General features: G+C 39.2%; 12 protein-coding genes across 22 annotated transcripts in view; 5 read left to right on the top strand and 7 right to left on the bottom strand.

The window, feature by feature from the left end:
* Positions 1-25829, bottom strand: part of sytl5 (synaptotagmin-like 5) — a 47278-nt gene extending 21449 nt beyond the window's left edge. For 3 of the 5 annotated variants that reach the window (XM_044217009.1, XM_044217014.1, XM_044217013.1), the window contains exons 1-3: positions 25679-25829; positions 1075-1433; positions 775-990 (exon numbers count right to left, since the gene is read on the bottom strand). In XM_044217009.1, coding sequence (XP_044072944.1) covers positions 775-990; positions 1075-1193 — 335 coding nt within the window. In that variant the 5' untranslated portion in view covers positions 1194-1433; positions 25679-25829. Of the gene's footprint in view, positions 1-774; positions 991-1074; positions 1434-25344; positions 25483-25678 lie in introns of all 5 variants that reach the window. The other 2 variants (XM_044217012.1, XM_044217010.1) reach the window with 2 other exon arrangements.
* Positions 25830-26988: 1159 nt separating this feature from the next.
* On the top strand, positions 26989-32109 carry LOC122885627 (dynein light chain Tctex-type 3-like). The gene is made up of 5 exons (XM_044216977.1): positions 26989-27137; positions 28819-28860; positions 28974-29097; positions 29212-29289; positions 30847-32109. The coding sequence occupies exons 1-5, from the start codon at positions 27111-27113 to the stop codon at positions 30921-30923; spliced, it is 348 nt and encodes a 115-aa protein (XP_044072912.1). The 5' UTR covers positions 26989-27110; the 3' UTR covers positions 30924-32109.
* Positions 32110-32267: 158 nt separating this feature from the next.
* Positions 32268-42814, bottom strand: xk (X-linked Kx blood group (McLeod syndrome)). The gene is made up of 3 exons (XM_044216974.1): positions 41399-42814; positions 36663-36925; positions 32268-34418 (listed from the first exon to the last, which is right to left on the bottom strand). The coding sequence occupies exons 1-3, from the start codon at positions 41641-41643 to the stop codon at positions 33484-33486; spliced, it is 1443 nt and encodes a 480-aa protein (XP_044072909.1). The 5' UTR covers positions 41644-42814; the 3' UTR covers positions 32268-33483.
* Positions 42815-42961: 147 nt separating this feature from the next.
* On the bottom strand, positions 42962-51088 carry LOC122885626 (lanC-like protein 3). Of its 2 annotated transcripts, none has more exons than XM_044216975.1 (5): positions 50231-51078; positions 48672-48795; positions 46231-46428; positions 45932-46139; positions 42962-44784 (listed from the first exon to the last, which is right to left on the bottom strand). In XM_044216975.1, the coding sequence occupies exons 1-5, from the start codon at positions 50762-50764 to the stop codon at positions 44625-44627; spliced, it is 1224 nt and encodes a 407-aa protein (XP_044072910.1). In that variant the 5' UTR covers positions 50765-51078; the 3' UTR covers positions 42962-44624. The 2 variants fall into 2 exon arrangements, with proteins under 2 accessions (XP_044072910.1, XP_044072911.1); XM_044216976.1 differs by having other exon boundaries at positions 44765-44900; positions 50231-51088.
* Positions 51089-58977: 7889 nt separating this feature from the next.
* LOC122886069 (gastrin-releasing peptide receptor-like) lies at positions 58978-66290 on the top strand. Its single transcript, XM_044217939.1, has 3 exons — positions 58978-59645; positions 63299-63650; positions 64692-66290. Exons 1-3 carry the CDS (start codon positions 59230-59232, stop codon positions 65004-65006), a joined length of 1083 nt encoding a protein of 360 aa, XP_044073874.1. The 5' UTR covers positions 58978-59229; the 3' UTR covers positions 65007-66290.
* Positions 66291-67259: 969 nt separating this feature from the next.
* On the bottom strand, positions 67260-72431 carry asb11 (ankyrin repeat and SOCS box containing 11). Its single transcript, XM_044217253.1, has 7 exons — positions 72258-72431; positions 71760-71839; positions 71551-71658; positions 70434-70584; positions 70217-70351; positions 68867-69055; positions 67260-68755 (listed from the first exon to the last, which is right to left on the bottom strand). Exons 1-7 carry the CDS (start codon positions 72352-72354, stop codon positions 68631-68633), a joined length of 885 nt encoding a protein of 294 aa, XP_044073188.1. The 5' UTR covers positions 72355-72431; the 3' UTR covers positions 67260-68630.
* Positions 72432-73323: 892 nt separating this feature from the next.
* On the bottom strand, positions 73324-80662 carry piga (phosphatidylinositol glycan anchor biosynthesis, class A). Of its 4 annotated transcripts, XM_044217251.1 has the most exons (8): positions 80498-80661; positions 79235-79381; positions 78899-79060; positions 78522-78792; positions 77939-78071; positions 77406-77538; positions 75059-75265; positions 73324-74044 (listed from the first exon to the last, which is right to left on the bottom strand). In XM_044217251.1, the coding sequence occupies exons 2-8, from the start codon at positions 79343-79345 to the stop codon at positions 73760-73762; spliced, it is 1302 nt and encodes a 433-aa protein (XP_044073186.1). In that variant the 5' UTR covers positions 79346-79381; positions 80498-80661; the 3' UTR covers positions 73324-73759. The 4 variants fall into 4 exon arrangements, with proteins under 4 accessions (XP_044073186.1, XP_044073185.1, XP_044073184.1 ...); XM_044217250.1 differs by having other exon boundaries at positions 77939-78020; positions 78899-79381; positions 80498-80662; XM_044217249.1 differs by having other exon boundaries at positions 78899-79381.
* A 686-nt stretch (positions 80663-81348) lies between these two features.
* Positions 81349-88585, bottom strand: si:dkey-192g7.3 (butyrophilin subfamily 3 member A2). The gene is made up of 5 exons (XM_044216588.1): positions 88149-88585; positions 84002-84310; positions 83580-83885; positions 83259-83370; positions 81349-83090 (listed from the first exon to the last, which is right to left on the bottom strand). The coding sequence occupies exons 1-5, from the start codon at positions 88189-88191 to the stop codon at positions 83045-83047; spliced, it is 816 nt and encodes a 271-aa protein (XP_044072523.1). The 5' UTR covers positions 88192-88585; the 3' UTR covers positions 81349-83044.
* A 76-nt stretch (positions 88586-88661) lies between these two features.
* On the top strand, positions 88662-103071 carry LOC122885470 (amyloid-beta A4 protein). Of its 2 annotated transcripts, XM_044216582.1 has the most exons (18): positions 88678-88891; positions 91839-92006; positions 92120-92249; positions 92349-92461; positions 92945-93135; positions 93231-93460; positions 93619-93786; positions 95675-95808; positions 95955-96029; positions 96960-97118; positions 97218-97346; positions 97524-97623; positions 98843-98910; positions 99502-99640; positions 99882-99935; positions 100434-100525; positions 100632-100778; positions 100914-103071. In XM_044216582.1, exons 1-18 carry the CDS (start codon positions 88832-88834, stop codon positions 101013-101015), a joined length of 2259 nt encoding a protein of 752 aa, XP_044072517.1. In that variant the 5' UTR covers positions 88678-88831; the 3' UTR covers positions 101016-103071. The 2 variants fall into 2 exon arrangements, with proteins under 2 accessions (XP_044072518.1, XP_044072517.1); XM_044216583.1 differs by lacking the exon at positions 93619-93786 and having other exon boundaries at positions 88662-88891.
* Positions 103072-103175: 104 nt separating this feature from the next.
* gabpa (GA binding protein transcription factor subunit alpha) lies at positions 103176-110679 on the bottom strand. Of its 2 annotated transcripts, none has more exons than XM_044216586.1 (10): positions 109470-110679; positions 107219-107316; positions 106980-107124; positions 106786-106870; positions 106442-106666; positions 106140-106334; positions 105924-105980; positions 105416-105541; positions 104537-104729; positions 103176-103942 (listed from the first exon to the last, which is right to left on the bottom strand). In XM_044216586.1, exons 2-10 carry the CDS (start codon positions 107293-107295, stop codon positions 103720-103722), a joined length of 1326 nt encoding a protein of 441 aa, XP_044072521.1. In that variant the 5' UTR covers positions 107296-107316; positions 109470-110679; the 3' UTR covers positions 103176-103719. The 2 variants fall into 2 exon arrangements, with proteins under 2 accessions (XP_044072521.1, XP_044072522.1); XM_044216587.1 differs by lacking the exon at positions 109470-110679 and adding an exon at positions 109050-109424.
* A 1329-nt stretch (positions 110680-112008) lies between these two features.
* u2af1 (U2 small nuclear RNA auxiliary factor 1) lies at positions 112009-121316 on the top strand. Its single transcript, XM_044216589.1, has 8 exons — positions 112009-112162; positions 114182-114269; positions 115424-115490; positions 117281-117330; positions 118725-118823; positions 118952-119085; positions 120799-120891; positions 120993-121316. The coding sequence occupies exons 1-8, from the start codon at positions 112119-112121 to the stop codon at positions 121114-121116; spliced, it is 699 nt and encodes a 232-aa protein (XP_044072524.1). The 5' UTR covers positions 112009-112118; the 3' UTR covers positions 121117-121316.
* Positions 121317-122825: 1509 nt separating this feature from the next.
* Positions 122826-139928, top strand: cbsb (cystathionine beta-synthase b). Its single transcript, XM_044216584.1, is given in 17 exon segments — positions 122826-123042; positions 123626-123705; positions 128646-128981; positions 129637-129743; positions 131471-131605; positions 131775-131854; positions 131946-132150; positions 132862-132953; positions 133248-133370; positions 133520-133604; positions 133742-133847; positions 134379-134456; positions 134545-134679; positions 136519-136627; positions 136739-136823; positions 138999-139089; positions 139091-139928. Coding segments are annotated over 15 exon segments (1818 nt in total). The 5' UTR covers positions 122826-123042; positions 123626-123705; positions 128646-128652; the 3' UTR covers positions 139149-139928.
* Positions 139929-142390: the final 2462 nt, after the last annotated feature.

The raw sequence follows: 142390 nt of genomic DNA, 5'->3' as shown, positions 1-142390 counted from the left end.
TTGGTACTTAATTTATCTGACCTGTATTATAGTGTATTATGTTTTTTGCTTAGTACTTCTATTCCTGTGTGCACTGACGTGACAGTGAGCTGCTGCAACAAAAGAGTTTCCCCTCGGGGATCAATAAAGTATTTCTGATTCTGATTCTGGTTATACATCTCAGTCTTACAGTCTACAGTCTACAGTCTTACATCTTTTAATGGGGAAGGGGAAGCTATCTGTCTCACACTTGAATGCCTCATTTCAAAAGGCAAATGTGGCAATAGTGCCAACTAAGTTCAAGAGACATCTCAATACAAAAACAACCCTCATTAGCCAGCAAAGATACTGAATACATCAAGCGACTAAGAGAGGTGATGCATGATGTCTTGTGTGTTTTTAGTCCTTGAAAACCTAAAGTGTGGGGAAATTTTACTTGTTATGTTTAACAAAACATAAGAAATACATTTAGCCTAAGTAATTAGCATACATATGAATGGAGTGCTTGGAGGGATACCATGAAAAATGAAACATTATAAAGGGGGTGCAATAGTTTAAAAAAGTTTGGGAACCACTAACTACTACTGTGCTTTTCCTGCTGTGACAAGCTAGGTTTTTAGTGCTTTAGATTTTTGGGTTTGGGTGAATTATTCTTTTATGCCTTGTAGAAGATCACAGCACTGAAACACCTGAGGCCCTCACAGACAAATGGAGTCAGATGTGGCGTCATTGACCATCTAATCTAAACCATCTGGAGTCCATTCCCGTTTTGGTTCCTGCAGGCATCACACTTACGAGATCTTGGTACAAACGTTGCACCTCCACTGGCGTGTACTGGGAGTTTTAACACGGCAGTCGCTGCAGACGCGCTGCTGACACTCCAAGCAGAGATCTCCGCGTTCGAAGATCAGGCCCAAAGTCTTCAGGCAGCGAGCGCACTGTCGCTCCCCCAGCTCCTGCGGCCGGCGGGAACCTTTTCGCTTGATCTCCAGCAGCTCATTCTTCAGCTTCCTGTAGGACAGAAGAAGGAGAACATCAAGGGATATTCAGAAAACTCAGAGCGAGATGAACAAGCGGTGACACTGAAGTCCTTACCGTATCCTCTTCTCCTCTCGTTTCCTCAATTTCTCATCCTTCTGCAGCACCTTCAGAATCATATCTCTTTCATGTTCCAGCAGAAAAGAGAGGTTCAGATCCTCCCCGTCCTGCTCCATTGGTCCTTTAATCTACACTCGGCCAGTGAAATCAGCCAAGCAAAGATGTTGCATGGAAGAAGTCAGAAAGACTACATTATGCTGTAAAGTGCTCCTCTTTCTGTAATGTTCTGCTAACACACAGGTTGTTGTTCTTTTAGTGCTGGCATAGTCTGAACATCCCAGTGTCCCTCCAATGTTTCCTCCACTAATCTTCTGTTTCTTGGGGAAGCTGACAAGAGGTAACCACTCTCAGGAAACCTAGATGAGGTCAAACAGATACAAGAGAAAGTCAGTGAAATGTGGCTGACATTAATAACCAATAAAACCAATAAAATACCAATAAATTGGTTGGTAGTTAAAGTCTTCATTAATGTGCCAGTGTAAAAAGCATTAATTAAAATGAGACAATGATTTTCAGGATTACAAGGGGAAGTACAAGTAATTGGTAGACATTTGACAGCTCCACAGCAGCTTAATGACCTCCTAATTAGGCTCCAAGCCTGACATTTAGAGCACAACACCCACATTTCTCAGCACACCTGCATGCCAATGCACACAACTACACAACATTCATTTGGCAGATGCTTTTGTACAAAGAGACTGACTTTTTAGCCATGCAAGTGGCCACCACTTTGGTCCAGACTAAAATTGCCATTAAATGTGGTGCAGATATTCATGGTGCCCAGAAGATAAAGCCGATAGACTTTGGTGATCACCTGACATTTTCTCCAGCACAACCATGAAGTTGACATTTGTGGTTTTTAGTGAAATATCAAACAACTATTGGATGGATTGCCATGAAATTTAGGACAGACACCCATGTCCCCACAGGATCAATTGCAATAATTTTGGTGATCCCTCAACTTTTCATCTAGTGCCATCAGGTAAAAATTTTAATTTCTCTTATAACTCAATACTTGCAAAACTAATGACTTTCCCATCAGCCTCAGCTTTAGTGCTATGGTCAGCGTGCTAACATGCTAAACTAAGAATATGAACATAGTAAACATTTCCTGCTAAACATCAGCATGTTAGCATTGTCATTGTGAGCATGTTAGCACGCTGACATTAGCATTTAGCTCAAAGCACCACTGTGCCTAAGTACAGCCTCACAAAGCAGCTAGCATGGCTGTAGACTCTTCTTTTCCATAGAGTGCATACACACTCATCGTGACCAGTTTGGAGTACAGTATCTTACTAAAACACACAATGACATACGGACAGGAGGAGCCAGGGATCGAACCGCCAACCTTACGATTAATGGCTATACCACATGAGGTATGGCCACTTTGATTGTGATAAAAGGTCCACAGGGAACAGTGTCAAGCAGTGGAAATGTCACTCCTAGCTGTGCTGTGGAAATGCTAAGTGGATTTGATTTCTTCTGATGCTACTGTTAGTGTGATTTGAATGCTGTACATGAACACACACACACACAGACATTATTCTTAATCTAGCTGCAGTGCCTGAACAGTAAACTGCTGTGAATAACCTGATTTGCACAAAAATAGCTTTCCACATTGTCAGTTAAACCAATCATGAAGATCAGAAACAATATATATATATATATATATATATATATATATGTATTTATATTTATATGTAAATATATACACATATGTATATATATATATATATATATATATATATATATATATATATATATATATATATATATATATTTGGGGTTACATGAGGCACTGAGGAGAGGGACAAAATTCTGCCAGTGCTTGTGTACATGAAGTTGGGAAATAAAAATTGAATGGAGTAGAGGGATCTGCATAAGCCCACACCAGCCCCCTTCAGTCCTTATTCATTACCGTCTCTTTCATCCTCGTCCTTTCTTCTCTCGCCTCTTCCCTTCATTTTACATGAATTAGCACTAATGAACCGGCAGACATCATCTAAGCTTCATTTGCAATCAAAGGCACATCGTGACATCAGTGATTATAGCATTTTAAGCTGAACTGCAGCTGCATTGTAGCCAAAGAAGTGATTTTCCTTCACTTTAAGACGTGAGGTGGGGATTTAACAGAGGAAATAATTACGATTTACAGATACCTTTGCATTTAAAAGATTAAAACAGCTCAACTATTCACTTACTGAGACTTCTGGCTGTTTTTAGGCACAGAGGTACTTTGAGCTAAATGCTAACATCAGCATGCTAAAATGCTCACACTGCTAGCAAGCTAATGTTTATGTTTATTATGTTCACCATCTTATTTTAGCATGTTAACATTTGCTAATTAGCACCAAACACAAAGTACAGCTGAGGATTGGAATGACATTAGTTTTGCAGGTATTTGGCCACATTGGCCACTAAATGAAAAGTCAAGGGATCACCAAAGTCATTACAATTCATTATCTGGGGAACATGGATGTCTGTACCACATTTTATGGCAATCCATCCAATAGTTGTCAACATTTCACTCAAAACCACGAATGTCAACCTCATGGTGGAGCTAGAGAAAAAGTCAGGGGATCACCAAAGTAAGTAGGATTCAACCTCAGGGGACCATAAATATATATGTAACATTTTGTGCCAATCCATCCAGTACATGTTGAGATATTTCACAGACTTTCACAAGTGTAAGCTTTGACTTGCTGGTAGTGCTAGATGAAATGTCAGAGGATCACCAAAGGCAGTAGGGGACATCCTCTGGGGACCACAAATGTCTGTACCAAATTTCATGGCAAACCAGCCAATGGCACAAACAACCTAAAGAAAATGACGTAAAGTTGAATCAACACCTCTTCAAAACAATTTCAACAAAAACTGAACATTGTAACCTTGAAGGTATAATTTAATGCAGGACTGTTAGAAAGTGTTAGTTTTAGCTAGGTGTACCTAATAAACTGGTAACTGAGTGTACATAAAGCAGGAAGTCAAAAATGCTGTCAACACTGACAATTCTGGCAGCCAAGCAACTGTGCCACATGATACTCTTGACGTACGGAGCACACATGACAAATATTTGGTCAACAACAGCAATAAAGAGAAACTAATATTCATCTGAGCCTCTATCATATTATAGTCGTGCTGTGAGAACAAAACACTATCTCAGAGTTTGAATTGTGTGCTGCAGTAGGCGTGGTGTCCTGACGCAGTCCTCCCTGAGTACACACAGCACACATTCCCGCTGCCGCTCTCTCTGTCCTGAGTAAACACGAGTGAGGAGACAGTTAAACTTTGGCTCTTGAGCAAAGGAAATGCACTCACTTCTCAGCTCTGCACTAATAACGTAGCTCAGAGGAAAGCACGGTGACTCACTGCTTTCTCAACACAGTGTGGGGAAGGTTTTCATCTTTTCCACCATTCACAATTCATGTGGTTTAAACATATAATGGATTTGTCACTGAGTCTTTGTTCTACCAGGGACATCTGGCCACAATGCCACATTGTGGTCTACTTGGTGTTTTGTAACTCTGTGGCATATTACCACCAGTAAGTCTGGTGTTTTCTGCAGGCGGTCAGGCTTACAGACAGCACAATCAATCTGCCAATTAAAGACCACAGGTGTGCTGGGAGCAGCTGGGCTCCAGTTGGCAGAAAAGCAAAGTAGACGTGGATGAGAAATGAACATGGAATAAAGATAATATAAAGTCATTGCTGAACATTCAGCCTGAAGACAAATGAACAGAAATATGACTTTGAAGTCATAAACCAAGGTCACACGATGCCTTAAGAACAGCTTCAGTCCTTCAGTGCTTTCATCTCGGTCCTGGACTGAGTGTAGTTCAATACTGGACTGTTCTTCCAGAAGGAAACTCTTCAAATGGAAATAGTTTCACAGGGAAACAGTCTAAGATGACTAATTTTATTTGATTACATTCTGACATTGTAAAAGGGTCCGGGTTTGTTTGTTATACAGCAGGTTATGTTTGGCTTTGGATGAAGCACTCTGCAAACAGCAGCCCTGTCAGAAGCAGCAGCTCAGTGAGGCTATAAAAGATAAGTCTGGTAATATTTTTTATTTTCCTTATAGTCAACAAATCCCCTCTAAAGTTCAAAACAACAAGTATTGTCTGTGTAACCAAAGCCTGATATATCTTATTCCTCTGTGTTATAGAGAGCCATTGTTGTCCAGAAATGATTACAAACACACCAATAAGCCACTGTGTTGCACTGGGTGACGTTCCTTCATTACAATGAACATGGGCACTGCAGTTTATTTTAATTCAATCCCACATACACTGTCCTGCTGCTGTAAATACTCACTAGAGCAGAAAATCGTCCCCCACAATTGCACAATTTACTCTTGTTCGAGCTGCGTTTGCTAAAAACTGCTGTACCCAGCTGCTTAAGGAAGTAACAGAGCCTTTAAAAAAAAAAAAGAAACTACATTTGCATACCTTTTAAAAGATTTATGTATTCAGTAGCAACCAATGGGCTGGTTGGAGCTTAGAACCACAGACAATGTAAGAAAGTCAGAAAGTATTGAGAGACGGACTAACACATTGTTTGCTTCGGTCTTTTCATGGGATTTGTTTATAATAAGGAAACTATCAAATAACCCCAGCTTTTAAAATGCAGCTTTGTTCAAACTGTCACAGTGGTGTTAATTACCTCTGTGATCTTTTTAACGCCTTTGTATTGTTATAATGCTTTACTTTAGCATCTCAACATGACATTAGAAAGTTTTCCCCTCCAGCCGCATTGTTTTGCTCATCAGTGCTCCTGTGATTTAAACAACAAACATCTGTCCTCTTCAGGTGTTTATTGTCTTTACTGCATTGCAATTGTAATAAAATATAATACAATGTAAGTAGAAGCGGTGATGGCCTTAAAGCTGGAATATGCTGCTAACTGGAAATCTGCACAGTATGACTGGTTTAACTGGAAGTCTTTGCAAATGTGATTTGGTTACTTGAACATTAGGTTGCACATAATACAATATTTGTCGGAGTATACACCCACATTCAAGCTAATTTACAAAGTTAAGTAACAAATGAGAGAAGCATGCCCATCCCCTGTATCTCTGTCTCTCTCTGTTTCATTTGTCATTCCCAAATGTAATTCTAAACAAGAGCAAAATCTTCTCCATACTTAGGAGATGATGGGGGAAAAAAAGCATCCATCATAAACTAGATTCAGCACTACACAGTAAATTAAGATTAACAAGGGCTGGGAAATATTGTTGAAATCATTATCATTATCGATACTGGCCAATATCGATGTATTTATACCACAATATATAACATCAAACTGATGTTTAAAATACAATCTCACCAAAAGGTCTGTTTAGTATATAATGTTGAGCTTTTTTATCACATTACATGATCTTCACCAGCAGATGGAGTTTGCCCAGTTGTCACAAAATTGTCGATGTTCAAATTTCCATGTTTTCTGGACGAGAAGTGCTCAGAAAAAATGGAAATGTGAACATCGACAACTTCATAACATCCGGGCAAACAATTAACGATTTACTCACACTAATTAATTACAATAAACAATCAAGAGATTGACAAAACAATCGCACCTCACAGTCCATTTAGTAGCTGTTCTGGAGCTTTTCGATCATTTCACAAGATCTTTTCAAATTTCTATTTTTTTCAGTTCATGACAACTGGGCAAACTCATGGATCATGTGATATGATCAAAAGCTCCAGAACAGCTAGTAAATGGACCTAGTGGTGAAATAGTTTTCTCAACTTCAATCAAACTGATGGTCAAAGCAATGAACTGCGTTCGACTGTTATTCAGTAAATTAGACCAAATGCTTTATAAACAAGATCTTAAAAACGAAACTAAGTAACTTTTCTGTAGCCGCAACTGGCAATAACAGAAAAATGGTCGCGCTAAAAACATGGTGTAACAGTAGCACAAACAGAGAAGAGTCATAAAGTCAGTGAACTGACTCTGTAATGTCAGTTAGTCAGCAATAAAGTAAAAGTAAAGTAAAATAAATTCGCTAACATTAGCCACCATAAGCTACTGGTCATACCAGACCAAGTATAGCTGTAGCAACAAAACTCCTGAGTGTATTTAATTGAGCTAAGTGCTTATGAATTTAAGTTTTCATTTGTGAAAGGAAGATTGTTTTATTTCTTCTTTTATATGTTACATAATTAGCTAATTAACTTCACCATGTGATTTTGCTGCAATTCGAAAAAATTACTTCAAAACAGTCACATCATCGATTTTACTAAAAATAGGCTTACTGTGAAATTTGATTTTGTCAGTATTGTCTGCATGTCCAAAGACATGTAGCTTAGGTTCATTGGCGACTCTATATTGGCCATAGGTGTGAACATGAGCATGAATTGTCTAACTCTATATGTAAGCCCCAATATCGAACGTCTGCAGAAGCTTTGAATGTATCACACACCTTACACTCTGTGTAAATGTGGTTACAAAACCTTTCTGTGAGAGAGTTAAAGTGGAATGAATGAGGTCGAGAAAACGTTATATGGTGTGTGTGGTGTATTTCTGCAGAAATGTGGGTCACCCCCATCCTCTACAAATTGAAAATTCATCAGCTTCGACTTCAGCTTTAGCCTCGTTATTTCAGCGAGGAGCAGCGCAGATCTTTGACTCCAAAGATCTTTTTTGCCTTAAAGACAGTAAATAAATCGTACAGTAGCTTCTTCACCTTGTATCAGCAGATTCTTCATCTCCTGGGAGGCTGATGTTTTTCCAAATAATTTCCCCAGATGCTAGGTTTTCTAGCATGTACATGACCGCACAATGTTGACAGAGGTGGCTATAGTGTGAAGAGCAGCTTGTCCAGATCATTAATTCCATGTAACAGACAGCTGCACGAGTCTGTTAACCCTTATTCTGTCTAGATGGTTTTCTTTAGGTTGAAACTCGGTGGGACCTACAGTCTTAAATGCACTGTGGCTCAGCTCTCTTCATTTGTTTTAATGTATAACCCCTAACTTGTAATAATTCACAGGATGCTGTACATTCTCCTCCTGAATCATTAACGTGACACAGACGGCAGTAGACAGTGATGATGAGTGGCAGAGAGCGTCTCTGGTGACCATTAAACAGCAGGTCACTTCAACTCTGCCAGAGACCTCCTTTTGCTGGCTGCAGCCAGCCAACACAGGCTTTTATATGGTCCACACACACACACACACACACACACACACACACACACACACACAAACACAATGGCAGACATGCAGTAAATGTAGAAAACATTAATTATTCATCAACAAAAGTCAATACTGACACACTTCACAGCTGCTTACACCGGTGCCATAGCACACACCAGAGAATATTACATATACTGATATACTATATAAACAGTATGGGAAATACTGTCTCTTCGACTATTCTAAAGCACAGGATTCACTTATATACTGGTATCCAAGTCTTAAGACCTCCTCCTTTTATCCTTAGTCAGGGATATTCTGTAGGTCTAAATATATGTCCTTTCTTGTATCCTTTTAAGTCATATCGAGGGGCCTCTCGGGTAACATAGATCCATACATCCTTCAATATTCTATGTTTTTGTTATTGTCAACAAATCCCATGAAAAGACCAAAACCAACAATGAATTGATCCTACGAGTCTGTGTAGCCAAAGCCGGATGTTAATTATTTCTCTTATTGCTCCATTGTTGTCCAAAAACTATTAAAAACATATTAAATCCCACATACACTGTCCAAGTGTGTATTAATCCGCAGGTAAAAATAGTCCCAAACAAAAGCAATTTGAGTAATGCTTGCTTAAACTAAAGTGCCCAGCTGTTTTAGAAAATTACTGAGCCTTTTACAGAAATTAATATATTCATATTTTGTTTTGAACTGTTTTTAGAAATTTACGTGCCACAGACAAGGAAGGGAAGTCGGTAAGTATCAAGAGACGGACTAACGCGTTGTTGGTTTTCATCTTTTCATAGAATTTATTGACAATAACAAAAATATAGAAAATCCCCAGACTTATCCTTTAAACCCAAATTTTATGCATATAGTGCTACATTGTCAATGCATTTAAGTTGTCTGATGACATGAACACTTGCAACTCGTAAACATGGGAATCTTTCCCGTCGCTACCATCAATCACACATCACGTGAATGCGGCATTAGATTGTGACCAGGACTCTGATGTTTAGACATAAACCCCTCCCTGTAGGTCTGTCCGATGTAAATAGAAACAAGGATGTTTATTTTGGGTTAAGCCTGCATTATTTGATTTGTTATGTTGAGTTGATATAGCGAACATGTTAGCAAACAGTTGTCTAATTACACATCCAGCGGACATTCAGCAACATTATTGCTATATCATTATTTAATTTATATATCATTTCATCATTATTTTGGAGTCGTGTTTCTGTTAACCTGATGAATGTAAGTCCAATATTCACTCTTCTTTTAGCTTTGTTTTGGTCTCCAACTCCTGAGGGAAATATCTGGGTCTTTAGCTGCTAAATGCTCCGCTATGTTCACCAGCTAGTCGCTAACTTTGTCTGACCTGCTGTTTGGTGCTGAGCAGGTAGTGTGCAGAGAGTTTATTAGAAAGTCTTTGCTGAAAACAGCTGCCTGCTGCTGGAATGTTGTTGATGAAAGTTGTGGACTGTAAAACCAGAACAAAGAGCTGATAGATGCTAAAACGCTCCGTAGAGCTGAGGGGAACTTCACAGTCGGGTAAAAATGATCTGTGTGTTCGTCATTACAAGTCATTTAATCATTTGTTAATATATAAATATTGATTAGTGTAGATTTAATATTTCATTGATTAGTTTGAGTGTTATGTATTGCATTTATATTACATTCTTAGTAAGTACCAAAAAGCTTCAAAGATATACCAGAAGACTATGGATGCATTTAGAGAATGCGAATAGCCACCATAAGAGAGTGAGAATAATGATGACCTGATTTACCTTATTGATTTTAATACTTTGTTTACTGCTACTGTTCTGATTCATATTATTTTCTTTGTAATATTTTCGTTTCCGTATTGGAACGGCTTTAGGATCTCTGCGTTTACATGTGCAACCCAAAAAAGATGCTCTATGAACCGACACCACCATTACTGTACTTTATTTCAATATCTAAACATGAATTCTTTGGGAAAAAAGCAAACACTACTTGTCTATTGCGTGAAAGGAGAAATCACACAAGATAGCAAAACAAATTGGACTTTAAAGCTAGACAGAGTGTTAAATGGCCTAACTCCTTTATTCAATGAGTAATTCCAGTGAGAAATATCATGACAACGACAGATGTAGCGATGATCAAAGCACAGCAGCGCTCAGAACACATAAAATTCAATTACTTTTATAAGTAAGAGGATGAGATGGAGCACAGAGCTTCTGAGATAGATTTCTGCCCATAAAACCCAGAGTTGGGCCAATCAAATTTAGTAGTGAGTCTACAACAGTATGTCAACAGACTGAGAGCGCTCAGTAAGCAAGCACACAGCATCTTCTTCATGCTTTGTGTCTTTTACAACAGAGTGCTGTGCAGATTCTGACAAAGATCCATATGGATGTTGTTGTATCTCAAAATGGTTTCCGGCTCACCCAGCTTATCTCAACTTAAAGGAAATGAAGCAAATAAGATTTATCCCGCTATCTCAGCTGTGTATCTCCCTGCATGTAATCCACTTCCTGAGATTGGATGTGGACCTGTGTTCACAGCGAAGGTGAAATCAATAGGCAGCCATCGCCTTCACAGAGAGCTCCAGATGAGATCTGGCATGCTGGAGGAGACCAGAGAGGCTTCTGGGAAGAGTTGGATGGGTTTGGAAGAGAAGGAGATGACACATTCAATGATACATGACGTGTTTGTCTGAGTGGAAAGTATCCCTGCCTGTGTGTACTGTTCATATAAGTGTTTACCTCTCTGTCTGTCTCTCTTGTTCTTTCTCTTGCTTTGTATCTGTCTGACTGACACACACACACACACACACACACACACACACACACACACACAGAGACAACACCTCAGGGCAGATAACATATCCGAACCACTGCAGTGCACTAATGACCCTCTCTCTCAGCCTGGAGACCTGTCAGACACACTGTCCATGTCACTGCCAATCAAGCGAGGACCTGTCTGCAAACATTCTCGTCACTCCTCTTCATCCTCTGCATTTCAGTAACTCTGCTGAAACACAGCCCATCAAGGTTTGTCAATCAGAATCCAATTTAAAACCTTAATTACTTGGTTGGCTCAAAGGTAATGAAGCGGCATTAGACACCGATATGAATAACTCACCTCCGTCAAGCCTGACACTTTGCATAAAGGTGACTAGCATTCTGTCCTCGCCAGATTTGGCCTTTCTATCTCTGATTATGAGTCCACAGGGAGGGTGGAGATGTCAAATTGCAGCTGAAAGAAAGATCCACCAGAACAGCAGCCAATCCTTTGATCTAAACTCTAAACGGGCTGTCTACAAATGTTCATGCTTGGACTGAGGATGAGTGTTAGCACAGGAGAGAAGGCCGACTTTGTAAAGGTCGGGGTATTCTTGAGACAAACTAGTTCATGTGTCTGAAAGTTAAACGTGTTTATAGCGCTCAAAGCCGGGTTGAAAAGCCGACTGCCATAGAGAGGGGCGAGACATGATAATCGCTCAAATGGGGATTACATCACACACTCTGACAGTCTCTCCTGAAAGACATTCATGGTGTTGCACTCGTTTGTAGACACAAAAAAGTGACAGAAGTAGTTGCATGGAGAAAAAAAAATGAGAGCTTGAGTTCAAATCCTGCTTATTTTCTCACCTCCACACACCTGGACAATCACTGCGTGAAGTAGGCGTGAATGTTAGATTGTCGGTTTCAGAAAGTTCCAAAAATTGTCAGATGCAAGGTGTCAGTATGCTTCAACTTTAGTGCTTGTCAGATGGTCGAATAGCGTCTGAAACCCCCTCCCCCACACCTTTTCGTAGTCATGAACAGCATCCAACAATCTTTGTAACTTTTCGAAAGTGTTTATGTATTATGATGCATTGTTATAGATTAAACTAAACAGCAGTATACAAAATTATTAAAATTAGCTCCACCTCGACCACCTATAGTATATACAATAGTATAACACTCCAAGGGGGCATTTTTATGAATTTAGTAGTTTTACTTTTGATACTTAGAACATTTTGCTAATAACATTTGCATACTTTTACTTAAGAAACATCTTTAAGTCTTTTTTAGCATACAAGCCTCTGTGTTTGACCACCACCATTGTTTAAAGCAGTTCCTTCGCAACCATGACTAATATTTAAAATGCTGCCCTTACAGCCATGAAGCATGTGTGTCACAGCCACCGTAACATTACAACTCTCAGTGGAGCCGTCATCAGTAATGACCTATCAAGCCTGCAGCCCTCTACAGTTGCCTGCAGAGCTCAATGGACCGGAAAATAGGAAAAACAAACCAAGAGAGGTAGTGCCCCCCCTCAGCTGTCCTCTACTCCCAGCACTCCTCCTTCCACTTTCTGCTCGCCCATTTTCACCTTCACTGAACTCTCCTGCATCATTCTTATCTGACCGCTGCTTATTGTCCTCGCATTTATATGTTGTTTGTGTCATTTCACCCGCTAATTAAGAGGAAAGGGCAGTGTGGGCTCAGGAAAAGGCTGCCACTCCTCCAAACAGACCAGCAGAGAAAGGACACAGCCAGATACGGAAAAAGCATGATTGCTTTGGTTGGTTGTGTTGTGTTGTTGGGTGTGACTGCTGGAATAAAAGACTACCAGGAATCAGAAGAGCAGATCTGGAGTTTAAGGGGGAAAGGAGCTAGACAGTTAAGTCAGGTGCTCAGTGATGACTTCAATGCGGGTTAAGTCTTCTGACCTTGAAATCTTTGTTTTTCATCCATGTGGAAGTCACAGCACATCTTAAAACAAACCTTGACGTGTGAGAAATACAAAAAAAGAAAGCTCAAGACTTATTTCTGCTCCTCATACAGCAGATTAAACACAGAGCCCTCACATTGTTTCATAAAGCTAATATTTTCTGGTATACATTCAAAATCCTAATGACTGCTTTGAGGAAAACTGCTTTATTATTTAATGGTGTGTTATAAAATGTACTCATGTTAAAAATAACCTATTACGTTAAAATTGCATCACCAAAGATAAAGATGCCTCAGACCATTTCCTGACCTGTTAAGTCTGAAGCCAGTGGAGGATGATAAACAGTCTTTGACTCAAAACATAATTTCCAGATTTTGCAGCCACAAGCACCCCTCAAACAAACGTCAAACAAAAAAAAAAGTCCATGGCGACTGATTTGAGGTTAAAATTGGGATTAATCTGTACAGTTACTGCCTGGCATAAGAACCTTCAGGCATGCTAGCTGCTCTGATTTAGTCACAGGGATGTTTTGAGCTGAATGCTAACATCAGCATGCTAACACGCACACAATGACAATGCTAACATGCTAATGTTTAGCATGTATAATGTTTACCACGGTGACCAACTTAGTTTAGCATGTTAGCATGCTAACATTTGCTAATTAGCACTAAACACAACATACAGCTGAGGATGATGGGAAAGTCATTAGTTTTGCAGGTATTTGGTCATAAACCAAAGTACTGAACAAACTGAAATTTTGACCTGATGATGGCGCTAGATGAAAAGTCAGGGGATCGCCACAGTTATCACAATTCACCGTGTGGGCAAGGTCGGATTACAAACAACAGCCCCGGGGTCCCAGGTTACTTGTACAGCAAGTACTTTGTGATAACTGGATTAAGTGCAAATTAGTTTGGCACTAAAACAAAATGTGAAATGATCAGACATCCTTCCTGCATTTGTACCTAGAACCCAGTACTAGTACCTAGTCTGAGAACCCAGAAATTTAAGCTACTCTGTGTTGCTTAAGCCCTGCCCTCAGGGAGGAATCTTCCTGAGTGTCTGCTGTTTACCCTCCCTAGTTTCACCTGAAACTGACCTTCTTTTGTTTCCATGATGGCCCAGTAATCAGGCCTACTGTTTTCTGGCTGCACCTCCCTCATCACTGTTAAGTACCTGATTAGCATATGATTGGCGTGACCAAGGTGTTAAAACACTGTAGTAAACGTTGGGCAGATTGAATCTCAGACCACCATTTCTGTTCAAAGAGAGGTTTTCTTTTTTCACAAAAATGGCTTCTTTGACTTCTCTTTCAAACCAATCTTCACCACACTGTCTTCAAATGTGTGGTTTGTAGCTTTTAAATGCAAATGCACGGCGCTCTGCAATCCCGAGTTAGCCTGTCGTCTGTGCTGGTAAAGTGTTTTGTGAAGTGGCTGTTTAGTCTCACCTATGTACCGTTCTTTGCAAAGCTACAAACCACACATTTGAAGACAGTGAGGTGAAGATTCTAAGAGAAGAGTTGGTTTGAAAGAGGAGTCAAAGAAGCCATTTTTGTGAAAAAAGAAAACCTCTCTTTAAACCTCTCTTTAAACCTCTCTATAAGAAAACCTCTCTTCAAGCCAATCATATGCTAATCAGGTACTTAACAGTGATGAGGGAGGTGCAGCCAGAAAACAGTAGGCCTGATTACTGATTACTGGGCCATCATAGAAACAAAGAAGGTCAGTTTCAGGTGAAACTAGGCAGGGTAAACAGCAGACACTCAGGAGGATTCCTCCCTGAGGGCAGGGCTTAAGCAACACAGAGTAGCTTACATTTCTGAGTTCTCGAACCATTTTCACAATTGAGAATGACTTCCGGATGGGAGCCGAAACGTCTTGAATTTGAAAACATTGTCCAGATGACTACGACTGAAAGCTTTTCTACAAGTTGGTAAAATGTTTATAATACATATTCTCAAATCAATTTGCTCTCAATCAAACTATAAACAAACTAAGTTTGTTTTGTGCCGGGGCCCCCCAATGTATTACTCAGGCCCTGCCTGCGGAGAACGTGGAAGTCTGTTCTAAATTTCATGGCAATCAATCCAATAGTTATTGAGATATTTCATCTGGACCAACGCGGAGGACCAGTCACCCACACTGCCATCCCTAGATGCTACTAACCTGACTAAGGAGCATCCACAGTGCAGAGGATTCAGCCTCTCTACTGTAAAGCGTGTCATGTTTAAATAAAGTCAATGACAGGCAGACTAACTGCACCCTTGATAACATCACAACCTCTTCGTATGTAGGATCAACCCGATAACATCAGCAAAGGACAATCATGTCGTAAAGACAGTTATCTTCGTAAAATAACGCAGACCTCTGACACAAATCAAAATAAGTACCCAGTTTTTTCTCTTTGTTGCCATTGTGCAGCAAAAATCCACATAATTCAAATCCATTTCTGAATGCTTATCTACTGTAACACTCCACCTCTTCTCTGCCCCCACCTACACTTTCCCCAGTGCATCCTCAGTAAATCAGCTTGTTTGTTTCTTAATGTGATTAATTACAAACAAGACAAGAGCTTCTGTGTGACAGGTGACAGAGACGCCAAAGACAAGCAGCGACCCTTGCTCCCTCAATCTTCAGTATAATCAGCTCTCCCCATGTTTGCAGTGTGAAACAGGACAATTTATTCTGCCAAAACTGAAAACAACATGAAATGGTCCAGATTTCAAGCCACAGTCTGCCGTCTACTCCACAGATCTGGCACTGTTTAGGCTTATGATAGAAACTGTGAGACGGTTCAAGTGCAATCAGTCTGGTTGTTGGATAAACACACACATTTTCAGTGCAGAGTATCTGAAATCTCAAGCTGTAGGGAATCAAATTAATAACTTTTACTGTTGGAAGACATTTCCCTTGAAGGAAAAAAAGATGTAGGGAATCAAATCTTTAAGGAACTCTGTCAGAGACGATCAACAGATAAAACTAAGATTAAAATGTGTCTTTTAAGACGTGCACCTTTCAGAAAAACATTACACAGCAAACCCCTTTTTGTTTTTCAGCCAGATGTGTTGAAGATTTCCGCGTTGTTACTATGAGCACTTAGAGAACAAGAGATGAGAGGTTTTTTAGATCAAGGCTGGATCTCATTAACCCATTTTCAGTCGTGGCCTCTGCTGCTGCTGCTTCACAGAGAGAGAAAGAGACACTCAGGTTATAAACAGCTCCCTCTCCTTTCACCAACATGGCTGAATATTTCATAGCACTCATTCCTATTAAACCGCTGCTTGCCTGCCACATTTTACTGCACTTTGTCTTTTTGATGCACTACTGGCTAATGGAGAAATGGAAATCCTCTGAGAGTGCTTGAGTATGTGTTCAGAGCAGTGTTACCATTAATCACAGTGTAACAACTGAACAGCATGTGTAATTTAAAGGTGAGTGGATGCTAATGGATTAGGACTTTTAAGATTAACCTTGTGTTGTTTCTGTTTTATTACACTGTATCCTGGAACATTTGCATAGCTGGAACATCGAGGAGACAGATGCACAATGAAATTCAGCGTTTTGCAGACAGATAGGTGTCTGCGCTGGCTGAGCCTCCAGGACAGATTGATGAATAAAGATCTCGCAGCAAAGACAAACTGCTGTTTTAGACAGGTGGACTTTGAGTCCTCCAGGTTTCGAGGACTCTGTAATGTAACATCTCTTCTCTGTTTATACCATAATGTCAACAAGGACATTTTAACCCTGGTTTACAGGACACTAATTGAGCTCACCTTCAATATTTCATCCTGGTACAACGCCATCACCACCAAACTCTCCCGCATAACTAATCAGGTCAGCAAAATAAATGGTTCACCACAAATTCCCTTTCTGAACTGTACACCCGGTCAGTAATCAGGAAAGCCACTCTGATCAAGCAGGATCCCTCTCACCCCCTCCACCAATCCTTCCAGTTACTGCCATCAAGTCGACGCTACAAAGTCCCTTTTATTCCCTCTGCGATCATCACCCTGAACAGATTAAAATAGGCACTGTACTCTGACCTGTTTAACACTGTTCTTGTCGTTTGTTGTAGTTTCAACAGTTTTAGTCCTATTCTACGTGTGTGTGTTAAAATAATGTTTTAAATGTGCATTTTTTGCTACATTTACTCAAGTACTGTACTTAAGTACAAATTTGAGGTACTTGTACTTTAGTTGAGTATTTTCTTTACATGCCACTTTCTACTTTTACTCCACGACAATTCAGAGGGAAATATACTTTTTACTTCACTACATTTATCTGACAGCTTTAGTTACTAGTTACATTACAAATTAAGATTTTCACATTAAAAAAAACATATGAAGAGCTTATAAAATATGATGCTTTGCATGAGTAATAAAAATCTAATGAAATAATATATAATAGTATAACACACACAGGGGCCATTTTTCTGCATTGAGTACTTTTAACACTTTAAGTACATTTTCCCGATTATACTTACATACTTTACGTAAGTAAGATTTTAAATGCAGGATATTTACTTGTAATGGACTATTTTTAAAGTGCAGTATTAATACCTTTTACCTAAGTAAAGGATCTGAATACTTCCTCCACCACTGCTCCTTGTTTGCTGTTTTAAAAAAAATGCATCTACAGTTTACAGTTTAAGTCAGAGAAGCATGTAGACGGATGCACTTGTCAGCATTTTACCACACTGATCAATAGCCAGGCTTTTGATCTCTCTTTTCACATACCAGGGGAGTTTATTTGCTGAGGATCATGGTGATGAGTGAATTTCAGCTGGTCATGACATTCATTCAAATACAGCACTTGTGAAACTAAAACCCGAAACAACAAGACACATTCAGTTCTACATGCGGGCCCTCAGCATCCCACACATTTGAGGAAAATCCTGGCTATGAGCCAAAACAACTGCATTTGTAAAATAAACGGCATGCAGCAACCAATATTTGGAGCACACAACCTTTTGACAGAAAGGGCATCCTGATCTGCGTTTCAGCACAGCCAGAGACAATTACTGATCTCACATAGGGAAAAATGTCTGTTTAAAGTTGAAAGATGCTCCAGAAACTTGGACTCTGCAATTAGCTGGTTTCTTAGTACCACTCTTTAATAAGGCACCGTTTATAAAAAGGTTTATACGCTGTAACTAAGGGCTTTATTTTGGTTAATGGATAATTTAATAATGCTTTATTTGTTTCAAGCTGTTTATAAGAACTAATTCAAGGTTGGCAGATTGTGAAAAATCTCTGGCTGGTATTAAAGCTTCATCCAAAGTGCTTTGAGGTAAATGCTAATATAAGCATGCTAATTTGCTCATAATGACAATGCTAACGTGCTGATGTTTAGCAGGTATATTGTTTACCATGTTTACCATCTTAGTTAGCATGCTAACATTTCCTAATTAGTATAAAACACAAAGTACTTTGGAAGCTGATGGGTACTTTGATGATGGTGCTAGATTAAAAGCTAAGGGATCACCAAAGTTATAATAATTCATCCGCAGGAGAATATGAATGTCATCCATCCAATAGCTGTCGAAACATTTCACTCAAAACAACAAATCGGAACCTCATGATGGCGCTAGAGGAGAAGTCAAGGGATCACCAAGTAAGTAGGATACATCATCTGGCCACCATGAATGTCTGCACAAACTTTCATAGCAATCCATCAAATAGTTGTTGATGTTTTAGTCTGGACCGACTGATATTGCCATCCCTAAAGTGGACAAGGTGGCTAAAATTGTTGGTAAGCCATTGATAAATAATGATATTTCCCACTTTCTAAAAAGCAATTCTGTCTGCAGTTATAAATGGTAGTAAGCCATTAAGTAAGGGTAACTTTGTAATAAACCAACAACAAATGGATAATAGTAAGCCATCCAGGATTATAAATGTAAATATGCCATTAATAAAGGGTTCATACACTGATCTATCAGGTCTGCACTTGTAAATGTTAATAAGCTGTTATAAATGTATTTTGATCCAGATGTTCTGCGTCTTTTCCCAGTAGGTGCGACGTACAACAGTCCAGACAAAGCAGGTGTGATACTAGAGGAGAAAAAACACCAGCCAAAGGGATTTTTCACAACCTGGCAACCCAAAAGCTCTTCTTATTAACGGCTTATAACGGATCTATAAAGCATTAGTAAATTATTTATTAACCATTAATTACAGGTTTTTAGAAAGTAGTACCGTTGAGCGTACTCTCCAATAAACAAAGCAATTTGAGGAAAAACCTTCATCAGCAGGACTAAATGTGATGAGAACAAAGTCATAACTTTTGTGTACCAACATTCAACACGACACATTTTTAAGTGACAGTCCAGATGGCTCTTACAATCTGGTACACGATGTAACTCCACTACCAGAGGAAATGAAACAGCCAATCACAGGTGCTCAAATGAATGAAATGCCCTTGTGGTCTGGATTATGGAAGAAATCAAGAAGACTGCTGAAAATAATGAGAACAGACACACAGGACTACAAAGATAAAAGGAAAATACATAACTTCTGTGTCTTAGTAGGAAAAACTGTGTGTCATTTCAGTATGGACTTTGCCCTTTACAAATATGGGTGAGGTTGACTTTTACTGAAACTAATGATTAATGCTCAAGATTATGTGATTAAAATGTGCACTACATTTCAATCCTCCACATGTGGGTCTCCACCTGTAATGACATCATAAAGTATGTGACCTTCAACCTTGTATTGATAAGAGCGCTCGGTTTGACCTGATGGAGAACAAAACATAATGCAATGCTTCAATAGATGATAAACATGGAGTTCAGGCGTATTTTTTAGGAAATCCACTCACATATTTGTTCATTATACAGTATATGAGTCAAGAGATGGTTAGCTTAGCTTAGCATAAAGCCTGGAAGCAGGGGGAAACAGCTAGCTTTAGTCTCTAGTCTCTACATATGACTGTATCTTAACAAAATTCTCATATCAAGATATTTAATAGTTCTCATGTGTAAATGAATAAGTTACATCTGATCAAAATAAATATAAAAAATATTTTTTCACTGTCATTTTTTATTTATACATATTATAATACTGCATCATTAAATAATTATGTCTGTGTCTTTTGCAAATCTTATTTTAAACAGAACAAAATTCTTTACTCAAGGTCTACTTACTACCTCTTTCCAGAGCTGTCAACCATGACATGCAGTTGAAAGCTTTGGAAAAAGCTACAGTAGTGGTATTTTGTCAAACTACTATTCTCAATGTCGAGAATTAACCTTCAAGCTGAAAATTTTTTTTAATTTAAATATTTTATCAAAAACAATATCTTCCTTTAAATGTTTTAAATACATTTAGATTACAATAATCAATTTGATAATAACCAAATCAGTGTTATCACTGAAACCTGAATCATTACACAGTCCATGTTTGGTGTTTTTAATGTTTATTATTGCATAACAGTGATGCTGTGACTCTAATTTCAATTGATTCTTTACACCAAGTGCTGTCATTACAGCTGGCCTTAATCTGTTCAAATATATTTATTGATTAAACAGTTTGATGTGCACGACTTGCTAACAATGAATCTAATTAATGTCCATGTTTGATGTACGCTCTGCCGTGTTGACTTTTCCACACAGCACACCACCCTGGTCAGGATGCTGGATAATGATAAATAATAAAATAATGATGTAATTATAAATAAAAGGGTTCATTTTGAGCATCCACACCGTTGCAGGTTGAAGTGTCCCATTGTCCGGTCACGGCCCACCGTCCCCCTCAGAGCGCCCACAGAGGCTTGTGTCACACACAGTAGAGGTTTAGAGAGGGCAGCACAGAGGCATCACCCCCTGATCAGCAATCTATTACTCAACTGAGTCATTCCTCTCAGCACTGCCTCCAAATTACATTTCTGCTTTTGTGATGTTCTTTTCTCCCCTCCCACATCTGCAGTGTTGGTGTGTTGGACAGGCTTCCTCTGATTGCCTCGCTGCGGCCGTGATTCAACAGGGACACGATGCATCTCTGAGTCCGCATGGAGCTACAGGCTGCATACCAAACGGGAACGCACTAGAGAGCCATTGATAAGACAGGCATCAGTGAGTGGGAGGGAGGGAAACCCCGCACAACACGGCAATACAGATACCAGACGTTATTCAATGCAGCAGCTAAGACGAGCTTTATTACAGCAGCTCAGGTCATCAACAGAGTTAATCTGGATATAATCATGCAGATAATCTCAGAAATTATAGTAGGTTTAAATCAGCTAATACTCAATTGTGGCTTACGTTTTAAAAGCAGACTATATGTGTGACTATATGTAGGGATTAAATGGATTTCTGTTTTGCTATGTGTATGTCTGTTAATACTACTATTTATACTGAAATCAATTTAATAAATGAATCTACTATTCAGTACATTAAAATATTTTATTGGTAGCTTAAACACACCAAATCGCATTAACTTTCACCAGAGTCAAAATCTGAAATGGCAGTTGAGTTACAGCTACTCTGCTAAGCTAGCTACCGTTAGCAGAAGTTTAGCGGTTTGTTTTTTCTCCTTCATGACCGGATTTAGCCACTGCTTCATTTAGTTATGTGGAATAACGAACTCAATACCAAGATGTTGGTGTATTAAAACTGATTATTTTCAGTTACAGATAACAGCTAGCGTAAAATCAATATGCAAATTTAGTTTTATCTAACGCTAGCTATGGCTACGTCACCAGCTAGCTTCCACTTGATATAGCATTCTTGTTTTAGCTGTCTAGTTTGCTGTTTCTCTGTAACAACGCGCAGTTACTTCTCCTGGCTTTTAGCTCAGTTTTGCAGTTTACATGCTGTTGTCATGGAAATTATACATTTATATGGTATAATATATTTTTTTGTATGTTAAAACAGATGCCAAAAACTCAGATTCCAGTCTTAACTCAGTTTTGACCAAAGTGGTTACCAGTGGTGGAATATACCTAAGTACATTTACTCAAATACTGTACTTGAGTACAATTTTGAGGTACTTGAACTTTACTAGATTTTCTGCTACTTTATAGTTCTACTTCACTACAATTCAGAGGCAAATGTACTTTCTACTGCACTGCATTTATCTGATAACTTTAGTTACTAGTTACTTTGCAGATTCAGATTAATAATACAAAATATAACCAACAAATAACTGATGATGTATTATTATAGATTAAGATAAGATAAGACTTTATTGATCTCCTGGGGGAAATTGACAAGCTACCCAGCAGTAGGCTATATATAGTAAGTAGCCCCACCTTTACAACATTTAAGTGATTTACACATTAATGCATCAATAATTATATTCCAGTATTATAATATACATAATTCTGAAATGGGCCAGTTTGCATAATGACTACTTATACTTTTGGCACTAGGATTTTGAATGCAGGACTTTTAATGTAACAGAGTATTTCTACACTGTGGTATTGATACTATTACTTAAGTAAAATATTTGAGTACTTTTTCCACCATTGGCAGTTACAGGCTACAACAGAAAAGCCTGCCATAACAATAGAGACGTGTGAACGCATGTGCCTGCATGCACGCTCACACACACACGTTTGTTTCAGTATAGTACAGTACAGTCATTAACATAATGCTTTCCCTAGTCCTTTACCCTAACCTCAACCATCACAACTAAATGCCTAACCTTAACCTTAACCCAAGTGTAACCTGTACCCTAAAACCAAGTCTTAACCCTCAAAAAGCAGTCTCTACCTGTGGGGACCTCAATTTCTGTGACACAAGTCCCCACAGGTTAGTGTGCATTCAGGTTAAAGTCCCCACCGGGATATAAGAACATGAAACACACACACACACTTCTATTCTGTCTTGCCAGATCTTGCAGACGCAGACCTCTAATGCTGTGTGACTGCACTCCCCAGGGCTTCTTTCTGCTCCGCTGGATGAGCTCTGCTGCCTCCGTGGAGAGAAATCAGGGAATCCCTACATTCCCTGGCTTCTCTCCTCCTTTTATTCACCCATTTATTTCCCCTCCAGCCTCGTGTGTGTGTGTGTGTGAGCTGTATGAAAGCTCGGTTATCATTGGGGAGGCATTCTCCCTGTGACAATGATAAAACAGCCTCAGCAGATACTGCAGCTACTGCTTATAAGAGCCAAATGAACCAATTTAGGAAAGCATCACTATGATAAATTATAGTATGGCAGAAAGGCTTGGTGTTCGTGGAAAACCCCCCCCAGCAATGTTAAATTTGTCAGGTCTTTTTGGGTGTCGTTGACACTAGAAAGAAAGCTCATTCAAGAGACTGCTTACTTTAATATTACATCCACTTACAGAGCTTCATAATGAAGCTACTGATAATATATAAACTCATGGGTGTTATTTTCACTCATTAGTACGACTGCTTTGTTTTAATTTACAGCTGTCTCCGGTCTTAAACACACATACCTAATGTTTATATAAATGGCTGACAGAAAACACTTGCTCAATATTGTCTATGGCCACTTTGTCAGTGTAAGTAGCCGGTTTGGCCAGCAGCCACTCTGTCTGACAGGTTTATTAGACACTTTGGTAACTTGAATTGGTCTTTTGTATTTTCAGACCACATTGGCTGCTTAAACTGGCCAATAAAAATGTAACACTTGATGCCAAATAATTATAGTAAATTAGACTAAAGCCTGGTGTTTAATTAGTCCACGTGTTTTAACCTAAGGGGTAAATCTGAGCTTCAAAACATCAGAATTTCACCAAATATATTACATGTAATTTAGTCGATTAACCGACCAATTACTAATTAAGTTATTTGCTTCTGAGAGTTAGAGGAGAAGATCGTTGCTGGACAATCGTAAGAGTGGTATTGATCTTTTCATCTAACTGTTTGTAACAAAGCAAAGCATTTCCCAAAAACTATTCCTTTAAGTCATTTATCAAGCAAAAATGAGGTTTGAGAAGTTTCAGCTTCTTAAATGTGACGATTTTCTCTCATTTGTATCAGTGTAAATAGAAAATCTTTGAACTGGTGGTCATTTATTTTCTGACATTAATGATTAACTTGATTTAGAGCTGAAAGGATTAGCCTATTTGCTAAATCAAATTGTTAATCATTAGAAAATTATTCAAAATTATTACATTCTACTATTTAATACATTTAAATATTTGATGTAGGTAGCTTAAACACACCAAATCTCATGACCTTCACCAGAGTCAAAATCTAAGATGGCAGTTACTCCGCTAAGCTAGCAACCGTTAGCAGGAGTTTAGCTGTCTGGTTTTTTCTCCTTCATGACCGGATTTAGCCACTGCTTCATTTAGTTATGTGCGATAATGAACTCAATTACCAAGATGTTGATTTATTAAAACTGATTATTTTCAATTACAGGTAACAGCTAGCGTAAAATCAGTATTTAAATTTAGTTTTAGCTAACGCTAGCTATGGCTACATTGAGAATCGATTAATCTTTAAGTTGTTTGTCAAACATCCCCTTTGCTCCTAAACTTCTCTTTTTTTTTACTGCTTTTGTTTTATTTGATTATAAACCAAATATGTTTCAGTTTCAGACTGTTTAGCCATGTGAAAGGCTCTTTCCACTGTTTTCTGACATTTTATAGACCAAACCATTAAGCATTCATCAAAAAAATCCATCCATAATGAGTTATAATCATTAGCTGCAGCCTAAACATTTTAATGTTGCAGCTGGTTGTACTAACTTAAACGTTTTTTTAATATACTGTTGGGTAGTTTAATGTAGGCCTACTATATAACTATTGTATATGCTCAGTATTTTTAAAGTCTTAATCTGCAAAGTAACTCTGGTTGTTTTATACAGCCTACATGCATCATGTATTCACGGTGTCCCAGACTCAAACCTTCCTGTCAGGACTTTCTGAATCTGCTGACAACATCTGACCATCTTCCCATTTCTTTTGTCTTAAACCACAACTGGATCTCACACTTGTTTTCCCCAAAAGTGCCTGTGAGTGGCAGCATCAAACACAAGCATAACACCGACTAATGTGAGGCAAAGAAAACCCCCACCTCTGAGCTCAGCAGGCTGCTTCATCAGAGCAGCCAGTGTAGGCTACCTTACACCTTTATACTATAAACTATACACCTATACATAAGAAGTCCTTTATACTGAGCCCTGATAACCAGCCAGCCCTGCAGACACTCAGCAGCAGACTATCCTGGTGTTACCTTTTCAGTAACACCAGGTCTTCCCTGAGGATATCCTGGTGAAACCACCACAGACAAGGTCATCATTAATTATCAACTGTACAGACATATTATAGGACCACTAAAGTGGCTTCTCGCAAGTCACTTTGAAAGGTAATGTCACATCAAACCCACCTGATCTAAACCACTGCCTTCGTCGTCAAACTGCCCTCCATATCATGGCATGATGTGCTTCATATACCTAGTTGGGCTGTTGGAGCAAGTTAACGAAAGCAACATATTCTCACCTGAGTTGACTGCAGGTTAATCTACCGTCGAAACCAGCGGAGGCAAATAGAAAATTAGCTTTTTTGCTGCATTGCACCTGCACAAACGCGCCTAACTTTATCCGGGAAGTGTCTGGTCCCACTGATGTGTGACTAATCCTCCGAGGTCGTGGTCGTGATGGTGGACAGACAGACCCCCCCCCATTCACACACACACACACACACACACACAAAACAAGGAAAAGACACAAATAAAAACATCATTAACTGGAGACAAGCGGCAGCGGCCGGCTGTGCCATATGTCAGAGGAAACACGGTGGTGTTTGGTTGACCTGCAGAGCCGAGGTGTCTTACCTGGAGGGAGGCTGCGGACAGCGGCGAGGAGCCGGCAGTGGAGCACGGCAGGCTGGAGAGTCAGTCCGGGGATCAGGTACCGTGCGTGAGTGTTTCGGTGCGCCCCGGCACCGTCTGAAGGCAGAAATCCACAGCCAGGGTGTTCCCGACAGGAGGGGGCGTGGTGTGTGTGTGTGTGTGTGTGTGTGAGAGAGAGAGAGAGAGAGAGGCATGCAATCCTCACAAAAAGGCTTATTTCTGACAATGCGACAGTTGTTTTTGCACAAACTCAGACCCCTGTTGTTTTTATGAAATACACCAATTAAACTGGGTCATTAAGTGTATTTCACACACTGCAGCGCTGGGCTGTAGATAGGCGCAGGGAAACTCCTTATTGTCACTGGTGGTACATTATGTGTTATGGATTTCCCTGCTGAGATCCTCTGGGAGTCTGTATTTCTGTGGTGGTTATGGCCAGAGGAGCAGTTTATTTAATAGTGCTGCATGTAGCTAAAATAAATGGGTTGGTCATCTTGGGCAAACATGGCTTTTTCTTTGCTAACATTATATTTCCCTTTTTCTTATTACTCTGCACGCCTATGTCATGTTTTAATACGTGGTTTTAAGCTGTTATTAATGTGCACTGTCCATGTTAAATAAATAAGAAATGAAATAAAAAATGACATAAATAAATCCCATTGCATTACATCATAACAGGAACTCAACATTTGCACAAAAGCACAAGTTGCAAAACATGTTTTTTAGACATTTCACGCGCGGAATGTAACATGATTACATGTGAAACAACACAAATTAACGTAGTCTATAGGCACACGAGGTTTGTCAACAATGAAATGAAACAGTATTTCACTCATGTGTTGTTTTAATTTTTCAACATGAATTTAACATGTGCTTTTTTGTATGTTAAATGTTTAAAAATGTTTTCCGCTAACATTGTCCAGAAACCATCTCAAGAGAATTTGAATGAATGACTTGCTTTGTATTAACAATATTACCAATTTAGACAGTAAATTTCCTGTTTCCAAATATAAGAACATCCTTTTCACTCATGTGATTACAGTGGAAGTCTGAGCCCAGCCCATAATTAGATTTTATACAGAGGAGAGTTCAATTTATTGCCATTTTATTTGAACTGTATTTGTTTTATAAACTTGTGAGGACCTCTGACGCTTCAGCCTGAGAAATAAAGACAGAGATTTACAGTATTTTTCAGATAGATGAGACGCCCTCTATTGTTGACGCTGGTCTGGTGTTGTAGTGTCTGAACTCAGCCACAGGGAGGCGACATAACAACACAGTCAAAAGCTTCAGGAGTGTCTTTTCTGTGCTCCTTGTCTCTGAACACCAGGAAGTAAACAGGAACAATAACTGAACAGTAGACAGACACCGGTGATAATAAAGACAAGAGACCGCTGTATCAGTGTCACTAACGATGGAGGAATATAACTCTGGAGATGAGGTAAAGATAGTTTGAATTGCATTTAATGTAACTATCGAAAGCACCGCAGTTAACACTGCAAAGACGCGTTGGTTAGCTAGCGTTAGCTAAATCAGCTAGCTTAGCCAGCTAGCTGAAGCTAACGGTGTTTCCATCGGGGTGTGGTCACAGTCATTATATTAATAATATTAGACGAGTATTAACGTCAGAAACAGCAAGTATTTAGATTCTTTACTTAAGTAAAAGTACTAATACCACACTGTAAAAATACTCTGTCCTGCATAGAAAATGTTACTTGAGTAAAAGCATGTAAGTATAATCAGGAAAACGTAAAAATTCAGGAAATAGCGAGAAATGTTATCACAACTACCCAGAGCCCAAAGTGGCACCTTCACAATGATTAGCTTTGTCTAAATTCAGAATTATTTAAATTGAAACTATTAAAATAAAATCCTCACATTTGTGAAGTTAAAACCATGAAATGTTTTTTTAACAGTCGCCAATTTATTTTCTGTCAATCGATTAATTGATTCATTGACTAATCGTTTCAGCAGAACACTACTGTTGGGTAGTTTAATTTATAACAAAACATCCTATTTTAAATCTTAATTTGTAAAGTAACTAAAGCTGTCAAAATAAATGTACGTAGTAGAAAGTACAATATTTCCTTCTGAAATGAAAAGACACAAGAACAAGTACCTCAAATTTGTACTTAAGTACAGTACTTGAGTACTCAGTTACATTCCACCACTGATGGATCAATAATGAAATTAATTTCTGTAAAGCGGTGGTGGCAGAAGTACTCAGATCAGATACTTAAGAGATACAAAATACTCCATTACAAGTAAAAGTCCTGCATTCAAAATGTTTATCATCAAAAAATTTACTTAAAGTATCAAAAGTAAAAGTAGTCATTATGCAGAATGGCCCCTGACTGTGTTACATTATTACATATTATATTACTGGACTCATGCATTAACATATAAGCAATTGTTTAGTGTTGCAGCTGGTTGAGTTGCACTAACAAATGTTTTTATATTCTGTTAGGTAGTTTAATGTACTATATAACACTGAATAGTATTTTATATGTACAATATAGTTTTTAAGATGGTAATCTGCAAAGTAACTATTAACTTGGGTTGTCAAATAAATGTAGCGGAGTAAAAAGTACTTCCGTTTGAATTCTGGTGATGTTGATTTTATGAGTATCATTAAATAGAAGTACTCGAGTAAAACATAAAATCAGACTCATTTTAAATGTCTTAAAATGACAGGAGACATCTGCTGCATTTGCTGTCTATCGCTCTAAACTGTGGATGGGATGTGTAGTAGCCTACTGGGATAATCTTAGTGCCACAAAATAAAAGTTTTTGTGATTTAAATTTAATTTCCCCCAACCTGTGGTCAAGCTGCTGCTTGGATTAGTTGGTCATTTGATGAAATTTTATTATGCAGTTTAACTTTAATGCACAATATTTACTTTTGAGATATTGGAATCGTCTTATGCACCATATGTCAGACCCATGGATGTAAACTACGTGGAATCATTAAACTTTGCCTTTTCAAATGTGTCGTGCACAGATTAACTTTTATATATAAAAGATCAGTCTATAAGGTGGTTTCTTCATTCAAAAAAAGGAAAGAAAACAACACAGATGCCACCAACTAACCACGTTTTTCCTTTGTTTAAATTTCACTGCAGGTTGTCTTCAATGCAGATGAGGCCAGTATCTCAGTTAAAGAGGTACCTTTCCATCCCTGGAAACATTAATAACCTGCATTTTTTTTATTATAAATCCACTCTTTGATGTGATGACATGTGCACATGACTTTCTCTGTGTGTGGTTTTTGTCTCAGTGTATTGAAGGTGTTATTGGTGGAACAGATTATAATCAGAGTAAAGTGAACCAGTGGACGGCCAGTATAGTGGAGCACTCTCTGACTCACCTGGTGAAACAGGGACGGCCGTTCAAATACATAGGTGAGCTAACTGCCCATCGTATACAATAACATGAGTTAATAATGTTGACATGTAGAGCTTATATGTGACTCACAAACATGTGACTGAGTAACACTGCTCTCTGATGTTTTGCAGTAAACTGTACGATCATGCAGAAGAGCGGCGCAGGTCTCCACACAGCCAACTCCTGCTACTGGGACACTGCCACTGATGGTGAGCGACGACTTGGTGTCATTATTTGAAATCGTTTGATAACAGTGTTAATATGATACCCAGGTTTCAGTACAGATACCGAAACAATACTTTTTACAATATCTTACGGTGTTGTGTTTGTCTAGAAACCTTTTTTCATTTAATAAGATAAGCCAAAATTCTCAAATGTTAAATCTTGTCTAAACACAAGCACTCGTACAAGTACTTTTCCTAAATAAAATTCTCTTAAATTTGCTAAATTATCATTTAAATCAGGAACTATCTGATTGAAAAATAAGTGAACAAGATTATGAATCTGACCAGACATTCAGTGCCAGTGTGTGGTACTTGACAGTTTTCTAATTTTATTTTAATTAGAATAAAGCTTTAAGAACAATTTTAAATATTGTCTCTCATCATTTATGTCAGGCTCTAAACCCAGTAGGTAGGGGGAAGTGTGTTTGACAGACCTGGCTGATGTGTCTACAAAAAGAGAACAAAATAATCAACATCAAAATCAAAGATATAAACTTACAGGACTTATCGATATTATATCACTTGACTAACTGTTTATATTCTCGACTACAGTATATGATCACGCTTGGTCGAAACAGGGGACGCATCTTTAAAACAGCTGTGCATCCAGTTGGTGTTCATACCTCAAAAAGTGTTGAGCATTGATAGTGTTTGATCAAGAATACAAACTTAAACTACTGACTATAAACACTAAATAATTTGTATCAGCTAAGAGACATAATAATGCCAATATTGGATCAGTGGCTTATTTTTAAATCTCATTTAAAATAAAATTGTAGTTTTTGAAAGTGACAAACGGACACGGTCTTGCTAAACTATGCAGTTCAACTCCTACGTGATGTTTCATTTTGTACAGTTTTATACTGGATATCACTGGACTATATGCAATTTTTCTGCTGGGTAACATGAATCTTAATGATGGTCAGAAATTGTAGTGTTTTACATGTTTAGTTCTTTGAAATGGTATATATTGTATATGCACTTTATAAACTACATCCAAGCACACGTCTGATATAAGATTTTCTTAAATGTCTCCAGATTAGTGTCCTCTGCCCTACCAGCATTTCTGGTAAAACCAATGATTATTTTAATTTTTGATTTATCTGTCAATTATTTTTTCGATTAATCGATTAGTTTTTATTACTACTGTTGCTCATCACAGTTACCCAGCGCCCAAAGTCATGTCCAAAACTCAAAACTTACAATGACATAAAAAAAAGAGAGAGAAAAGCAGCAAATCGTCAGGTTTCAGGAGCTGGAATTAGCAAATGTTTGGATTTTTTGCCTGATAAATGACTTAAACAATTAATCAATTATTAATAGTTTACTATGCGGTAGTAGTGTATAATATTTGTTGATCAATTTTCTGACAATCAACTAATAGATTAATGGTTCCAGCTCTAATTGCTTGGTTTGAGTTATTTTGTGTTGAAATTGTCGAGAAACATGCTTTATGAATAATATCTCTAGAACTTTTCACCAGAGAAAGATAAGAAATATTAGACTGCTGTGTAATTTCTCCTGCTTGTTTGTCTCTTTCAGGGAGCTGCACCGTCAGGTGGGAGAATCGCACCATGTACTGTGTGGTCAGTGTGTTTGCTGTCGCTGTGCCTCTGTGACAGCAGCAACCAAGCTGCACCCTCTCCTAACACCGTCATGTCTCTGTGAAGCCATGAAGATCCTCTCATGATACCCTCTGTTAGAAGTTCATGTACAAGTAGCTTCTCTCTCCCCACAGGCTTGAACAATATAACGTCAGGATACAGGTTGTGGTTTTGAGAGTCGACTGTCTGCGTTGGTGTGACTGTGAGAAAATGCTGCTTTGTTAGGGACCAAGGTCAGAATGCAACTCTGAAGCAGGACTTTGTAAAGAAATTACACTTCAAACATCACATGCTCATGTTGAGAACACTAAGTATTTTCTCTCCATATGTTGTCCCAAATGTTGTAATCTGTGCATAATGTAGAACTTGATTATTTTTTAGTCATGCTACAGCAAGGCTCTGGGGATGTCGGTCTGTCGGTCCACTACTGAAATATCTCAACAACTATTGGATGGATTGCCATAAAATTTGCTACACACATTCATGCCCCCCTCAGGATGAATTGTAATAACTTTGGTGATCCTCTGACTTTTCCTCTAGCGCCACCATCAGGTCAACATTCCAATTTTTCCAATACTTTGATTTATGACCAAATACCTGCAGAACTAACGACATTCCCATCAGCGTTAGCTGAACTTACGTTTAGTGCTAATTAGCAAATGTCAGCATGCTAACACGCTAAATCAAGATGGTGAACATGGTCAACATTATACCTGCTAAACATCAGCACGTTAACATTATCATTGTAGGCATGTTAGCACACAGATGTTAGCATTTAGCTCTAAGCACTGCAGTACAGCTTCACAGAGCTGCTAGTATGGCTGTAGACTCTTAATCTTGTTTTGTCTCCTTCAGTACATTACCAAATAAAACTGACTGAACTGTTGCTGTAGTTAAAAGTTTGGTAGTTAAGACAAGTCTGACTGTTGTGTTTAAGTAGATACCCGAGTACTTGTATAAAGTGTCTTTCCTTGTATGCATTAATATTTTAATGTTTTACATTGGTCTGTATCTGTAACTGTGCACATATGAGAGTGTGTTTCCAGGATGGAGTTGTTTAATGGTCCCAACGACTAATGCACTTTTCTTAGACTTTCTCTGTAGAAATCCTGGATTCTTCTGTGTTGAGTTTATGGAGGCTGTTCAGTAAATTAAAATGTCGGAACGTCAACAGTACAGTCATTAAATGTATTTAACAATCCACAGTGTTTGATCTCTATAAACCAGAATGGGATTTGTTAAGTAGACTGTCATGAAGGAAAATGTTACTATTATGCAGTTGTAGTGTTCGTCCACTGGAGGTCAGCGCAGAACAGTGGGTAGTAACTGCTTCTCAGCTAAAAATACAACTTCTGACAATTTTCACATATAAATATAAATTTATTAAGATTTTAGGGTTTTATCTTTTAAATTCCTTTTTATCTTGCTCTGTATGAGAATGTTCGGTGTGTACAATAAGTTTTTCATATATATATATATTTTTGGCTTCAAAGGTTTCTTGTCTTATTTCTACAAACATTAGGCGCATACTCGAGGCTGTCATCCCTCTGCAGATACATTGCAAAAAGGAGTTAGTGCAAAAACAAACAACACTGACATTCTCTCACACACACAATTATACATCAAAGGTTGAAAATAAGCAAAAATACTTGTTACAATTCCAAACATTTTTCAATTATATATAATCAATTTATGTGTGCACACTTGGGTGTAAATATTCTAACTAATGAGACATACAGATGCATAGCTGACAGATGTAACAAGCATGAGTTAGAAAAATGCAAATACATCCAAACAAAAAGCATTTCACATCACTACAGCTGCTGCTGCTCAACTAAAGCCACTTAAAATCCTTTATGTAAACGTGCAAAAACATTACGCTCGGAGATGTCCGTGCTTTACAGTGACGTGTTTGGTGATCGAACAGCCTCTTTAACATGTGTGGAGATTCACGTCTCGTCAAGCACAAATACGTCACAGAAGCAGCGCGTATTAATGATAAAGCTCTTATCAAGAAGTAAAAAAGCTGATCGCTTGCAGCCGTAAAACTATGAGGGGTTTCAGAAAAAACCCTGTACCCCCCCGAATTACTGTTACACCTCATCTGAGGCTCCGCACATGCACACATCCATGCCAAAGATATACTAAATACAATCAATTTAAATGCATGGCTCCTTGTGATCAGTAATGCAGCATATAAGTGGACAGTCTCCAAAACTAAAGAAGTAATGTTGGTGTCCATGGGTTTTTATTTGTATTAAAGGCTGCAGGATGAAAGGTTAGGATGTTGGCTGATGACACAGTTGAGCACCACCTCTGCAATGTTTCTACACAACACAAGTGAAACACTATGCATGTTTGCAGCCAGAATAGATCTAAAATTAAGGACACATTTGCTTCATCTAGGAGTAATAGACAGTGGTAGAAAACGGAGTTGAGATGGATGCATGAAAAATGAGATTTAAAGTGTAAACTCAACTCACACAGAGGGATTCATGTGGCACTTAAAAGGTTACAGAGGGTATGATAATTGTCAGTCGTTCCTCCAAATGGCACGTCAAATAATGGTGATGTTTTAAGCATTGCAGGATACACTGTGGCTAATGTCACCGTTGACTCCACCACCTAGATTATTGCCCATTTCATTTGTGTCATAGATTGTGTCATCGAGCATGTCATACGTTGTGTCGTTAGGCATGTCGTCTGTGGTGTCGCTGGCTGTGTCGTGGGCTCTGTCATTTGCTGGCTCTTTGTGTGTGGTCGGGCTCGGGGGCTCCAGGACAGACTTCCCCATCGGCCTGTTCGGTGGCGAAGCAGAGTTGCACATGAGGCAGAGAAGAGAGGAGCAGTTCCAAATGCCCTGGGTCATGCTGGAGGAGAACAGCCTCCGACACGGATGGCAGAACTGGTAGAAGACCAGCATGAAGAAGATGGCGATGGCGTAGGCGACCAGCAGCTGCAGCACCAGCAGTGGGGCACAGATGAAGTTGTAGAAGTCTGTTTTATAGATGTACCACAGCAGAAGCAGCGAGGCGTTCTCCACAAAACGCAGCATGTAGTACACGGCCATGCGATACCAGTTCTGGGACTTATTGATGAGGTCCGGGTCATTGAGTTTCACCTGCACGGCTGACCAGCAAAACATGTTGATGCCGGCGTAGAGGAAGGTGAGCAGGCAAAGCACAATAGTGGTTCCCACCCTGGTCAGAGTTTTTTCTATATTCTCAGGGAACGGCGAGTGACTCTGCCAGAACAGGATCCAGGGGTAGAGGAAGAAAATGAGGAAGTTAAGCAAAACCACAGGCAGGACCCAGAGCTGCAGCACAGAGCTGAACAGAACCAGAACCACCACACGAGTGGCGATCTCAAAGCTTCTCCACAGGAAGATGCACAGATAAGCCATGGGCCGGACGTCCACTTCATAGTCATCGTATTTGATCTTAATGGCCAGGATGTTGCAGCGCAGCGCTCCATACACAATAGACAGGAGGGAGATCACCATCAGTGTGCCTGACATTAACAAACAGAGAGAGAAATATGAGGACAACATTTTCTATGCATTAATTTTTGTCTTTCTTTATCACCTATTATATAAACTGTCCTTACCCCACATGCACAATATCAGCACAAACTCAGCTATAAGTCTGACTTCTCATTTTGTCAATTTAACAAAATATAAAGCTGCCAGGAACCCAAAATACATGAAAAATGACACAGGTGCCTTTAGCAATTTACTAATCACTCAAAATATTATTATTGAACAGTTCAATGTTGTAAAAAACATTATTTCACTATTTATACACAAATACAAAAAATGTAAGAAATAAAACTATAATATGGTCTATTTACATGTAAAGTGGTTATATCCTGACTTGTTTTTTCATTGAAGTCTATGTGCCTGTAAATCACTGAAAAATATGAATTCCTTTTTAAAATGTTGTTTCAAAAACATTGTTATGGTCTACAGACAGAAATGAGATACTGTGTGAAAACCCCACATCAGCACTTTCAACTGGTTTCCTCAGCTTGTCCCTACATGATATATAAATAAAGGTATGTTACTATAAATAAAACATGCTCAGTAAATTCACTGATGAATATAGACGAACTCCAGAAAACCACATTCAGGTGCTCAGGTGAACGCTGAAACAGGGTTTTCTTCATTCCTCCTGTTCATACTGGATATTAAAGGATCCCTTTCTAACATGCTTACAGTGAGTGATGGGGGACAAAATCAGTGCCAAAATATATTCCAAAGATTATCTGAAGTTATTATGAGGCTTCAGTCTGTTTAGACGGTGTAGTCCCTCATTCGTCCAGGAGTGTTCTATCGTAGAACAGGTTTCAGTCGTAGTCATCTGGACACTGTTTTCAGAATCAAGACGTTTCGGCTCCCATCCGGAAGTCATTCTCAATTGTGAAAAAATTGGACGGGAACTGGAAATTTAAGCTACTCTGAGTTACATAAGCCCTGCCCTCAGGAAGGAATCTGCCTGAGTATCTGTTAATGGCTAGTTTCACCTGAAACTGACCTAATAGTTTCAAGATGGCCCAGTGATCAGTAATCAGGCATATTGTTCTCTGGCTGCATCTACTTCATCACTGTTAAGTGCCTGATTAGCATATGATTGGCGTGACCAAGGTGATAATACACTCTGATAGACTTTGGGCAGATTAACTCTCAGACCACCATTTCTGTTCAAAGAGGGGTTCTCTTTCTTCACAAAAATGGCTTCCTTGACGCCCTGTTCAAACCAACTCAGTCTGTTTAGTACAAAATTCCCTCTTCATGTTTCCCTGGACAAAGAGGAAATGTTGTACTGTAACTTAGGATGATGTCCACTTGATTTGAATAACTCAGACTGCTGATGCTTCATTAAACTTCGGATAAACTTTGGATTTAACTTTTTATTCAGAACAAGACAGTGGATTTTGTCCATCTTTTAATTGCCGGTACAAACAGGAGGAATGATTACAGGAAGCAAAATCTGCTTAAATGTACATATGGGCAGCAGACTCTTTTTTAAAATACAGACTTGAAAAACTGTGAACCTTCCCTTTAAAGCCCTGAAGCTCATGTTCATCACATTCAGGCTGTTAAATCGCTGAGCGTGAAATACAAGTGTCAGACTGCCAGTATTTATAACATCTTTTATTTTGTCCTAACTCGACGACCAGATGTCCTAGTGTGACTTTGTGTCAACCTTAACTAAATCTCTCTCAGGAATAGAAATACTTGCTCCCACACATATACACACAATCATGTTTCCAAGACTTCAGAGGACATCACATTGACTTACATTCATTTCCTGGAGACTTACCCTTACCCTAACCTTAAACCAGTCTTCTTCTTCAAGTCTTCACCCTAAAATTTAATGATTTACGTTATGAGTCCCCACAATATGACTGTGTAAACAGATTTATGTCCCCACAACATAAGTAATACATGCTCACACACACACACACACACACACACACACACACACACACACACACACACACACACACACAGTTGGACAGCCTGATTTCAGATCTGCACCAACTAGCAGAGAGAATCACCATTTTCCATCCTTGAACAGAGAGGCAGTTACATAACACCACTTTGACTCATGACAACACCATCCTCTTATTTCCAATATGGCTCTTAGCTGATCAGCCCACACCACAGTGGAGCTGTGGACTGGTGACGGAGGGGGGGGGTTGCTGCATTGAAGGTACAAGTGAGCATAAAATCAACGAGTCACACGCTCTTACCTCTTCCGATGGACACCCCCTGCTGCAGCACGCAGATGTAGAGCTGCAGGGTGAGCTGGGGCGCAGATCCCAGGAAGGCCTGAATGACAGAGGTGCGGGCGAAGGCTGCTCGGTGCGTAAACAGTTTCCCCTCCGCCTGCCCCACCTGCCGCTCCACCTCCTCAGACTGACCCCCGCGAGGCATCTGCTTCTTCCTGGTGATGCTGACATAAGGCTCCTCCACACGGCCCACACTGCCATAGATGCAGAACGCCTCCAGACACCTGCAGCACAGCAACAGAGACCATTAAGAGCTGCAGACTCTTCAGAGGCACTCAATGAAGTGGATAACTTTGTATTATCAATTCATTTGCAGATTACTGTTTTTCATTTCCATTTATTAGGCTCCCTGTTAACTTAATCAAAACAGAGGACATTCATCCTTCTTCACCACATTAACAGATAACTCAAAATCACACCAAAGAGCAACTCACAACGTACAAAACCAGACAAACTGAAAGAGACAGTTTGTCTTTTCTGTTTATTTATTTATTTATAATCTTTCTTTTGATTGTTTGTGTGTTTGTTTTCTGTGTTTGCACACTCTTAGCTACATTAATTATGTGTTCTCTTGTACTTGTTTTACTGTACAGAAAAGTAACTAATGCTTATTTTGATTATTGATTAATCTACTGTTTAATGATTTTTTTTGATTAATTGATAAATGGTTTAGTCTATACATCAGAAAATAGTGAAAAATGCCCATCACAATTTCCAAGAGCACAAGGGGACATCTTCAAATTGCTTGTTTTGTCGGAACAACAGTCCATAACCAACAGATACTAAGTTTACAATAATATAATACAAATAAAAGCAGAAAACTCGCATTTGAGAAACTGTAACCTGAGAAAAAATGGCATTTTCTGCTTGATAAATGATTTCAACTATTAATTGATTAGCGAGACTGTTTGCAGATTCTTTTTCTCTCTCAGTTCAACTGTACTGACTTTGAACACTAACAGAGCTTCAGTAAAAGGTCCATGTGATGAATGACTGATTGTTTCTGCACCAACTCAGTGTAACAAGAACAATGAAATGCAACAACTGTGAGCAGCTGTAGATGACAGTTTAATATTCATCATCAATATCTATTGGTACACCAGCATTTAGCTCTCTGTCAGTCGTCTGCCAGTGAGATACTAAAAATACTTTAGTGTTGAGTGTGGGCAAAAGGCCAGAGGTCAGTGTTGGTAAAGCAGCGCTGATGCAACACGGTGCCCATAAAACAGCAAAGCAGAGGGATTTAAACCATAAGGGTGCTGAGGGACAGACTTTATCAGCTTGACCTACACTGGAGTGGCACGCACAGTGAACACATCACTGCTTTAAAAAATATAAAAAAATAAAACTGTGAAGGTTGAGTCTGTGAGCAGCTTTTCAGATGTTAAACTAAATACCAAAATCTCATTGAAGGATGAAGTGATAAAGATCAGTCCCATGTTCTGTCTCTGCTAGGATCAGCATGTTATAAGTGGAAGTGTTTGTGTCTTAAAAGGAAAAGGAGTAAGTGGAGTTTGCACAAAACAGACAGATTTTTATGAAATAATCTTGACTTAAAGCAGCTATGATCAATATTTCTATAATATCAATGTATCAGATTACTACTTGCATGCGAAAGGTGTTGTTCATAGTGAATTATCACACGACTCTCTAGTTTCCTTCAGCTTTATGGCATCTTTCAGCTCTTTGTTTGGTTTCCGGCTCACAACTTTATTGTTTTGGTTCAGTCTCACTGCTCTCATAGTGTCGTTTTTGGTGGCAGCAGGCAGCTGTTTTCAGTGAAAAAGCTCTAAAACCCCACAGTACACTACCTGCTCAGCACCAAACAGCAGACAGACACAGTTAGCAACTAGCTGGTGAACATCGTGGAGCATTTAGCAGCTAAAGAGCCAGATATTTCCCTCAGGAGTTGGTGGAGACCAAAAACAGAGCGAACAGAGTGAATATTGGACTTAAATTCATCAGGTGGACACAAACATGACTCCAAATGAATGATAATGTTGATTTGTAAATAAGCAACTGTTTGCTAACAAGTTCATAACTTGTTTATGCTGCCCCCAAGTGGCCAAAAAAAATACAGGCATAGAAAAGTACTTTGCATTGAATAATAATGTGTTTTCCACAAAAAAAAGTTGAATTACCTTGTTAAAAAAGTTATTATAATTACATCTACTCCTTCTCCCTAATTGAAAAATCCAAATCTACAAATATGCAAATATTATTCCTTTAAAAAGTTTAAAGTGTCTCCTACGTTACGGAAAAGTCTATATTCTCAGTGTTTGTGCACAGGAAGTTTCAAGTTTCCACATCACACTTGTGTAAGTTACATATTGGACCATGATTAGTTTCCAAATCAGTTTTGATGTTAAAAAAAAAACCAGCTCATGCACGTTGTCATAACTCAGATTTTAAAGATGAGCAGAGAAACTTTCCTCCTTCAGCAGCTGAATGTGAAAAACTCACACACATCCTTCTGTTCCTTCCAAGTGAAGTAACTTTAAGCAAAAGACTTTTTTTGAGTGGAGGGGGACTTTAAATGGTGTAAAAGAAAGAGTTTCAGAAGGCAACAATGTCATTGCTGTTATGACACAACATGATAAGGACTCTGTTTATGATATTGGAAGTGTTGTTTGGAGCGGATGAGACTCTGAGAAGAGGAAGTGCCGCCGTGCTGTCGGCAGTAGAGAGACGGACATTTCCCCTCTCTGGTTGTGTTGTCAGAGATAAGGAGTCAGCAGCGACGTGTGCTATTCTTAGATCTGCTCTTCACTGAGGACAGATGTAGAAGTCTGGACAGTAATCATCTGAATGCACACTCGAGGGGAAACAGGCAGGTCAGATCCACAGAGGCCACTGCTGGGAATCAACATGCTGCGAGATCAAACATATGGATGTTGGTGGGTCGTTATAAATATAACCGTCTCTATCAGTTGACTGTTTATGTTCACAAGCTGAAGGCTTAGTGTGGTAACAAGTGTGGTTATGATTGCAACTAACAGCTGTTTCCTTGATTAATCAATTCATTGTTTAATCTATAAAATGTCAGAAAATAGTCCAAAGAGCCCAAACTGACGTCTCCAAGCTGCTTCTTTGTTCAAACAACAGTCCAAAGATATTGAATTTCTGATGAAATGAAGCAGCACACTTTACACATCTGAGGAGCTGGATCCAGGATTTCATTGGCATTTTACTTAATAACTGACTTAAATGATTCATTAATTATCAAAATTCCTGGTTCAGGGTAAATTCTGTTGATTGACTGATCAATGAATCTAATGTTCAACTGAATAATCTACAGACCAATCTACTATTCTAATGGTCTACAAAATGTCTGAATGTAAAAACTATTTTCTGGAGCCCAAACTTAGGCATTAAAACTGCTCGTTTTGTCCAGAGAACCAGCAAATATTCACATTTGAGAAGCTTGAACCAAAGAATATTTGGGCTTTTTGCTTAAAAAGTAACTTTTAAAACAGGTGAAAATCCAGATTTGAAAGATGAACTGGTACGAATAACATCCTACGAGTCTATGCTCAGTAGATTAAAAAAGGTAAACTGGAAAACCGGGGCCTACCGTATAAACAAAGTGTCTGTTTAAATGAAGATATTTTGTGGGATTACTGGACTGTTTTCTGTTTTTTTCAGGAACTGTTGATGTTTTTTGTGTCTTGGCTTTGTATCGAGTCCAACCAGGAATTGTACATTTAACATCGATTGGGTCTCTCACTTTTGTATGTGCTCCTTATTTTCATTCATTTACTTTTTAGTTTCTACTCCTTGTTTTATAATATTCACTCCTGTGACTTACATGCTGCCATGTACCAAACTTTAAAATCAATAAAACCAAATGCAGCAAATGGTTGCAGATTCATTTTCTGTCAATCTACTGATCAATTAGTTGACTAATCCTTTCAACTCTTATGATGGGTTTCCATTAGGGCTGCAACTTACAATTATTAGTTAGTTTTCTTCTTGAAAAAGTACGATTACTAAAATAATTCTGTATTACAGGAGATGGATGTTTTTTTACACCACAGTCAGATCTCCTGCTGTTTGCATATTTGATCACTCTGTCTGTGTGAACAGGAGGGAGGCTTCTACATGCAGGATCGGGCTCCTATGGATGGAGCATGCAGGTCAGACCAGGCCTATTATGGTTTAAAGCACTAGTGTGCAGATATTTCCTCCGTCGGTGTGTAAAAGCTTCAGGTCTGCTTCTTCATGCGCTTTATGGTGGCAGATTTAATGTCCTTTCAGACGGAGCAGCCACAGCTGAAGATGATCGAGGAGGAGATCTTATGAAGGTGCACAGCCAAGTGGTGGCTGAGCAGACTGGCAGCTGTGTATGGAACATATCGATAAGCAATGGGCGTATTGATCAGCCTTTTATTTCCGAGCTCAATGGCACAGACATACATGCACTGCGCCAGCATGTCAGCAGCCAGTCGGAGACAAAAGGACACAGAAAATGAAAACAACAGCATGTGCGCAACGCATTCATCAAACCATCCGTAAGCAGCTTATGTGCAGGCAGGCCGGACATGTTTCGAGAGAAATCACCCGTGTACGCGACACCTGTGGGTAATAATAGAGGTTTCATCGTGTGACACAGTGGAGATCAGGGACACAATGGTCTCCAGGGCTCCTGTACGGGCCGACCGTCAGAGAAACACCGAGATAAACAAGCCACCACTGACCTGACGACGGGTCCGAGCTGCAGGATGTGCAGCAGCAGGATGAGCGGTCTGTCTCTGCTCAGGTCCCGGTGGATGAAGGTGAGGGTCAGCTGCACGAGCACGGACGGCACGAGCGTGAAGAGGAGCGTGAGCCCCTGCCAGATTTGGTCTCCAGCTGAGCGGTACGTGGAGCTGAGGTAGAGCGCTGCCGTGGTCTCGGCCGTGAACAGAGATACCGACACAAAGATGGAACTGGGGAGTCGCATCCTCGCTCACTCCGCCATTTGGGGAATGCGGGAAACACGCTGCTTCGCTCGGGGTCCGCACATCCATAACGTTACCACCGAGCGGTCCGTCAGTCACTCACCCGCCGTTGCAGGCTCACGCCGCCGCAACTCTTCTGCGATTTTGAGGCAGGCAAGATGTTTTCACAGCCAAGTGTTGTTCCGGAGAGAGTCTGCGGGGGGCGCAAGAGGCGCTGCGCTGTCCGGCGCGCGCTGTGCGCTCGCGTGAAGCGCCGGTCAGTGAGAAGAAACGCCCTGCAGAGATGGCTGCTCAGACAGTATGCTGGGGGATTATTTTACTCATCAAACAAATCCTGTAATTAAGTTAGGAACAGGAGCGTTATTTTATATTATTCAAAATAATATATTTTTTTATTTAGGATAGATTTCAGAAAGCAAACCTTTCTCACATATTCACTTAGCCTACTTATACAAACATTAACAACAGCTTACATCCGCACCACTCATATGAACCATTTAATATCAATGGAACATAAAACAGGAGACAGAAAGGAAAAAAGGAGGTTAAAATGAGAATAAGCACCAGAAAATTCAAGTTACTGTTAATTCACTGATTTTATTTGGTAATCACTATTCCTTATTGAGTTTAGAAATGACTTGAGTCTGGTGAGCTTATTATTAGTATGTAATATGTACATACAATTTGTCTCAGGAATTATTTAAAGAGATTTAAATAAGATAATTATGCCCTTTGACCTTTATTACTTTTGTCATGTTTTTATGTAATAGTTAATATGTATTATTTAATAAGGTGGGTTTTTGTTTTACTATTGTACTTTGTTATATGTTGCATGTTTTGTGCTGCTTTTATGTTTTAGTCAGATAAAGACAATTTCCCACTCTGGTGGACAATAAAGTTCTATTCTTTTGTAAACTAAGTACTTTTTTTCATTAATTAAAATAGAACAATGGATGTATTGGTTACCTGTGACTTATTCAGGTTTCAGTACAGATAACTTTTCCTTTCATTTTCTCTTTCTTATTTCTTTCTTTTCTTAAACCCATAAACTCTGATGGACATACTATATATTTGTTTTTTTCTTTACCCAAGATGACTGTTTCACATGTGCTGTATGTGAGTATTGGTGAGACGGTATTTCTTCTTTCTCTATGTCAGATTGTAAAGGAAATCATACAATAAAACATGTAAATCACAATAAAGTAGTGATGTAGTGAAACGTGATCATCATCACCATCATCAATTATCTGGATGTGCCAGTATTGTCAGAGATGCTTTGATTTATGTTTTAAAGATAATGTTTTCATAGAAATTAGACAGTTTTCAAGAAAAACTCCAGATACTTTATTAATAACAATAATCCTTTAGACTTTGTTGTTGCAAATGCAAAAACAACACATACACAGCTTATAAATGTTCCACAACAGGCACAATTAGCATTGGGAGCATCCTTTGGTTTGCTGTTATTCACCTTTCTTATCATGTACCAAACGCTGCCCAAAGCATTTTCAGTTTTCAATGTTGTCAATATAATTTTTACTCTGAGAGATGTGATCATGTTCAAATGCTAGAAATGTGTTTTTAAGCCCTCATTATCACATTTATGTGAAGAAATCCTCCATCGAATGTAATTTACATAACTGAGATTCACAGTCTACAGTCTAACATACTCCATTGTTTTTTTTTCTTTACACATGGTAAAAGTCATAGCAAATTACAACATATAACATTTTAAAGACAAACAGCTGTCACAATGCTACACACGGTGTAACCTCAGTTCAAACAGATGAGTCTGTAATATTGCACAGCGCAAACAAAGTGAGACTATTAATAAGACATTAATCTACAGTTCTTTCCCTTATTATCTGTTGGTTGTACCTCTCTACCAAGCTTTGACGATTTTACAAGTTCAGTATCAAAATCCCTCCATTATATTTGTCGTTGAAGGTTGTGTCAACAATAATTTGAGAAATGACCTACCCTAAAGACATGAACTCAAAGGTCTGCGATACGTGACGCTGAGCTGGTGAAGTGGTAGAAAAATTTTAAAGGCATTATGTGACACTTGTTTTTCTCTTTTCTGTTTTTCTTTTGTGTGACTTGGGTGTGATTTATTGTAGCTGTCAATGGTATGCGTGCATGTGTGTTTCTGACCTGAGAGCAGCATCTTCGTAGAATATGCTGCGATTTCAATCAACAGCAGCAGTACCACTTTTCAAAACTGTGCAGACACCACCCACAGACAAAATCGGGACAACTGTGCCCCCTGGGCCACAACTTTAGGCCATTTATTAGCCTATGTTTGTTTTTTAGCTTAACATTTTGGCAAATTGGCAAATTAGCTATTAGCAGTTCCTTTTTGCACTGACAACTATCACTGCATTACTTTGATACAGAAGAAAACATGATAGCATAATGATTCTCAGGCAAGTTCTGGAGCTATAAGGAGTGTCTTTTTTTCTATGATTTCCAAGCTGATTTATGGATGTTTATTTGTGACGTTGGAGATAATAATATCCTCGGGAAGTGTAAGTCACACTGAATCTAAACATATGTGTATCATGTCTCTGTGTTCAGATTTGACTGAATTATGACTGAAAGAGTACATTTTTGACTCAAATTCACCTCATGTGGTACCTTTGCCTCACGTCCTTCCCCCCACGCCTCCCCTTCGCTCTCACAGTTTGAAAACCTCTGCTTTAGTGCAATTGACTACATTGTAAATTGAAATGAGCAACGTTACAGTAAGTGGAATGAATCTGGTAAAGCCTGGAAGCTGAACAGCCACTTTAGTACAGACACAAAACTAATTTTTCTACTGCAACTGTACTCAAATGTGATTTTCTAACTCCCAAACAAACACCATCCATCCCTCCACTCCCACTCTGATCAGGTTCGTAAAGACTGTGCTTCGACCAATCCAGTTATTGAGGGATTTCAGAGGGAGGGAGTGATGTCTGAATGGCAGTAACCCGGGGTCCATTTACACAAAGACACTAAACAGAGGGAACTCTGACTGGTCTGGCTGCAGGAGGTCGACCAGGAAACAAACAGTCCCCGACAGACCTTCAAACAGACTGTAGACACTGGTCACTGAGCGGGAGCCTGCCTTAAACTCCTCAGTGAAGAGGAACTCTGCAAACCTTTGGGGAGAAAAGAAGAGAGGAGAGACATGAAGTGAAAGTGACATTTTAAGTGAATGGATTACAGCTGATGGGAAGCAGGGACGGACACACCACTGAGGACACTGAGGTCATGTCTGAGGAGAGAAGAACACATAAATTAGACATGATTGGGTATTTAAGGCTGAATCTAATAATCTTTTGGACTCAATATTTAAAAGAAATGTCTGTTTCTGGTAGCCATGCTAGCACCTCTGTGAGGCTGTACTTAGGCACAGTGGTGCTTTGAACTAAATGCTAACATCAGCACGCTAACATGCTCACAATGACAATGCTACCATGCGTATGTTTAGCAGGTATAATGTTTATCATGTTCACCATTTTAGTGTAGCCTGTTAGCATGCTAACATTTGCTAATTAGCACTAAACACAAAGTAAAGCTGATGTTGATGATGATGTCATTAGTTTTGCAGGCATTTGGTCATAAATCAAAGTATTGGAATAATTAAAATTTTGACCTGATGATTCAATTCAATTTTATTTATATAGTGCCAATTCATAACAGAAGTTATTTTATTGCACTTTTCCTATAGAGCAGGTTTACAGAGACCCAACAAATCCCACCATGAGCAAGCATTTGGCGACAGTGGCAAGAAAAAACTTCCTGTAAGAGGCAGAAACCTTGGACAGAACCAGACTCAATGGTGGGCGGCCATACCACCTAGATGGTATTATAGATGGCGCTAGATTTAAAGTTTAGAAATCATCAAAGTTAATCAAATTCATCTTGAGGGGGACATGAATGTCTGAACCAAATTTCATGGTAATGCATACAATATTTGTCAACATTTAAAATAAAAAATGTGAACCACATAGTGGCACTAGATTAAAGTCAGGAGATAACCAGTCAATAGGATTCATTCATGAAGATTTGAACACATTTTCATGGCAATCCATCCGACAGTTGTTGAGATATTTCAGTCTGGACCAAAGTGGTGGACTGACCAAAACTGTCATCACTAGAGCCACGCAGCTAAAAATTAATGTGGTGGCTAGTCACACATTTCAACTTTGGGTGGGTTTCACAGGTGGTGCTTGACCTCATGACCTCAGTACTTCTCAAATCCAGACTACAGCCCTGTGGGAAACAGTAGGAGGGACTTCTTACCTCTGAGCACGGTAGATGTATTTCGAGTTGCCTGTGAGACGATAAAGCAGGAGGAAGACATAAGCGCTCCCTGCAACTCCGTGACAAATCCCAGGTCCCTTCTTCAGCAGACCTTTCTGCCACACGAGCTCCCCACTACGGATACACGTGTCCAGATACTGGGGTTTCTTATTGATCAGGTAGGCTTTAGCAAAAAGATATGCCACACCTGATTGAGAGGATGGAGAAACACCAACTGAAAAGCCATGTATGAACACCCGTGCACGCTCATGGTGACATGAGTACAACACTGAGTGTACCTGGGGCTCCGTGGCACCAGTGCACCAGTTCGTTCTCTCTCTCGATGATGGCGCCCAGCTCCACAGGCCAGTTACAGTTCTGCTCCTGGCTCAAGAGGAAATCGATACTCTGCCACACCAGGTCCTTCTCTGCCCAACTGAGCATGTCCTGGTAGCTCAGCAGCATCTGCAGCACCGATGAGAGGCCATGGGCTGCACCTGACGGGGGGCGAGGGGATCACACACATGCACCCACAAAACCAGACATGCAGGGAAGTAACATGCCAGCAGGCACACAAACAGACACAACCCGAAACATACAAACATTCACAAAGGACTACTGGAGGTTTTTTGGTTCTTTTTGCTGCTTACCTTATAAACTGTAGCCCACTATATATACTTGACAGTTTTGTTTGACAGTAAATGTTTTGTTTTCCAGCACTGAGGAAGTCATCTACATATAAAAGGTTAGAAGCCTAAACTTGATGATTCCCAGAACAGTTGAGCTCCTGTCAAGTACATAAGCAGCTGCACAATCACTGTAACACTAAATGACCCTTCAAGACCAGAGACTCTGTCAGGATACGAATTTGACCAGAAGATACATGCTGAACTAGGATTGTAAACTGTATATTAAATTATTAAGATAAGAGTAGAACTATGACAAAATGTAGAGTAATAAAAAAACATGCGTTAGTGCAGTAATCTTGAGGTTTCAAAGACAAGATATTCATCTATTCCCTGAGAGTGATCGAGTAACATACATGCTTCCATCTGAAAATGCAGTGAAGTTGAGAAACAGCTCTTTGTAGTCCTGCAATCCTAGCCCCAGTCAAGAAAGTCGACATTGGACGATTCTGCAAAACCACGGATTACATTCAAGGTGAATATTTTATATCGACCAGTGCCAATGTTTTTAAAATTCTCACTTTCTACAATATCTGCGAATGGCAACTACGGAAAGGTTCAGGTAAGGGAATGATCGTGGTTACGGCAAATAAAATATGGTTAAGTTATGGTTAAACATTAAACATCTGACATTTTGGTTCTTGCCAAGAGTTAGATGAGAAGATCAATACCAATCTCATGTCTGTCTGTTATATGAAGCTGAAGGCAGCAGCCGATTAACTTAGCTTAGCATAAAGACTGGAAACAGGGGGAAACAGCTAGCTGGCTCTGTCTGAAGGCAAAACAAACGGCCATCAGAGCCTCTAAAGCTCACTAATGAACACATATCTCGTTTGTTTAATCTGTACAAAAACGGAAGTCTAAAAACGGATTACGTGCCGGGGACTCCGGGAAGTTAGTGCTCCCAACCAAGACATAGTCCACCAGCACATAACCCCCCAGTAAAGCAACAATTTGTCATTATTACACTTCGGTTTTTGTACAGATTAAATAAACAAGATATAACATATTAATTAGTGAGCTTTATAGGTGTTGGCAGGCAGATTTTGTTACCTTTGGACAGATCCAGAGCAGCTGTCTCCCCCGTTTCAAGTATTAGTGCTAAGCTAAGCTAACCGTCTGCTGGCAGTAGCTTTATATTTAATGTGCAGACATGAGAGTGGTATCAATCTTCTCATCTAACTCTCAGCAAGAAAGTGTATTTCCCAAAATGTCAAACATTTCCTTTAAGGTCAGGCAACTAAAACACTTGGTTAAGGTTCAGGAAAGATGATGGTTATTCTAAATACAAACGCAAACATTAATTGCAAGTCTGTGACGGGACACAAACTCCAGTCTCCCGCATGAAAGTAAAATGTGCTACGAACCCATCCACCACCCCGACCTCCACACCTTTACAATCTTCCTTGCTACGTGAATGGCACAATACTTTCTGCACTGGCACTGAACGCTGGGATTGGACGTAAATTGTGAGGTGCAGAATCCTCAAATATAGACATAATTCACTGGGATACTGGGCCGAGTCTTCCTAAATAATGCTGGACACATGCAGGGAAAACACGGCTCTCTGAGTGTCTGCGAATTCCCTTTGTATCTGCAGCTTACTGATGTCGATTAAATTAAATGAGAAACCCCTTTGGTGAGCAAATCTTTCAGGACAAGCAAACTGTAACGCATGCAGCACCTTTAACCAGGTGTGTTCACTGAACATCCAGATATTCCTACTTTAAAAACATGTCATTTATTTCACCTCCTCATCATCCTCAAAGTTCTTGATCTCCAACCCTGACAGCTGTCTTCATCTGATGCAATCAAGGAAAGGAAATGTAAGGTTTACACATTAACACACCAACCCTAAATCTACAACTGTCTCTAAAGTCTGCATATCATCATTGTGTGATAACAGAAGATCCTCCTATAATAATTAAGACTAAAATCTTAATTTCTAAATGGTAATTCACACTTGAAGTGACAAAGTGTGCCTGGATAACAAGGACAGACATTAAAGACTTCGGTCTCAGTCAATTAATTTTGCTCTAAGTGGGTGTTCTTACCAAGATACTCTGTTCCATAGTACGAGTACATGAGGGGGAATGGCTTTCTCTTCCTCTTGGCATACTGTTTTCCTGACTCGATGATGGCCTGGCAAATTGATTTGATTTGATCTTTGCTCAAAATCTACAGAATAAAAGAGAGAGTTATGTAAATTAGAGGTATATACACATATATGGTTGAAGAGTTGTGTGTAAACTTGTTACATCATAAAAAAAATATAGGCCTGATTTTAGAGCTGAAACGATTAGTCGAAAATTATTCATTAACAATTTTGATAACTAATTAATCCTTTAATCATTTATCAAGCAAAAACATCACATATTTGCTGGTTCCAGCCTCTCCAGTGTGTGGATGCTTTTCACTGTTTTGTATCATTGTATGTTGAATATCTTTGGGTTTTGGACTTTAGGTTTTGACACAACCGCATATCAGTCTAGCTCTATTTTGGACTGTTGATTGTACAAAAAGCAGTTTGAACATGTCAACTTGAAACCGTGATGACCTTTTTTTTTGCATATTGTAATATTTTATGGTCAGAGAAATCGTCAGAGAAATCTTGACAATAAAAATAATTGTTAGTTGCACCTATACACATAATTATGTTTTTTTACTATTCATCTTATGAATATAAACAGTCGGGTTAGCAATGGAGACGTTATGACGACCCACTGACTTCTAGGAAAGTTGTGATGTGCATTTCTTTATTTTCTGACATTTAGAATAAATAATCAATACGTGAATCAATTATCATTAGTCATCACTGGTTGCATACTTGATTTACACTAATGTTTACAAATATTAGGCCTAGTGTTAAACTTTTAACAACATCAGAAAACGTAATTAGAGTTGGTTGTTGTCGGTGGTGGAAGACGTACTCAGATCTTCAAAATCTTACTTAAGTAAAAGTACAAAAGTGTTAGCATCAAAATATACCAAAAGTACTAATTATGCAAAATGACCCATTGCAGAATAATGTATATTATACTATTGGATTATAATTATTGATGCATTAATGTAATTTTAATGTTGCAGCTGGTAAAAGTGGAGCTAATATAAATTACTTAATATAGCCTACTGCTGGGTAACTTAACCTATATTATAGGCCTATCACAATTTATTTCTTTACTATATTTTGTGAAATCATTTGAATCTGAAGCCTAACTTATGTTATCAAATAAATATAGTGGAGTAAAAAGTACAATATTTATCAGTATTTTAAAGTTTTGATGATTTTCTGACGTCACCCAAGTTGCCAGATAGTCTATGAAACACAATCCACACACTGCATACAGTTTCGACCTCTGTCGAAAAAAACTCCCGTATTTTGAAACCTAAATGTTGGCAGGTGTGCATAAAGTACAGGTACCTCAAATGTGTACATAAGTACTGTGGGAGTACACAGCAGCAACTTGAGTAAATGTAGTCCACTTAGTTAGCCTACTTGCCACCACCGGGTTGTTGTCTTGTGTTTGTACATGTCGACTATCTGAAGTGCAAACAGGTGACAGTCCTTAGGTGAAATAGGATACTAACAGTGCTCCACCCTCTTGTTGCTCACCTCTATGCCCAGCTTCTGCCTGAGGACCAGGGCGGCACACAGGTACCCAGCCCGCCCCACAAACAGCTCGTCCGAGCCGCACTCCAGAAAACTGATGGGCGCGCACACCTCCCACAGGTTACGAAATTTGGTCAGCGGCTTAACGAAATCAGCCAAGCCCAGGGATTTGTATATCATCGCGGCCACCGCGTAGATGCCCGCCCCGCCGAGCAGAAAGGCGGCGCGCATGTTCTTATCCGGCTCAGCATCCACGTATCTGACCGACACGTCGATGATCTGCTTGGCCGTCTTCAGGTAGACGTCCCGCTGCTCGGAGAACAGCGGGCACTCGCTGACGTGATACAGCATGTAAGCCACCCCGGCCGGGCCATCGTACAGCCCTCCGTCGCAGTCGCTGATGTCGACGGGAACCTTTTTCAGGACTTTATCGACGGTGGCGACGATGGTGGGCACGGCGGCCTGAGCGCACTGATCCGGGAGCAGCGCATCGTTGCAGTCAGAGAAGCGGTTGGCAAAGCAGCGCGTGTTTTCCATCACCGATGAACAGACGGTAGAAACAGCACAACGTGCAGGCCCACGCTAATAACACAGATCTGTGATACACTGCTACACTCAGGGTGTCCAAGGGTGTGAGAGGAGACAACACATTCATTGATCCAGTCCCATCAGCCCTCAGCTGATTGGATGTCAGCAGTGATGGATCAGCCTCACATTGGCTGATGGGACCTGCAGCCTGTCTGCCTGCAGTGACCTGCACAGCTTCACTTTTAGTGAAAGTAACCAAATACATTTACTCAAGTACTGTACTTAAGTACTAATTTCAGGTACTTTGAGTATTTCCATGTTCTGCTACTTTATACTTTTACTCCACTTCAATTCAGATGCAAATATTATACTTTTTACTCCACTACATTTATTTAATACCTTTTATTTCTAGTTACTTTGCAGATTCAGATTAATAATATAAAATGTAATCAACAAATAAATTAAGATATTATTAGGCTATCAGTTAAGACTTTATTTATCCTGGGAGGGAATGTGTTAGACCATCCTGAGTTGGACACTGTTTGTTTGAATGTGTTCTCAACATATAGCTGATTATGGGCCTTTAGGGCTCAGGGGAACAAAGCATTATGTGTTGTTTTTTATTTATTCATCATAACTGCAATCAAACTGTATGATTGCAGGTAATTTACAGGTAAGATTTTATGCAGTCTTGCTTTACATTTCTTCAGTGGGCATGACATTACAATGGTACACAACCCTAATCCATCACAACACCATTAATGGTGTAACACCCCCCAAAATAAAGGTTAATAATGCCCCAAATTCAGAACATAATTGTTTTTGATAGTATAGCTTTTCATCGGCAGATACTGTGCATCTTAAACATGAATTCATGAGACATTTTACAGATACTGTAAAGCATTTGTTGTCATCATAGTCATCAATAGTTGCACTATGCAGTGTTGTACTGTTTTGTCACAACATGATAACTCATGCATCAATCAGCAATCATAATATAAAATTAAAGTAGAAAAAATAGCTCAAGGATTCCCTGAAGCCATACTAAAAAAAGTGTGAGACACACTATAGATATACTACAGCCTGTCGAGGCTTTGTGAGCTGGTGTTTCCTTCGACGGAGGATACGAGTTGTCATTGCAGCTTGTGTGGTTCTGAATATTCGCTGGGAGTTTCCTGACACCCAAGGCAGATACGCAGGGTTCAGACCCCCCTTTGACTGAGCCAGGACACATACTGTCGCTGGCGACGACCTCCTCCTTGTCCGGCCGCTCATACTGTGCACACGGGTCCTCTGGGATGGGGATCTTCAAAACCTCATCCGTGTGTGGTGCCGGGTCCATAAAGATTTTCTCAAAGAAGTCATCCACATAGCCTGTTGACATTTTTTATGGGTGTGTCACTAAACAATGACTGAAAGTCTGTTTCAAATTTTATAGACACTATACTTTTACATTAATATTTTTACACTTGAAGAATTTATATATTTTTTCTATTTCTAATGTTATTTATTGTGTGTTGAAAATGTTACTAAACTGAAGTGTAATAGTAAATACAACATGTACATTACATAGGTTTTTGGGTGAAAAATGTAACACTTAGGAAATGTCGGTTCAGTCTTCACTGGTTCGGCTCTGCATTCTCCCTTTCCGGCCTTTGGGAAGTGCACTTTGAAGAGAGGACCTCCAGCAGATGTTTTGGCTTGTGGTCGGTCAGCATTTTCATTGTAATGTAGGGCAGCCAGGTCTTACAGTAAAGAGAAAATCAAACCCAAATAATCGCTCTACACATGTTCACAAGTTCAAAGTAACTAAAGTTTAATTTACCAACAACAGTGTTGGTTCTGAGGTCCTAATACAGTCTAACACAACAGTCCTGCAATAAATACTACATTCATTGAGGTTATGATATTCAGTTTTTGTTGTTAGTAGTTTGTGGTGCTGTTAAACTGTATAGCATTATACAGAGAGGTGGTTCTGTTATTTAGTTTAATTTTATTTACTCCTCAGTGAGGAGACAAAATAACAGAAACACCTGTCTGTGTAATGCAATACAATTCAGCAGCAGCACAAACGTCAGAGACCTAGGGCTGTTCACAGTATTCCGATATGTTATACCCCTAAAATACAGAGGTATAGGTCTTCAAGTTTCCCCTCCCCCTTGAAACATCAGAGGAATAACATATTCAATAATCCAACAAATATATCCGAACATGAAATATAGACACATAACATACACACTTCAAAGCACATACCGGTCTCAAAGCTTTGCCCCTAGAGCTTGCAACCCAGGCGAGCCTCACTGAGTCCCCGCACCTTCACAGTATAAACACATGTACACCACACACTTCACCCACAGCCCTCTAACAGCCCCCATAACATAGTTCACACATACCATTTAATACAGCCTCAGCTCCTCAGGGAAAAATATTGCCTCACACCGCAAGGCAGTCGGCGTCCAGCAATCATGGTTCCCCAGCTAGAGCCAAACACCCCCCCTGGAGTGGAAAAAGATATGCATGACAACAAACTCATTTTTTTTGTATTATAGTATATCAAATTACATTGAAATATAGGGCTTCTGTATGTGTCCGTATAGAGTTGTGTAATTATTTATTAACCATATTGTTTCATTGGCAGGGTGTTATTTTTGTTATACAACTAGGATAGTTATTGTTGACACATCCCACTTTTTAACCATCAATATGACAGAATATTTGTATGTATTGCAGATGAAGAATCTTGCATATTTATGTCTTGCAACAAATAAGAAAGTAACTCAGGCAGTGACCAGCAGAAGTCATACTAAATGAAGAGCCGTCTGGGAGCCGAAAGAGCCGGCTCTCCGAAAGGAACTGAGCCATAAGACCCTTCAGTAGAGCCGTAATTCCCATCACTACCAACTAAGCCCGGCACTTCCTTATGACGTCAACAGCAGTGCGTCTGGCTACTGTACATCGTACATTCACCGCCCTGCAACAGATCACTGCCCCGATGATAGAGGCGAAGAGCTATGTACCTGCCACGTCCAGTTACCCTACATCATTGGACTTAAATTTAAATTATCATAAAAAGGTGGACAGAATATCTTTTAGGATGCCTAACCACAGACTATTAAGGTGAGCCACTACCTGAGCTCCAGCCCTTCCTCCTCGCCTTGGGATCGCAGATTGTGGCAAATGAAAAGGCTTGGAGTGCACGCTTGCTGTGCTTCTGGTAGACCGCCGCAGCACCACTGGAGAAGAGTCATCCTCGGACAGTAGCACCTTGCTCGCACCAGCTGAAATGTCCTCTCTACTCCCTGGTGACCATGAACATCGGGCATGTGCCCCAGGACTACCCCAGGAGGGGTAGCAGCAGCTGCTTCAAGAAGCCCCAATCTTGAGTCCAGAAGCTCCTGTCACAGCACCCCTGCCTCCTCGGTGATTTTATCTCACTGCCATAGGAGTTTCACCGTTTCCCTGCGCACGTTCTGCCTAGGTGGATTTCCATCCCCTCCTCCAGTACTTATGGAAAGCCATGAACACAGCATCAGCTTGCTGCTGCGAAACCAGAAAGTCACTGGAATACATAGGGAAGCTCGACAAGACCCCCGTAGCATTCATTGAAGCAGTGCAGTTGCCCCTTGCCCCAGCTGACAGTAGTGTTCACTTGCCAAACCCCAGGGCCCTCAGCCTGCACATACTACCCTGACAATCTATTAGCATTGGCATTCTGCCTCCCAGACCGGTATCACAACTCGAAATCGAATTGTGCCAGCTCCGACACCCATCTCTGCTCCACTGCTCCCAACTTTGCTGTTGCTAGGTGACTCAGGGGATTATTGTCCGTGAACACTGAATTTCCTCAGAAAAACACATCAGTAACATCACATGTACAAAGTTAAACAGTCCTTTGCTTAGCTATATACACTGTTACTCTATGCTATGCCCAGTTGTTACGTTACCCGTCCATTGGGAGGGAAAGAGGTGGCTTTGGTGCTGCTGTTAGCATGTGAAGTTAGCTGGCAGGCTTTGTGTGTGGCAGCCGTTTACGCTAAACTTTGTTGCAGAAATATAAGAGGCCTTGGCAGCGCTTTGGTAGATCAGGAGACTTCGGTCCTGCTGCGTGTTTCTGCTGCGAGCAGATTACACGGCGAAGCCAGGAGGAGAGAGTTCAGATGGGAGAGGGGGACAGCCACGGTCTGTCCGCCGCAGGGAAAGACTCCAGGAGAAAGAGACAGAACAAATCATCACTGACCTTTGACCTGGTGACATCACAGGGCAGACCTGGCCAATGCTGCGTTCAATGGCTCTCAGGATTGTGGGACAAAAGAGAATGAGTCTCCTAACAAAAGTTCAGTTAACAATCACCTAAATGAATGAATTCATCTGTGGAGTCCCAACACATTTAACATATCAACATATGATCAATTTAAAAAGCATGATGCATTATTATACATCATTATATACATTATACATACAAGTATATCCAACAGTAGTTTATAAAACGCTTAAAACTGCCTTTACCAGCAACTTTAAATTTAAAACTTTAAATTGTGTACTTTTGAAAGCAGGACTTTGCTTGTAACAGTGTAGTTTTCCATTATGGTATTACTCATTTTACTTTAGTTGAGGATGTGCTAGGCTGCTTCTTCCACCACTGTATGTCATACTCCACAATTTTTCCCTGGTACAGTGTATTAATCATGTTTAATCCTCTGCCCCCACTATGCATGTAGGTGCACAGCTATGCAGCGAGCTAAACACACTTCCAATAAAGGCTGCAGACACGAGTTGGCCTTTGAAATCTTTACTGGAAGCAATTGTAAAACTCAAAACAGCATAGGACACCAAATTCAATGGCAGTGATTAAGATAATAAAACAATGAGATTCCATAAACAAGAGTTTGACCATAGGTGTAGTAAAAATGAGTTAGTACAGTATCAAAGACACTGGATTCAAGTATAGACAAACTAGCTGTCACAGTAGTCAAATTGTGCTTCATGTCAGGAAGAAAAAAAGTATCATAAGAAGTACATCACAGTAATTTATTGAGTAAACAGACACATAGAGTCCACAAGAGTGAGGAGAAAAGAGTAAAATACACAACAGTTAGTACAGTTATAATTTAACACTTACTTAGAAAGTTATATTAGCAACACATTAGCCTCAAACAGCTATATGGCTAACTTGGTTAACAGTAAGCTAATCACAAATCGACAGTGACAAAGCAGCTGGAATAAACAGAGTACCTACAGATAATTATCCAACAAGGGCGTTTAGATAAAAATTATGTTTAGCAGATAAAAGATGTCTGTCAACATTTATTTGGACACAGATCTGACAAATGGCGGATGTAACAATGTAGTGGTTGCTATTAGCAACAGCATGCTCGACTGAAACCAACTGCTGGCGCAGTTTGTACATGTCCAACAACTGTTATTATTTTTCATTATTAATGTTGTTGTTGGTGCTGTTTGCCTCTTTATATCTGACTGAAAACCCAGTGTCACTACAACAACGACTAATTTCTCCAGGAAATCAAAGCGTGAACTCATTCTTATTTTTTTCCAACTTTCAGTTCGGCGTCTTCACCACCAGGTGGCGACAGAAGCCCGCAGGCTCAGCAGGCTGCTGTCCATGGTGCTGGAGGAAAAGCCAAACATTGTATTTACTGTTATATTATATTTGTTGAACAAATACACACAAAAATATTTTTAGCTATGGGGAACTGCTTGAATGTAGCCCTATATAACTTATTAGCGTTCCCCAGTGGTGGAAAGTAACTATAGGCCTACATATACTATATATAAGTACCTTTACTGAAGTACTGTAGCCTACTTCAGTATAAATTTGAGGTAGTTGTACTTTACATTTCCCATTTCTGCCACTTTATACTTCTACTCCACTACATTTCAGAGGGAAATATTGTACTTTTTACTCCTTTACTTATATTTATCTGACAAGAGTTTACATTAAAAATATTTTTTAAGTTTTTAAAATACAACACAGTGTTAAAGATTAAGCCAGTGATTTCCAACCTTTTTGGCATGTGACCACTTACAAAAAAAAACTAGCTGGGGCACCTTTCACATTTCAGGTGTCTATGAGTTGTTAGCAGTTCCAGCAAAAATAAAATTCCAATCTAAACTTCTCACATGGTTTCATTTACCCCGAGGTTGGGAACCACTGGACTAAACTACCTAATTGTATATAAAGAAGTTAAAGCTAGCACCACCTTGACGAGCTACAACAGCAAAATGCTGCTTGTACATTGATGCATCAGTATTAACAATCTAATAATGTCATATATGATAAAATATCAGGCACAAGGGACATTTTTCTGCAGAACAAGTACTTTTACTTTGATACTTTAAATACATTTAGCTAACAATACTTCTGTAACTGTCCGCTGGGCCTTTCACCTGTGTTCTGGGTTCAAGACCATGAAACAGTCTCCCTCTGGGGGTCAGATCAGCCCACTGTGTTGAGTGTTTTAAAACTTATCTAAAAACATAGTTATTCTTGAAGGCATTGTTGCTTTCTTGCTCTGTTTTGTTCTTATCCTGTAACAGTTTTTGCTTGTCTTTGATTCAATTATGTATTCAAATACTTTTTGTTGTATTTTTTGTAACTGTGAAGCACTTTGAAACCCTGTTATAAATAAAGTTTTACTTACTTACTTACAATTAGCAGTGAGGGCTAAAAGACAGTGAAAGATATTTTTACTCAAATTTACTCAAGAAAACCACCTTAGCACAATACTTGATTTTTACTAGACTTTCTACTTTTACTCCAGCCACTAAAGTTACATAGCAGATTTTAGGATTTTACAACCAAAACACACAATAATCTCATAGACATGATGCATTGCTCTATTTCAAACCACCAAACACACACAAATGTTCAGATTTATCACAGGTATCAGCTGTGTTCATTACAGCTTTATCACACTGCATGCTATTTCCAAGATGACTCAAGTGGTTATCTGAGTCCTGATTGTGTGAGAGAACCTTTGAAACTTATTTTAATTTAAATTGAGTTTTCTTTTTTGGCCCCATTTATAAAGAAAGAGTTAAAAAAAGACGATGAATGCCGTGGAGATACGAATGTGGAAGCAAAGGTCATCTTATGAACATAGAACTAATTAAATTTTTCTTCAAAAACTAAAATTAAGCAAAATAAATGCAAACTGAACAAAGACTTTTCTTTGACATACAGGCTGAGGATAATGAAGAGTGATGGCGAGGAGGTTTCCTTGACATCAAGGGAGAACAGAAGTGGATGCAGTTGCACTCAGAGCTCTGTAAAACATCATTTGGATCAATCTGGTCCATCTTACTTAGCTGGCAGTGGAATCAGTGTCAGCCTTTGTAGTGTGTTTCAGTTTGTGAGTTCAGATAAAAGTGTGGTTCAAGTCCAAGCAGCTATTTTACTTTGATGGCTGTTTTTCTCTGGATCTTCTCTCAAACACATTTTTTTGGGGGGGAGGGGTACGTTTGAGAACTATGCAGCCATTTTGCACTTTGAAAACACATTAGGCAAATTTGACCAAAGTTCTCAAATGTGGACAACAGAAGAGTCTGGAAAATTAAAATGGTTCAAGTCATGCTCAGAGAAGCATATTTTCATCTGTCTTATCTGCTGCCTTGATACAAGAAAACTCAATTTGCATATATATTAGAAAATGATTTCGGGCCCTATTCACCATCTGATGCACCAGCAAATAATGCAGCTCCAGTATGAGATGTGGGGACTCTGAACAGTGTGTAGGTGAAAGGTTTAGTGGCAACTAAAGATGCTTTGAACGTGAAAACATAAAAGTTTGAAACTTCCACACCTCACTTTCTTTTTAAATGAAAATGAAATGTAGTAAGATACATTTTTAACAAAATGTGTATTACCTACAGTTTGGAAGTGAAGTGGGAAAGTTGTTACACTACAAAGTCATGCTGTGCAGCCAACCATTAAAAAACCCTTACAGCGTTATTTATTTCAAATTCTTGTGGGAACCCCAGCGTTTCCAAGTATACCAAATATGTCAGGCTGAATTATGGGAAATGTGAATGAAATGATGCACAAGGCAACTAGACTATTTTCATTTGATGGGTCAGTGCAGCCATAAAAGATATAGTCTAGGGTGACCACTTTGTGTATTCTTGGACATTTCCAGTGTGCATACATTCTGAATCACATTAAATACGTTGAGTTTAAACCCAGTTTGCCTATCTACAAGGAATACGATTTTAATAACCTTAAAGCTATTTTAGGGGGAAATCAAAGGGGGGACTGTAGGCCTTTGTTCAGGAGGTTGAAAGAGATCAGCCTATACATTCCCTACAGACATTTTTATACCCTCATCTCGACAGCATGTAGCCTGTAGCGCGTGAAATGACGCACGCAGCAGCAGGAGGGCATATAGTTTATAAAGTCAGGCACCAGGACACATCAGACTCCCCTGTTGAAAACCTCTGTCCTCTCTCTGTAGGCTGCTATGTCTCTGGAGGATTCATTCGTTATAACCCCAGAGGACAACAGGGTTTTGGTTCTGAATGTTTCCAGAGTGTTTTGGGACTCCACAGGAGAGCAGCACCAGTACAACATCTGGCTCCCTGGTATCGGAATCGCTGCCGTCTACGGAGTCATCATTATCGTGGGTCTCGTGGGAAATGTCACTTTAATGAAGACGTGTCTGTCGGTCAAGTCCATGCGGACGGTGCCCAACTTGTTCCTGTCCAGTCTGGCTCTAGGGGACCTGCTGCTCCTGGTGACCTGCGCCCCGGTGGACGCCAGCCGCTACCTGGTGGACGAGTGGCTCTTCGGCCGCGTTGGATGCAAACTGATCCCGTTTATCCAGCTCACCTCGGTGGGAGTCTCCGTGTTCACGCTCACTGCTCTCTCCGCTGACCGGTACTAGCCTGGGCATGCTTTTCAAAGTGTCATTAACTTCTCTTCTTCTTGATTCCTTAAACAACAGGTTTCTTTATATTGAATAAAACTCACACAGCAGGACTACAGTGTGACACTTAATCTGTTGTTGCGACATGATGCTTGCGATGGCTGGGAAATCGTGTTTTTTATGCATGGCTGCAGCATTACATCAAATATATACATATTTTAGAAGTCTTGCATAATTTTTTTTTACACATTTCCCAGAATTCCCACCTCACCACCAATAGGCACCAAAAAGAAAGTCTCTAAAAGTATTTGGATTTTTCATGTTTATTTATTAAATTGTCTGTTCAGTTATATTTTCAGCTAATTTTTAAATTGAAATTACATGAAGAAATCAATGACTTGCTTATAAATACAACTGACTAAAACCTAAGTAAACTAAAGTTTCCCTAATTAGTACCAGACTATCTTAGTTCTTTCAAGGAAATTTCTGAAAATGATTAGGTTATTACAGGCCTGTAAAATAAGGCTTTGCTGTTTAATTCCTCAGCATGAGGTCTAATACTGTTTCAAAGCCCTCTCCATGCTGCCAGGAATAAAAGACTGTTGCCTAGACACTCACTTAATATTCACTCAATATCTGAAATGATTGAGTTTAAAAATAGTGGTCTCATCCTCCAAAAAATATCCAACATGTGTGAGTTTTTAATTTTATGTATTTTATTTTATATGTACCCCCCCCCAAAGAAAAAAAGAAAACAACAACAAACACAAATATTCCTTGAAAAATACTGAGAACATGACATTAGTGGTCATTCAAATAATTTAAAGTTCTGTGGGTTTGAACAATGCTTGTCCACACAACAGGAGTGGAGTTTATAAACCAGACCCATCAGTGGCTTAGATAGTTAAATAACTAGTTAAATAAATACTGTGAACTACTAGAATGATACTGTACAAATACAGTATGTCAAATAAGTTCTTGTTGGAATATTAATTGCAATAGAAAAGTGTAATGTTATGTGATTTTGAGTTGCCGAGAGTTAAATTGATCTAATTCAGTGTTTCCCAACCTGAAGGGTCACAAGATGATTGACAGAATAGGAAAGCAGAAAATACACACAGGAGTCACAAGCCAAAAAGGTTGGGAACCAGTGACATAACATATGAAGAGATGATTTGATTAAAGAGCAGAACTCCAATCATTATACAGGTTCTGGTGCTGATCTGTTATGAAACAACCTGAAACCGAATAAATATTAGGTCTCTGATCGATAGAGAAGGGTCCAAATTGAGCTTTTTGTCGAGAAAAGTCGTCTGAAAATGTGTTGTGAGCTGCCATCAGCGCTTAGTATTTTCAGCAAAATTGAGAGCAAAAGAACATTTAATACCAGTCTCTTTGATCTGTAACTCATCCTATCCAAGAGCTAATATTATCTGCTGTGGCTGTTTAGTCTCATTCCTGTCTCCTGTGGCCTAATTGAATTTTCTCTGCTGTATAATACAGTGAGATAAGCTATCAAAGCTTTCTTTGATTAAAAGAAGAGATTTTGTCTCCTTCTGTAGGAAGTGGTGGACTGCTACATGTGATGAGACAAAATAACACATCTTTCTGCAGTTGTTTTTAATAACATGCATACTGATAAAGCTATAATGAGGTAATCAGAGTTCATTTTGATATAAACAGTCTTATCATTCCAAGTTTCTCGTATAATTATTTAGTGCAGAGTATCAATAAAATACTTAATGGGGAACTATATGCAAGTACAAAGGAAGAATACAAGATGTTAGGAAATAAGGGTTAACAATTTTGTTTAAGAGGGACTTTTTTAAATTACAGTGCCTATATAATAATTACAGGGTACAATAATAATATTACTAGGCAACAAGGCAGCAACAATGCAGTAACAGTCTTGATATTTAAATGAAATTATTCATATTATCATTTATTTTAGAATTATTATTATTTTTAATTACTTTGGGAAAATGTAAAATGTTTTAAAAATTGAGTACTTTATTAATTATCAATTTATTATAAATATAGTTTTAATGTTTTTATTTAAGTTTTCTTACATTATTGTTGTGGGGAACAAAACATTAGGCTTCATCTGGGAAGAAGGGTGTGGCTTTTATATCTATAACTATAAAAGAGTTTATAATTTTATAGGTAGTTTATGTTTTTAAATAATGTTCCATTGTTCACCCCTTTTCAGTGTCAGGTAACTTGTAAGGTGTGAATACACTTGAAGTGGTGGGTGACTTATAAGCACCTCAGAGCTGAGATGCCATCTGAAGTGTATTAACTGAAAGAAATTGAAATGTCAGTATAAGATGTGAAAGGATGTGAAGTTTGAGCTGAGGAGGAGAGGAGGTCCAATGAGATTTTTTATTTTAGTTGTCAGCACTCCAGAAGCCTGGCGTAAGCTTTTGTAACCTTTTGGGGCTTTTATTTGGAAAATAAAGCCTACTCCATCGCCCCCTGTGAGCTCCTGTTACCGCCTAGGGCTTTTATTTTGAAAATCCACCCCCCCGTGAGCTCCTTTTACATGGTTGCTCTTTATTTTTAAGGTAAACCCAAAGGCTGGAGAAAGTGTGTGTGTGTGTTTGTATGTTTGTTTCTATGTGTGTGTGTGTGTGTGTGTGAGACAGAGGTAGTTTTGAATTGTGAATTAACGCTGAAACAGCTGAAGGTACAATCAAGTAGACATATTTTAGAAGTCTTGGAAGTCTTGCATCATTTTATACACATTTCCCAGAATTCCCACCTAACCACCAATAGGCACCAAAATAAAAGTCTCTAAAAGTTTTTAAGTATTTGGATTTTTCATGTTTATTTATTAAATTGGCTGTTCAGTTATATTTTCAGCTAATTTTTAAATTGAAATTACATGAAGAAATCAATGACTTGCTTATAAATACAACTGACTAAAACCTAAGTAAACTAAAGTTTCCCTAATTAGTACCAGACTATCTTAGTTCTTTCAAGGAAATTTCTGAAAATGATTAGGTTATTACAGGCCTGTAAAATAAGGCTTTGCTGTTTAATTCCTCAGCATGAGGTCTAATACTGTTTCAAAGCCCTCTCCATGCTGCCTTCTCAGTAAAAAAATACTGAGAAATCACAGTTTTAAAAGTTTGTGTTTTAGCTCAAGAGCGTCAGAGCAAAAATATCATTAGTCAGAGTCAATGACAGTTGAAGGGCTCTCTTGTTGCTTTGAGGCAGAAAATTCAAAAACTGTAAGTCCCATTGCTTAAACACTGACATTGTGTTAAAGAGGACAAATCTGCCTACATTGTGGTATATGAATTGCGTATGAGAAGTGAAAGTTTTGTGGACGTTATAAGAGCTGAGGTCAGAACATTTTGGAAAAGCAGAACAAAGGATCGGCGGGTGACATCACAGGTCAAGTGACACTGAGCAGTGCAATACACACCCATTATAACCTCAGAAAAGGACTGAAAAAAGCATAAAACCTAAACTGTGATAATTCAAAAACTGTAAAAGATATCAAAAAGCTGAATACAAGTTTAATAGTTCAAAGTCTTGTGACCTGTTTAAAGTTTAAATGAAATCTGTAGCTGAAAGTATGTGGAAGGAGTAGTCGATTAGGGGAACAATAGTGTGAATGCTGCTGCTGAATCACCATTAATTTCCAATTTCTGTTCAGGTACAAAGCTATAGTCAAACCGCTGGACATCCACAGGTCCAGCGCCAGACTCAGTGTCTGTTTACGAGTGGGGACGATCTGGCTGTTCTCCATGACTCTGGCGATTCCTGAAGCCGTCTTCTCCGACCTGCACACCTTCACCACCAGCCACACCAATGAAACATTTGTGACCTGTGCGCCCTACCCCCACGCCGGGGAGCTGCACCCGAAAATCCACTCCACCGCCTCCTTCCTCATCTTCTACATCATCCCACTCTTCATCATATCTGTCTACTACTGCTTCATCGCTCGCAGTCTGGTCAGGAGCTCTGTGGACATCCCTGCTGAAGGACACCTGCACCTCCAGAGACAGGTCTGAGTGTGGGGTCCTCTGTTTATTTGTCTTATTTACAAAATGAGCTTTATATTAATCCTTTTTTCAATTTAAGGAAACATAGAAAAGGTTTGAGTCATAGCGTGTTCTCAGACCATTTTCACAATTGAGAATGACTTCCGGATGGGAGCCGAAACGTCTTGATTCTGAAAACAGTGTCCAGATGACTACGACTGAAACCTTTTCTACGATGGAACACTCCTGGACGAATGAGGGACTACACCAATTTAAGGAAACATTTAACAAAACCATTAAGTTCTCCAAATACATCAGTAGAATAGTTCGACATTTTGGGAAATACACTCATTTGCTTTCTTGTCGAGAGTTAGATGAGAAGATCGATGTTGGTACTGTAAATATGAAGCTACAGTCAGCAGCCGGTTAGCTTAGCATAGCATAAATACTGGAAACAGGGGGAAACAGCTAGCCTTGATAACAAAGATAACAAAATCCACTCACTAGCACCTCTAAAGCTCACTAATTAACACTTTATCTCGTTTCTTTAATCTGGACAAAAAACAAAGCATAGAACTACAATTCACTATTTTCTTGCCAGTTATGGGCTGGACTATAAATTGGCTGGGATCAGTAACTTGCTGGAGTCTCTGTTGGTTGCCTAGCAACTGCTCCCGGTCAAGAAATAATCTGGCACATAACCCCGTAAAACAGCTAATTGTCTTTTTTACACTTCGGTTTTGTACTGGCCAAATTAAAATTTTGATGATGGCGCTAGAAAAAAAGAGGATCACCATTTATTTGCAGGGGAGATGTCTGTACCAGATTTATAGCAATCCATCCAATAGCTGTCAATCAATTTCACTCAAAACCAAAGTGATGGGCTAGTCGAACAACACTCCCTGGAGCCATGCTGCTAGTGTGGCTAAAAACAAAAAAATGATAACAAGGACAAAGATATCAATTATAACATTCATACACGTTATACCGTACATACCATACAGATATATCACATTATTGTTTGTTTGTAGAAACTGATTTCTTCTCTCTCCACTCTCCTGTCAGATCAAGTCCAGAAAGCGTCTGGCCAAAACTGTGCTGGTGTTTGTTGGCTTGTTTGCTGTCTGCTGGCTGCCCAGTCATGTGATCTACCTGTACCGCTCCTACCACTACGACCAGGTGGACACCTCGCTGGGCCACTTCATTGCCAGCGTTTGTGCTCGCATTTTGGCCTTCACCAACTCCTGTGTGAACCCGTTTGCTCTCTACCTGATGAGCAAAAGCTTCAGCAAACACTTCAACAAGCAGCTCCTGTGCTGCACTTCTCCCAGACGGTTGTACAGTCAGAACAGTGGCAGTACAAACATAACCACCGTCTGAAAGCATTTGTGTTTTCATAAACTTCATAACACCTGGACTGGAGTCATGTTGGTCGTCTTTGCTCACACTGATGTCAGCGGACTTCAGTGTGCTGAACGGACACTGTTACAGTCATTCATCCCTGTTGTCAAGCCATCGCACTCCTGAATTATTTCAAATTCATTTTAATTATCACCTCTCATTTACCGTTTTTACAAAACACCTTGAAATAATGTTCAGTTTTTAAAAAGTATCTTAATGTCTTAGCTATAGCTGTCAACTATCCAGTCGGAGCCATCAAAAAATGAGGTGATGCAGGAAGCCTCAAAGGTTCTGTCAGAAACATTTAATCTCTGCTTTAAAACAAAATAACAACTGTTGGTTGAAAGACAAATGCAATCACTGCAGATGTAAAGTCAAAGTACAGTACAAAACATCTTAATCGTTATATTTGATGAACATATTCCCTGACAAACAAATGTAAGAGAAGAAAAATGGTAGTTGGTAAGTTTTCTCTGTATTATAAGTCTGTTTTGGTGTTAAACCCAAAGCCGTATAGATGTAAAATGAAACTGAGTATAATCAAGTATCACTTATGGTTTTAAATGGCAAATTTTTTTTATCAACTGTCATTTGCAGTGGAAACCGTGCATAAAAATCAGCTTTATTGTGCATGTTTCTATCTGCACTTATCTGCTGGAGTTAGAGCAGAAGGTCCCTCTGACATTTGAGGGATTAATAGTTGTAAAAAATTCAAACTGAACAACTTCTGCTTTTCTTTATACTAGAAAAGTTCTATTGGCCACATATAAATGTTTGCCAAATGTTAAGTTAGTAGAATTGTCAAATGTCACATATTGTGTACATAGAGATGCTTCTGTTGCATTCTGTTAGTTGATGGTGTGTTGGTTGTCTTTAGTTCTGTATAAACTATGTATGTATTTTGTTTAATGTTGATGTGTAATATACGGGGCTGCAAATAATAATTATTTGCATTATTCATTCATCTATTGGTTGTTTTTATGAATAATCAATGTTTAGTCTGCCTTGTTTTGTTGTACCAATAGACCAAAACCTAATATTCCATTCACAGTGATATAAGACACATAAAAGCAGAATATTCTGACATTTTTTAAAAGCAAGACACTGAATATGTAGCATTTTTAGCCTTCTAGTGGCGCGGCTCTGTGGACGGTAATGTCGGTCTGTCCACCATTTTGGTCCAGACTAAAATATCTCAACAAGTACTGGATGGATTGCCATGACATTTACCAAAATTCATGGATTCAGGATGAATTGTAATAACTTTGGTGATCCTCTAACTTTTCATATAGCGCCATCATCAGGTCAAAATTTCAATATGTCCTTTGGTATATACTTTGGTTTATGACCAAATACCTGCAAAACTAATACATTCCCATCAGCCACAACTGTTCTGTGTGTTTAGTGCTAATTAGCAAATGTTAGCATGCTAACATGCTAAATTAAGATGGTAAACATGATAAACATTATACCTGCTAAACATCAGCATGTTAGCATTGTCCCACGTCACCTGGTTTCTCTGAGAACCCGGTTACTTAAGTTCATGTAAACTTAATGTGAACATGCTAGCATGCTGACATTAGCATTTAGCTCAAAGCACCACTGTGCATACATACAGCCTCACAGAGCAGCTAGCATGTCTGTAAACTCTTATTCTTATGTCTTGATAAATGACTTGAAAGATTATTAAAATCATTGATGATTCATTTTCTGTCAGTTGGCTAATCGTTTAAACTCTAGTAAGATATTGGTGGCAGTTTAACAGTGTAGTCACAAGGTATGACTATTAATCATGTGTTAATTTGTTGTTGTTGTTTTATTGTCTTCACCATGAATATGTGCTGACAATATTTGGACGTTTATATACAATTAAACTTTATTTGAGATGTATGACCACCTCTGGTCGGCATTTTTATGAGAAGGTTTTGTGATGGTGAACTCTTAGCTGTTAAAAGTCAATAAATAAAAATAGAAAACTTTTTGCTGAATTGATTTGTATCACAAATATGTCAGATATGATATACATATCTGACATTTTACCATGGAGCAACACAAGTGAAAGCGAAGGTATAAATTAAATCATATTCTTGGAATTATTCATTTTATCGCATTGGACCTTCTCTTTGTATGTAACCTGGACCTTCAGTGTAAATCCACTGAAGACTTTGGCTTCACAGAAAATGTGCCCTCGGTGACCTTCAAAGGTTGTTTTGTACAAGATGGAGACATCAGTGAAAGATTGTGGATTTTATTTCTTTTATACATATTTTGTAATTCCATCAAATTTAAAACACATCCCACAACTCTTCTCCACTACATCGCGCTTTATTCACCAAATGTTTTCAGATATCTTGCCTTCAGCAGGATGATGACTAAGGTTGTTTCTGGTTTCCTTATTCACAGCCAATCAATTACTCCTGTGGCTTATACTACAATAAAGGCTGGGGCCTTTGTAAAATTTAACTGGTTTGGGTCTGCAGATTTAATAGATTTTATTGCAGGAATTGCAGAGGACAGACATACTTTATATGTGACAAACTAAAACAGTAAAATAACTTTATTTCTGAAAAAACACGCAAAAAAAACAACCGTAACTGCTGAATGAAAACACTATGGAAACAAGACAACGTACATTGGGACCATTAATATGCTCCCAGGGTCCTTTGTTCCCCAGCTCAATATCCTCTTAATATGACACATTAAGGATGTTCTCAGTTTTTCCCCAAGGTCAAATGTTCAACGTTTGTTTCCCTGGGCCAATATGTTGAAATCACCCATCTACAGCTTATAACCTACTGATGTACTCCTTGAAACCTACACCCTCAAATTTGCAGGCAGGACAGTTTTCTTGACTTTAAATATTGATATCTCCACAGTGGCTGAATGGATTTTTACCATTCAAACTGCATTTCTTCATTCCTTCATTCTTTTGTAATTCCAATCGCTTACAATGTTATTTATTAGTTTATTTCAAGAGACAACCATGCTGGGCACATAGGACCCCTGGAAAATAGGGATGAGCCCCTTACATTATGTAGTCATTAAACGAGCGCTCCACTGATTTAGCATTGCACTCCTATAACATTTTCATAACAGCGATGCAGCAGAGCCAGAAATATTGTTTTTATTCCACACCTTCTTCTTTGTCAAATCCTGGTACCTACATTACCCACAATACAACTCGACTCAAGTGACATCACTTGAGGCAGTTTATCAGACAGCACAGCTCCCTCTGTATACAATTTATACAACCTTTTTTCACATATGTAGTAGTACTCCCCAAGACCTGTAACAGGCTGTATTGTGCAAAATCGATGGAGTTTCCCTTTAAAAACATCTTGGAATAATGTAAAATCCATAGACACGAAATGGAAAGCACTTCAATAAAAATACAAAAATACAAAACCTGATACATTATAGTCACTGCAATATGGAAGTTATTATAATATTAAAAGCAACCGTATGATAAAATACAGATGACTGACAAAGCTTAGTTCCGTTCTGTGAATGTGGATTCTTTCACTTGCCTTGTTAGTCAGTGACGAGGCACAAATGTGAAGGACAAATCAGTATATGTGGCCACACAAGCAGGGCAGACACGTCTCATTGGTAGAGGAGGAAGTCCTTGATACTGTGAGGAAGAAAGAGGCTGGAAGCTCCGTGGAGACGACTCCTTCCCAGACTTCGGCGAATACATAACCGACAGAGCTGAGACAGAGAGCAGGGACCTGGGCAGGCCGGAGAGATAGAGGGTAGAGTTGTTATACCTTCTAGAAGATCAACACATTGGGTTTTGGGTGTTTGTGTAACACGTGTGGATGTGAGTGTCCACAACATACCCCTTTTCTGCAGTACAATTCTAACTGCGCTGTTTGGCGACGACAGATCCAGAGGAGTCTTTCCCTCTGCGTTCCTACAACACCCATCAGCCCCAAAGTCCAGCAGAAGATCCACTATGTTGGCTCCTCCACCTCGAACTGCAGCATGTAAAGGACTGTCCTGCCCACATCCTATTCGAACATCTGCTCCTACATGTGCACACAAACAGAAATGGTTAAACACCTGACTCAAGTAAATGCATCAGAACAGCTAAATTATGTGATTTAGACTATAAACGCCAAAAGCGTCCATGTGTTCTCACAGACTGTTTGTTCCAGCACTCTGTGGTTAGAATTATTAGGAAATTATACAGTGTGAAAATTGGTGACTAATCAAAATGTGAACAGATGGGAACTTAGAGCAGAACTATGAAAAATATTTAATTATTTGCAGCTGTGTCTGACAGTTCTGTAAATTAGACCGACAAGTCTAGACATGCCATAAAAATTATGTGCTGCTCTGAACTGCCGAAAGACTGTTTTCCCGTTTCCATGCAAAATGAAAGTAATGGGAAGACAAATGGCAGTGTTTACAGCTAAAAAAACTATCTGGGAGCAACAGAAAAAAAAGCTGTTTTTAACTATTTTATGACTGCAGCTAATGATTATTTTCACAATTAATCGAGTAATTGTTTTGTCTATAAAATGTCAGAAGATAGTGAAAATATCTGAATTTCCCACAGCCCAGGGTGATGTCTTCAAATGTCTTGTTTTGTCCGACCAACAGTCCAAAACCCGAAGATATTTAATTACATTACTATCATGTATGACAAATAAAGGCATCAAATTCTCACGTTTGAGAAGTTAACAAGATTCATGAATTAATAGGGTGTGTAATTAAAAAAAAACACAAAATTGTTAGTCTTCCTACTTTGGATTATGCTACTTGTGTTGGATCATTATGTTGTCTACTTTTCTTTGTACCCACTCCAGAGTTAGAGTATGCAAATTACCCATCTGGAATATGCAATGCAACAAGAATTAGAAGTAGTTGAAAACATATGCAGTAGCTCAGGGAAATGATAATGTATTTCCTTTAGTGAGAAGGGGTTCTTGTTGCATTTTGCATGTTTTAGGCAAGGCAATGAGAAACTCACCTGTTTACTGCTTTTAATATTTGACTTAATGTCCTGTGCTACCTTGTGCCTTTTGTGTGTTTTTAGATCTCTAGGATATTTAATTTAACTGTAAAACACCTAAAACGGGGCTTTGATGTTCAAGTTCTCTCACCCCCTGGTAGAGGGATAAACTCTGTGACTTATGATTGTTCCTGACTTTTTGTGACACTGCAGAGTTTGCAGATTTCACTACCTGAGTGTAGCAGCACCCCTACACAGGCTGCAGCCCGGGCCATGCAGGCAGAATACAGCGGCGTCCCCACCACTGGCAGCTCCATGTCGATATGAGCGCCATACGACAGCAGCAGCTCCAGACACTCTCTGTGACCTGATGGAGAAACAGCACAGCATGAGAATTTGAGCACTGACAGATCATGTGTTTACACTCATACATGTTTGCACATACACACCTTTCTTAGCGGCCTCGTGGATGGGTGATGCCAGCTCGTAGGGGGTGTGGATGGAGGCACTGTGCTGCAAGACGAGCCTGACACAAGCAGCACTCCCGCTGCTGCAGGAGTTGAAGAGAGGTGTGGCGCCATCTGTTGATACTGCCTCCACCTATGGGGGGATATGAAAGGAAAGATAATGATGCTACGGCCAATAGAGCATTTACATTATTCATTTATTTATCAGGGACAACACACCAACATTATACATTAAATATGGCATGTAGAAGGATCCACTATATAGACATTGATGGATAGAGTAGGATGAAAATAAATAATAAGTCATGTTGGCATTGTTGTTTCTCCAATTTTCAACTTTCTAACAAAAAAGAATACTGACAATGACATGATCGATGCAACATAACCAGATCATCTTTTTATGCCACACATTCTTCTTCTTGTCAAAATCTGGTGCCTACATTACCCACAATGCAACTGGACCACCAACAGTTCAGTTAGGGGGTGTTGGTGTGATATGCTAGAGCAGCTAATGTAGCCTTGAGCCGCTAGCCTCAAGCAGAGATGAGGAGCGGGCTACAGAGGTCTGGTGAGCTCACTTCCTTCTAACTCCAAAACTGTTGATTGTTTTCATTTTCAAACTTTGTAGTTTTCAGACCCAACTAACGCTGTGTTTATAAAATTATCCCAATTTAAAAGTTCAATTGTTAATAAAATGTCACAATGATGGTGATTTGGCTTTCTGTCCAAAACCTTCACAGCTTGCTTGTATACTACCTCAATAGGCTTCAGAACAGTCCAATTGTTTCTGATGAACCTAAAGGTAAATTTTACTGTATCCACAACTTTCTTTGCTTGTTTTTTAAAAGTAAAGCTGTGAATTTCTTTAACTATTATTCCCAAATATTTGAGCTCATGTACAACCAGAAGATTCCCTGGATAAATACCTCAGGTTTGATACCTAAACCTGTCCTTTTTGTAATAAACACTTCTGGTATGACAACATAAAACTTAAGTGATTTCTTATTCAAGATTTGTTGAGTCATTTCTACAGATTTAGATCATAAACACGCTAAAAACAAGCCCATCTTTAAACTGAAAATAGACAATGTGTTCTTACATTTGCGCCATTGTCCAGCAGGAACTTGGCACAAGCATAATGGCCACCAAGGCAAGCTTCATGGAGAGGAGAGACTCTGTCCATGCTGAGTGTGTCTACATGAAAGCCCTGCAGGGGAGATCAGAGAGGATAATAATGTCAGACACAACCATGCATGTGCTGTGCATTTGATGTGTATATATATGAAGAAAGACCCATATTAAGTTCACCTGAGCGATGAGGCTTCTCAGGTGTAGCAGTCTGCCTTGGTAGGCGGCTTCATGGAGAGGAGTTCTGTCCGACCAGGAATCTGAGACAGACAATAAGATCGGAAAGGTCTCCACATTCAGAAAACACAGAGATACGCTCATGGCCACTGTAATGCTAAGATGACCTCATTTGAATACATGTTTATCTGGTTCTTCAGGGTCATTCCAACTCTGAACACCAAACTCACTGAATAATCACACCCAGGGTTTGGCTGGCTCCTGCAGAGCCCAGTAAACAATCTTTATGCAAAGTTTTCAGGTCTCAGCCAATCTGTAATCAAAAGGACACTTTTGATTTGATGCTTAATGCAAAGCGGTCCAAAGCTATACCACACTTAACAGAAAGTGTGTACATTTGCTCAAGTAATAACAAATGTAATCCAGTTGTATGACTTTAATTTCTCTCATAACAACAAAAAATTAGCTGAATGGGACAAAAAGACAAAGAAAAAAGCTTACCAGCCATCAGTGAGTTGCACGCCAACCCCCCATAGATGTACAGGGGCCTCTGCCAAGGTTGTGAGTACAGGGAAACCTCTGTTTGAACAGCAGCCATGATGAAAATGAAACAACAGCAGACTCCTTCACGACTGTCCAGGACTCAAGCTTGTCCAGTCGGATACACAAACCTGAAGTCGGCCTTCCTCCCCCTCTTATCTGGGTCCTTGGCCACCTCCCCCACATTGCCACCTCCCGCCCACCCTCGTCCCAGTCTGTGGGTATAGACTACAGTATGTGCATAACAATGGTTGTTAGGATGGGCCTGTGTTGATGATACACCTTGAATAAAGCACTTGTGCATACAAACAGCTACAACACAGGCTTGAACAAGTTTCACACTGATATTTGGGTGAAACGAGCAGTTTGCTGTATTTCATCTTACAAAATCTGTTAAGTGTGGAGGTGCACTATCTTCTGGTCTGACAACATATTTTCAGCTAAAGGCACAGAAGATATTGCTATCCAAAGTTATGTGATTGAAATATTGTCACAACAGGATCTAAATGTAATTATTACTTACAATAAAACAGATTAAAACACATCTACTTCCTTCAAAATGTATTTTGAAGAGTTTTCCACAGCAAAGCAAAAACACAGCTCATTATATCTCTAGAAATAAGCTCTACATGTAGACACACATCTACTGATCTGTTTAGACATTCCACATTTAATACAGCAAAGTTTTATGTTTTCAGTTTTAGCTCTCTCTACAAGAACTCATATAACAAGTTTTTTTTGCAGGCACGATATAATGTTTAAACTTCCAATCACGACGCTATGCAAATCTGCATTGTTAGCCTTGAAAAAGCCATGCCATCCCATCTCTATCACCTCCTGTTTCACAACTTCTCTGTGTTTTGTCTGGCACTCTTCATTCCACAGAGCCATCTCTTTTGCAAAACTAACTTTAAGTAAGTAGTCGTCTAATGTCTTTCGATGCATACTGTCTCATGTAACAGTCTCTAGAAGATGAAACTGCTACAGTGCTGTATATAATCTGAATGAAATGACATGTGAAAACAGATTAAACATTAGAAACTACACTTTATTTTCCAGAGTGGATTGTCTGGGAGTCACACCATCTGAAAAAAACTCCCAGGTTTCATATAAATATGTACCATCTGAAATTATTAAATAAAGGAGAGGCATTCATGATATCAAAATCAGACAAATAAAGGAATTTGCACAGATGTACAGCTCTGCACAAAATTATGTTTGCATCCATGTGAATATAGGTTACTGCCATTTTGTTTCCTAGTGAACAATTAACAAGCCCTTTTACTCTCTCTGTTCAGTGCAAATGCTTTCACACAAGGTCTCTTTTGATAAGTAACTGTAAACAATGTTTGGAGTCACCATGAGCACATTCAGCATTCAGTAGCCATGTTTCATGTCAGTCAGCACCATAAAGAGGACGCCATGTAAGCAGCTATTAATGAGGCAGAGGTATAGTCTGATTACTATGATGAACTTTCCGGCTCTGCTGCTCGCTTCATGGCACTTTTAGAAGGAGCTCTGACTTTACAGCTTGGTTCCTGCCTCCATAGTCCTTGAGGTCCGCTGGCGTCCACAGCGACGTCCATGACCCGATCTGGCACCAACCACTGCAGAAGCAGCAGGAAGAGGAAGTCTAAAACAGCTACAAATGCAAAAATGGAGCCAGCCACAGGGCCGCAGTGAGCCCTCAGCCTTCGTAACCGTCTGTCCAGGGGAAGCACCTCCTCTCCAGCTACTCGGTCATACACCTGAGAGGGAAAACACGGTGATCAGAGTCAAACAATTCAGCGTTTTATCGTTCAGTGTGAAGCTCAATCACTGCAGCCTCAGCTGTGTGAACCATCAGAAGATTTACATGCACAGAAGAAAATGGATTACTCAGAGAAATCCAGTTACACGGTAATCAGAAAACATGTTTACAAGAACTGTAGTAACCTGGTTACTGTATCTATGTATACATTCATCAGGTCAGTAATCAGATTGCTCCCCTACCCCATATCTTATTTTGAAAGCATGTCTTTCTTATTGTAACTGTATTAGTCATAGAGGATGCTGCTGCCTGATTTATATTTATACTTGTGTGTGTGTGTGTGTGTGTCTCAGAGGACTGATGTTCTGTAGTGAAAGCACAGTTTTTTCTCACAGTGCAAAGGTGTCTTTGAGTTTTACAAATATGTGTAAACATTAGAGCTAGACTGATTAACTGGCCGGGCTGATATATCGGTCCATATTAGCTTATTGGAGATGTATCGGTGTATATATCACTTAAGCAACAGTGTGACCATTACATAGTTTGTCCACCAGAGTGCTGATAAGTTGATTTCACACCAATGTCCTGCTCAGTATGTATCATGTTCACAATTCCTTAAAAAAAAAAAAAAAAAAAAATCAAATCTAAGGGATCCATATCAAGATTGTTTGTTTGTTATGTGTTTTTTTTGTAGCAGTCAGAGTTTAGTAAAAATGTACGATTGGCTGATACATTGTCATCCGACCCCAAATATTAATATCAGTATCGACCTCACAAATCCAGTATCGGTCAGGCTACTGTAAACATAGTAATTGTCGTTCTCCATATGATATGATACTTACTATGTAAGTCCATATTTTAACAGCACAATTACATCCAAAAATCCAAAAGCTTCTGCTGTAGCTAGTTTTGGTCTGTAAAAGAATAAATGCTGAAACAAGAATGTCTTAAGTACACGCAAATGTACAAACAGAATACAATTGAATGAAACAGCATGTTTTGGTGTTGGTACCTTTTCAGTCCTCTCGGCAACGTTTCTCCAGGTGTAGAGATTTTCCACGGAAGCGTGGATAGAGGCGGGGGAGGGGACGGATCCTGAACGCTGCCGGGCAATGACCGTCTCCAGACCAGCACACAATGACCGCACAGTAGGCTCACACAAGGTAATCAAGTCCTCAGGTAACACCTCAGGAATGCCCCCCACACGAGTGCTGACCACCTTAGAAGTAAAACAAAAACTGGATGCACACATTGTATAAAAAACACACACACACACACACACGTATAAATCTCAACATGAGAGAACAAAAACAACATCTGTACTAGCATCACTTTCAAGATTTTAAAGTGCTTTCCCTACCATATAAAAAAGCAAATGGTCTTGCTTCACCATGACTGAAGAGTAAATTAACAGCTGTAAAGCAGAAATTCATTGACCTCTGATGGCTAAAAGAGTCTGTTTCACCTCTGGCCACGCCCTGACATCACTGTTGGTCAGACATAAGTGTGCATCTGAAAACACACCGAACAGCAACATAAGGGTGCACTGACCACACCCAGAGTCACTGTAGGTCAACAAGAGTTTTATCTCATTGTTAGCGACTCCTATGTTGCTTCAAATGCTTTAAAGAAAATATTTCAGAAATTATCCAACCTGTGTCGAAAAAGGGACATTTCAGACATGGAATATGTAACATTGCTGGCTCTGTCAGTCTGTGATGGCTTTTTATCATTCAGACATAGGTGACTTTTACGTTAATATTCCTTACGGCTTCATTCAGACATGACAGGACATTTATTATATTATTTTGGCACCAGCTGCGGGAGAGAGAGAGAACAATGGTGAGTTAAAAATGTTATAACAGCAAGGAAGAAGACAGATTTTTGTTCTTTCACAGGCAGCATCACTGATGGATTTTAAAAACATATTTTGTTGTTGAGACCTTAATTAATGACCATTGCTCTGGTTGCACCACAAGGTGAAAAATTTACTGATCTGATTTATGAAGAATCTCCTTAACAACATAAAATGGGCTCTTTCAAAGCATCTCCTAGTTTATTAAACTGATTCCGTGCAGGCGATGAATGAGATAATACATTTATTACAGTGATCTTAGAAGGCGGGGACGTTATATGACTCTGCCTTTCTCTTTCTCTGTATGTATTACTTTCTTGTGCTGCTGCTGTCTTTACGTTAATCTGACGGCATTCAGCCATGTTGAAAGTGATATTGAAATGTTATAAGGTCCGACCTAGTGAGACTGCCGTCGTGACTTTATGTAAAAGTGACCAGGGTGCTTGTTCAGAAATGAGACCAACATGTTAAACTGCCATCAGATTAAAGTAAAGCAGTGCATGTCTGAAAGGGGTCACCCTCGTGCTGACTTTGCTCTCACCACCTCTGTTGTAAAGAGTTGGGAAAGGTGGAGTCCAGCTAACCAAATATATGGTTGCAAGGGAATATAATTCCTGATGATGCTGTTTTCTCTTCCTCCTGAGACACACCAGACCCAACTTCTCCTGTCACATGTGAGTGTCTGGCTGCTGCCATTTGCAGTTATTATTGTTAACTATTTCTGTTCATTTTTGTGATGATTTTCTATCTATGGCTCCTTTTGTACCACAAACTGTCCATGGATGCCAATCTCATTTTAAATTGCCGCTCCCATTTTTTCCCCTTATGTGCTACGTTTTTTTAAGCAGTGCTATGAGATAGAGTGGAGCAGCCACCTACGAGCACAAACCCACAGGAAATCTGTGACATAAACAATTCAACATCTTCAGCTGTGTCAAGCCAAATCTATTCAGCTGAATGGGCTTCAATAGAGCTGTTTTTGTAAAGCTGCTTGATTTGAGGTTATGAAATGCTTCTTTTGTTACTGTTTTATAGCCATTTGTATTATTTAAACATTTTTTATACATTGGATAAATTGTAGAAATCAATGGTTTGCTTTGTGTTGTGACATGAATTAAGCTGAATGTTTAGGACAGAACAATAACTGTTTTTACATCAAATCAATGCAAATTTTGAGGAAGTGAGACTGGAACAGAGAGAGAGAGACAGAGAGAGAGGGAGAGACAGTAGGAGACGAGAGGCAGTATGTCTACTCTTGTGATAAAATTTGCAGTAGAAAGTAAATGTAAACACAGGAAATGCAGCTTTCACATTTATTTCTTAGATATAGGAAATATTGCATCAATTATGGCCAAGAGTGTTCAGGTTGTCACATCAATCCAACATCAAAGATCAATTTACTCCTCTCCAGTGGAAGGTGTGTTATCAGTAAAATCACCTGGTTCTTTGCCCTACATGGCACACAATCCCTTGTCCTTGAACTATTGTATGAATGGCAACAAACCTGCAGTCCACAGCTGGCTCCTTCTAAAATGGCCATGCAGAACGCTTCAGTCAGAGATGTGTTGAGGAAGATGTGACCCTGCACCAGAACTCTACGAACATCTTTATGCTCCAAAGCCCCCAGCAGACGCACCCTGCAGAGACACAATTCAAAGAAGAAAGGCACATAATAATACCTTCACAAGCAAACCCTGTGTTTGACTATCCAAGCCAGACTGCTGTCACAGGTTAATTGCTGGACATTCACGACACAGGTAATGCAGCACCTATCTGTATTTCCACACACATCACTGCTTAACTACAATCATCTCCAGACATTGTATAAATGCTAACTAGTGTTGTCAACTTTCAGTTTGTGAAATGTGGCTGCTGCAATATTAATACCTGAGATTGAACATAACGATGCAGGTAATGTGGTGTCATTTTATAGGATTTCTTTCAATAACTTGCCTCATTATGAAATGTTATTACAGAGACCATGTCCTGAAAGAGGTTTAAGTGGTACTTCCCTATTATAAATATTCTCAGCAGTACCTTTCATGTAGTTGGTATTTCTCTCTCACTTCCTCCAGGACAATTCTCTTTGGCCCCTCTCCACCAATCAGGAAATGCAGATCTGGATGTTTGAGACAGAGCTCTGGGATTATTCCACCAAGAAGATCAATTCCTTAAAAAGGGGGAAGAGATTGTGAACACTTACTTTCACAATGAAGATGATGCAATACTAATTAATTAATAGCCTGACCAATACTGAATATTTGTGGCCAATACAGATATTTGTGTTTAAAAATCTGATTAATTTTTTTATTTATTATCGGCTGATGTAACTTTTTTTTTTAAACATAAAAACATTATCAGCCAATACTGATATATCTGTGAAAAGCTAATATAAGCCAAATCAAATATATCAAAGTTTATTGTAATATTGTCCACCAACTGTAACACCTTCCCTGGAACTGAAAGAGATATTTAGGTGTGAATGACTCGAGCCAACATGAGGGCTTGAACTTTAGTCCTCCAAAAAAGGGCACCATGCCGCCTACAATTACAGCCTACACTGACCAGTAGAAATACGAACAAATAAGCTAAAATGTCTAATACAACAGCTTCTCCGTACCTTTACGGTAGACAAGACGGCTGACCACAACAATAGTGATCCTGTCGTCTTGGCGCTGGGAGGGGTCAGGGGTGAAGTCCGTCGGGTCAACAGCGTTGGGAATAACAGACACTATCTCTGGGTTGAGTGCTGCACGGAGCACTGTGTTCTCCTTACTGGTGTATGACACGCACACAATGTGGCTGGTGTCACACAGCGTCACAGTCAGAAGCTTGTTGGTCAGCACAGAGCTCACATCAGCAAAGCCAAAGAGTGAGTGGTCAGTGAATACCTGTAAATCATAAAACTCTTTAGGTTTATGCCAGCAGATTATTTGTAGCATAGTGATATAAACACATCATGTGATTTTGAGACCTGGCTTATAATAAGTCACATACCGTGTTAAGGCCCATGGTCTTAGCGTGGAACAGTGCATCATGGCCCATGGCAGAGAACGAGCTGTGTGCATGCACCACAGTGATGCATTCCCTTACAAACACACAGCGCAGCAGTGGGAGACTGTGGAAGCAGGTGGTGGCTGTGGACTGGTTGTACATCACCTGCAGGGGGAGGTAGTAGACCTTCAGTCCGTTGGTCAAGTACCTGACACCCTTCCTCCTGCCATAGGCATGGGTGACAATCACCACCTTGTGTCCCTTTTCAATCAAACACTGTGATAGCTGGTAAATGTGACTTTCTACTCCTCCCATATTCGGATAGAAGAAGTCAGACACCATGCAGATGTTGTGCTTCCTGCTGGGGACCCTGGCAACCTCTGCAGGAGCTCCAGAGACTCTATGAGACGAAGGGTTATTCACAGCTGCTGCTCTCCTTCGCTGGCCCATTGTAGATTCCTTGTGTGGCTGTGCACCTCACTAGTGCTGAAATAATTAGTTCATTCATCGATTAGTTGATCAACAAAAAATTAATTGATGACAAAAGTATTTTAATAATCAATTAATAATTTAAATATTTTTTTAAGAATTGAAGAGAAGCTGGAACCAGCAATTCTTTGGCCTTTTTGCTTGATAAATGACTTAAATGGTGAAACGATTACCAAAATGATGAACTGGCGATGAACTTTTTGGCCATCAACTAATCCAGTGGTTCTCAAACTCTTTCTGTCATGCCCCCCTTCAGAAGCCCCCCACCACACATAAACAGATTGAATTCTTATCAATCATTAACAAAATTGGAGGAGAAACAAATATAATAGGAGCCAAGTTGAATTCGATTGAAATAAAAGAAATTATTCAGGTCAGCACGATAGCATCAGCAAACTCTTGTTTCTTTATTTCCCTACATAAATTATGTTCATTCACCATATTTTTCCCTTGGTCATCCACGCCCCCTCTGATTATGATATATCAGCTATATATTTCACTATAGCAAGATACTTTTCAGAAATATTTGGTCTCATATCTCATATAAACATCGACCAGCACTAATGACTCAGCTGAGACATGATAGTCAGGTATTCACCAACTCAGGTATTACAGATGACTGTAAACAATGGTCCAGAGCAGTTTATAAATTACCTCAAGTACTTTTTATGTTGACCAACATTTACACCTGTAATACTAAACCTGTGATAAACCAATTTTGATCATGTAGGGTTTAGAGCTGCTTTCAAATCTCCACATATCCCAATAAAACGACATTTGGTATTGTAATAGTGCAGCACCTGTTTCACTACTGAGTGTAGCAGCTTCTCTCTTAGCATTAGAAATGTTTTTTAGTGAATTGTCCCTTTAATTTGCATTTGCTATCCGTTTAACTATGCCGGGATAGTTAAGGTCGCTCATGAAGTATTTACAAACACCTCGGAGACTAACTTAGCTGGTGCAAGGTGACTATGGGTCAACTCTTCTAAGCTACATTAACGTTTTTTGTGCCTCATCTATTTCATTACACGTTAGCATCAAGTTAACGTTGTTCATATTTAACCAGTTGACTGACATTAAAGCAGATAGTGTTCCTAGTCCGAATTGCCTTACCGTGAACAAAATGTCAGTCTTGTTCCAGCCTCTGAAAACACACACAACTATGTTTCAGATGGAGATTCATTTCTACTCGCTAGCCCCGAGCTAGCCAGTTAGCCGCCTGTATCACTTCCTGGTGTTTCCTTACGTCACACGCAATGACGCACCATGGAGCTGTTGCTGCCATCTGTTGTGTGTTTGTTTCATAGCCTGTATATTATATACAGTCTGTTTTGTTTGTGTGGGGCATTGACTGTGTACTTTATATACAGTCTGTGGTTTGGGGAGAGACATTACATCAAATTTTGAATATAACATTAACTCTGTTTTATTGTAAATCTCAAAGCACTGTTTTATAAGTCTTCCTTTAATTTAAATGGCTTTTGGACAGAATTCAACCTCTAGGATGCATAAGCTCAGGCTAGCCTAGAGCTTAAAGCTAACCATAAACATAAATGTACATTACTGTATTATGACGAGTTGTTTGGAGAGTCCCCTGAACAACCATTAATTGTTTATTATTTATTATCATTTTAAATGATTGTTTATTGGATTTACATGTTTACTACTATTACTGTTAAATATAGTTTTTACTTTTATTTTTATTTTATATAAATGTGAATGGTGTTTACTTACACAGTAGTGCAACATCTATCTGGCTGCTGAAAGATATGTGTTTGTTGATATGGTTCAATAAAGAAAAAAGGGAAATGAAATGTTTCAAAGGGAAATAAGGTCACAGTTTTCCAGCCTGCTTTTTCCATTGACTACTTTGCTGAATACTGTGTCATGTAAATGTACCGTGACGTGTCTGAGCTGATTTCAGGTAGATAATGCGGGGGACAAAGAAAAACAAATTTCTTTGATGTATTTTGATTGAGTTTAATTGCTCCAGTCATCTCTCCCTCACACACATACTGTATACACATTGCTGAATGTTGCCACGTTTCCTTCTGCTTAGCTCCATTAACCAATGTCTCAACATGATGAAAATCCAGTTAATAATACTAGTACCCTGTGGCCAAGATTATGGCGTGCTTTTATAGTGTCTTGTTGTTCAGCACACATCAAAGCAATTTACAAAGAGACAGCACAAGTGACACTAAAGACAGGTTACAAAATAACATAAGAAATTAGCAAGACAAAAACAAAAGACAATGGTGCCAAAAGACTCAAGGCTAAAATGGAGTATGTGGGTTAAAGGGCTGCTCAGTTTTTCTTCCCTCAGCAAAACATTTTCAGGGTAGGTTTCATTTTAGCCCTTTGTTGGCCTTGAAAAAGTCCACACATTCACACTGTCACACATTTCCTCTCTTCCAGCTTGCTTAAGATTTGTTGTGCTCTCCTGTTTGCAGCTACAGAAGCAAGGTATGTTCCCCAGTTCCCAAAGTTCAACAACACCTTTTCAGACTGGAAAATATATATATATTTTTTTTTTTTTTAAAGTCACTGGTTGTTTGGTTGTCCAGGTAGGGATCATCCGCAGGCATTACTTTTTGATGTTATAACTCTTGAATGTCACAAAACTGTCACAGGGGTTCCCCTCCAAACCTTGAAAAATGAAACAACACTGGCAAAACAACATCATCCAGCGTAACCAGCTATACCACGAAAGCAGTTACAGAAAAACAGGTTACATTTTACACATGTCACACCCTAATGTAAGAAAAGAAGGTCCAAGGACCTTTACAAGAAAATCACAGTAGATAGTCAACCTTAAACACATATATTTTATACACCTTCCATAAATGTATTTTATTTAAATGGAAATGAACAATGCATAGTACTGGTATTGTGCTATAAAAATATTACCTGTATGTTAATAAAGGGTTAATGATAACAGCTTATAAAATAGTTTCATAGCAACCATATTTTTCACAATTGTTGCCAAGTGTTACAATGTCTCCGTATTAATAACTTTCTTTCTCACATTTAAATTATAGCACTCACAGTATATATACTTAACCACCAATGGACATTACATCATTAAAAGGCTCAGTTTTATGCAGTTTTTCTGTAATGCAGGATGTTTAGAATGTGAAGATTGAAAAGTGTAGTGCACTGTGATTTTGCTCAGGCTGGTGACATATTAACTACATTAAGTATATGTCTGAATCGGTTTAACATTATTGTGCATTCAGAAAATTGTTTTGTTGACATTTTCATTTGTCAACAAGACAATTTTCCAAAGGATGCAATTATTCTGGCTGGATTGTAATATGTATAGCATCACTGTTACCTGCTACAGAATATAAAATAGTGCACACATCCAATAATCTATTTTTGTTGTGTGATGATTTATATATTTTTTATGCTTTGTTTCGTTACTGAGGTGTAACTGATTACATTTAAATGTGTCACTTCATCTTCATATCGTAGAGGGCAATCTCTTTTTGCAGTGGAATTGGATGGAAATAATATAAACATTTGCCTGCAAACATCCATAAAAAGCTCACAAAATGGACGTCCTTTTCAGAAACACAACATTCCAGGAGTGGCGTGAACACAGGATGTAACCTGCCCGTAAACAGTCTCTGTGTTGGCATGAGTCCTCATTAATGACTAACCACTTTCCACTGCCTCCACCTCTTGTATCCTCTGTAAACTCCTTTATCAAAGACAAAAGACATGGAAAGTTCCCCTGAGAGACTCAGTAATGATGACAAATATCAACAAGGAAGAGCAAAACTGGTAGCAGCTTAACAACTGAAATAAGTGTTGTGCAACTCTACTTTAACCAGCTCAGTTACAGTGTGGCATTATGACAAACACTTACTGTGAGAATTTACAACGGCGCCACAAGACCAGGGACAATCCGAGCACCAACATAATGGGAATGGCTTTTATGTATCTCACGACATATTCTGGTTTTGGATTTCTAACTGGTTCTGTGGAAAAATGAAGAAAATTGCAAAAATATGACACTGTAAATAACTAAATGATTTGTTTTCCCTAACGATTTGATGTCACATCCTAAACAGTATTTTACTTTTTAAAAGGTGTTATGCGATATGTTGTATTGTGACTGATGCTTTGTTTACAGCTAATGTGCATGCTTTTAATGTGGAGTAGTAAATAAATCAAAACAAATAGTTACCATTCACTGCCCCGCACTCATAGCTGATGACAGTTGATATGCCTTTGGCCTTGACCTCACATGTAGGGGCTGAGGTCATGTTGAGTTTAGTGATGAGTTTGCTGTGGAAATGGTAGAGGCCAGCAGGAGCATTTCGGGTGTATTTGTTGGTTATGTTTGTTGTGGATGAATTTGTAAGAAGCTGTCCATCCAATTTCCACTGAATCTCAGCGTCTCCATAGCGTCCACTTACATCACACTGGAAATCCTTCACGCTTAAATCGCCACTGATGTTGTTGGGAGCGCGCTGACAAACACTGTAGCTCGCTAGTGAGAGATGATGCAAGTTAAAATTGTGCAAGATTATGCTACTTCTGTAAATTTATGGGTGAATGAATGAGCGATCAAAATAGGTATACATAATGAATGAATTAATGACTCACCAGAAACGTTAAGATTTACATATAAAAACTGGTATTGGTTTTCACGGTGAAAACGGCACGAGTATTTCCCCTGGTCAGCCGCTGTGATGTTGGTTAGGAGAACAGAGCAGTTATTGTTGGTCTTATTCAGAAATGTTTTGGCCCTGCCCTTGTATCTGCCACTGAAGTTTGCAGTGTTACTGTGGTATTTGAGCACCAGAACCAGCGGGTTTTCCATCTGCCACTTAAACTCCTCGTTCAAATTTATATCTGAGCAGTTGCATGGCAGAAGGACGCTGTCTTCTAAGACGCCTTCGATCACTTCATCACCTGCAGTAGAAGAGGTAAATTGGGATTAGTCCAGTTGTCAAACTCTCAAAATATTTGTTTTAAATAAACATTTCTCAGCACATACACTGCAAAACGTAAGTTTCCCTGCTGCCTTAAAAATGTGAGTTAACTAAACTAAACTTAAATATTTAATTGGCTCTAGTGGGCTCATACGTTGTGAAAATATAAAACCAACTAAAGTTAGTTCACTAAATACAACACATTATTAAAGATTAAACCAGTGGTTTCCTTGACTACTTGGTAAAGTTTTAGATGTCTATGAGTTGTTAGCAGTTCCACCAAAGAGACACTTAACCTCTAAACATCTGATGGTTTCATTTAACTGTTAGAGACCCAAATATCCAATATTTCACAAAAAAGCAAAGATTAGAGGAAAGTCCAAACAATGAAAACAGATTTCTGTATCAGAATTTTGCTTTTACTTGTTTCCTCTCCCATTAATCACCTCACAAGCCCTCAGATTTATCTTGTGACCCTTCGAAGGGGGCCCGACCCACAGGTTGGGACAAACCTGACTAACTATATTTAAAGAAGTTTTCAAGAATGAGTACTTTTACTTTTGATACTTGAAGCAAACTCTCAGCAGTATATTTATTCAACTCATCTTTCAAGTCAGAAGAACTCATGCTTAGAAGTTCTGAAGCAGATAAAAACTAGATTAACTAAATTAATAAGACCGAAGTATTTGTATTAAGTTAATTGTAAAAGATTAGTTGACTCCACTTTATTCCTGTATGATGTTTTATAGTGTATTGTCATCTTTTACGTCCTTAAAATCTAAATTAAGCAGTCATGTAGCCCTGATTTGACAAACCATCACACACACAAATGTCTACTTTTCTGATTCTTTTACTTTTTTACGCTTTTGTTAACGTATTTGTTACGTTAAACCTTAGGTGGCCTCTGCTGCTGCGTTAATCTGCCCCTCTCCCTTTTCTGTATGTGTGTTAACTGCCAAAGTGCCTTTTATTTACATATTCAAATCATATGTTGTCATATTAAAAACTAATAAGTCATAGTCCATTCTGCTAATGACTGGGTGTGATTTTACTGACATGACCCAATTTGATAACTGATCCTTTGCTTTGTGCCTTGTTGTTCAAACACAACTGCACAGCCACTAGTCTAGTTAGAAATTGCAGACTCTCACTTTGTTTATATTTCTCTCCAAGTGCACGAAGAAAGAAACCAAATGAAGGGAGTTGTTGACTGAAGACCACGTGAACAATGTGAAAACTTTGACCTTTGTATTTTTCCACTCCTGCTGATATCCATCAAATAAAATAGTTTGGGTTCAAACAAGAGGAAAAGTCATGTTTTGGTGTCATTAAGTAAAATAATGGACAATCTTGCTATTGGCTTTTTCACTCAAGCCCAATTCTTGTGTCAGAAAACTGTGATACGTATTAGTACATTTAAATGACTGAAAATAATACAACATAAATGTATTTACTACTGTGTGTATATAAAATGTCTTCAATTGTGATTGAGCTTTTGTGGTCATCATAAAGAATAAGACTTCTGGAAAAATTCATATTTGTACAATAAAATCCTATCTCATGAGTATTCAGGCAATGCACCACACAGATACTGATGACTTATGAATGGATTATTTTGTCTGATTTCAGTTTTATTGATTAGATTAGATTCATGGCTCTATAAAAACACCATCCAGCCCGCCCTGCTGGGTGAGGCAGGTGGACGCCCCCCTTGTGACCTGGATTGTTGACTACCTGACTGGCAGACCACAGCACGTGTGCTTGCAGCACTGTGTGTTAGACAGCGCGGTCCGTAACACTGGGGCCCCTCAGGGGACTGTCCTCTCTCCCTTCCTCTTCACCATCTACACCACGGACTTCAGCTACCACACAGAGTCCTGCCACCTTCAGAAGTTTTCTGATGACTCTGCTGTGGTGGGAAGTATCAGCGGTGGTGATGAGACTGAGTACAGGGCTGTGGTGGGGAACTTTGTCTCATGGTGCGAGCAGAACCATCTGCAGCTCAATGCAACAAAGTCTAAGGAGCTGGTTGTGGATCTACGGAGGGCCAAGGCACCACTGACCCCGGTTTCCATTCAGGGGGTCAATGTGGACATTGTAGAGGACTACAAGTACCTGGGAGTACACATGGACAATAAACTGGACTGGGCTAAGAACACTCAGGCTGTTTACAGGAAGGGCCAGAGCCGCCTCTATTTTCTGAGGAGGCTGAGGTCCTTCAACATCTGCCGGACAATGCTGAGGATGTTTTATGAGTATGTGGTGGCCAGTGCTATCCTGTATGCTGTTGCATGCTGGGGCAGCAGGCTGAGGGTAGCGGACGCCAACAGACTCAACAAACTGATCTGTAAGGCCAGTGACATTGTGGGGGTGGAGCTGGACTCTCTGGCGGTGGTGTCAGAGAGGAGGATGCTGGCCAAACTACACGCCATCTTGGACAGTGTCTCCCACCCACTCCATGACGTGCTGGTCAAACAAAGGAGAACCTTCAGCGGAAGACTCATCTCCCCAAAAAGCACCACAGAGCGCCACAGGAAGTCATTCCTGCCTGTGGCCATCAAACTCTTTAACTCCTCCCTCTGAGTGTCAGTCTGTATGACCCTAAGTCATTAAACTGGACATTGATCATTACATCTCTGCAATACTTGAATAATTGTGCAATATCTGTGTAATACTCATGTGCAATATTTAGCTTTGTCCTATTTATTATTCATACCTCCATTACTGCTGTTGCAATACTACTTATTACTTATATTATTACATTGCATTATTATACCTGTAAACCCACTTGGTACTTCACACTTATTTTATTCTATACTTATACCCACTTGGTATTTAATTTATTTTCTGACCTGTTTTTATAGTTTTTATAGTGTATTGTATTATATTTTTTTGCTAGTACTTTCTCCTGTGTACACTGACGTAAAGGCGAGCTGCTGTAACAAAGAGTTTCCCTTCGGGGATCAATAAAGTATTTCTGATTCTGATTCTGAAAATGGCTCAGGGGATAACATGTTGTTAAAGTGAGAACAAAGATGTTAAAAGACAGACACAAAATATGTAACAGGAAATAAAACAACATAATCGTATAAACCAAGATCACATCAGTGCAAACTGAACCAAAAATAAAAATCCATATCAATACACCTGAACAGAAGCTTAGTGGTCCACAGGTAAGCCCTTTCATTTCATTCATATGACATGAGTGGCAAAACACTGTTGATTGAAGGCCTATTACCAGAGCAGCTGCTGGTTCTGTAAACACAATGTCTACAGAAAAATCATCAGTATTAAATAAACAGTGGGAAGTATATGTTAGATTAATACTTATATTTCTGAACCCTTGTAGCCAAACAGTACTTTTTAACTGTCAATTGATTGTTTGGTGGAATTTAATCCCAAACTACTCTACTCCCTTAGTGTTATAAATAAATAAATCTTATCTTTATGAAAGTCCTTTAATTTACCACCGAATATGGGCAATGAATCCCACTTGAAATCTTACAAGACCTGAAAGAGGAAACATATTTGTGTCATGTGTTTTCATTGGGGGTGAGGGGTCATTGCTCAAATTTGACAATTTATAAAAGTCATAAATCTGAATTTTGATTCCCCACAGGGATAAACATAGAGACAAACAATCAATCACGCCAAAGTAACAACTTTACAAGTATTGCAACACTCAAATGTTCCATGTAGACTTTAATTATATGAATACGAGACGTTTATGTGAGATTATTCTACAGTATGCAAGCATTTAAAATGTAGTATATTTTCAGAGAGAACGACAAGAGGCAAAACTCTACATTACTGCTTACCTGAAACAGTTAACACCATTAATACTCCCAGGAAAGTCCACATGTTGCTCTCTGCGGGGCAAGAAAACTAATGGATCTGAGGTTTCTCGAGGAAGGATTATTATTCTAATCTGCTTCGTTTCGTGTTATTGTTTTGATTACATTTAAAGATCGATAGGTGACATAGGTAGTTAAAATCCAAGCCCGTGAACAGGTCAGCAATCTACACACGTCTTTCTTCAGTCAGTCTTGTCCAGTGAGGTAAAGTGAAACTGGTTGTAAGTTGAGTTTCCGCAATATCGTAAAGTCGTGATTGCATAGCCACAAAGAAATCCGCCTCCCACTGAGGACAATAGAAACTATATTGCGTCACCAGGCATTTTATTAGGGCTTTCTGTGTATCCTACCCAAACTTATCAAATGGTGGAGAGACACTAGGTCAACTATGTGTTTTCCTTGGCATGAACACACACACACCCCCACACGGTCAGACCCGCTCAGACCCGCTCCCCCGCCCCCATCTAACACCAAGCACATCCAGCCTCACACCGCTACAGTCGGGAGCTAAACAGGGAGGGGACACCGGGATCGGAACACTTCAGCCGCCGCTGTGTCGACACAAATCACCACCAGCTTTAACATTTTTTTTTTCTTAACGGAAAAATCGTGAACATAACTGGGGTGCTGGATACCGGGAGGACGGCATGGGAGAGCACACGGCGTTTCTGCTGTTACTGGTGGCGACCTTGACGCTTTCATCCGAGGTGAGTACAGCGGAGAAATCTCTCAGGCTGTGGGAGAGAGTCGGTGAGCCGTCCCCTGGCTCCGCACCTCGGCGGGCCTGTAGCTCCAGCGGGCATCAAACGCACCGCAGCGTCAAATCTGAATAATGACGTAACAAAAATAACGGTTAAAATGTACATGTATGTACCAGACAGAGCTGCGTAGGTTATAATGTTCCACTGATGGCACGAAAGCTATGTAACCGTTACAACCGTGCTGCTACTGAAGATAACATTATTACTAGGCTTTGCCGAGGCCCGCTCTACGTTTGATGCAATAAATTGATTTTCCCTGACAGTTTTGAACATCTTGTTGTATGAGTCCATCGATATGCCAGGTATACAGTGTACACAGATTTACTGCGTAGAATTAGCAAACCAAATAATGTCAGCAATGCTAATTTACCAAGGCCTACCGTTAGATGTCAGTGATTGACATCTTGGTCCTGCCATGTTGGACATGTTTTGGTTCATATTGGGGTGATTTTTTTGTAAGGTAGCTCTGTATTATACTCTGTTATAATAGTTAGTCGCTGTTATCTTTTTATTGCTAGTTGTATAGCTAAGTTAAGTCACCTAACTAGTGCAGTGAATAAAGAGCTAATGTTAGCTAGGTTTTTCCAGAAAATTACACGGATTGGCATGGCAACCACTATGGGCTAACATAAGGTCGTATCCGTGTTCAGTCAGTGTGTTCTGTTTCAAATCTTTCAAACAAACCAGTCAAGTCACCAGCTATACCTGACAAACACAACACAAGCAGTTCAGCTTTGATGTAAATAACTAACGTTACCCTCTGACGCCGACGGAGGTTTTTAGCAATGCTTATGTGAAGTGTTATTTGGTGGCCCACTTGGTCGACCTGGCCTACTTGATCCAGTCCAGCAGCGTTGAAGCTGCAGGGTGGTGATATTGCTGAGGAGAATGGAAAAAGGATGCAGGCAGCCTTTTTAGTTTGACACAAGCAAGATGGCGCCTACAGCTTGCTGCTGCTGCTGTGCTGGACCAGAGAGAAATACACAGCTTAGGACCAGCTGGAAATAGAACCTGCATTGTAATATGCAAATCATTAGATGCATACTGCTGTTTTCTCATTACCATGCTGCATTTAGGGGTGCAAGTAATTTAGGGAAAGTGATTCTATAGTGCAGGCTCAATCTAATAACACACCTACTGTAGCTTTCCCACCCAAACCAAGCCCCTGCCTGCTGCAGTGAAAAATGTCTCTACAGAATTATGCAGGACACATTATTTGATGTAGCATTCATGAACTTTACTCACCATATGCCACACCTGTGATTGTCCTGAGATACTATAGCTGTACTATTTGGGTGGGACTTACCATGTTCACTATACTATTCCTGTTATATTACTTTAGTTTATGGCAGAACTATCTAAACACAAATAACATCTATTATCTTATGGCATATGGTTTATATATGTGTGTGTGTGTGTGTGTATATATATATATATTATGGTATATATGTATTATTTTTGTAGTATTCTAAGTTTGCCATTTTCCATAGGGTTCATATGATAAGTCTGGTGAGATTTGTTTTATAGCTTACCCATTTAATCTAGTTAAATCCACCCATTGTGTTGCATTGTATTGTATGTCTGTGCTGCATGTTTTTTAGGCTGCAGTCTGAGTCACGATAGAAAGAGTCACACTGGCCCTGCAGCAGCAATGCCTGGATGTGATAACCTTTCTGCACTGTCATGGTCTGCTGGCACACTCCCCTACAGTCACACAGGAGTGTTTTTAAACTTTTTCTTTGATCTAAGACCAGGTCAGACTGGTTATCACAGTGTAATCCTACACAGATAAGCATAGGAGCAATTTACTGGTTGCACACTGCTTGAAATGACTATGCCTTGTGGCTTAAATGTTTTTACAATGAACTTGATTTGAAGGACATTAGCCAGTGATATGTAGGATGAACAGCTGCAAATGGGCTGATGATACTCAGACTCATGTGATATGAAACACAGGTGTTAGGATTCTGGTTCACAGAATGAGTAAGATGGAAGTGCCATTATGCAAGGCGCTCAAGTAAAAAAAAAAGATTTTCACATTATGCAACATTATGCAATGGGCTGATAAGGTGATTTATCCCACCCTGGCTCACATGAGGCTAATGTTATGCAGATCTTAACAGGCAAACATAGCATCACGTTGGAATAAGTAATTTAAAGACTGGCAGCAGATGGCTTGGTTCCTAGCGTATTGTCAGCTTGCAGCATCAGTGTTTTTTTTATGTCTGCCAGAAAAATAGAAGGCAGAGAAGCCAAAACACATTGAGACTTCCTCCAATTGTTTCCCCAAATACAAAGGAAGGAAAATGGTAGTGCAGCTATGTCCTATTGGACAGTAGAAGGCAAAGGCTGGCTGAGTTGAAAGAAGAGGTTGTTTGCACCTCATATTCACTGAAGTTTGGTAGCCTGTGGTTCAGTATGTTTCTCCACTCTTTGCTATAATAGGCCATATGGTCATCCCTACACTAAATACTCATTGCACTTTCTCTAATATAGGAAATGAATAAAACCTCATAAGACAGGCTAACAAAGGGCGCATGTGCTGCCCTGTGGATAGCTCTCTGGCTTTTGGGCTCAAAGGGATGAAACTAAGTATCTTTCCCTGCTTAGGCTTAAACCAGTAGTAATGTAATTCATTTATTTACATAATACCTTAAATGCATAGTGATATACAGTAGAGTAATCTAAAGAAGCCTTATAATTCACTAATCCCAGTACTACAAAGAGAAACAGATGTATGTGCAGGATTGTATGTAAAAGGACGTAGAATAAATTGAGAGGGACTTAATATACATAAGCTGCATCAGGAGATATTTACGTTTTAAGCTATACTTTAGCGAGTTTGGTATATTTAACCTTCATCATTGTTCTCTCTTTCCCCTTGTCCGTCCAGGTGCCTGCTGATGACTCTGTGGGTTTGCTAACTGAGCCCGAGGTGGCCATGTTCTGTGGGAAGCTCAACATGCACATCAATGTGCAGAGTGGCAAATGGGAGTCTGACCCCTCTGGCACCAAGAGCTGCATCGGCACCAAGGAGGGCATCCTGCAGTACTGCCAAGAGGTATTTAAACAGAGTGAGACAACAATGCAGAGACAGAGAAACAGATATGGACAGAGAGAGATAGACAGCAAGTAGACAGGAAAGCACATGAAAAATCTCACACGTTTCTCCAGGTGTACCCAGAGTTGCAGATCACAAATGTTGTGGAGGCCAACCAGCCCGTCAGCATCCCGAACTGGTGCAAGAAAGGCCGCAAGCAATGCCGCAGTCACACACACATTGTGGTGCCGTACCGCTGCCTGGGTAAGCAGTTTTAATGACACAGGTGTATGTTACGAAGTGTGTTTGTGTGTATGGATATACTAACTACTTGTAATGAGCAAAGGCATTTTTATGTTGCAGTTGGGGAGTTTGTGAGCGACGCCCTGCTCGTTCCTGACAAGTGTAAGTTCCTGCACCAGGAGCGTATGGACCAGTGTGAGAGCCACCTGCACTGGCACACTGTAGCCAAAGAGGTGAGGACAGACAATAAGACAACATTCATGTCAGTGTATGAACTTCATATTGTATGTTATGTTCCCAAAATCATTATATCTGCTGGTGGCTTTTTCTTTGTACGTCTTCCTTTTCTGTGTGGTCTTCTGTAGGCTGAATGACTCAGCACCCCCACCCCCCCCACTCGGCTGTCAACCTTCTCTGCCACGTCTCTGTTCTGATTTGTGTTCCTTTTATCCTCGTTCCTTTCTGATTGTTCATTAATGTGCAGTCACCCACAAAGACAATTGTCTGTCAAACATTAATTTTTTTAAACCTCTGTTATAATAAATATTCTGTGTGGGGCTACGCTCCTTATCTCCAGTCACCAAGGTTTACCACAATAAGCTCTCATATCCTTATGATTGAATGCTGTGTGGTTTCATTTTGGTTGTTATACATGAGTGTTAAAAGCCTTTCAAGCACTGTAGGAAGTTCTGATTAATGTTTGTTATTAAAATTAGTCCTGCGGAGACCGCTCCATGAATCTCCATGACTACGGGATGCTGTTGCCATGTGGTATCGACCGTTTCCGAGGGGTGGAGTTTGTCTGTTGTCCGGTGGAGGCAGAACGAGATGCGGACAGCACGGAGCTAGAAGGGGAGGAGTCAGACGTCTGGTGGGGCGGAGCTGAGGCCGAATACTCTGATAACAGGTATCATCGCTCGCACACAGTCATCACCATTCATCCAGTCTGATGGACACACACACTTGTTGATACATAGACTGAACCAACCGCTCTCCCTGCAGCATGTCACGTCCGGCAGACACAGAGCCTGCCACCGCTGAGGATGATGAGGACGAGGATGAAGAGGCGGACACGTTTGAAAGGGATGAGAACGGAGATGGCGATGAAGATGACGAGGAAGAGGAAGGCGACGACGTGACCGATGAACGGGATAGCGATGAGCGCAATGCTAACGTTGCCATGACAACCACCACCACCACCACCACTGAATCAGTTGAGGAAGTCGTTCGAGGTAAGAAATCAAGTGGACACACAGCCTTTGTTTACATGTATTCATTTATTGTTTTGTTGATTATATAACAAGTGACCATGAAATTCAGAAGAGCACATTTTGCATTCATTTTAATTTGATATTTCATTTGCGTTTGCCTATGTGTACATATATCTCAGCCGTTTGTTGGGCTCGTGCTGAGTCAGGCCCGTGTCATGCCATGCTGGAGCGTTGGTTCTTCATGCCTGAGAAGGGCCGCTGTGCTCCCTTCTTGTTTGGGGGCTGTGGGGGCAACAGGAATAACTTTGAGTCGGAGGAGTACTGCCTAGCTGTCTGCAGCAGCTCGTGTAAGTCCCAGGACCGGAGCCGTCTAAACCCTGAAGCGTCCATGCCACGAGCCTGATTCCTGTCCTCACACTGCTGCAGATTGTCTCTTTGTCTCATTCACTTTCTCTGTCTCTCCCTGTCCTGAGTGTCTGATGGCTCTTAACCACTCGGAGCACTGACAAGGGGATTCGGTTGCTTGTCTTCCAGTCTTGTGTTGAGTATTATTTCTGAGCAAGATAAACATATCTTTAAATGGAAAGGCAAAGTAGAGAGGAGAAATAACAACATAGTTTTGTTTGTGTACCTTTCACGGAAAGCCAAGAAAATGTCTTTAAATTTGTGGAAAAGATGAAGCAAACTGGTAGTCCTTGACATAAATGATAAGGCAGATGATTTTCCATATTTGTCTAATTGTCAACAAATCCAATGAAAAAACTTAAACCAACAATGTTTCTCAATACTTTCGAACTCTGCCCTGTCTGTGGCTCTCAGCCCCAAGCTCATTCCTTCCCAAAATAGACATACTGTAAATCTTTAAAAATGGGTCCCAAATATATATTATTGTTTAAAAAGGCTCAGTAATTTCCTCAAATAGTTTTTAGCTAATGTTACTATAGTAATAAATAGAGCATCTGTTGGGGTTAATACACATTTGGTTCTCTAGTTAGTATTTGCAGCAACCAGTACGATGAATGTGGGATTTACTTAAAAACTAAACCACAGTGCCCACGTTGATCGTACAGAAGGGACATGTCATGCCAACAGTGTGGCTCATTGATGGATTTGTAATGTTTTTGGCACAGAGGAATAATAAGCTATATCAGGCTTCGACTACAGAGACAATACTTGTTAGTCGGATCAATTAATTGATGGTTTTGGTCTCTTTTCGTGGGATTTGTTGACAGTAAGATATATAGAATATCACCAGCTGTATCCTTTTTAAGAAGCTTCGAGACCAGACATTTAACTTCAGTAGAGTCAGTAGTTTAACTGATGATGTTTGAACAAAGTATTTAATGAAAATAAAACATGTAAAGACAAGCAGATCAAGTGAGTGTACCTGTTGGAAAGCAGCCATGACGCTCTAGTAGTCATTCACTTCAAAATCATTAAATTACTAATTTCGTCATTTTCTAACCAGTAACTGATACTTCTTACAGCATGTGGACGAGGCAGCGTAAATACTGAACCTTGACTGTCAGTGTGCGTCTGCATGCATTTCTATACACACGAGTGTTTGCATGCCTTGCGGTTGCAAGGTCTTGTGTCTGCTGCTGCAGCTCTGTAGTAGTCTGACCTGGCAGTTGTGGGTCTCTAACGATGTCATCCACATGTCTTAACCAGCTGAGTGTTGCAGTGTGTTGATGGCCATAGTGTGTGCGTGTATATGTGTGTGAATGGAGGAGGTGCGTTGTTAAAGGTTAACGGGTTGATTTGCTGTCTCCACACAGTGAACCACCACACTCCTCAGTGGTGCAGAGTCTGCCCTGATCTTGACTTGGCACTTTTCATCTTATCTCCAGGCCCACATAAAATAAAGACATGGGCACAACACGTGTACTGGGAAACTAATCAGCCTTTGTTCCCTGATAACCTGTGTGTCTTTAATACCAGTATTTGTGTTTATATTAAAACAACTTTCTGTACCTAACCTATCGTATGTTTTAAATGCACTTGTTTAAACTTGTTGTCTTTTCATCGATGACTGTTGTCTATGTGTCTTTAGCTGCAATACTGAAACTGTGTTGCCTCTATGGAATGCATTGTGTGTTTCAGACGCACTGGGATCAGTGTTTTTCCTGTTTTTACCTTTCATGCATCCTCTTTACCTGTACTCTTAATACCCTCTGAGTTGCTCTGCCTCATATCATACTGTTTTCTCCCCTGACCTATATTTGATAACTCCAGTGCCCACCATGGCCCCCAGTCCTCCTGACGCCGTGGATCGGTACCTCGAATCTCCTGGGGACGACAATGAACACTCTGACTTCCAGAAGGCCAAGGAAAGCCTGGAGGCCAAACACCGTGAAAGGATGTCCCAGGTACGTTTGTGTGTCAGGTGTTGACATTTCTCTCTGGGATTTTGTCCTCTCAAGGTGTCCAAATGTCTCATCTGACGTGACAAAGCCTGCATTTGTCAGTATGTAATGGTTGCTTTTGTCCCTGATGTGACGCTCTTTATGTCCAGGTGATGAGGGAGTGGGAAGAGGCTGAGAGACAGGCCAAGAACCTTCCTCGCGCCGACAAGAAAGCTGTTATCCAGGTAGGACACACACCACAACTTCTGTATTTGTGTAGATTTTATACCATCATTTGTAATTGTCAAAGGTTTGTTATGAAAACAATATCTTGAAAAGTCGATGTACGAGAGGGATTAAAATCCAATCCTTCAGATTTAATTGGATTGCATAAAAATAGGTGTGACAGTGAATATGGATTGACATGGAGCTGTAGTGATATACCTGCGCTGTTAGATCAGGAGGATGAGGATGAGGATTTTGCCAACTGATTTTTTTTTTAACTGAACTTTATTTATTGATTTTCAAAACAGATAACCAGTGGCATGTCAACAATTGGCATGTCGAGCTTCAGATTTTTTTGCCAACTGATTTGCCAACTTATTGCTCTGCTGGCTGCTATGACCCACGAGCTTAGTCAAGTGTGGTTTTATTTATCACAATATTTGATCACTTTTGATTGTATAAATGTATGTATAATATATGTACAAAAATATTTTAACATATTATAGGATGAGAAAAGAGTGATTTTTTTTTTTTTTTGGAATAAAAACACTCACAAATAATTTATTTGCCATATATTTGACACTAAGAGATAACCATGAACACGGGGACACCGGATTAGAATTTGGAAAATATATTTTTTATTTCACAGTGTTTAGTATCGGCCATTAACTTGATAATCACTTTAACAAGATTCTAAAAGTGAAAAACATGACTATGAAAAAAAACCTGCCTTTTAATGTCTGATCATATTTTTAAAGAAAAACATGTATTGAAATACCTTTTTATGTCAGAACAACAACATCAGAAAGGAAATGTTATCTTATTTGAAAGCAAAACGAAATGTGACAATTTTGTATCCAAGTATCAAAATTATTTTAGCAGCATGATTGCTGCTTGAAAACTATAACTATACAACAACGGTTGGTATTTATCATGTACCATATTTGCAGCACTTCCAGGAAAAGGTGGAGGCTCTGGAGCGGGAGGCAGCAGGAGAGAGGCAGCAGCTGGTGGAAACCCACATGGCCCGGGTTGAAGCTCTGCTTAACAGCCGCCGACGCCTGGCTCTGGAAAATTACCTGAGTGCTCTACAGGCCAACCCTCCACGGGTACACACACGCGCATACACATGTCCACTCTGAAGTTTATATAGAATAAAAAACAAGTGTAATAATCTCACTAACACCACACAACACTGCCACCTCCAGGCTCGTCAGGTGTTGAGCCTGCTGAAGAAGTACGTCCGAGCAGAGCAGAAGGACAGGCAGCACACGCTGAAACATTACGAGCATGTCCGCACAGTTGATCCCAAGAAGGCTGCACAGATCCGACCTCAGGTACTCACACACATGCAGTCAAAACCCTTTAGCTGTAGCAAACCTTTTAATGTGAAGGATTTTAAATGCTCGCATTGGTACATTTTTAGTATGACCTAAAATCAAATTATATATTTGTGTAGAAAATTATGATTTCAGAATTGGACTGGAACTTCTTCACTTTCTTCTGACCTTTAGGTTTTGACCCACCTACGTGTGATTGATGAGAGGACGAATCAGTCATTGGGTCTGCTCTACAAAGTGCCCAGTGTGGCGAATGAGATCCAAAACCAAGTCTGTAAGTGTTGGCTTCATACTTCTTACTAACTGTATGAATGACTTGTTATACATCTTCACCCTGAGTCACGGTATGATGATACTATTTTGTATCTAAATGCTATTAAACATTACAGTATCATAAAAATGCTTTTTAAAAATCGTGTCTCCTCATAAGGGAACAGTCTTGGAAATGCAAATACAATACTTTTTCCCATTTAATTCCCTTTATTATAATTTCCCTTTTCTTGTATGCAAATAACAATACATCCCATCAGTAATGACGCATATGGAGAACAATATAACTGACACACAGAGAAGATTAAAGAAATATATTTATCGTGTTTTACCTCATTTACAATAAACAATTTCATTGATGACCATTTTCCAAAGCTTACTATTATTGTTTTTTGTAAATTTATTAATGTTTTCCACTAATTTCTAGATAGACACGGTTTTTAGTTATTGTCAGTATTAGAGCTGAAACAATTAGTTGATTGATTAGTCGATCAACAAAAAAACTAATCTGCAACAATTTAGATAATAGATCAAGCGTTTTTAAGAACAAATGCCAAAAATTCACTAGTTTCAGCCTCTCAAATGTGAATATTTTCTGATTTTCTTTGTCTGTTATGATAGTAAACTGAATATATTTTGGTTTTGGCCTGTTGGTCTGACAAATAAAGATATTTAAAGATGTTGCCTTTAACTCTGGGAAATTGTAATTGTGACAATTTTTGATGTTTTCTGACATTTCAGAGACCAATTGATTAGTTGGAAAAATAATCAGCTCATTAAGAGATAATGAAAATAATAGTTAGTAGCAGCCCTCGTCAGTATGCTAAGAAAATTAATTTGCAGAGACATTACACACGTCTTTTATATTTGTCATATTGTTATCCAATGTAGGTGTGTCAAATCAGTCTGTGATCTAGATGAGCTCACATTGAAGTAACATCTAATTAAATGATTAGACCACCTTCTATGTGCAGTGAGACTAGACAGACTTAATTAAGTAGCCCCACAACCTCTTGCGGTGTTGAGTGAGGATGAAGACGAGTTTAACAGCATGTCTGAAGTCCAGTGATGAACGGTGTGCTGATAACACAGCATCTCTACTGTTAGTTTGTCTTCAGTGATCAGGACTCTGTATGGACTTCACCTGGCATGCTCACTCCCACCATTTCTCCCTCCCATCTATCATTAAGCTGTGGCTCTCACACTCTCCTTCTTCTTCCCAGCTGTTATAATGCAGAGAGTTCAGGCGGAGCTGTCTCAGCAAGTCTCTTCCCTGCAGAGCGATGGGCGGGTGAGTCGAGTTGCACCCACTCACATATGCATGGAGTCTCTCCTGTATAAACTGCTCTCTCTCACATATATAAATAGAATCACTCCTGCCTTACAGTGATACAAGACAAAGTCGCACACAACACGGCCATGCACAGAAAGAAACTTAGATGTAAGTGGGGGAATGGTGGATTTAATGCAGAAAGAACAGAGTAGAAAATACCAAAAAGGCAGAGAATAAAATGATTTTTTTTCAGACTTTTAATCACTCAGCTGATCACAGATAGTGGTGATCGGGCACAGTGAATGAATAGATGTAGAGAAATCAAACCGATTCATCTGAAAAATATGATTTCCCAGGAGGATACTGTATCTGAAGGGCAAAAAAGATTTAAACTGTGAGCTCACAGTTGTAGAGATTATGAATTTGTAGTAATTTGGGAGAGTTTTGGGCACATAATTACATCAGCGAGGTTAAGTCCTGTGGGTGATGTCAGAATCACACTACACCTTTTTAGCAGATAATCATCGATATTGGATTACATTTTCAAAGAAAGCCTCCCTGACTGTCCCACAGCGACACGTCCAGATTAATAATCCTCTGTGTTTGCAGGTGGACGGCAGGGTGAGTTACGGTAACGACGCTCTGATGCCTGATCAGGCCTACAGCTCTGCTCCTATGGACCCTGGCCTGGACGGACTGGGCTTCATCCACCCTGAGAGCTTCAACCAGCCCAACACAGAGAACCATGGTAGCACACACACACACACACACACACACACACACACACACACACACACAGACCAAACTTAGTATAGACAAAGATACTTGTTTGAATATCATAAAATGACATACTCACCAATTCAAAATGATTGCAGCTCAATGAAATTAAAACTAATAGAGTATTAACACTCATTAGACAGTTGGAACAACAACAAAATATATATTTATTATTTGTATCATATTTTCTTTATGATTTTTTTTTTCTGCAGTTGAGCCTGTTGATGCTCGTCCAATTCCTGATAGAGGACTCCCCACACGACCTGGTGAGTGTGTGTTTGTGTGTATTTCTGAGGTAATTTTACTGGAGTACACAGGACTGGGCGATTAATCAGTATTACCTTTGATCATGTCTGTATATAATTGTTTAATAACATAATCCTCATACAAGGATAACAAGTTAAAAATGTGCCAAAATCTTCTCATGCTATGAGACCTTTAAGATCTCATAGCATGAGATCTTAAAGGGGCCCTTTTTTTAAAGGTTTACATTCAGTGTTACTCACCAAAATGCAGTGTGTGCATCCTTGAGCTCTAACAAATGTGATGAATGTGTTTCCTTCTTCCTTACTATATATAATTTTAAAAATGATTTAATTGCAAATCATTTTATATCCTGCTGCGCTTCTTTGCGCTTTACCACCAACAACTGACAATCAAGAGTGATACACTCACATAAAGCATATTTTGTGTATGTAGGACAAAACAAATGCTATTTCTCTACTAAATGTCTTTTTACATGAATGGGTCTCCTTTTGTATCAGTATCTGCCCTGAAGCCAGAGGAGATGCCAGAAGTGCGGATGGAGACTGAAGAGAGGCAAAGTGCTGGCTATGAAGTTTACCATCAAAAACTGGTATGAAAACCATTCGAATCACTGCACTCATCAACATGTCATTTATTTTGGTCCTGCATAGGTCTGTGCTTTGTACACACAAATAGCTTCGCTTTTTTAATGGCAGGTGTTTTTTGCTGAGGATGTGGGTTCCAATAAAGGTGCCATTATCGGACTTATGGTTGGAGGGGTTGTCATAGCAACTGTCATCGTCATTACCTTGGTGATGCTGAGGAAGAAACAATATACTTCTATTCATCACGGTGTAATTGAGGTAAAGAAAGGCCTTTATGAATACGTTTGTTTGTGTGAAGTGCAGTACAGAAATACGTGTTTCCAAATGTGTTCATGTGTTTCTCTGCATTAAATAAAATGTTTTTGTTTCACTAATCCCCATAATCTATTATAGGTGGATGCAGCTGTGACACCAGAGGAGCGTCATCTTGCCAAGATGCAGCAAAACGGCTACGAGAATCCCACCTACAAATTCTTTGAGCAGATGCAGAACTAAAGAACTGCTTCTTCAGGCATATCCCAACCCCACACTCTCCCTCGCAGGGTCTGTTCCATTCTGGTCCCTTGGCCTCAGCCCCTATACCTTCAGTCTCTCACCCTGTTAAGAAGGGGAGGAAAGATGTGAAGAGTACTGCAAAGGCTGATTTTTATCTTGTTTGAAAAGTTAGGAAAAGATAAGTGAACTCTTTGTACCAGTTTATGTCTCAGTCGGGGGTTTGGGCCAAAGGAAAATGACATGGAACAAATCCTTCTTAATCCCTGATCCCTAGATTGTACAGAGCAACACTTGATCTTACCTTTACCTGCAATTGGTCAGACAAGGGTTCCCTGTTTCACCTGCACATTTCAGCCAATCACAACAAAAACTTCATAGTGTTTGTACTGAAAACCCTGTTGCTGATTTATATGAAGTCACTGCAGTACTGCGCTCGCAGCTGAGACCAGAAACATGTAAACCTAAGCAGTTTAATTCCCATTCACTCCCTCTTCGCTCCAACTGTTTGTTCCATTTTCCTCAAACCGTCCGACACATCCCTGCTCTCCGATGACAGCTGGGCTGTGTTTGATGACATAACAGCTCTTAGAGCTGACAACGGGGGGAGGGGCTCTCAGAGCGCCTCCTTGCACGATTAAAGCCCAAATGTTTCAGGTTTGTTTTTCAAAAAAGGAGGAAAAAATACAGAAAAAATTATACATAATCAAAATATGTAAAAGTTAAAAAATAATGATTGTTTTGTTTTCTGATTTTTTTATGTGTAATATATAAAGACAGAGATCAGCTTTAAGTATATGTAGTGCATGGCAATATTGATGACAGATACAGTATACTGTATGTTGAGGTCCTCGGGAGCGGCCCTCTTACTAGATATTTTAGCAGGATTGTACATTTCTAGTGTCTTCTTTGTGATCTTGTGATATGAAGAAGAAAAAGAGTATTCAGAATCTGGTCTGCTTTGTTGTCACAAAGACTTGCTTTAACTGAATCTTGGCTCGTTATGCTCATCTCCATGCTTCACTGTTGTGTTAACTGCATGGGCGAAATGCTCTATATGTCATATATGAAGTGTAATAGTATCCGAAAGGAAGATGATTTTGTTACTGTTTGCGTTCTATGCACTCTGTCATTTTGAAAGTCTGATTATTATCACCAAATATTATTGCTGTTAACTCACGCTGTCGCTGCACATTGGGTTTTTATTAGGAGGATATAGGTCAAACTTTATAGAGGTTTTCTGAAAGTATCATTCCAGATTTATCATTCCAATGTCTCTCTTGATAGTAAATATTTGGAAGATGGAGATCCGGCTCTCAGTGGCCTAGTTTCATAATCAAGCTCCACCATCTTTTCCTCCTTGTTCATGTGTTCTTCAGTCTGTCTTTCTAACCCCCATTTGTCCTGTTTATCCTCTCTTTCTGGGTGTGTCAGCAATATTGTACAGTGCAACACTACAATATCTATTTGATAAAAAAAGACAGGACTACAGAGATCAGAACAGTTTTCTAGATGGTCCCATCTCCTCTCCACACACATTCCTTCACCAAATGTCACAAACACGTTCTATTTTTCTACATTTCCTGTGTATACATGTACAGTGCTTCTGTTCGTCCTGTGGTGGATTATTCTGTGTCTGCATATCTGTTGTCAATAGCCCTCACGAAGAGGTGAAGACTTTGCCATCACCACTGGGAGGATGACCACAACTCACATAGAGACACATTTCCTTCTCCCTTAATTAAGTTATTAATGCCACCTCCAGTTAACATGAATGTGACATGCATATTGTGCATTTATACCATAGAAATACAACACATATCACATCTCTACACATTATATCCACACATGTACATGTACACACTAACTGAAGCTCTTAATCAGGTGAATGTTTGTTTTGATGCTCACTCTGGGTGTCTTTGGAGGCTAGCGTTTAAAAAAAAAACAAAAAAAGACGCATTTTTTCTCTCTGTGTAGTTAAATGGACCATTTCGCTTAGAGTAAGAAAAAGCTTTCTACATTCATTATACCATGAATAAAATTTTGAATGTACATACAACTTTCTGGCTGTTTGTCATTTTGCATCTCTTACTATGATGTATACAACAATGAAAATATATTCACATTTCAAAGCTCACAGCTGAAATGACTGAATCACAAACATTAAGAAAAATGCTTGCCCCTTTATTCCCCCTAGTGGACAAAAAAGGGTCCAACAATTTAGGGAACAAACACTAGATAAAATACAAAACAGGTCCTCTATAAATGGAAAATATGAAAATACACTTGTCCTTGTGGCTATCAAAAACATGAAGTGCCAGTATATACAGTGGAAATGATCCTAAACTACAGACAAAGAACACATTACACAAATCTGGGTTTTCGGTCGCACATTCAAGCATTCAGTCACATGCACACAAATGCATTTTTCAGTAATCAGCACAGACAATCGTCCCCGGATCCTGAACACGCGTCTCCTCTTGGTTAGAGTTACAGAAAAGCTAAAAAAAAAAGTTTTTACCTGCCTCAGTCTAACTTGAATCAAACTGTAAAGACAATAACAAAGTTGTTAATCCACAATGATCAGCTTTGCATTTCTGTGCCTAATGAACACAGTTGTGTGGAAAAAGAAGAAGAAAGTTGATTTGATTTCCAATCAGCGGTGGAGAGCAAAGTTTGCCTGTGGCGCGCTGTAGTGCGGCCTCCTTCAACTGTCTTTGTCTAGTGCCGTGGTGGCCAGGGTCACAGTAGTGATGGGCTGACCGATGCCGTGCATCTGCATGCGAGCCAGTTTCTTCTGTTCACACTCGGTCACCAGGTTGTTGAGCTCAGCAGCACTGTAGCCAATCAGAGTTCTCAGGTCGCACACAAACTTGTAGACGAAGCGCTTTCCCTGCACCTTGCTGATCATGTCCCCGTCGTAGTAATACCTAAAGAGAGAAAAGTCAGAATCTCACTACGCAAAGACAACAGAAAATCACACAATTTATAATTATATATACCACCATCATTATTATAAATAATAATAATAATAATAATGATATTCAACAAGCCACCTTGACACACACACACACACACACACACACACACACACACACACACACACACACACATTAAAAAGGCCACTCCACCGTCTTTATACATGAATATCAGTTTACTTGTCATGTTAAGTACCACTCAGCTTGTGAAAAAAGTTGTATAATGTCTTCTGTGGCCCTGGAGGAGCTTTGTCATCGTCATCATCATTTCGGTCTGGCCTTGAGACTTTTTAACAGTTTGTTTGAAAGATGTTTACCAAGCAGAGAGGTTGAAAGGAAAGATGCTGTTGAGTTGCATTGTGGGAAATGTAGGATCCAGTCTTTCTGGAACTTGACCCCCTACTAGGGACTAAAAGTCAGGATATGTCTGCCTCTGCCGCACAGATTTTGACCATTTTTTAAAATCTGTCTCTTCAATTTAATGGAAGTGCAATACTAAGCCACTGGAGCCTTTAAAAAAAATGAAAAGAAACAGAAGCAACAAACCTGAGGGCTCTGCTGAGTTTCTCATAGTTCATAGTAGGCTTGTTCTTGCGCTGGCCCCATTTTTGCGCCACAAGCTCCGGCTGGTTGAGTTTGAACTCGCCCTCTTCGCCCACCCAGGAGATGCAGTCTCTTGCATCCTTGTCTGTCAGCAGTTCCAGCAGGAACTGCCACAACTGTATCTGACCGTTGTTGCCTAGCACCAGAGAGACACAGCATTCAGTGTAAAATGTTATAAATGGTCATAAAAATTACATACACACAACCCTAAGAATGTGGAATCAAAAATTTGTGGCGCGCTTGGAGTAGGGCTGTAAACAACAATTATTATTTTTTAACTGACTAATCTGACAGATTTTTGTTTATTAATCAACTGTTTGGTCTATAAAATGTCAGAAAACTGTGAAAAATGTCTGCAACAATAGTGCCCAATATTGCCAATAAAGCCCAAGATGATGTCTTCAAATTGTTTATTTTGTCTGACTTACAGTCCACAACTCAAAGACAATTACTTTATTATCACATAACACAAAGAAAATCAGCACATTTGAGATTGTTTGGGAGACGAAATGACTGAAACAATTAAATGACTGTCAGAATAGTTGCCATTGTAGATGTCTGTAGATTCACTAATCGATTAATGGATTAATTGTTACAGCCTGGAGCTCTGCCTATTTTCACATCTGTACACACCTGGCCAATCGCTGAGCAAAGCCACATTAGTGTCACCTTGTCAGCTTTGTAAAATTTCAAAATTTGGTGCACAAACCCCCCTACTCGTCTGCTTTTCAGCGATTTCAGGCTGAAAAGTGAATCTGTGGAAGCAAGTCAACTGCTTACATACAAACGACACACAGAGTCCATGTGTGTAGTGTGTACTACCTGTGCGGTTGCCAGGTGAGCTACGCTCTTCTCCTCCTGAAATACGGGGAGTTCTGGGGCCGCGGCTCTGCTTCAATACCTTTATGGCAGTGGGCGTGCTCACTTGAGCCGGGATTATCTGCACAGCTGGAGACAGAGACATAGAAGTTAAAGATTGACAGAATATCAATGATCAAAACAACTGCTAGTGTTTTGGATTGCCTTGGAAAAGTGTGTCAGGCAAAACATCTGGTGCACCCCTGCTCTGTAGTTTTCTCACAGTCCAATAGCTAACTAGCTAGCTAGCATATTTACATCATAGTAAACAGCATTACTCACCAGAGAGATTCACCTGGCTGCTCAAGCAACTCCATGCATGCTCGCCGATTAGTATTTGAATAATGCGTTGACTTTGAATTATATATTATACATCTGTGTCTGATCGGCCCTTTAGGTGTCATGTTGTTAAGTGTAAACATTTTCAAGACCTTTAATTGCCCTTTTGGCAGGTTTTCAATAAAACACTTACGCTGATCAATAGTGACAGTAGCGTCCCCTCCAGACTGGTCCTGGCTTGCCAACACATCTGAAATAAATAATAAGGGATTAGGGCAAATTCTGTGTCAAATTCAAATTCATCATGCCATGATTACTCTCCCAGGTACAAACAAGATGCAACCATAAACAGTGTGTTCAAACTGGAATCACACACTCCTAAAACCTACAACAACTCTATCTGACTTACATTTGCGTAGGAGTTCCAGGTGACTCCAGAGGATCTCTCCATTGGGCACTTTCTGAAGGAACTCATCCTGGCTGAATGAGCAGAGGTCTCGACCTGGGATGTGAATGCTGCCTATTTCCATCTCATCAATGTTAAACTCCTTCATTACCCACACAGCCCAGTGGATCACCTGGTCAGCTGACCAGAGCACAGGGTCTGAGGAGAGAGAGAGAAACCTCATACACTAACAACCATGTTTATTTGTCACCACACTGAGGATTGTTTTTCCCACAGTAATGTATTTTTATTAAAGTGTTCCTCACCATATGGTATGCCCAGGCGAACCTGCTCTTTGCGGTAGCCTTCAAGTGCTGCGGCCCAGCGTGTAACCTGCTCCGACGTCTCATCAGACAGGCCAGATCGCTCCACAGCAATGAGTTGACCCTCCTCCACAAGAGCTCCCTCCTCTCCTGCTGCATCTGGATCAATCACCACCTCTACTGTTTCTACTGGCTTCACAATTTCCAAAATGTTCAACTTCTCCTCACCTGCACAAGAGGAAAGAAAAACACCCAAAAATGAGAGAGGTTTATGTGTATATGTACAAATTTGAATTTGGACACAAACAGCAACATATGACTGTATCTTTGAAGCATCTTATCAGTACCTGGTTTGGTTATAATCTGCAGGCTGAGCTGCACAGTGCCATCTGTCTTTACTCCCTGATCGAAGAGGCTGTGATCAGGGTGAAGCTAAAAAGAAGAACACAACAGATGAATCAGAGATGAAGATACAGCGACAGCAACAACATTATTGAGTCATAACGAGATCTTGATATGGTCCATTTATGTACATTGTTACCTGAATGTCCTGCAAGCAGATCTCATATGCATCCAGTGACATCTGGATACGGGGCTCCAAAAGCTTCTTCAAATTGCCAATGGGCTCACTGATGTCGATATCTTGTTGAATCAAATCTGACGCAGTGATGGTCTGCTCCTCCACACTATAGGTAAAAGATGAGAGGGAAAAGAACTGTAAATGTGTAGTTACTGCATGTTCAAGAGTATGCAATTTATAATAACCATGATCTTGCTTACCCTTCCTCCAGACATGCTTGTTTCTCCCGTTCATCGATCTCAATCTCTATCATCTCTTCTGGTTCACTTTTAGACATTCTGTTTTATGCAGAGCCAAGCTGTAGGAAAGTAATGAAAGATATGTTTAACTGTAATTCATACATATTATAACATAACAATCACTTAACAGGACAAAAAACAACAAAACACAATCCAAAAACACCAAAAACAATGGCTTAAAAAACAATGATCACAATATTTGACAATTTATTCCCAAACGCAGTATTAATTGCAGTGGTACTGAAACAAAATGAATTGACAACAATTTTGTCAATCAGCTGATCATTTAAATAATTTATCAAGCAAACATGCCAAATTCTCTCTTGTTCCTGCCTCTCAAATGCAAGAATTTTCTGCTTTTTCCTGTTTTATATTATATTAAAGATTTTTGGGTTTCAGATAAAAACCAACTAATTTGAAGACATCACCTTGGGCTCTGGGGAATTTTCACTATTTTCAGACATTTCAGAACCCAAGCAATTAATAAAAACCAAACAATAGATTAACTGATAATGATTCTGACAAATAAATGTTAGGTGCAGCCCTAAATTGTTGAGCTATTTAGTTGTAGTTCACGCCACTGTCAAATTAATAGGGCCCTCAATTCTATTCAACACACTACATACATGCAGGTACAGCCCAATGTGATGTTATTAAATGTTATTTCTTATTTTGTCCGACCAACAGTCAAAAACCCCTAAAATATTAAATTTACAATAAAGCAACACCAAGAAATGTAGGAAATTGTCACATTTGAAATTGCATTTTTGCTTGAAAAATGATTTTTTTATTAATTGAACCAATAGTTGCAGTTATTCTTTTCATAATGCCATAAAGATGTTAAAATATTAAAAACATTGACTTTAACACTATAGTTTCGCTAAATAACACAGATACACTACAGCTCACTGCAAGAAAGAAAATGCTAGTGAATTTTCATTTATTATTCTGTAATTGAAAGGTTTAGTAGCACAAACAACATCACAAAGTTTCAACAGTTGATGTCTCAATAATAAAGAATATTTCGGCTTCAGTATGTAAATGCGTGGCAGTGGGTTAAAGGTCCACGATGTAAATATGAAACAGCACTTTGGGGATTTCTATTATAAAGGCCTCTCAGCCCCGACTCCTCATTGGCCGTCTGGGACAGTTCACTGACTGCTCCAACTGCTAACGTTAGCCAACTCGAGGGCGAGGCTTTGGCGTCTAAAGGCCAACTGATAGGCCATTAGTTACCAAAAATAGTGACCAAACATAACTGCACATCATTAACGCATGTTGGGAAAACACATAGAACTAAGATTTATACAGCAGGCTACACGTGTCGATACACTGAAGCTGATCTACAATGAAGCAAGTTAGCTACAATTTTGCAAGCGAAAGCACCGAGGGGCGAGGAAGCCCATTACACAACCGTTGGTCCCCGCGTGCTAAAGAACGGTTAAAATATCCTAAAAACGCATTGCGCGTCATAACCGAAATAAATCTTTGTTAAATCACACTTTAACGCTGCACGTAGAAAACTTTTAAAACGGAAATAGAATAAACGGAAACAAAACAGCATAGGGCAAATGGAAAGGAGCCGGAAATCCTGGCTAAGGTTTACAGCGTTGCAAGACTTCCGAGAGCAGCCGTGATAAATACGACACAAGCGTCAAAGGAAAACTAACACCGCAGAGCGACTGCAGTGTTGCTAATACTCTGAAACAACGCTCAGTTGAACACAAACTGCAACTATACAGAGAAGTATGGACTAAAAAGCGGTATTTATCGTATCTGGATGTATACGCACTGTGTTTGTGGCTGGACGGTGATCAGTGCCACGGCAGCCTCTCCGCTTCACTGTCTGCTCAGCTTTACTGTTAGCAACCCAGCTAACACTGAACTGGTATAATGGAGTTTGTCCTTAAAAAAAACTAACGTTATTTCTATTTTCCAGATAACTAGAAAGCATCAGGAGCAGCCGTCGAAGCTGTGGTAGGCAGCGTAAGACTAGCTTTAAGGGAAGTTGGCTAATGCTCTGTGTTTTTATGACTTTCTTGAAGGTAGGCGGCCTCTTCCCACTAAGCTAAATAGGAATCGACAACAGCTAGCTAGCTAGCGAGTGAGCTACAAAATAGCGGGAAGAGTCCAAGCACGACAAACAGACCCCTTACATCACAATTTAGGACTTTCTTCAAAACAAGCACACCTGTCCCCGAAATATCCATACCTCTTAAAATCCAGGCCTTGAAAGATGTTGAAATATGTGGTAGGCAGCCAAAATTCACACAGTCGAGTCGTATCATGCAAGTTTTTGGTCAACTACACACACACTACTACACTGCGAGGAGGGGCGGAGACTAACTGGCAAGACAGTTACCCTAAAACTTATATGGAAAATACAAAAGGTTGAGATTCCTGCGATTTTAGCGTGGACTAGATTGACGTTATCATAATTTTGGATCGTGCTCTCAGTATAAATGTGTGTCCAGCAGATTAGTTTGGTGTTTTTAAAAAGTATGCATACATGGTTTCCCATCTTTAAATGTCATGGTAGTCAGTCACCCGTTTAGATTGATTACCCACACTGCAGGTCTTTCACAAAATATCCCCACCAATTACACCAAGTAACTAACATGCTGTGTGTACTCCAAGCATTGGTTTTTATTGTGAAGTTCCGTGTGTTTCCTACAAGCTGTTTAAATGAAAAGAAAGCCTAGTGAATGACTAAAAGTCAAATATGAGGTGGATCTGTAAAACTAGGCCAATAGTTTGAAATAAACTATTTTAAATATTTGCAACTGGGCAGGGATTAGCCTGCTGGGCAGCCCTGGAGCAAACATGAGCTGTTTGCCCCTATGCCTCCCACTACACACATTCACCAAACACAATTTGAAACCAACCAGTTTTCCTTTGTTTAAGAATCAGAATCAGAAATACTTTATTGATCCCAGAGGAGAAACTCTTTATTACAGCAGCTCACCTTTATGTCAGTGCACACAGGAAAAAGTACTAGCAAAAAATATAATACAATACACTATAATACAGGTAGAATATGGACCATGTAAGCACAACATATTAAAGGTATACATAAACTCAATACTAGGTACAAATGCAGGGCCACCTTAGGCCACAATTTCAGTAATTCAGTTGCACTTTGTGCAGTTTTTAATCCAGCCTGTAAAGAATAGGCTCGGCAAACTGTGATGATCAGTGACACATGTTCTTAACAATGACAAATAAAACGGCCCGTCCACCACCAAGCTCTTCATTTCCCTTAATATACAGTATCCTGACTCCTGAACTTGTTGAATCATAGGTAGGTTTGTCCTGTTGCATTTATGTTTTTCTGCAATTAAATATTATCTGAAGGACAAACAAATGTCTGTTTATGAGTTGCAGTCATGTTTCTAACTCTTGATTGAATTTTCTCAAGTTAAATCCACAGAAGTGTCAAGTTTACTAAATAAACTTATCTTGATGAAACCAATGTGGTCTTGCTTGTGGCTTTAATCATTTGACAAAGGGTATGACATGGTTACATGTGTATGTAAAAGCTAGAATATTGTAAGTACTTTTAGAAAGACCATTTGGATCTTATGAAATCATGTGTATAATTCATGCTTTAATGAGAAATTGCTAATGTGCTTGCACTGTAGCTCCCCCAAGTACTCAGGATGAAGTTAGCTTTTTATATCCAGTCACACTTGGTGGTCTCAATATAACAATGGAAAATTCACATAATAAGAAAATGTAAACAGTCTAAAAGGAACTTGTTTTGGTGCCACTCCTTGAAAACAGACCTCTTACAGTCAAGGAATAGTAGTAGCCTCTATAATTACTTTACCCCGGAGTAGTTCAAATCTCCACGTTAAAATGCAGAATTGTAACTAATAATTTACTACATGGTTAAACCAACTGTTTTAGAGGTATTTGCATTAAGGATGCTACACTGATAGTAAGCAATATGTTTATTTTTAAGGTCTGCCTTTATACATCAGAAGTTAAATTTTAATAGGTGTCCGTTCAACTTCAGCAAACAGGCTTTTGTTCAAATATAACTGCTATGCCTTTTGACTGCATGTAGTGTAAACAGTATGAAAGCAACTCTTGTTTCGAAAGTGACGGTCGAGGCGGAAATGACTGATATTGTCCAAAGTTCCGGTCTGGATGTCTTGCCTTCAAAATAAAGACGGCCATTTTTAAGTATTGTTTTAAAGTAATATAAAAGCACAGATGAATAAGATATGTGAGAAATACTTGATAGCGTGATAGCTTGAGGATAACTGACACAGACTAGTTCTCAGATTAATTATACTGTGGACACTTATATCACATTTGCACAGTGGGCTAACTTTTGTCCTTGAATAATTATAGTTAAAATGAACAGGCTAGTAGGAGTGTTTTGACATATTTGTACATTAACCAAATAAAACCTGTACAGTGACTTTGAGGGCTTGTATTTTTTACTACAGTTTAAATGATAATATGAGGACATAACAGGAGTATTTTGACATACACACTGCAAACCAGTGCAACACCAAACTATGGACTCTAAAACCAACACAGTTGAATCAAGAACTTCCAGAGACAGTGTCAACAAAAACTACACATTGTATATAAATGTTTTAGTACTACTGTATGCTATGTATGAGCTTCAAAACATTTAACATTTATTGCAGTGATATTCATATGTGATCAGATTGCCCAGGTCTACCTAATTAACTGTTATATGTTAATGTAATTTGTGCAGGCTTTGTGCAAAAAAAATCAGGTTTTGTCAGTAGCTATTTATTTGTGGAGATTATACATTTATTCTGAAGCAGGTGGGGCGGAAGTCTTGTCCCTGTTGCTGCCGGGTGAACACAGGCCAGCCAAGATGGCAGAGTACCTGGCGTCCATTTTTGGGACAGAGAAAGATAAGTAAGTAATTAACGTTGATTCAGCTGATTGTTAAGCATTTTTCCGTCAACTATTTCATATAAAGTCCGCTTTGACTAGTAATCCTATATAGAGCGGTGTTTACAGTCTGTAGCTGGTAACGTTACATTGGCTTTAGCAACTCACAGCTAATGCTAGCAAGCTAACGTTAGCTAACGTCAGTAAAATACCACGCTGCGACTTCTAGCTCCTGCAACGTCTGGGTGCTGAACAATGCTGGGACAGTCAGGAAACAACAGTCTCAACGAGTTATTTTTTCTGAATTTAAATATAATACTAATTACTAATTAAACTCGAGTTAAAGTGATACTCTAGCTAACTACTATCTAGCCCTGAATTAGCTAGCTAACGCTAGTTATCCTCTGTAACCCGGATAGAAGTCTTTGTTACAGCGGGAAATACAGCAACTAAGCTAACGTTAGCTTCTAACTGTGTTATTAAGCAAGTCAACTGTTCCTCAACCCTTTAATCTCATAGTGTTACTTATCGTTTTTGGATGTGAATTCAAAGTAACGTTGATGAATGAGAGCAGGTGTATATCCGCTGCTAAATGCATCCCGTAACGTCGTAAAAAGAGCATAACTCTTTTTAAAAATAAAATTTTGTTCCAACATCTACCTAGCGCTCGCCTCTCTCCTTTAGTTAACGGCAGCTGTTGCTAGGCGACAGTTAATGCATTGCCCTCATTTAAACCCTACACTAAACACGAAACTTTTTAAAACTAGGTTAATTGAAAAGCTTTTTACCCTAAGCTGACAGAGTATTTGCCACATTATAATTGTTTATATTGGTATTGGTGGGCCCCTTATAGAAGTGGTGATGGTTAAGTATATTTTCAAAACATACATTTTTCTTTGGTTTAACTTTTTAATAAAATTCGCTCTAGCTCAATCCAACTATTTACCCAAATGACATCAAATGTGATAGACACAAATAGCTGAAACAATTAGTCGGTTAATTGATTAGCTGATTGACAGAAAATTAATTGGCAGCTATTTGTATTTGATTTATCATTTCAGTCATTTTTAAAGCAAAAATGCATTTGCTGGTTCCAGCTGCTGAAATGTGAGGATTTGCTGCTGTTCTTTGTCATTTTTGAGTTTTTGACTGTTGGACAGATGGATAAAACAAGCAATTTAAAGATCACCTCGGGCTCTAGAAAATTTTGATCAGCATTTTTCACGATCTTCTGACATTTTATGGACAAAACGTGACTGATAATCTGCAGATTAATTGATATTGAAAATAATAATTGGTTACAGCCCTAGACAAATATACCAAAGACAAAAACACCAAAGCAATATTTTTTTTTCATACTTATATTTTAGAAATGAAATGAAACATTTTGATTTAAAACAGGAACAAACAGATCATCGAATAAGTAAACCAGATTATGAATCTGACATCAATACCAATACTTTTTACGCATTTCGATTAGTATCAAAAAAATAATTGAGGTATGATACCCATCCTTAGTGGGCATACGTAAATTCGGTGCAGACTTTCAAGTTAACATAGTCAATAGGCTAAATTACAAAAGGAGGAAAAATTAGACTACCCCCTACAAGCCAGATTGCATCTGCATTTTGTCAGTTTTGTCAAATCTGTTCCATCTTTGATCCTCACAAGATGACGAACATGCGTAGATGGAGCTGGTTTGATACAACATTTGTGAATATAGTACGAAACATTGTCAGAAGGGATGTTTGTAAGCCTGCCGAGTTCACAGTCTGTAGAGCCACGGCTCCAGGCTCCCATAACTAATTGCAATGGAGCCCACAATGGAAAATGTACTTCGCACAGTTTGTTTAAATCGTAACTTAATCAGTTCTGAATAAAAAGAATTGGCATAAGGTGTAGGTTTTCAAGTACCACGAGAACAGTTTGTCTGAACATCAAAGCTATCATATTTTTTTTCTCAAATATAATGACAAAGTCTAGAGTGTTTTATGTTTTCTTGTTTATCTTATCGCATCTTTATTCTTGTCTCTTTTTCTTTAGGGTCAACTGCTCTTTTTATTTTAAAATCGGTGCCTGTCGACATGGTGACCGCTGCTCCAGATTACACAATAAGCCGACATTCAGCCAGGTATGATCATTCTTTCTTTGTTTAAAATGTATAGCTATAGACAAACTGATAAGGGAATACAGTATTTTTCTCATGTCAAATGGAAATTATGGGGATATTTAGGTCTGAAAGGGCATATCTACCATGTAATGTTTAGTGTTAGGGCTTTACAAATGAAATCTACTTCACTTCACTTGAACTAGTTGCAAGTTTTATCTGTGATCCACACATCTTAATCATATGTCATACTCATCTTTGACAGGGCAGGGATGAAACTCAGATATAGCATCCCAGTAATATTCACAAAAATGAAACACTGAAAACTTTGGGCTTTTTCTGCTTACCCTTATTGTTTGTAATTTGTATGTGCTATTTTTTCCTTAGAAAAGACCTGACATGCATATTATAGATGAACAATATTTAATTGTGCTGCCAAACCATATCAGTACAGCCAGCCTTTTTTAGTGTATTATCTGCTACCTGTTTAATAATTTATTTGAAATATATTCAAGGCAATATTTTACACACATGTACAACCATGTGGTTTTTACATTTTTCTTAATGTGTTTTAGGTTCAGAGACCCCCTTCACTATCAATTTAATTTAATTTTTTATAAATTTTAAGTATGACATTTAGTTTTCAGTCTCATGTGTTGGCTCTGCAAATATAGTTTAAGAAGTAATATTCTTATTTAAGAAATAAAAATGATGGTACAGGGCTTTTTTATTATGGTTAATGCATATTTTCAGGGTTACTGTAGACTGTAATGAAAAAATATATAGACAAAACCTTCAATCAATACAGTGTTTTTAAGCACTGGCCCCATGGCTTCACTCAGGTGTGAAAATGCACAAGATACATATTTAGTATCTTGATTGTTTGCCTTACTTTTGAATCAGTGAGTTTGAGATAGTTTTGTACTCAAACAATAGGATCAATAGACGGTATACGAATATACGAAAAAATAATATGGATTATTTTTCTGTGTGTTGTCTGGTTGAATTTGAAATCTGAATAGTGTACTTTACAATCTAAGTTATTTTATTATAATTATTGGAATTTGACAGTTTTTGATTATCTGTGCAATTGACACATTTTGGTCACTATCAAAAAAGCACTGAGATTCGATACCCAGCCCTAATCAAAACAAATTATCCACATTTTTGTGTTTCAGACGATTGCTCTCCTGAACATTTACCGGAACCCTCAAAACAGTGCCCAGTCTGCTGATGGTCTGACCTGTAAGACTTCTCTTTTCTCTGATCATACACCCATGTTTTCTCTGTCTCCCATCACCCCTATGTAGGCAGCAGTAGAGTTTTAAACAGGCATAACAGCGTAAAACTGCACAGGAAAGTTGTAATCATTCTGGTAAAAATGTTTATTTACCAGCGATTGGTTTATTAAACATAAAGCAATGTGTCACCAATCATGTCACAATTAAGACAATGTCAGCAAGTGTCCACTGCTAAGTTAATTTTACATACATATGGGAATTCTGTCAAGTACCTGAATATAGCAATAATTATACATCAATTCGTAATCCACAGATCTTTAATACTCACAGGATTTTATTTTTCTTATTCCTATGTCACAAGCTGTCCATCTATTATTGTTTATGTTGTCAACTGATCAGACTACGGTAAGTATTGGGTTATCCACAAAGTCTTTATTGGTAAACACAGAACAAGCATACAGAAGTGTACAACAACACGTAGAATAGTCAGGAACTTAGAGTACCAGTGAATTTACACAGACAGAACATACAAACAAACAAACAACCGTAATGAAGTAAAACTATGGGGTAGGCTACATTTTCAGCATGCATTTAAATAAAAACACCAACAGACATACAGATAATATACATTTTCACAGCTTTTCTATATGCACTGTAAGAGATAATAGAGATGTGCTGAGTATTCTTTAGGTGTAATAGGGAGGCCAAATTTATTAATGAATTGAACATATGTTAGTCAAAACCCTCACTGTTGAAAAGTTGACTCACCAATAGGATTTTGTCTTCAAACCAATGCTGGAAAAGCAAGGTCTTATTTTTATTTGGTATGTAACAATTGTTCCAAAAGAAACATTTGTGGGGTCAGAAGACTTTTATTTCAAAACGTCAGGAGTCTTTATTATTAAAGTATTTTCTGCATTGTGACAACGAAAGTGCGACCATTTCTCTTCTCTTCCACACCTGTACTTTTGTCGTGGTCGGCACCTCTCCAACACTTCTGTGTGCTGCTCCTCTCCTTCACCCTATAAATTACTGAGTAAAAGAATTTGTCTAGGAAAAGCAGAAACTAGTACTGGAATCTTATCAATATTGTTACGATAGAGTTAAGTGAATTTTAGGCCACTGATCTTTGAGACTTGTCCAGGTAGTACCCAAGTAGTAGTCCTATGATGTGACATCAGCATTTTGAGTAGCTGCCAGAAATGCAGTTCAATTAACTTAAAGCAACAATTTAATGCAAACTAAGTTGCATGAAAAAGGTCTACATATAACAGTGGCATATAGGTACAGCCAGATTGAACCTGGTGAAACAGGCATAGCTGCTGTCTCCTGTTCATTTTCTATGAGAGCAGTCAAATACCTTGCATGATGTGATTACAGGTAGTGACGAGCAGGCTGGCGCTGTAGAGGGCAACATAAAATAAGTAGACTGTAACCTGGAAGGAGTCTCATCCGACGTCTCTCTAATGTATTTAAATGTTGCCTACTGAAAGCAGGGATTAAGCTGCATTTGAACTGACCATTGATCGGTCCCTAAACAGCCAGTTTTGAGGCATCAGCGCCATGTGGCACCCTTGTCATGTTGGTCTGGTTTCAACTGTACAGGCTGTACAAGCTCCGCCTACCTGCCCTCATGCCACTCAGTCCAGTCATTCACCCTCCTGAAAACAGCACCTCATGTCCAGCATTTGTTTGTCTCAGTTTGTGTAACACAGAATTTATTGCAGAAATCATAAATTATATCCATGTTTAGTTGTTTTGTTTTTCCTGTCATCATTCTCCTATTACCACTAGGTGCCATCAGTGACATGGAGATGCAGGAGCACTATGACGAGTTCTTTGAGGTAACTAATGCCATTCTGAATATTGTCTCATGTAGTGCGGCTCTGCCTCAAACCTTGACCATACCACTTTGCCGCTGGTACATTTTCTTTAACTTCTTTTGAGGAAAAGAATTTAAGAATCCTTCATAATCAGCTAAAACTGTATATAGTAAGTAGCTGTTGATAACATCATGATAATTGGGCCATTTAACAAATTCTCATTAATACTTTGTTTTAAAACATCAGGGAATCCCATCAGGCAGTGGTGCTATTTTGCACACGTGAATAAACAAAATTTTATTTAGTTTTATCTAAATGTAGGCCTAAAAAGATTCAGGGGAGTAGCAGTCATAAGGTGGCAGAAACAGTCAGATAAGGGTTAGTCAGTCAAGATCAGTCATCAGATCAATAAAATTATTTTGCAAAGTACTGAACGGTGTGTAATGACACTGACCTGACATATATTATTGCAGTGTATAGCTTATCAGCACCTGACTATTACTTAACAGTTAATATAGTGGACTTGTTGTTCCACATTCAAACTTTAAGCATTAATTACATGGCATTGTTTACACATTGCTCAGAACATATGTGATAGTCTTGCTGGTCTTTGACCTCAGTCATCAAAAAAAAAAATCTAAACACAAAATACATTGTTCATTTTTGTGTTTCTGGATGTTTTTAAGTTTGTGATGTGTCCATTGAATAATACATGTCACAAAAGCTTCTAAAAAGTTGAAGGTGTTAGTACATAGTTAAAGGATTAGTTTAATTAATTAATAATTGAATTAATTTAGTTTTGACATTTTTGGAAATACGCTTATTTGCTTTCTTGTGGAGTTAGATGAGAAGATTGATACCACTTGCATACCTGTACAGTAAATGTGAACTGTCCAACAGTACTAAAATCTGCCTACCAGCACCTCTGAAGCTCTTGTTTATTTAATGAGTACAAAAACTGAAGTGTAAAAAAACAAGAGTTGCCAGGCAACCAGCAGAGACTCCAGAAAGTTACTGGTCCCAGACAAGAAATATCCGGTATATAACTCCCTGTAAAGCTGCAAATTGTCGTTTGAACTCTTCGTTTTTTGTATGAATTAAAGAAAAAGAGATAAAATGTAAAAGTAATGTTTAGAGGTGCTGGTAGGTGGATTTTCGTACCATTTGACAGAGCCAAGCTAGCTGTTTTCCCCCTGTTTCCAGTCTTTGTGCTAAAGTAAGCTAACCAGCTGCTGGCAGTACCTTCATATTTACCCTACAGTTAAGAGAGTGGTATCAATCTTCTCATCTAACTCTCCACCACAAAGGGATTCCCAAAATGTCAAACCATTCCTTTTAATGGATTATAACTCAGGATTGCAATTAGCAATAAAATACATAACGTCACAATCCATTTTTCTCTCCCATACTCGCAGGAGGTCTTCACAGAGATGGAAGAAAAGTATGGAGAGGTGGAGGAAATGAACGTATGTGACAACCTCGGAGACCACCTAGTAGGAAATGTGTATGTGAAGGTGGGTGTCAGGTCTAAAAGCTGCATATGCTACCACTACTGTAATGCCATGGTTTTATAGCTTGGATCCTGAGCCGGTGAATTTTCCCTTTAACTACATTCTGTCTGTCCCTTGATGGTCCTTTGTAGTTCCGTTATGAAGAGGATGCCGAGAAGGCCGTGATAGACCTGAATAATCGGTGGTTTAATGGACAGCCCATCCATGCTGAGCTCTCTCCAGTCACAGACTTCAGAGAAGCCTGCTGTCGCCAATATGAAATGGGGTGAGTGCTACGTGATAGGATCGATGTGAAGAGAATAATCAATAATAAACCACTAATAGATTGTGGGTAGGAAGGGTTAAGAGACCTGAATAAAGAGCCAGAAGAAACAATGCACTCTTTGAAACACTCAGGCATTCATTCTTTTGCAAGATCCAAGGAGGATGTTCCACACAGTTTTTACATACAACTGTAGGACATGCCCATTCAGGGTTGAGCCAGAGCGCACTATTGCAACAATGACCCCTTTTAAAATATAAAACGTACAGTCACTACAACCTCCCTGTGCCCAATTGTCCCCCATAAAGTGTTGAGTCTGTTGGTCAACAAATGATATAGCTGCCTGCGTTTTTCCAGCCCTGTATGTTGTTGGATTTTTTGCCTTTATTTGACAGCGACAGTAGGTAGATGACAGGAAATGAGGGGGGAGAGAGATGGGGAGTGACATGAACTAAGGATGTGAACCAGGGACTTTCCTGTTCATGGTCAGCGCTTGAACACCTAGGCAACCAGGGCGCCCCACCCCTCCACGATGTAGCTAGATAGCAGTTAAGCGTATAACTGAATCCCTCAGTTATATTTTAGTAGATCACATTAATATTTTAATCAATTAATTGGGCTTTCTGGACATGGAGCTTAGCAGCAGCTTGTCAGTCTGTGAATTTATTTCACACAGATAAAGTTAAAAATATAAGTAAAATATTGATATTTGTCTGTGGCACAGCTGTCCTGTTGGTAGGGGAGTACTTTCTCACACTAACTTTCATCCATGTGATTTATAATTGTTTTAAAATGAGAAGTTTTTTGTGTAATCAAAAACATATGTCTAATATGAATTATTTTATTGTTTTTAATATTATTTTGTAGCACGCACCGGGTGTACATGTTATACAGCACTATTTACTGTCCACTCTGGGCTGCCTGTTATCATATCTTCAGCGATTTATAGGTTCCGACCTAAAGCTTTTGTTCAAAGTCTCTGTTGTTAACAGTATCGGTTATTATCTTTCCACATCAGCATACATAAGCTTGTCTGTTGCAGGCACTGTGTGAAACTTGTTCATTCATTGACAGTCTAATGGTTTTTCAGACAGGGAGCGATTGGCACACCTAGTAATTCATTTTCAGTGAGGGGGCAGGTAGGGAGGAGCGGGCAAACTGTCCTTGTCTCATGCACACGCCGATGCCATAGTTGAATTGTCTTGAACTTTTTTTTTTTTTTTTTTACACAATGCGCAGTGCAGAGTATTCACAATGCTCCTGTCTTGAAGTCAGGATAGAATGTACCTATAATGACCTTTCTTTAATCTAATGACAACTAGCTAGCGTACTCTGAACTAAACTCAGCTCACTAAGAAACTTACTAACTGAACTAATTTGAAAGTTTAGTACTTATGTTATTTAGTTATAGACTCTTTCAATATTTTCTATTAGATATTTTAATATCTTGCTATAGCCTATAAAAAAAATACAGTTGTACCGGCAGGGATACAGTAGTGCACAGAAGCCATTTCCATGGTTACCACACATAGAGCGCCTGCCGTTTACTTGTGGAGCACTTGTCTGCTTGTCTATTCACAAGGAGCGCAGTGAGAGCCTGCAGGTACGCAGGCGGAGTGTCGCTTACCGTCTGAAAAGACCTTGACACCTCCGATGTGATTCGTCTGCCATGCGGTCTTATTTTTCTCTGCTCTAACTGTTGCCCTCTCTCCATAGGGAATGCACTCGTGGTGGCTTCTGCAACTTCATGCATCTGAAGCCCATCTCACGTGAACTGAGGAGAGAGCTCTATGGGCGTCGGAGGAAGGGGTACAAACTTATCCATTACTTCTCATTCAGGCACTTGAGTAAACCTGCCTGTGTAGTTGTTTTTATAGCAATTCATAATTTCTCCTTCTTCACTTCCACAGCCGCCATAGGTCTCGGTCTCGATCGAGAGAGAGGCGATCCCGCTCAAGGGACAGAGGTCGAGGAGGTGGCCGTGACCACGAGAGACGTCGCTCCAGAGACAGAGAGCGTTCAGGACGATTCTGAACCACAAGCCATGACTACTTGTCTTTCCCTCCCTGTATCCATCCCAAGTCTTTTTTTCTTTTTTTTAAGTTTGTACCCTTCCAGATCTATTCTAGGCCTAATAGAAAGGTACCTGAGTTTGAAGCTGTGACAGCATTGATGGAGTTGTTTTGTCTTGATTTCTGAAAATGACTTTCACCTCATTAAATTGAACATTTTTACTTACTGTGACTGATTCATGAATATTACATAGCATAAATCTCCTTGTTATGATGGCAGCACTTTTGTTATACTTGACCTGCCTGCTTCTGGTGGTATACAGTAAGAAGTAAATGTACACACTGACTATTATTAAACCTAAAGTGTAGTTTGTTATTCACCTCATTTCAGTGCTCAGAGGTCACTTTTTCATATGAACATCCTGATAACTTCATCGGATACAGATAACACAGCGTTCATGGACTCTAACCTCACAGAAGGCAGCTAAAAGATTCATTTCTGTTGGTCTTAGCAGTTTTGAAAAGCACCAGATATATTTTTTGTGAACAAATCACACTTGCCAGAGTAGGTTCAAACATAAAATCAGCACAAGCACAAAACCGCCCTATTCTTGTTCACTTACACTGAACAAGCATGGATTGTCTGCAGCTACAGTTGTTACTTTACACATCTCCTGAAGGGACAGTGTTTGTTTCACTTTTCCATACAGGTTTATACTGCCTCATGTGATTCAAGGTTTCACATGTCAGAGATGTACGGCAGAAATTAGATAATTCTCCCCTGTTTATGGTGGTTAATACAGACTAATATACAATCTAATAAATAATCTAAAAACTGAATCATTCAAATACATGAATATACATAAACACTAATATATGAAAGTGAGACAACAGTGCTAAAATAGACTTGTAAATTGTAATTTAGTGATAACTAAATTAGTATTTAAATAAGTGTGAAGGGTTGATCATCTTACCAGCATGTGGACAGATAAAAAGCAAATTAAGTTACAATAAAGCCCCAATAAACGATAATAAAGAGCTTATTGTTTTAGTTGAAATTTGCACAGGTGGTTAAACATTTCCTTTTCACGCAGGACATTCTTTGTGTATTTGGAAATTGTAGTTATGAGTCTGGATTAATTGTGTCTGATCCTCCCTCATAAGTGCTTTATACAGTAGTTTTTTATGGCCTAATAGTCGCTATAATTATCAATGAGCACTAGCGGTTGACTGTAGCTGCTCAAACCAAAGACTGGCACACATCTAATAACAGATTGTTTTCTCCTTATTTCCTTTTAATCAAAGGTCTATTATCAGTTGTTTTTTTATACACACCAAATGCAGCTTTAAAAGGAATTACAGTAACTCTGACCTTCTGTAGCATAGCAGAGGGATCTTTAAGGAGGGTACGAATGGGAGCAACCCATGTGACTAAGATAAAAAGGTTGAGTTAGGGCTCGTACTGTCCTGGTTAGACCCTGACGTTATATTGGGTGCTGAAGCCAATAGCAGAACTGTGCGCTGTGGATGTGGGCGTTTTGTACCATTAAGAGACTGTGACCAAGTAATGAAGTACATTTACTTAAGTACATTTGACTTTTCTACCCCTGTGCAAGGTAAATATTGTGTTTTACTCCACTGCATTTATCTTACAGCTGCCGATAAAGAGTTTCCATACAAAACATATCAGTTCAAAATCAAACAAACTTGAAATCTAAAGTCCACAGATATGTGTGCAGTAATGAGCTGTAAGCAGGCAAAAGAAGTCCACTGTCCATACAGAAAGCAAGTTAACAAAGATCAAAGAAATCATGTCTCCTGCTGCCTCTGTCCTGGTAAAAAGACTCCCAGGTGCATGCTGGTCCTTTACCTGCCTACCTATAAAAACCCCTCGGCCCCTCCGTCCTGCATCTCTCTCTCTCACATCGGTGTCTTGTCTGACGGACAGGTGAGTGCCCGGCACTTAAAGGCAGACAGTAACATCGCGTTTTTCTTGATTTAGCCTACATGTATCTTATATTGTATTTAAAGTTGGCTAATATAAATGAGGACTAACCAGACGTGATATCTGTCGAGGCTGTCAGATTTAGCAGAGATGGACACGTTACAGGTTATTACATTGTTATTTATCACTTTCATCAGGTTAGGTCTGTGACAAAACATTTTTTTTTATAAATGTCGCAATTAAAAATGTGAATTAATTTTGCGAATTAATATAACATTTAAAAACTGTATAACTACGAACTGACCAATAGGATATTAGACTATAAATTATTCGATAGGATGTTTGTCCGGATGTGCTTCCTTTTGTCCAATCTGCTAAATGATGTTAAATTACATTGAAGCTAAATTATTAACCGGATACAATAAGCATCCAGCAGCTTTTAATGACGACTCACATTTCCTCACTGGTGTTGAAAAGAATGAGGCAAAATAAAAGTAGCTCTGCACTAATTATTATTATTTTCATGATCAATTAATGTCAATTATTAAACGTATAAAAATGCCCCTCTGTTTTATTTGACCAACAGTTCATAGCCCACAGGTATTAAGCTTAATATCAGAAGACTGAGAAAAGCAGCAAATATGCACATATGAGAAGCTGGAACAGGTGAGTTTTTGGCATTTTTTTTTGCTTAAAGATGATTCTGATTTATAATAATAACAATAATAAGTGTATTTATATAGCACTTTTCAAGAGCAGACGTCACAAAAAAGCATATGAGACAGCAATAGACATTAAATGCAGACATCCAGCTAAAAGGCAAAACAAAAATAAACAAAAGCAAGTCTAAACAAATGCGTCTTGACCTGCTTTTTAAGTAAGCAGCTCGAGACCATTAGTACTTTACTATTAGTAAAATAGTTGCCGATTATCTTCTGTTAATAAACTAATCGATTTAAACACGTCACAGGTTTAAGTAATACAATCAATGACGGCTGAATTCCATTTAGCTGCTTCAGTTTCAGGATCCTGGTGTTGTGCACGCTGGCTCACTGACACACTGTCATGACTTACCGGGACACTTAAATACAACAGAGCCATCGTTAATGTGATTAGCAACAACTGTACTTTTCCCTGTTATGACAATTCAAAATGTCCGCTGTGAAGAAGACTGTTGTGTCTTCTGGTTTAGCCCATTTAAAATAAAACAAGACCAGGAGTCACCTTCATTAACCTCCAAAACTGCATCTCTCTGATGTCTTTGACAGATACTTTATCTCCCTACCTATTGTATATAGTCTGCTAACATCTGATAACAAATCTAGTACAAAGAAATAAAATAAAGAACAGTTGTACTCTTAAGACGGCTGTGCTTCAGCTGTCACTGTCAGAAGAGTGAACAAATATAAATGAGCTTTTAGCCAGTGGCAGCTGGTGGAAAATTATAGGTAGGGCTGAGCCACATCTAGTCAATTTTAGCATCAAAAAGGTATCAAAAAGGAATTACTACTTTGCAGTTAAATATTTAACGACTATTTTATTAATATTTTATTCCAGCATAAAATAAAGCAGTAAGTAAGGCCTTGACAAACATCTTATTTAGGTCACCCACACATGCGACTTCAGTATAAAACATGTAATAGAAAAAGTTTATTTCTTGAGATGACCCCGTGGACCTTGCTTTGTTGGGGAAACCAACAGGAGGCAAAGATCAGGATGAGTAAACATGAAGTGCAGTTAGTGGTGTTAAGTTGCTGTTCAGACACTTTGACTGGACATAAGCATGGGAGTCATGTGCTCTGAAGGGTAGAGATAGTAAACTTCTGCTTCAAAACTCTCTCACAAGTGACTTTAACTGAATTATACTCAAAAATAAATATTCAGATCCTTTACTTAAGTAAAAGTACTAATACCACATTGTAAAAACACTCCATTACAAGTAAAAGTCCTGCATTGAAAATCTTACTTAAGTAAAGGTATGTAAGTATAATCAAAATGTACTTAAAGTATTACACACACACACACATCATTTGATTAATATATATATATATATATATATATATATATATATATATATATATATATATATATATATATATATATATATATATCATATCATTATTATTATCACTCATCATCATGCATTAATGTAAAAGCAAGATTTTACTGTTGTAGTTGGTTGAGGTGGAGCTCATTTTGAACTGTTTTGTATCGGACTGCAACTAATGATTATGGATTAATCTGCTGATTATTTTCTCCTTTAATCAATTGATTGTTTGGTTTGTAAAAATTCAGAAAATAATGAGCCATGAAATGTTTTTGCCTGAAAAATGTCTTCAACAATCAAAATAGTTGGCAATTAATTTTCTGTTAATCGACTAATCGTTTCTGCTGTACTTGTGTATGGTATGTAAGTATAATCAAAATGTACATATATATATATATATATATATATATATATATATATATATATATATATATATATGTGTGTGTATGTATATCATATCATTAGATTGTTATCACTCATGCAACTCATGTTAAAGCGAGATTTTACTGTTGTAGTTGGTTGAGATGGGGCTCATTTTGAACTGTTTTGTATCGGACTGCAACTAATGATTATGGATTAATCTGCTGATTAATCCAACCGCTACTGCCTTTAGCAGTACTTTTGAACCAAATAGTGTCTCATACTGATCTCTTCACATATCCAGCTGATACTGATTTAATTATTTTTTATTATTAGTAAATCATTGTTTAGCAAAATGCTAAAAACATCACCATGTGAAGATAACAGTGCTTACAAGTTTATTTAATGTTATTCAGTAGCTCTGTGGCCACACAATAATGATCAGAGCCATGCCTTTATGACATTAATGAGTCTTTATTGTGCTATTACAGAATCAGATTTAGAATTGGGTTTATTGCCAAGTAGGTTTTCACATACAAGGAATTTACTTTGGTATTTTGGTGCATAACAATAAACATAGTAAGAGAAAATGTAGTATAAATAGAAAATAGAATACTTGACAATAAAAATGTTTTTTTTAAATAAAATGTATTTACAGGATATCTGTTTTTAGAATGAAAGAGCTGTACAGTTTGTGCAGGAATGTGCAAAAAGTCACAGTATGAAGTATCAGAAATAAGAAATATGTGCAGAGACAATAGTCCAAAAGATGTGGGGACTAAAGATAAATACTGATAAACCTGATCTCATTACAGTAAATTCCATCAGTGGCTCAGTGACGTTTGTAGTCAGCACTGGTTCAATTAAATTTCATTTATATAGCACCATTTCATAACAGAAGTTATCTCATTGCACTTTTCCTATAGAGCAGGTCTAGATGAGTACGGTATACTAGTCAGCTATGTTTATGAGGTTGGACATGTGTCACAGGTCACACCCCTGAGTGAGGAGCTGTGATATCTGTTAACACTTCATGTGGTAAAAAGGACTGGCTGGCAAGGTCTCTGTAGTACTGTGGCATGTAAAAGCCACATTTGGATGGTGTGGTAGTTTTTCATCCAAGCAGGTTACCAAGAAAAACCAGTTGTGTGAGAGAGACAGAAAAACACCAGGCCATTAAAAACAAGACAAAAAGTCTACAGCCATGCTAGAAGCTCTGTGAGGTTGTACTTTGACACAGTTTGAGCTAAATGCTAAGACAGCATGCTAACATGCTGATGTTTAGCAGGTGTTATGTTTTCCATGTGCTAATTAGCACTAAACACAAAGTTAGATGAAAAGGGATCGAAGTTTTTAAAATTCATCCTGAGGAGCAGTGGTGGATGAAGTATTCAGATCCTTTGCTTAAGTAAAAGTACTAATACCACATTGTAAAAACACTCCATTACAAGTAAAAGTCCTGCATTGAAAATCTTACTTAAGTAAAGGTATGTAAGTATAATCAAAATGTACTTAAAGTATTACATATATATATATATATATATATATATATATATATATATATATATCATTAGATCACTCATCATCATGCATTAATGTAAAATCAAGATTTTACTGTTGTGGTTGGTTGAGGTGGAGCTCATTTTGAACTGTTTTGTATCGGACTGCAACTAATGATTATGGTTTAATCTACTGATTATTTTCTCCTTTAATCAATTGATTGTTTGGTTTGTAAAAATTCAGAAAATAATGAGAAAATAATGAGCCATGAAACGTTTTTGCCTGAAAAATGTCTTCAACAATCAAAATAGTTGGCAATTAATTTTCTGTTAATCGACTAATCGTTTCTGCTGTACTTGTGTATACTGCTAAGTAGTTACATTTTTAACAATACATCATATTTTATATGCTCTTTGTATATTTTATGTCCAAAAATCTTAATTTGTAAAGTAACTAAAGCTGTCAGATAATTGTAGTAAAAAGTACAATATGAGACGTAGCAGAGTAGAAGAAGTGGCATGAAAAGAAAAGACGTTCAAGTACCTCAAATTTGTACTTAAGTACAGAACTTGAGTAAATGTACTTAGTTACATTCCACCACTGCTGGGGGGGACATCAGTGTGTGTATAATTGAATGTAAATCCATCCAGTAGTTGTTGAGACATTTGTTTCACTCAAAACTAAAAATGTCAACCTCGGGGTGGCGCTAGAGGAAAAAGTCAGGGAATCTCAACAACTACTGGACGGATTGACATGACATTTTGTGCAGACATTTATGGTCCCCAATTAATGTATCCCAATTACTTTGACAATGTCCTGATTTTCCCTGTAGCGCTACCATGAGGTCACTTTCTTTTTCAATACTTGGTGGTACTGGTTTATGAGCAGCTACATCCAAAACTAATAACATGGCTATCAGCTTCAGCTGTACTTTGTGTTTAGTGCTAATTAGAAAGATTGTGCTAAATTAAGATCGTGAACATGATCTGCATGTTAGCACTGTCATTGTGAGCATTCAAATTATTACTGACACTGTAGTTCCCCTCAGCTCTACAGGGCGTTTTAGCATCTTTCAGCTAATTGTTTTGGTTTTACAGCCCATAACTTTACTGTTTTGGTTCACTCTCACTGCTCTCTTCGTTTTCAGCCACAGCAGGAAGCTGTTTTCAAGCTCTAACAATCCACTGCACTACCTGCTCAGCACCAAACTGCAGATAGACACAGTTAGCAACTAGCAGGTGAACATAGTGGAGCATTTAGCAGCTAAAGAGCCTGATATTTCCCTCAGAATTTGGTGGAGACCAAAAACAGAGCTAAAAGAGAGTGAATATTAGACTTACATTCATCAGGTGGCCAGAAACACGACTCCAAATGAATGATAATGCTGCTCTGTGATTGTTGGATGTAACGTAACAACTTTATATGGTGATAATATGGCAATGTTGTCTTTACAAATTACTCTGTTGCCCACAAGTGGCCAAAACAACGAATGCAGCTTTAACTGTATGGTGTTATTGTGTTTTCCTAAAATCTGTTGAAAAGTCATTCCCTTCTTGAACAGACCAACATTCCTGAGATGTATAGTATATTAATGTTTAGCCAGATTCAAGCAGAACAAGATTTCTGTTTATTCATTCAAGTTTGAAAGGTTTTGTTTATGTGCATGTGTGATTGTAATACCTGTCCCATCTCCCTGCAGGTGAACCATGCCTTCTGTTTCTGACAGTACCTCTTTGGAAGATGTTCCTACTCTTTGCCCACACGCAGCTAAGATGATAAATGCAGATATCACTCTGGGTCAAAAGTCTTCCAGTGTGGATGGGGATGCTGTAACCATCACCGGTGGTCACAGGTTATCTGCAAATCGAGAACAGGACTGTCTCAAGGTTCAGGATGAATCAATCAGTGAGAGTGATCTGGAGAACGGAGAAGTGACTGCTGATCAGAGGAACTGGATCCGGCCTGATTTGCCCAGCAGGTGTACCTGGAGGCTGGGTGCACCTATTTCAGAGTCACCTCATAGCCACCCAGCACAGTAAGAGTCATATTAATGAAAGCTCGGAAAATAAATCAGTTGACATTGTTGAATTAATTATTGCTGGAGTGTGAGCATGGACAAATAATGAGACAATGGGCCCCTGGACACAGACATGTTAAAGGGTCCCCACCCCTCCTACATGGGAGAAAGACATTTAGACTGAAAGAGATACAAAACCACTACAAATGACGCGGCTGCAGATACTCAGTATTAAAAGACTCTGATAAGGATCAAGGCATCCCTACTTTTAATTGAGCTCTGTGACTTTCCAACAAGAAACGGAGGCTCTGGGGCCAAGGGGCTCCTGGGCCTGTGCCCGAAACGTTAGGCCCGTTCAGTAATCCAAGTAAAAGTTTAAAAAAGGAAAACATCACCTTGAATTAACTTTGCATGTCCCCAATAGCGGTATTTGCACGCATCAATTTACAAAAAGAGCGCACCATCTATTTCATATCCCATCATCAGTGTGTTTTGAATGTTTAATTGTATTGAACAGCACATAAAAGTAGCTGAATGAGCAATGCTTTGTTCAGTATGCATCATAACTGATGTGTGTGTGAGCATATTTCCTCCAAACCATCATTAGGTAATGGTAACCATGTAATTTATTTACAGACAGCTGATGGTGTATTTTCTCTTCTGTCCATCACAGCACCAATGCCCCCAGCATCCTCCCCAACATCCTTGGGAAAATTGGACACACACCTCTGGTTCGTTTGAACAAAATCCCAAAGGAGTTTGGACTCAAGTGTGATGTTTGTGAGTAAAAGCTTTCATATGATTCCAGCAAAGCTAACATATGACACACACACTCTCCCACACATGCTAATATAACAGAGAAAACATTGGCACATCCACATCTTTGCACAAAATTACTTACTTTAAGGTAAGAACTCGCAAAAAAAGAAATGTTTTTGCTTATAGTTATATGAACTCTTTTTACAAAACATCATGATAGTGTTTCTACACCAGTCTATGAATTTGTATGAATCTGTACTTAGTCCACCCTTGTATACATGGGAATAGTTGACAAAAGTTGGACAGGGAGTCGTCAGTTCTGCACTGCACACTGTTTGTTATCTTTACCTCTTGCAGGTTGTGCAGAGGCTTGACTAGCTGTCCCACAGTAATGCTAATTTGAATCTGATATCTAGAGATGTAAATGGTATGGTGAAGATGAAAAGGACTGGAGAGTAAAATTGAGTTTTTCCCATTTCAGAGAAGGAGAGACACTAACGCCTAACAACAGCATTATTGTTCTCCTTCCTGGAAAAGCCAGAAAGACGAGAAGCTTCAGTGTTCAGAAAAAAAGTGCTGGCTGGATTTGATTGTAGCTTAGCAGCTGTAGATTAGAGTGTAAGACTAAGAAGGCTAAGAAAGACTTCTTTCAGGGAACAAGGCATGCAGACAAACATTAAATTGATATGTGCAAGTGGAAGAGCTGTCATTGCTTTCATCAAGGGCTATTGATACAGCTGTGTCCCCATTAGCTTCCTGCTTAAGAAGAAGAAACTGCTGTTTAGAAGGGAACATTAAGCGATCATGTGGCTTGTTGCCCACTGTGTGACATGAACAGGGAGGTGAAAATGAAAGACTTGTTGTTCTTTTGGCCAACAGAGCAAAGCACAGCCACAATTAAAATGAAACTTGTTGCTACATTATGTATTTCTTTGATTTCAGTACAGTATTTCCTCAGCTGCACCGTCTCGTATTGGCAGCCTGGGGAGGTTTTTGGGTTCAGTGAGGATGAAACCTGTCAGAGGCATCAGTTTAAGCCTCCTACGAAAAGCCCTTTCACAATCCCTTAAACTGATGAAAGTGAAGTTCTAGTTTGTTTCCATGGCTTAATGAGACAAAGGACCATACACTCGATACTTACATGGTTTTCACGTGACAGGGATTACTTCTCTAGTTCACTCCAGATTTAATTGTAGCTGCCCCAAATTTGTAGTAGTTGGCAGCTGTGTTGGAGACAGAGAGACCTTTGGACGACCCCACACTCCCCAAATAAAATGTTCAAAATTAGTTAATTTCAGTCTTCTTCCACAATCTGCTTTACACTGGTCTGTTTCATTGTAGTGCAGTGTGGACAGTGTATAAGCCTTTTTAACAGCAGACATTTTGAAAAAGGTGTCACTAATAAAATTAAGAAGGTTTTCACTATCACTGATCTCCTTAAACAGAACACAAAAAAATACATCACCACTCTCAACAAATCATAATCTTGTGGAACAAAAATAAAACTACACAAATTAAACAAGCTTGTGTTCTGTTATTTTAAAACCTGACTGATAAATTAGCAGATTAACTGAAAAAATATAACTGAAATTAATGATTTAAAACACAGAAAACATGTTGATGTTGAGAAAAAAGAATGGAAACAACCTTTTCACACAGTGTTAACTTGGTGGATTTTTATCCTAGCTGTTTCAGACTCTATATCAAACACAAACTCGGTGTATTATTTCATGTGTGACTGTGTTTAGTGGCAAAGTGCGAGTTCTTCAATGCAGGAGGCAGCGTGAAAGACAGGATCGGCCTGCGGATGGTGGAAGATGCTGAGAGAGCTGGGATCCTCAAACCAGGAGACACAATCATCGAGCCCACCTCTGGCAACACAGGTACCTTCATAATGGGGAAACATGCAGGATGTGAAAAAAACAAAAAACCCCAGTGATTTCATCTCAAGAAAAATGTAGAAGCAGGTTGTTGTCTAGGCAAGATAGCAGAAAACAGAAACTGTGCAGATGAGAACATGGCAAATTCCATAAGTCCTCTGGCTGCCTGCAGGTATCGGCATCGCACTGACAGCTGCAGTGAAAGGCTACCGCTGCATTATTACCATGCCTGAGAAAATGAGCATGGAGAAGGTACACAGCTCTTTTAATGATCACAACTTCTCATTAGTTCATTATGGGACATTTGGCTGAATTGAAATCTGATCTCACTGTGTGTTTTTAGGTGGATTTGTTGAGAGCTCTCGGGGCAGAAATAGTGCGCACACCTACTTCTGCAGCTTTCGATTCACCAGAATCTCATATTGGTGCGGCTTGGCGTCTAAAGAATGAGATCCCCAACTCGCACATCCTCGACCAATATCGTAATGCCAGCAACCCTCTGGCTCACTACGATACCACAGCTGAGGAGATACTGGAGCAATGTGATGGTTTGTGCTTAAGACTCTTTTTACAATTTAAGTGTATTTTTTGATATACGGTGCAGTCCATGCAATATATCGTAGCTTAGTGATCAGTGGTGGAAGAAGTACTCAGATCATCTCAGATTTTACTTTAAAAATAGCAGTACCACAGTGTAGAAATACTCTGTTACAAGTAAAAATCCTGCATTTGAAAATGTACTTAAGTATTACCATCAAAATATACTTAAAGTACAAAAAGTAAAAGTACACATTGTGCAGAATGGCCCATTTTAGAATAAGGTTTATTATAATATTGGATTATAATTATTGATACATTAAGATGTACATTGCTTTAATGTTGCAGCTGGTGAATGTGGAGCTAATTTTAATGACTTTATATACTGCTGGGTAGCTTGTGAATTTCCCCGGGATCAATAAAGTTTTATCTTGACCTGTATTAATAATATTTAATAATTTTTTTGTTGATTATATTTTGTATTATTAATCTGAATCTGCAAAGTAACTAAAGTTATCAAATAAATGTGGTGTAGTAAAAAGTACAATATTTGCCTTAAGAATTGTATTTAAAGCTGCCCTGTGGAGTTCTATGGTAAACAAATAAAGGTTGTGTTTATATTCAGTATTACTCACCAAAATGCTTTGTGTGTATCCTTGAGGTACTCTCCAACAACTGTTTGCTGTTATCCAATAATGAAAGAAAATATGTTTTCCTGTCAGGTAAATTGGACATGTTGGTGGCTGGAGCCGGCACAGGCGGTACACTTACTGGTGTTGCTCGGAAGTTGAAGGAGAGGTGTCCCAATGTCAAGGCAAGACACACACCCTGTTGTGATTAAGAACCTCTTTGAATGTGTTTTATTTTGTGAAAGCTATGGACATGATTAGAGAGAGATTCGTATGGAGAACATGTGATGTACAGATGAGGTTACTTATGTTTCAGGGCAGTCTATTTGAAGTCAGGGAGAGGATTTTTTTTTTTTTAAAAACAGCATTCAACTGCAAGGGTCTGCTCATTCAGCCATTAACAAGCCTGGTGGTGCTTCTTTTTTAATCTTTATGCTGCAGTGTTTCCAGTCTTAACACTGTTGTCTTGTTTGTATTAGATAGTTGCTGTGGACCCTGAGGGCTCCATTCTGCTGGAATCAAAAGAGAAGAACAAACAGAAGACTTCTTTTGAAGTGGAGGGCATCGGATACGACTTTATCCCCACAGTGTTGGACAGATCTGTGAGTGTGTTTGTGCACACGTACATTTGAACATTCAAGTTTTGGTTTGTTCTGCACAATGAGCTGCTTGTAACTGAGCAATAATCATGTGTTTTATGACATAACTTAACCTACTGCTCTATTGCCCCCTCCCTTTCAAATATATGCAGCTTGTTGACATGTGGTATAAATCAACTGACATGGAAACGTTCACCATGTCACGTAAGCTAATCAGAGAGGAGGGTCTTCTCTGTGGTGAGTTCACTGGCCAAGTGATACCGTTCAGGTTTTCTTGGCACTACATTTTACTGCACTGCCATGTGGAGGTTTATAACAGCCTCTTTATTAGTTCCCTCTAATTATGATTTAATAATTTGCCTGTTTTACTGCAGGCGGCAGCTCTGGCTCAGCCATGGCAGCAGCGATGAAGATGGCTCAGCAGCTTGAGGAGGGGCAGCGCTGTGTGGTCATCCTGGCTGACTCCGTCCGAAACTACATGTAAGAGACAGATTTATTAAACTCTTTACTCACAGTAACATTTTACTACTGTTCAACAGCCAAGTTACATGGTGCTAATTCTACTACACTTGATTATTGGTCCCATGCTATCAAATGAACCAAGGCCTCATTGTAGTCCTTTCTAGAGTTTTGGTGTCTGTAACGCTGATATATAACATACGATTGTAATATTTATCTGCCTGTGCCTGCTTCTTTTGCCAACCTTAGACAACCATCTCACACACACACACAAAACTTTTCTTTTGAATTTTTTAGGGGGGGATTGTTTCCCTTTTTAGACAGAGGACAGTGTAGAGGTGACAGAAAATAAGAGGAGAGAGATAGATACAGCAGGGGATGACACGCAAAACAAATGTCCCCTGGACTTGCACCGGAGATGTTGCATTTTCCCGTCAGCATCTTAAACCCCTTGGCCAAAACATAGGATGGTGAAAATGTGTCGGAAATCAGAGAAGCCTCTAATCTGTTTTGTTATTTGTTCAAACTCATTGCTGTCTGTTTTGCCTCCAGGTCAAAGTTCCTGAGTGACAAGTGGATGTGTGAGAAGGGCTTCCTCAAACTGGATGCTCCGATGGACCTCAAACCCTGGTAAGAAAGTCAACCATGAGGGTATAACGGGGCAACTAATCCAAACCACAGATTAGTGTTAAATAACTCATTTCTCTCTCTCTTTAAGGTGGTGGAACATGACTGTCCAGTGTCTAAACCTGTCTGCCCCCCTCACTGTGTTACCGTCTGTGTCCTGCCAGAAAACCATTGAGATCCTAAAAGAGAAAGCGTTCGACCAGGCCCCAGTCGTCGATGAATCAGGGTATATCTCCTCAAGAAATTATGTGTATTAGTTCTTCAGTATCTTCAGTATCAAACTGACCCAAACTCTGGTCTGTACAGTACGAACAGGAACTGCAAGTATCCAAAACAGCAGGACTTTCCATGATGCAGATTTGCCAAAATGCAAACAAAAAGGCTAAACACTGAGGTGGACTTCAGCTTACATTCAATATTCAGTCATTCAACCAAGTTCATTCTTAATAACTTTGTGCAGTTGTTCAGGATAAAGATCAACAGATGTTCCACAGGTGTTATTTTTACCTCATGATCCAACACTGAAGCCTGGCTCCTTGTGTGACTTGACAGACGACAGGAAACTAAGGAGCTGAAGTCGAATTGACTTCCACTGTTACAGTTACAGAGCTTTTCTCAATTTAGATTTTTCTTTTTTTAAAGGTCAGGTTTGAATACAAATCCTGTTTTATTGTTTGATTAATAGCACATAATGTGCACACATGTTGGTAGTTGGTATATATATATATATATATATATATATATATATATATATATATATATATATATATAGCACAAATAGCACCGTGATGAAAAATGGGCTAATGGAACAAGGCGTAGATGGGCGAGGTGCGATAACAAGGCTCTGTTGGAATGCTACTACTCCAGTAATCCTAGTCAGAGGGGTTACATGCAAAGGATGTGGGATGAATGGTTACTTCAAAGCCCACAACCAAGGCTTGCTCAAGACTTGAAACTGCCAAACAAAGGCTCCCAGTCTTGGCCAGCCGCCTAAAGAGGTACATGAGAGGTACACCAGAGGTACCAGAAGTATTAACCGGCTGTTCGCAACTCAACCTGCGAAAGTGTACGCGTGATAACAGCAGAGCAGACCCACCAAGGCTGGAAACTGAACAGTACTGGAAAAGTATATGGGAGAGGGAGGTGGCTGGCGGCTCTCTCCACAAGCGCCTAGCAGCACAAATGAACCAGCTGCTAAGGGATGGGACGCACCCTGAATGGCTTACCGGAGGGCGTACAATCCTGATCCTGAAGGATCCCTCAAAGGGTACAGTCCCATCCAACTGTCGGCCAATAACCTGTCTCTCCACAACATGGAAGCTCATGTCAGGCATCATCGCGGTTAAGATAAGTGGGCACATGGATACAATAGTATACAGGAACATCTGCACAGAGTATGGACTGGAAACCCCGAGGTCAAAGTGGGAAACACCTCCAAAGCTGGTAGAGAATGACCGAACCAAGATCCTGTGGGACTTCCAGATTCAGACTGACAGAATGGTAATGGCAAACCAGCCAGACATCGTGGTGGTGGACAAACAGCAGAGGAAAGCCATTGTGGTTGACGTTGCAATACCAAGTGATGGCAACATCAGGAAAAAGGAACATGAGAAACTAGAGAAATACCAAGGGCTCAGAGAAGAGCTGGACAAGGCTTGGAAGGTGAAGGCGACAGTGGTGCCCGTGGTCATCGGAGCACTCGGGGCAGTGACCCCCAAACTGGAGGAGTGGCTACAGCAGATCCCTGGAAGAACACCAGACATCTCAGTCCAGAAAAGTGCAGTACTAGGAACAGCAAAGATACTGCGCAGAACCCTCAAGCTCCCAGGCCTCTGGTAGAGGACCCGTGCTCAAAGGATGAGACCACCCGCGGAGGGTGAAGGACGAAGTTATATATCTATGAGGAGCACAGCAGTAGAAAATAATTAAATACAGAACAGGAAACAGATATTTTTGTACAGATACAGATAGTAGCTTTGCGTTACACCTTTCCTAATGTACATCATTATCACCTGTGTCCTGCTAATAGAGGATCAGCAGTTGATGGGGTGTGTGTTTTTCACAGTGTGATCCTGGGGATGGTGACTCTGGGATCCATTCTGTCCTCTGTGTTGGCTGGAAAGGTCGAATCCTCAGACGCTGTCATCAAGGTGCTCTGCAAGCATTTCAAACAGGTCCGTCAGTAGAAACACATGGAGTGCATGGTCACATGGCTGTTAAATACAATACATTACATGTTAACATATTTACATGCTTGTCTAATCTCCCTACACTTGTGCTCTCAGGTGCACCTGACAGACAACCTGGGGAATCTCTCCCGTGTCCTCGAAACAGACCACTTTGCCCTGGTGGTGCATGATCACACCCAGTGTAAGATACTTTATTTAAATATTTGCTTTGCATTTATTTGATTGAAGATAGTAAATATGTGTCAAGAAATGAGGCGAGAGAGGGGAGGGATGACATGCAACAAAGGTCCCCAGCTGAACAGAAGAAGTTGTCAGGATGAGCCGATCCGGGTGTGAATGTGATAAAGCTGCTGCTGTGTTGATGTGCATCAGTGCTAGGACAGTGGCCTGTCTTTGATGCAGCCAGTGTGTGAGACAATAATTTTATTTATCCTTAGTAATCCCTTTACTAGGACTGCAACTAACAATTATTTTCATTATGGATTTATATGCTGACTGTCTCGATTAATCCATTAAATGTTTGGTGTATAAAATATTGGATAACAGCAATTTCACAGAGCCCAAGGCGATATCTTCACTTTGCTTGTTTTGTCCGACCAAAAGTCCAAAACCCCAAAATATTCAAATTACTATCACATAAGTCAAAGAAAAGCAATGAATCCTCACATTTAAAAAGCTGGAAATGGGAAATGTTTGGCAGTTTTGCTTAAAAAAATTACATATACGATTAATTGATTATAATAATAAAAATAATAATAAAACTTTATAGAGCACTTATCAAAACAAAGTGCTTCACAAAAAGAGAAATAAAATACCACAGTGAATGATAAAATATAAAAGAAATAAAATACATAAAAACAATAAAATAAACAGACAGCTCATGTAAAATACTAGTACTTTCCGATAAAAACGCGTTTTGAGAAGAGACTTAAAAGAAGACACTGACTCAGACAACCTAATTTCTTCGGGCAGGTTGTTCCAGGGCCTCAGGGCCCTGATAGAAAAAGCTCTGTCCCCCTTAGTTTTCATCCTGGACTCAGGAACAGACAGAAGATCCCTGCCCGAAGATTAAACTATGTAAAGGTTCATAAGGGATTAAAAGGTCTAAAATATAATCTGGATCCAGGCCATGAAGAGCCTTAAAAGTAATCAATAAGATCTTAAAATCTATCCTAAAACAAACAGGGAGCCAATGTAAAGAGGCTAAAACAGGTGTGATGTGGTCGTACCTCTTGGTCCTGGTTAAAAGCCTAGCAGCTGAGTTCTGTACAGTCTGCAGTTGTTTCAAAGTGTTTTGATTAAGAAAAGTGAACAGGCTGTTACAATAATCAAGGCGTTATGAGATAAAAGCATGTACAACAGTTTCTGCATCACTAAGATTTAAAATAGATCGGATTTTTGCAATATTTCTGAGGTGATAAAAACATGTTTGGACAAGACGGTGTAGTCCCTCATTCGTCCAGGAGTGTTCTATCGTAGAAAACCAATTCAACCAATCTCAATTGAGAATGACTTCCGGATGGGAGCCGCAACGTCTTGATTCTGAAAACAGTGGACAGATGACTACGATTGAAACCTTTTCTACGATGATTGGACAAGCTTACTGATATGTTGCTCAAAACATAAATTGCTATCAAAAAGGACAGTGGGCTTGACAGGGAGGTACAACTGAGTGTCGTCCGCATAGCAATGAAAAGAAATACCATGTGTGCAGATGACATCACCCAAGGGAAGCATGTATAAGGAGAACAGTAATTGAGTCCCAGAATTGAACCTTGAGGCACACCGTACTTGATATGGGAAACGGATGACATGAAGTTATTAATGGCGACACAGAATTTCCTATTGGACAGATAAGATGAGAACCAGTCTAGTGCAGTGCCAGATATGCCCACCCAATGCCTCAGTCTATCTAAAAGAATGCCATGATCAATTGTGTCAAAGGCAGCACAAGCAGTTTTAAAGTAATCTGGGATGCAGCCAGTAGACAGCGAGCTGTTAAAAATAATTTGTAAAAGGGGTGCAATACAATCCATAACTTCCAATAAAAACCTAGTTTGGATTTTGTCCAGAGGGCTGGCGTAAACTCTCATAAGACACAGTCCTGCTGGTTGTCTGCAACTGCTCAGTGTCAAGAAATAGTCAGATACATAACCACCACGTGTTTCATTGTGCCCACCTTGTTAGCTTCCCAAATGTTGTAGCTTTGCCAGTATTTCCATAACAAATGAATAACCACAACAGTCTGTACTTTACTGTAGTTAATGTTTATCCTGCTCCTTTTCTGTTTTCAGTTTTCTTCTATGTTTAGCTAGTCATTGCATGTCAGTGTAACTAGTCTACTGTCTCTCTCCAGATAAGGCTGATGGGTCAGCTTGTCAGAAGCAGATGGTGTTTGGAGTCGTGACAGCGATTGACCTCCTTAACTACATCACCACAGATGAGAGGCTCGTCCTCTGAATGCTCGCTGTCAGACGAAATGTCTCTGTCACCAATTTCTGTTTAAGATGCGGACGATGTTGCCTGCTTACCAAGAGGCAGCACATGAGCACCTGCTGTTTAGTCTAAATCATGTTTCTTTTCAGTGTTTTTGAGGGCTACATCTTTGACTTTGGTTCCACCCACATAAGCAGTAGGTACTGACTGTGTAGTATTAATAAATACCATTCAGAAATAAAATTTAAAGGATAAGTTTAAGAAAATTAATATATTTTTCTCATTGTCAACAAATCCCATAAAAAGACGAAAAAACAAAACACATCAATGAGCCACACTGTTGCACTGTTCCTTCATTACTATGAACATGGGCACTGTAGTTTATTTGTAATCCAATACCACATACATTGCACTGCTGAATTGTGCTGCAAATGGGTATTAATCCGCAGCTGAAAATAGTCCCAAACAAATGCACTAAGTACTCATTTTTGAGTAACGTTTTTAAAGCCTTTAAAAAAAATTTTAAACTACATATTTGTGATATGTTTAAAGAGAACCTATTTTGCTTTTCCATATTTTCTGTCATATATATAATGTAACATAGTCGGATGTTCATAATAAACATTGTAAAGGAATGGAAATGTATATCCCTGTGAGCAAAAAGCTCAGGCTTCAGACTGCTCTGAACAGTTGGTTTCCAACGTTTTTTTCTACTTTCGAGCCTGCATGCCTAACTCGGATGTCATGGTAATCGGTCATCTGCCCTCATCTGTATTGATGACTTATTTGTTTGTACTGTTTGTATAATTATTTGGAATTTAAAAAAATAAAATAAAAAGTTAATCTGCGACATCTGTGCTCAGGATCTGCTCCTGGCACAGCTTGCCCACGAAGTACAAGGACGCACGCGCCCATCCATCCGCTGCTCTGCTCATAGCACTTAGGGAGGGGGGCCTTAAAGAGACAGGAGCTAAAACAACTTGTTTCAGACAGAGGATGAACTGAGGGGCTGTAAAAGGGCCAGTATAAGATAAATAAGGATTTTTTACTGTGAATCATGCAAAGCTACTCTAGTGGAATCCCAAAATAAAAATATAGAGCTGGAAATGAGCACAATTGGTCCCCTTTAAAAAGATTTACATCTTCAGTAGGAACAAATTTTTTTTTGTTTTAGGACAGAGTTCTACTCACAGAGTCGGGAAGCCAGACAGTTTTGAGAGACAAATGGGATTTTTATGGTATTTGTTGACAATAAGGACAATATATAATCCTTTTTTCTAAAATCAACGATCAGTTCCTGCGTTTTGCTGACGTTGAGCAGTAGGTTGTTCTCTGTGCACCACTCTGCAGGATTGTTGGTTTCCTCCCGATATGGGATATGAAGTCTCATTGTTATTTGAAATCCGGCCGATGACGGTATAGTCATCTGCAAACTTCACAACAGAGTTGTCTCCATGTCGGTTGCAAACACGTGTGTACAGCGTGAACAGGAGGGGGCTGAGCACGCAGCCCTGGGGGGCTCCAGTGTTGAGCACTAGAGTGGAGGAGGTGTGACCGCTAAGGCAAACTGTCTGGGCTCTGTTTGGAAGGAAGTCCAATATCCAGTTACAGAGTGTGGTACTCAAGCCCAGAGTGCTAGGTTTTCCAGTTTCATGGGGGAGATTGTGTTGAATTCTGAGCTGAAATCAACAAACATCATTCGGACGTAGGTGTTGTTGTTCTCCAGCTGTGTGAGGGCTGAGTGGAGGGCAGTGGAGATGGCATCCTCTGTGGATCTGTTGGTTCTGAAAGCAAACTAGTGAGGATCCAGGCTGGCTGGGATGTTGTTCTTTATGTGCTGGAGAACCAGTTTCTCAAAGTACTTCATCAGAATGGGGATGAGAGCCACAGGGCAGTAGTCATTTAGACTAGACACTGTAGACTTTTTAGGTACATGGACGATGGTGGCTGTCTTGAAGCAGGTGGGAACAATCTCCTGTAACAGTGATATGTTAAAAATGTCAGTAATAACACCAACTAGCTGGTCGGCACATGTTCTTAATACACGGCCAGGGATGTTATCAGGCCCAGCAGCTTTACTCATATTCACTCTCAGCAGGATTCTTCTCACATCCGCTGTGGACAGTACATCTGGAGGCGGAGGAGACTTTACAGCTGACTCTTTGTTGAGGAGATCAAAACGAGTATAAAATGTGTTTAGCTCACCTGGTAACGTTGCCTCACTCATGATACTGCTTTTGTAGCCTGTGATGTTTTTGATTACCTGCCACATGTCTTTTGTGTTGTTGGTGTTGAGGTCTCTCTCCAGTCTTTGCTGATTTTTCCGCTTTGCCTCCTTGATGCCAGCTTTCAGTCTCGCTCTAGCGGTGTTGTATGCTTCCTTATCACCTGACTGAAAGGCAGCTTTTTTGGCTCTAGATAGAGCCCTCACCTCTCCATTCATCCAGGCTTTCTGATTGGGGAATGATTTTATTGTCTTTGTGATCACCACATCATCAATACATTTTCTATTGTATTAATCATTAAAAATGCTTTTTAAGTTAAGTGTTAGGGTTTTACATTATGTTTACCTTGTAGTTCTAATAGGTATAGAGAGGCCAGACTGAAGGAAGGATTTGACACACAACAAAATCTTAACTCAAGTTCCATTTACAAGCTTTTACCGGATGGTCCCCAGTGTAAGATGTGGATGGCCTCCCTGATCTTTCCCTTGCTGTTCACTGACTTGTGGTCCATGATACTGATCCCTTCCCAGTCAATGCAGTTATTGTTTTTTGTTATTGTGACACAAAATACTTTCTCATACTAAAGCCCTGACAACTGAGCAAACTGGATTGGAAAAAGCTATCTTAAGATCTAGATCTTAAATTAAGATCTTTTTTTTGTTTGGTCAAACTTCTGTTGCTAAGGTTAAAAATGGACTTTCATGCTGAAGGACGTATGATACAGTTAAATATTTACAGTACTTTGCCTGAACCCCCCCCCACTAACTTTAAATAAAATAAACTGACAAGTCTGTTGTTATTGTAATTAATATAAAGTATTGAGCATTACAGCTTTATTATAGATTTGCTGGAAGTTAAGTTAGTTAAGCTTGTTGCTTCTGCAGCTCAGTACAGGCAGGTGGATGAAGCCCTCCACCTAGTGGCTTCAATGTGAAACTTACACAGAGTGATGTGGAAACTTTAACCTCCAGGTCACAAACACTGAGAATGGGCTTCACTCAGTGAAATAGGAGACATCTTCTGTCCAGCAGTAAAACTTTAGAAATGAACAATATTTGCATATTAATAGATTTCAATGAAAGAGAAG

Source organism: Siniperca chuatsi, linkage group LG12, assembly GCF_020085105.1.
Source record: "Siniperca chuatsi isolate FFG_IHB_CAS linkage group LG12, ASM2008510v1, whole genome shotgun sequence".
NCBI lineage: Eukaryota > Metazoa > Chordata > Actinopteri > Centrarchiformes > Sinipercidae > Siniperca > Siniperca chuatsi.
Note: the sequence above shows the minus strand (reverse complement) of the source record. Positions and strands in the feature narration are given on the sequence as shown.

Excerpts from the sequence above, each read along its gene's own strand:
- LOC122885470 (XM_044216582.1), top strand. The coding sequence starts at position 88,832 with ATGGGAGAGCACACGGCGTTTCTGCTGTTACTGGTGGCGACCTTGACG. Across the intron at positions 95,809-95,954 it reads ACCGTGAAAGGATGTCCCAG|GTGATGAGGGAGTGGGAAGA; the intron begins GTACGTTTGTGT and ends CTTTATGTCCAG. Across the intron at positions 97,347-97,523 it reads CTGCACAGATCCGACCTCAG|GTTTTGACCCACCTACGTGT; the intron begins GTACTCACACAC and ends TCTGACCTTTAG.
- gabpa (XM_044216586.1), bottom strand. The coding sequence starts at position 107,295 with ATGTCTAAAAGTGAACCAGAAGAGATGATAGAGATTGAGATCGATGAA. Across the intron at positions 107,125-107,218 it reads CAAGCATGTCTGGAGGAAGG|TGTGGAGGAGCAGACCATCA; the intron begins GTAAGCAAGATC and ends TTTTACCTATAG. Across the intron at positions 104,730-105,415 it reads CTCACCTGGCAACCGCACAG|GCAACAACGGTCAGATACAG; the intron begins GTAGTACACACT and ends CTCTGGTGCTAG.
- u2af1 (XM_044216589.1), top strand. The coding sequence starts at position 112,119 with ATGGCAGAGTACCTGGCGTCCATTTTTGGGACAGAGAAAGATAA. Across the intron at positions 115,491-117,280 it reads GTCTGCTGATGGTCTGACCT|GTGCCATCAGTGACATGGAG; the intron begins GTAAGACTTCTC and ends TATTACCACTAG. Across the intron at positions 119,086-120,798 it reads TGTCGCCAATATGAAATGGG|GGAATGCACTCGTGGTGGCT; the intron begins GTGAGTGCTACG and ends CTCTCTCCATAG.
- LOC122885626 (XM_044216975.1), bottom strand. The coding sequence starts at position 50,764 with ATGGAAAACACGCGCTGCTTTGCCAACCGCTTCTCTGACTGCAACGAT. Across the intron at positions 48,796-50,230 it reads GGCAGAAGCTGGGCATAGAG|ATTTTGAGCAAAGATCAAAT; the intron begins GTGAGCAACAAG and ends TTTATTCTGTAG. Across the intron at positions 44,785-45,931 it reads TACATCTACCGTGCTCAGAG|GTTTGCAGAGTTCCTCTTCA; the intron begins GTAAGAAGTCCC and ends TTCTCCCCAAAG.
- LOC122886069 (XM_044217939.1), top strand. The coding sequence starts at position 59,230 with ATGTCTCTGGAGGATTCATTCGTTATAACCCCAGAGGACAACAGGGTT. Across the intron at positions 59,646-63,298 it reads ACTGCTCTCTCCGCTGACCG|GTACAAAGCTATAGTCAAAC; the intron begins GTACTAGCCTGG and ends ATTTCTGTTCAG. Across the intron at positions 63,651-64,691 it reads ACCTGCACCTCCAGAGACAG|ATCAAGTCCAGAAAGCGTCT; the intron begins GTCTGAGTGTGG and ends CTCTCCTGTCAG.
- si:dkey-192g7.3 (XM_044216588.1), bottom strand. The coding sequence starts at position 88,191 with ATGTGGACTTTCCTGGGAGTATTAATGGTGTTAACTGTTTCAG. Across the intron at positions 84,311-88,148 it reads AATGGTGTTAACTGTTTCAG|GTGATGAAGTGATCGAAGGC; the intron begins GTAAGCAGTAAT and ends CTTCTACTGCAG. Across the intron at positions 83,091-83,258 it reads CGCCGTTGTAAATTCTCACA|GAGTTTACAGAGGATACAAG; the intron begins GTAAGTGTTTGT and ends TCTTTGATAAAG.
- xk (XM_044216974.1), bottom strand. The coding sequence starts at position 41,643 with ATGCGACTCCCCAGTTCCATCTTTGTGTCGGTATCTCTGTTCACGGCC. Across the intron at positions 36,926-41,398 it reads CAGCTCGGACCCGTCGTCAG|GTGTCTGGAGGCGTTCTGCA; the intron begins GTCAGTGGTGGC and ends GCTGTGCTGCAG. Across the intron at positions 34,419-36,662 it reads GGGGGTGTCCATCGGAAGAG|GCACACTGATGGTGATCTCC; the intron begins GTAAGAGCGTGT and ends TGTTAATGTCAG.
- LOC122885627 (XM_044216977.1), top strand. The coding sequence starts at position 27,111 with ATGGAGGAATATAACTCTGGAGATGAG. Across the intron at positions 28,861-28,973 it reads CCAGTATCTCAGTTAAAGAG|TGTATTGAAGGTGTTATTGG; the intron begins GTACCTTTCCAT and ends TTTTTGTCTCAG. Across the intron at positions 29,098-29,211 it reads ACGGCCGTTCAAATACATAG|TAAACTGTACGATCATGCAG; the intron begins GTGAGCTAACTG and ends GATGTTTTGCAG.
- piga (XM_044217249.1), bottom strand. The coding sequence starts at position 79,345 with ATGGGCCAGCGAAGGAGAGCAGCAGCTGTGAATAACCCTTCGTCTCAT. Across the intron at positions 77,539-77,938 it reads AAATACCAACTACATGAAAG|GGTGCGTCTGCTGGGGGCTT; the intron begins GTACTGCTGAGA and ends GTGTCTCTGCAG. Across the intron at positions 74,045-75,058 it reads TTGCCGAGAGGACTGAAAAG|GTGTATGACCGAGTAGCTGG; the intron begins GTACCAACACCA and ends TTTCCCTCTCAG.
- asb11 (XM_044217253.1), bottom strand. The coding sequence starts at position 72,354 with ATGGCTGCTGTTCAAACAGAGGTTTCCCTGTACTCACAACCTTGGCAG. Across the intron at positions 70,585-71,550 it reads TGCTGGACAATGGCGCAAAT|GTGGAGGCAGTATCAACAGA; the intron begins GTAAGAACACAT and ends ATCCCCCCATAG. Across the intron at positions 68,756-68,866 it reads AATTGTACTGCAGAAAAGGG|GTCCCTGCTCTCTGTCTCAG; the intron begins GTATGTTGTGGA and ends CGGCCTGCCCAG.